Source organism: Mustela putorius, unplaced genomic scaffold (genome assembly GCF_011764305.1).
Source record: "Mustela putorius furo isolate JIRA1106 unplaced genomic scaffold, ASM1176430v1.1 tig00003983_pilon_pilon_pilon, whole genome shotgun sequence".
NCBI lineage: Eukaryota > Metazoa > Chordata > Mammalia > Carnivora > Mustelidae > Mustela > Mustela putorius.
The window spans coordinates 18,947,263-19,091,441 of NW_025422123.1; the positions used below are offsets into that span (position 1 = coordinate 18,947,263).

At 42.3% G+C, this 144,179-nt stretch overlaps 2 protein-coding genes and 1 long non-coding RNA gene across 5 annotated transcripts; 1 reads left to right on the forward strand and 2 right to left on the reverse strand.

Moving 5' to 3' along the window:
• Positions 1-5,854: 5,854 nt before the first annotated feature.
• Positions 5,855-65,146, reverse strand: CILK1 (ciliogenesis associated kinase 1). 3 transcript variants are annotated; one of them, XM_004771859.3, is made up of 15 exons: positions 64,842-65,146; positions 59,927-60,009; positions 42,540-42,812; positions 38,796-38,850; positions 33,924-34,045; positions 32,830-32,909; positions 22,934-23,066; positions 22,111-22,282; positions 19,880-20,047; positions 16,635-16,955; positions 14,925-15,115; positions 14,659-14,807; positions 13,013-13,141; positions 10,622-10,744; positions 5,855-9,531 (listed from the first exon to the last, which is right to left on the reverse strand). In XM_004771859.3, exons 3-15 carry the CDS (start codon positions 42,638-42,640, stop codon positions 9,377-9,379), a joined length of 1,899 nt encoding a protein of 632 aa, XP_004771916.1. In that variant the 5' UTR covers positions 42,641-42,812; positions 59,927-60,009; positions 64,842-65,146; the 3' UTR covers positions 5,855-9,376. The 3 variants fall into 3 exon arrangements, with proteins under 3 accessions (XP_004771916.1, XP_004771917.1, XP_004771920.1); XM_004771860.3 differs by lacking the exon at positions 59,927-60,009; XM_004771863.3 differs by lacking the exons at positions 38,796-38,850; positions 59,927-60,009; positions 64,842-65,146 and having other exon boundaries at positions 42,540-42,638.
• A 3,590-nt stretch (positions 65,147-68,736) lies between these two features.
• On the forward strand, positions 68,737-106,719 carry FBXO9 (F-box protein 9). The gene is made up of 13 exons (XM_045071066.1): positions 68,737-68,875; positions 72,043-72,126; positions 85,934-86,089; positions 88,207-88,264; positions 89,666-89,765; positions 91,791-91,921; positions 93,075-93,189; positions 94,533-94,651; positions 94,868-94,958; positions 95,645-95,740; positions 96,073-96,166; positions 98,078-98,229; positions 106,114-106,719. The coding sequence occupies exons 1-13, from the start codon at positions 68,873-68,875 to the stop codon at positions 106,220-106,222; spliced, it is 1,308 nt and encodes a 435-aa protein (XP_044927001.1). The 5' UTR covers positions 68,737-68,872; the 3' UTR covers positions 106,223-106,719.
• A 19,699-nt stretch (positions 106,720-126,418) lies between these two features.
• On the reverse strand, positions 126,419-138,246 carry LOC106003699. The gene is made up of 3 exons (XR_001176343.2): positions 138,152-138,246; positions 129,046-129,128; positions 126,419-127,559 (listed from the first exon to the last, which is right to left on the reverse strand). It is a non-coding gene; the product is annotated as an uncharacterized LOC106003699 (long non-coding RNA).
• Between the last annotated feature and the right edge of the window lie 5,933 nt (positions 138,247-144,179).

A 144,179-nucleotide genomic window follows, 5' to 3' on the forward strand; every position in this document is an offset into this window, starting at 1 on the left:
AAACTCGACCTATGCTAAAAGTAAAATTGGTTTTAGGCTTTATATAGCTAGTGCGCCGCCCCTGTCTTTCGGATGTGAGGGCGATCTGGCTGCGACATCTGTCACCCCATTGATCGCCAGGGTTGATTCGGCTGATCTGGCTGGCTAGGCGGGTGTCCCCTTCCTCCCTCACCGCTCCACGTGCGTCCCTCCCGAAGCTGCGCGCTCGGTCGAAGAGGACGACCTTCCCCGATAGAGGAGAGGACCGGTCTTCGGTCAAGGGTATACGAGTAGCTGCGCTCCCCTGCTAGAACCTCCAAACAAGCTCTCAAGGTCCATTTGTAGGAGAACGTAGGGTAGTCAAGCTTCCAAGACTCCAGACACATCCAAATGAGGCGCTGCACGTGGCAGTCTGCCTTTCTTTTGAGAATATAAAGACTTGAAATAATTTTATAACTTGTCAAATAGCAAGTACAATTCATAGAAGTAATAGAATATGTATTAACAACTTATAATATCTTTTATCTTATAATATCTTTTGTGTATAGATCACATACATATTGCTTCCCCCCTTTTTTTCTTTGACTCCATGATCACCTTGAGCTTTCCCTTCATTTCACACTTAAAAACAGACACTCTAAGTGACGGGCTAAACAGAGCATCTTCCTGGAGGGGAAGGGGGCATTGGGGTAGAGGTGTCAATGGACCTAAAAAAATACTTTGGTAAATAATTTAAAACTTTAAAGAATAGAGTAAAGCCATCAAGGTTATATCATAGAGAACGCAGAATTCACGCGGCTCTCAAAGTTTAAAATATATGCCTTCAAAAGGCATTATTAAATTATTCACTTAAATTTAATCTTAAATAACTTATAAATAAATTTTAAATAATTATTTAAAGCTATTTCTCAGACTATAGATGTTGTTGATTATTGTTTCCTTCATGAAGGGCTCTTGAGAGTACGTGCCTTGAGAAACCTGTGGTGCTGAACAATTGCTGCAAATAACAGAGATTTTAATTTCAGTAGTTTTCTGTGGCAGGAGTGTGGAGAATGAATGAATGAATTGGCACAGTAGGAAGGAGAGAGACAGGCCTACTAAATAGCCATGTGTATTAAAGTAGCACCATGAATTTGAAGATGATGGTTAAGGAAAGGTGAAATATTAAGGAGGTGGAAGGTAACAGATTTAGTAATCATATCACAGACAGTAGGGGAAAGGAAGAGAAAAAAATCTCCCCCCAAACACTTACACACATTTCCTTTTCTACCCTTCTTGTCTATTTTCCATAACATTTAATGTTATCTAACATATCAGGTATTTTATTTATAAAATGTCTCTTTTCTCTTGCTGCTCTTAACACTCTTTCTTTGACTTTTGACAATTTAATTATAATAAAATGTAATATAATTTAATTATTAATATAATAATGTGTCATAGTGAAGTCCTACTTGGGTTCAACCTATTTGGAGTCTTTTGGGCCTCATGGATCTGGATGTCCATCTCCCTCCCCAGGTTTGGGAAATTTCCAGCCATTGTTGCTTTAATATATTTCCTGTCCCTTTCTCTTCCTCTTCTATTTCTGGAATTCTTATGATATGAATATTGCTTCACATTGTGTCCCATAATTCATTGTGTTCCATAATTCCTATGGGTTTTATTCACTCTTTTTCATTCTTTTTGCTTTTTGTTCCTTGATGGGGTAATTCCCAGTGTCTCATTCAGGTTGCTCATTCTTTGGCATGGCTGAGTCTCCTTTTGAAATTATTGAATTCTTCAGTTCAGCTATTGTATTTTTTCAACTCCTAGAATTTCTAGGGTTTGGTGGGGTTTGGGGTGGGTTTGTTTTGTTTTTATGGTTGCTATTGCCTTGTTAAACTTCTCAATTTTTCATGCATCGTGTTCCTAATTTCATTTACTTTTCTGTGTTTTCTTGTAGTTCACTAAACTTTCTTTCTTCTTCTTCTTTTTTTTTTTTAGATTTTATTTATTTGTCAGAGAGAGCAAGCACACCAGAGGGAGCAGTAGGCAGAGGGAGAAGCAGAGTCCCTGCTTAGCAAGGAGCGCAATCTGGGACCCCCTCCCAGGACCCTGGGGTCATGACCTGAGCTGAAGACAGACACTTAGCTGACTGAGCCACTCAGGTGGCCTTCACTAAAGTTTCTTAAGAGGATTATTCTGAATTCTTCATCTGACAGTTCATAGATTTCCATTTCTTTAGGGTAAGTTCTTGAAACTTTAATTAGTTTCCTTTGGTGGTGTCATATTTACTTGATTTTTTGTGATCCGTGATTCCTTACTTAGTATCTGTGTATTTGAGTAATGGGGCTCCTCTCTTGGACTTTACGGATTTACTTTGGGAGAGATAGTTCTTTACCAGTCAGCCCAGTTGGGTTTTTGGGTATGTCCGCTGGTAATGTCTTTGAATAGAAGAGGCCTACTATTATGGTCTATTTTTGGGTGAGGCAGCTGTTCACGCTCTGAGGATGGGGATGGGAGAGTGTGTCACTGGATGAGAACAGCTGGACAGGACAGCTGGCTCTTGGTTTCCTGCCCAAGTGAGGCTGTAGGATGGGCTCTACAGGCTTGCTAGATGGGCAGGACTGAGAACTATTTCAATAATAGATGAGGCTATGAATTGACTTCCTTGCCTTAGGGTAGCAGGACAGAACCCAAGTCTTATATAGCTTGTTGTTTGGGTGCCCAAATCAGGCTAGAGTGTGCACTGCATTTTGTGGTCAGGTGAAGCCATTGTTTTTTTCTGCAGATGGGAAAGCCATGGGCTGTGCTGTGTTCCAGTGTCACTGTATGTGGCCCTGTGGAATGGGCTACAGAGCTTCCTGCCTGCTCTGCTTAGGTTCCCTGGCTGCACACACTGAAATCTGTCTCCAGTGAGCAGCATGGCTACGAATCAGATTCTCTGCCTGGATACAGCAGGAGAAGCAGCTCTAAAGCTGGTACAGCTCTTCATTGATTTTCTTAATTCAAGTCCACCCACACCCCAAACAGGGCCACTGGCTTTGCTCCGAAAACTGTGGGCTCTGCCTGTGTCTAGGCTAGAGTACTGCTGGGTGTTTTGCCAGCCCCTCTGATCAGACGAGGCCAGAAGACACCCTCTACAGCAGGCATGGCCCCGTCTCTGCTCCCTTGCCTCCTGGGAAGGGGGCTGGGTTGCACCAGGCTACTTTCAGTTTCCCCAACAAGCTCTCAGGTTGGGCGGAGCCAGAAACTACCCTCCCCCTTGGCTGTGGATCAGACCCCTGCCTGGGCACAGCCTGGGAACACTGCACCCCACACTGGCTTTGCCCTGCGGGTCATCGGCTCTGCTCAACCTCTAAGCTTGAGTGCTGCTGGGCCACACAGCTTCCAGAAGTTGTCGCCAGCCCTTCCGGTCAGATGGGGCTGGGAGACACTCCCCAGCAGATAGTGCTGTGACTCAGCATCTTGCCTGGGCATGGGCAAACTGAGCTCTAGGCCCAGCAAAACTCCATGTCTGAGGATCTGAAACAGATGGATTTGCACCCCACCACGTTGCCTGGTCAGAGTGCACTCCTGCCTTGGTTCTGCAGATGAGCAAAACTGCTGGTCGAGATTACCCCTTGGGCACTGCAAGCATGAATTCGGTCTGCTGAGAGCCGTGTGCCGTCTCTCCCCACTTCTCCATCACAGATTTCCCGACAGCTGCAGATTCCCCTGGTGTGCGATCAGGGAGGGGCTCCTCCCAAGTGGCCCACAATGCTCGGGGGAGTCCAATTGTCCCCCTGGGGTTCTCTCTTCCCACTGGAAGAACGAGAGGCTCAGGGGAGACCTCTCCGTGTGGCGCTAGGCTGTCTTGGGGGAGGGGCAGTGCAGTCAATATGTAGTCACTTCCTACCCTTCTAATGCAGAAGCTCTTCGCCTCCAGGGCACGCTTTGGCCTCAACTGCATTTTCTGGGCTTCTCAGTGGTGTCTTGATCTTGAATAGTCACTGGGTGTTCCTGTGAGAGGTCATGATATCAGGAGCAACCTATGCTGCCATCTTGGTGATGTCACTCCCCAACAGCAGGGTTTTATTTCTGTGGATTTGTTTTTGGCTGAACCCACTGAGGTTTTGTCTATCTAGATTTTAAGTAATCTCTACACCCAGCTTGGGGTTCAAGAGTTGCATGCTGTACTGAATTGAACTAGGTGAAGCTTTATTTTATTTTATTTTTAAAGTAATCTCTACACCCAGCCTGGGGTTCCAATTTATAACCTCAAGGTCAAGAGTCAAATGCTCTATTGACTTGAGCCAACTGGAGCCCTGAGGCTTTATTTTAGAAAAGGCACTTGAATGGGCTTTTAGTTGGAGGCAAGGGCAAAAGGAGTACCCAGGGCAACAGACTACACCCAAGGGTCAGCTGAGGACAGGGGCTGGGCCTTAGGTGGGTTTCCTGTTCCCAATGCTCCCCTGCATGGCTCCTTCCCCCAAAGGCTCTATGGCAGGCACCGGATGGGGGAGACTGGGAGGCACCATAGCGGCTGCTTCTCTTGGACAGGACATCAGACGACTCGGACAACCAGCCTCTCATGACAGGTTTTGATCTTCTTCACCAAGCATGGCTTTGAAGGAACTGGCGCTGCAGAAGGAGCTGGAGCCCCCAACCAGAGCCGAAGCTGGAGTAGAAAGAGCGCAGGCGGTAGCCAAGGCCAGGGCCCTGGAGTATCTCTTTAATGCACTCCACCTCCCTCCCCCAGCCCCCCACGCTGCTATGGTGGCCTCCAGGGAAGCCCTCTGGCCTTGGAGGCCCTCCATCTCATCCTGGAGTTGACTGAGGCTGAAGTTCATCTCGGAATTCTCTGTTTTCCAGCTTTTGGGGAGCATCCGTGTGATTCCCAGCCAGGGTCTGCAGCTCCCTGTACTGGATCAAGTACACATTCTCAGCTTTGGTCTGGCTGCAGCTGCAGCTGGTACTGGGCCTTGACCTTGGCAGTGCTGCCCGCGAGGCCAGGGAGGAGCTGATGTGTGCGCCAGGCACTCCCATGTAGGAGAGGCTACTGAAGGTCCCAGGAGGCAGGCAGACATCCTGTAGGACTTCTGGGTCACCCGGAAGGCCCGTGGTGGAAGCTGGAGTGGAGGCAAGTAGGCTGAACGAGTCAGAGACGGGAGCCGGAAAGCTGCTTCTACATGGGAGACTCTAACAGCAGATTTTATTAGCAGGAAGGCTGGCCGGAGCTCAAATCCCTAAGGCTTCTGAAGGGGCGGGATGGGCAGAGGATTCCAAAAATTTACACACATGCTGTTGAGTTCACACTTAGGGATTCAGCAATGCACCTTCGGTAAATTGTGTCCCTACAAAATTCTTTTGGGGATCCAAAGAATGGGAAGTGAATTTCCCGTGGAATCTTGTGTGTAATTCATGAAGTGATGAGTTTCATTTGACCGTGTTTATTGTACATAGGAGTATGCTATGAAAAGCTGAAAGCATACAAGGTAGGTATTAATAAGGAGACATGATGAAATTGGCGACCAGAAATTGTCTCCATCTGCTTTTTTCTTTTTTGGAATATTCCTCGTCACCTAACTTGCTAAATACTAAATTTTTAAAAAGCCTCCAAAAAACACAAAATAAAAAGTCTCCAGCTTGCAGAATAACTCTTTACATGCTGCTTTAAGCTTATTCTTTTAATTTCATGGCAGTAACACTGTACTAAGGATTAAGAAGTTATAAAATAGCAAAACCCCCCATTAGGAAATACTAATGTTATCTTCTTCTTGTGAAAGATCCAGCACGGGGCTTGAACTCACAACCCTGAGATCAGGAGTGGAGTGCTCTACCAACCGAGCCTGCCAGGGGCCCTACTGTTATCTTCTGATGGAAGAACACTGAAAATAAAAACAGAACACTCAGATCATTTCTCTTTCTTTAACTGTAACTTTATTTGGAGCAGAATTTTCCTTACATAAAGTTAATGTTTTTAAACAACTTAGGACAAACTATTCAAAACGCAATGTTTTATTTCAGAAAGGGCTTGTGTCAGTGGTTTTCTCTCCTCCTCTATTCTCATCGTGATGACTATTTGCTTTTTAAATAAATATATTCTCAGTTATTCCCTTGTAATCAAATCTGGTGACTACACTGCTATCAGTACAAAGACATCTGAGATCAGAAGACTGTTCGGGTTATTTGAAAATTCACATTAGCTCAGTGTCTCTAAGAAATTGGTAATACAGATCGATGGGATGCTTGCCTCCAGGTTGTCTTCTTAATGGTTTCCATGAGAGGGTCCTCACAATAAGTTATATAAAATACAGTACTTTGGTTGGAAATTGTAAAAATAATTCTAAAAATTAAGCACATATATTAAACAAACACGTTGCTACAGTATGCTTTAAATGACATAAAATAATTAGCATGTCAAACATTCTCTTATAAACATATTGCTTTTGGTCATACACTGAGCTGAAACGTACAGCCTGCGTCCTTTTCGTCCAAAATGGCACAAAACAATGGCTTGATGGTAGGAGAACGCTACCTCATGAGCAAAGATGGTGCCTGTGAGCCCCAGTACTACACTTATTTGTTCTTGGGCATTACCTTCATTGTATTCAACTTCTGATAACATCAAAAGATGATACAGTGTCAGTTAGATATATACAGTCCTTGAGCCTATCTATGAGGTGTCTAAAATAATGGTTTGAAAATCAATTTTCTTCCTCCTTAAATCCTATCATACATGAGCTGGGTGAGTGTTTAGTAATCAATGGAATTTTATTGTAAGATGAACAGTCACACCAAGAGTAGCTTTTATGCCCATGTGGCTTGCCTTGTGGTTTGCACACATACCCCCCGGCACACCACTTATCACCGGACCTTTGGGTGTGGAAAGAGAGCCATCCCTGGACCATTTCCCGACGTCCCGAAAAGCTTTCTACCTGGAAATGAGGTATAGTCATGGATAAGTACGGTGAAACTCCTCATTCCTCTTGGTGTCTTATAGTACATCTTATAATTCCCTACTAACTAAAAGATATACACACCAGGTATCATTTAATTTTTCACGTAACAAAAAATGGTCACAATTCCCTTCTATAGTAAACAGCGTGTATACACATTTGCCATTTACCCTTTATGGGGGGAAAAAAAAGAACTTTCCAGGATTTTGCTGGTTCTTTAGAATTTACATTGTTTTTTCAGTCTTCTAGTTTTCTCGACTGCACATCAGCTTCTCGACTTCCACAAGGATAATCGTGTTTGGCATCCTAAGGGAACTTGTTTACTCATAAATAAAGCAAAAAGTAAGAGGAAGAAAACTGAAATATTTTCTGAATGTGGGCCCAAAAAAGCATTACAGAAACAATTCCCTAATGCATAATAACCAGGTGACTGGGTTTTTCCATTTAAAAAAATGTCATGACCTTAACATAAGCTAGAGTGCCAAGAATATGGTTTTCACAATCCATTCGCTTCTCTAGGAGGTATTTACAATTTAAAACCAGCTTTCCAGCAAGCTGGGCAAGGTTACAGATTAACTTACTTTTTATACATAATACAGAAAGGGAAAATAAATAGTAATCGTAGTAAAGGACTCATCTCTGAAAACATATTTTCTCCTGCTTTAGATAATGAGTTGAGAATATAATACAGAAGTGAACTCAGCTTCAAGTTGTGCTTACATATACATATTTGTTTTCTGAAGATTTGCTGCCAGTTTGTTAACAGAAAATATTCCCTATCAAATCCACATCCATTATGTGCTTTTCTCACGCCCCTAGGGATCATAGTGCTTGGTCAAGTGCATTATTGCGCCAGATTCCCCAAAGCAGAAATTACTCCCTGATTTAGATGAGGGCCCTATGGGAGCCCTGGCAATTTGCTCAGGCTCTAACACACTACAAATGCATCAAAGCAATCATTTACCCATGGATTGGGTTAAATTGTGTCCAAGTGCTGGCATTCTGTTTTATCTGTCATTTTAACCTACAGAAATGACAGACAATTTCACATGGCTCAACCTGCTAGATCCGGGAACCTGGAACCAAATGAGAGTAGCTTGGGGCCTGGGAGAATGTGAGTCAATGCGCTATTGAGCTTGTATTATGTCCACAGGCGGAGACCTTCCCTCCTACCTTTCAGGTAAACCACAGGCGGGGCCAGATGGGCCTACAGAGATGGACGAAGAGTGGACCTTTTTTCTTTTTCTGTCTCCAAACTAGCTTTGTCGTTTTCAAAATTGCTGTAAACATTCCTCTCAATGGAATAGCCTCTGTCCAACAAATTAGAGTTCCCACTGTGTGAAGAAACTACACAAGGGTTACAAGTTCAAGTGTGGCACATTACTGACACCACCATCATGGTAGCCGGGATGTCCCAGGTCAGCAGAACCTTGGCCATGAATCCTTCCTGCTCCCCAAAGTGCCCTGTGAATGTGGCTAGGACAGAAGATTCTTCATTGTCTGTTCCTAGCCAGGCCTGGAGAACTGGACCGAATTCAAGAGTTGATCAGTCATTACAATAAAAAAATCTTCTGCTGCTTTGAAACTTAGCTTTTTGGTCATGCATCTTGATAGGAATATAAGTTTAATGGACTGTGTTGACCTTTGAGTGAAAGACCCGTTGGCTTGAAAAGCTTCCCTTTTGGGGGTACTTATACAATTGGATTTCAAAAATGGAAGAAACATAAAAAAATGGGAGAAAATAGAATGGGATGGCCTACCGTGATAAAACCATCTCTCCAACCACCTTGCATACCTCCAACCACCAAAAAGGGTTGTAAAAACTTCAAAAAACTATTTACTTGGAGTTCTTTCAGCTGCAAAATTCATTGCATAATAGTATTTTTAGAACAGCACAGTGGTGTCACAGAATCAAACCAATAACCTGATATTGAGAAAAGCAGAAGATCATTTATCTAGCGCTGAGGCTGGTCCAAGAAAGCCGATGTACCAGTGTGCCACATTTAAAATTTAACCACTTCACAAATCTCTGCACGTGGTGAGTCAGTAACCCTCTATCATGTAGCCTCCAATTGCACCCCTGCTGCAATACTGCATCAATATTATTACATTTTTAAAAATCTGTATAAAATATTATCTGGAACCCCAAAGGAAAATCAATTAATTTTTAAAAAGTTCGTTACAAAGTTGACTGTATAAAATGCTAGAACATAATCCATATATACAAAATGCTGCTGCTTAAGAAAATAATGGGACCCAGTTTTAGAATAAAATAATTTTGTACAAAAAAAGGGTATTGCATTCAAATCAATATTTAAAAAAAAAATCTTAAAAAGAATATTGAAATGTCTTAGTTCAGAAGAATAACTATAAAGTTTTTGTTTGCTTTCACACCGTCGCCAGTTTCTTGTTGGCAGAACACCAACCAGATAGCCGAGGGACCGTGTCTTGCTTTCCCCCACGCCCAGAAGCTTCGCGGGTCATCGCCGAGACGCGTACTTGGAAACCCAGTCGGTCCGGCCGTGCACGGGCTGTGCAGCCGGAGGCCGTGGTATCAGCCCGGGAGTGCTTCTAGGCTGGGTGTGGAAGAAAGGTCGCCCAGGATGAGGTCTCACGGCCTTCAGGGAAGAATAGCCTGCAATTAAGAGGAAGGTGGGTGGGATTGATACAGGACTCCCGCAAACACAGCAAACAAATGCATCTTGGTGACAAAAATATCGGAAAATGGGAGTTCAAGAGAAGCACTGGTGGGCGACTCACAGTCTTCCCTCTCCGGGTGAAGGACAGCTCCATTCTATTGCTGTCAGGCTAAAAACACAGGTGTCATTCCTGACCCCTCTTTTTTCCCAGCCCACGTGTCATTGGTCAGCAAATGCCACTGGCTCTCCTTTCCAAACAGACTCAGAATCTGGCCCGGCTCCGCTCTCAGCAGCCGGGCCTGTGATTCCCCGCCGCGATGACTGCAACAGCCAGTTTCCCCGCTGCCAACCGTGCTCCCCGCCTCCAGTCCCACGACGAGGAGCGCGCGAGTGAGGCTCCAAGATGTGAGTCAGATCACCTCACACCTCTGCCCCAGACCCTCAGGTGCCTGCCGGGTCGCTCACACACAGGGACAGCACGTTGACGGCGGCCCCGCCCACTCCGCCCCTGCCACCTGCCTCCGGGCTCTTCCAGGAACACGCCCACCTCTCACGTGCTAGGAACCCGGGGCTGGGGGTCACCCACACCGCTTGGCTAGCCCGCTCACCTCCTTCACACACTGTCACTCAAGCTCCTTGGTGGTGAGGTCTTCTTTGACCACCCTCTTTTATTTATTTATTTATTTTTGTAAATTATTATTCTTTTTAAATTAACATATAATGTAGTATCTGTTTCAGGGGTACAGGTCTGTGATTCATCAGTTTACACAGCACCCAGCGCTCACCACAACGCATACCCTCCCCAGTGTCCATCACCCAGCCTCCCCATTCCTCTCATCCCCCCTCCCCTCCAGCAACCCTGTTTGTTTCCTGAGATTGAGTCTCTTAGGGTTTGGCACCCTCTTTAAACATGCACACTCCAACCCCCACATTCCCTATATCCTGTCTACCTCATTTTTCTCCTCAGCGCTGGCAAGCATCTACCCTGCCCTGGTGGGTCCTCGGCTTACAACATGCCTGGCACAAAGCCATGAGTCGATAACCATTTGATGAACGGCTTCATGAATAACCCCAAATAGGACTCACCCGGAGAAGGGTCTGGAATAGGAGCCAAGTGTACCCTCTGCACAGCAGAACCAACTTCTTTTTTCAGGAAGGACGGGATATAGTTTCCAGTCAGTCCACTAGAACTCGTAGAACCGGAACCAACTGATGTACAAAAGCAAAAGCTCATTACTATGAAGACCCCATGTGCACATAACACAACAGGATCACACAGGTGTGGAACAATAAAGAATTGGGTGTTTACTTTTAGGGGGGAACTAGGGTAAGAGCCGTGAATTGTGAGCAGAGCATTCCTCCACACCACACTGTGGAAAGACGGGGGAGAGGGGCAGCAAAGACAGGGCCGCTCTTGTAGCCTGTGCCTGAATGGAGCCCAGATGCTTAGTTCATTCAAGAAAAGGGAAAGGTATGGTTTTCTTTCTTTTTTGGAATAATGTGTTTAGCCCATTCTGAAATCTGCTTTTTCCCCTCCAAAACAGAGAAGAGTTATCCTTCCAGGTCAGTATGTACAAATCATAGAATCTGGCTAAACCATAATCCACAAACCACTCTCTTACGGAATGGCATGCAGACAGGCGATCTTAACTATTTAGTTATGACAAGTAAGTCTACTTAACTATTTAGTAGTTAACTAGTTAACTGAATAGTTAAGATCTAACTATTTAGTCATGTCAAGTAAGTCTACACTAAATACTCTTGCCCCGTAATCAGAAAAATTAATGATGTATATTAAATATATTCATTTTTTATGACCCTTTCAGAGTGAGAGTGCTTTAAGGGCTGGAACTGTATGGGGACCCAGTGTTCTACGAGGTTAATGGGACACCTTATATGTAGCAGTGATCAATACATATTGGATGGATGAACAGAGATCTATGAGCCTATTAAGACTTCAGGTACACACGGAATGATGACAAATGTTATCATGGGCCATTATACAAATGGAAGTTATATCCGGGGATTGGGGGGAGAATGTGTGGCAGAGTGACAATGCCTGGGTGAGGAGCTGCGTTGTGCTAGAGGACATTTTGCATTTTTGGTGAATAGGTACACACAAAAAATGAGAGAATCTGAACAGGTTAAGTCACAAAAGGGAAAGAACGTACAGTCCATGACCACGAGAGAAGATGCTCCACCTCATTAGTACACAGGACATGCAAGCTTAAGCCACCACAAGAGGCCATCTCACACCCATTAGACCAGCACACAGTTTGCAATCGCGACAGTACCAAGTGGCATCAAGGATGCAGCACCACTCCCAGACCCTGCTGGAGAGCAATTGGGCAACATCTGTAAAGTCAAAGATGAGCACACCCTTTAACCTGTTTACATCAACCCCAGAGAAACCTTCACGCAGGTGCGCGACAAGAGGGTACGCCCAGGTTCATTTCAGCGCTCCTTCTATAGCAAAGATGGTTCACAACTTCCATGCTCACCAAGGAGAGAAGGATAAATACATTACAGTCCAGTACAAGTCATAAATTAGGGGGTGATGTGGTGTCATAAGTTATATAGGTTTTATAACATACACTCTGATGGGTCTTACACCTCTGTGTAATTGCTAGATCATAATAGAATTACTAAAACGAGTGAAGATCCAGAATTACGTTTGTGTTAATTTTTGAACACGTAAAAAATACTATGTGGTTCATGAATCTTTGAAAAAATGCACAGAAGTAATAAACACCAAATTAGGTAGGGGTCGGGGGAAGGAGAGGGGAAAGAGGGAATGGGTAGGAGGGCCTAGATGGTGGGCTTCATGTGTACTTGCAAAGTTTGACTCCTTGAGCTGGGGTGGGTACATGGGTATTGATACCTCATTTCCCTCTTTTTTGTATTTCTCAAAATAAATGGATGTGTCATGGATAAAGCAGGGAGAAGTGAGGCCCAGATGTTTGCTTGGCAATGTGGAAGGGAAGCAATGCATGACAGGGGCTGCCTGTGTGAGGGAAAGTGGGGCAGGGAACAGGCCTGCTGGGAATGGGGTTAGCCTGCCTGGAAGGCTTAGGAAATTCCCTTAGTCATTTAAAAGAAGTGGGACTGAGAACAACAACAAAAAAGTGGGGACGGCCCTCTGAGCTGTCCAGAAGAGGTTTTTCTGACGCTCTGGGCTAAGGCTGGGTCATCAGAGAGAGGGGCGAGCTGGAGCACGGCAGGTGGAGCTAAGCTGGGTGTCCAGCAGGGCGGGGCCTTGGAAGTCAGAGATGCCTAACTCCCCAGCTATGCCTGGGGGCAGACCCAGGGCAGCTGGCTGGGTCCCCAGAGCCTGCTGCCAAGAAAGAGACAGGAGCGTGGCCTGAAAAGGGGGTCCCAGAAAACCCTCTCATTTCCATAGCCTGTCTCTCTGGACCGGCCTCGCTGTATCCAGAGAATCTGCCTCTTGTCATTTCGGAGTTAATAATCACTACTCACCTGAATTTATTTTGCTGATTACGGATACTGTTCCTGAAGATTTTCCGGACAAACCAGAACTCGACCACGGATTAGATGGAACAAAATCCTTGCCTGGATTTGGAAGTATGCCGTTTCTTATATTTATTCCTAGTAGGCAAGAAATGATTTTCAGATGCAAAATGCATTATTTCATGTTGAGCCAGATTCCAGTGGTAACCTCATCACAGAACTCAATTTGTCTAAACTTCCTATGTTGTAGGAATGTAATGTATTTACATTGACCCTGAGGTTGTCCATAGATTGCTGAGGAAAGAAGGAAATATGGTGTCCTGGGACTTAGTAGGCTGACTCACTGATGGGCAGCCTGAAAGAGGTCTCTCTAAACTCCTCCCAACAGATCTGTCTCATGTCTTCTGGTGCTATTTCCTGGGTGTCAGTGCTCCTGGTCATTCCCATCTGTACCCCTGCATGGGCCACTACGTGTCCATTACCTTCCCAAGTTCCTCTTGGTCCCCCTTCCCCACCCCCCCAGCTCTGCAGCTCCTTGCTCTCTTCTCTGCATTCTGTCGCCCAGATCCCTCTTCTCACCTGACCTGGACCGTTAGCGCCATCTAGTGCTGGTGACTAGGGTCAGCACTGGGGAACCCTCAGACTCCGTTAGACCCAAGGCTGCCTTGACCTTAATCAATCACCTCAAACTCAAGCCAAACCACCCACTAGACCGCCCACTTTCCCATTTATGTCAAACACTGCAGATGGTTTTCAGAACTGAAAGACTGAATTCATCCTTTATCCTCCTTCCTCTTCTAGAGCCAAAAAGAAATAACTGTAATTCCCTCCCTGCTCTCTTTGGCCTGTGGCCACTGGAGTTTGGACCAGAGGACACAGTGTGTCTCTGTCCTGACACCCGAACCACTGCTGTACCGTCACCTGCTCTCTCTTCTTCCAGGTCATCCTGGGAGGCCAACCAAGAGGTGAGGAGTCAACCCACCAGCGGGGCCTGCTGTTCCCATGTTTCCCCTGGGCCCCGCAGCCCCAGCCTGAGCCAGCACTCCCCTTACCTGCACGAGAACTACAGCCTGCCCTCAGCCACTCAACATGCAGATGAATGTGAACCCAGTGTGCTCTCCAGTTAAAACCCTTTGACAGCTTCTTGCTACTTGTTAAATGAATTCCAAATGTCTCACGAGTCCCCCAAAGATGCCTCCTGCCTCGTGTAACACCGTCTTACCATGCTCGGGTCACGCCGGCCCCTCTGCCCTTCCCCTCACAAGCTAAGCCCCTGCCTTCCTCCCAGGCTCTCCTCTTGCTTCTTCCCCTGCCTTTGTTCTGCTCATTTGTTCCTCCCCATTCTTTGGGGGCCCGGACAGGAGTCATGCACTCAGAGAGGCCCTTCCTGTGTCCTCTGTCTACAGTGGCATCTTCTCCCCGCTTTCTACCACCACTGGATCTACTGATTGTCTATTTGTTTAGGGTCTGGCTCCCAGCATTAGAAAATAGGCTGCACAGGGGCTTACATCATACATTTCTATGATGTTCCTGCCAGTTCTGAAGTTCTAGAAGCCAGGGGCACTTGCCTTCCAGAATGGAATCTCTGTGAATACGTGATTCCAGGGAAATGATTTCTTATCGAGGAGGAAAGTAAAGGCAAGCATTTCTATTACCAGGCAAGTATCGCGAGTGCTTCAGGTAGTGCTGCTTGGCCGCGGATCTCAGGGTTGGTGTGTCTCGCCTCTGATAGGAGGTCTGGGTAGGGGCGCTGCTGCCTGTACTGATGGGCTCGGAGGGCTTCAGGTCCAGAACGCTCTCAAATCTGAAGCAAGGGAATGTGGCTTGGATCAGCATGAGATGGGAAGCACCATCAGAGAGGCGCAGACCGATTCAAAAACCCCAGACTCAATCTGTGTCCTGAGCCGAGGCGCACACTTGCCTGCAGAGAGCCTCCTCGCTCTGTCTCTTCTTGTTTTTCAGGTCAGTCCTGGGGAGGGACGGACTGAAATCCAAGTCATCCAAGTCAGCCCAGTCGTCACAATCCTTTGTCGCCCGGGATACAAGACCCCACCTTCTCCGACTCTTGGGCTTGATCTCCCCGTTTTTGTGTTCCAGGCCAACTAGCATTTTCTGTGCACCCGAGGAGTGGGGGACAAAGTGATACTTGGCATTAATGGAGCTCACCCATGAGTAATGCCCATTCCACACTTCTTCATTGATGAAAAGGAGGACAGGGACATAGCATTCCCCACACGCCACCGTGGGAAGCACATTCCAGGGCCTCTGTCTTTCACCTCTCCTGTGTGCCTCCCACCCACTGGCATCCTACGGGGACATTCAGGTGTATGAGATAAGGATTTTTACAAAGACATTTTTAAAAAATAGATTTAGGGGCACCTGGGTGGCTCAGTGGGTTAAAGCCTCTGCCTTCGGCTTGGGTCATGATCCCAGGGTCCTGGGATGAAGCCCTGCATCAGGGTCTCTGCTTAGCAGGGAGACTGCTTCCTTCTCTCTCTCTCTCTCTGCTTGCCTCTCTGCCTACTTGTGATCTCTGTCTGTCAAATAAATAAATAAATAAAATAGATGTATTTTTGAGAGAGAGAGAGACAGGGAAGGGACAGAAGGAGAGGGAGAGAGAGCATTAACAGACTCCACACTGAGGAGCCTGCTACAAGGCTCAGTCTCACGACCACAAGATCATGACCTGAGCCAAACTGACTCGAAACGCTTAACTGACTGCATCACCCTGGTGCCCCTAAAAAGAAGTCTAAGGTACTGCTCACATATGGGGAGGATAGCTAGGCTGTCATCCGGGCCTCATCCCTGAAGACATTAACAGGCTTTATTCTGTCGTAAACAGAGATGCAAGAGAATACAACTCAGACATCAGTCATCCTGCTCATTTACCGAAAACACTGCAAACATGCTTTCTTTGCCTTCTTAGTAGATCTGGATACTATTTAATTACAGAATTAGCTATAGTAGGAAATTTCCAAATACACACTGCTTCCAAAGTTGTGGGCGGGGGCCCAGCAAACAGTCTAAAGATAGCACTCCAGTAACCTCACAGGGCAGCTCAGTGCGGGTCGGGAGCCGGCATCAGTGAATGAATACTTGTCGACAGAAAGAATTCTGCTTCTGCATAAAGTTGTCAGAAAATCAGACTCTCAGACAGCACCACAAACCTACTGGTAACTAGATGCCCCGATGAGGTTATTGAGTCTAGCACTCCTTCCTTCCTTTTGCGCACCAGTCCCAGAGAAGGAGAACCATCTGGGCTCAATCAACAGCCTAGTTTTAACAGCAGTTGTCGACAGCATTAATAGGAATGACAACCTATACATTTCGTTACAGCACTTTGTGATTTTTCAAAACATGTTCACAATGGGGAGCTCTGAACCGTCACACCGCAGCTGCCCGCCGCCAGCCCCGCTGTTAACAGGCACAGCCGGAACCTGAATTTAGACCTTCAACTCCAAGACCAAAGCTCCTTTCATTATTCCGTGATATTGCAAAGATACATTTATTGCAATCAACCTTCCTTATAATTAGACTTTATAGGCTGAAAAAAGGAAATCTTTCACACCATAGATGGGGTCAGAAGAGGTACAGACAAGACAAGGCGTCCTAGCAAATCTTCACTGCTTACCGACTGAGCATTCTTGGTATGGAGGGATGGGAAGAGCAACGGGCTTGGCTTGTCCTCTGGAAGATGGTTCGGGTGATCTGTCCTGGACGCCTCTGCTTTGTAGGGGTACGTGAGATGCTGAGGGGGCTGGCTGGCTTGATGCTGCCTCGAGGAAATCCGTGGGTGTGGCTTGGTTGGGGGCTGGGCGGGAGGGACCGGCTTGATGTGAGGAGCTGCGCCTGTCTTTTCCAGGACATCCTTCTGTGCTTTTCCTGAATCTTGAAGGCTCTGTGTGTTGCTGCCCAGTGGATGCCCAATCTGGAAGTAGGGATATCGAAGCGCCTGCAGTAACACAGAGGGCTGTTGTAGGAGAAAAGTCTAGCCAGGAAGGTTACGACCATCAGGCTCACTGAGCTACATTTCATGGGACCAGCTTACTACAGTTTCTTAGCCTAAACCAACGAGAAAACAGCACTGAAAGAGTGATACTCTTTATGATTTTCCTTATCTAAAATACAAAGTTTATACACTTAAAATTATTTGGATAAAGCAGCCAGTTACACTGCTATTACTTTTGCTACTTCTGAAAAGTATCTCGCTCAACACAGATGTTTTTTTTTCCTTTGAAACTTCCATTTAATATAATAGACCTCACTAAAAGAGTTACAGGAGGGTGCCTGGGTGGCTCAGTGGGTTAAGCTGCTGCCTTCGGCTCAGGTCATGATCTCAGGGTCCTGGGATTGAGTCCCGCATTGGGATCTCTGCTCGGCGGGGAGCCTGCTTCCCTCTCTCTCTCTGCCGGCCTCTCTGTCTACTGTGATCTCTCTCTCTGTCAAATAAATAAATAAAATCTTAAAAAAAAAAAAGAGTTAAAGGATATTTAAATAAATTAATTTAATGTAAACAAATAAATTTAATTTAATTTAAATAAATTAATATGCATTGTATCATGGAGCCATAGAAATATTGGTCCATGCTGGCAAATCGCAATTTGTGGTATGTATTAATTTATTATTTATTTAAATTTAAGTTCAATTAATTAACATACAATGTATTACTGGTTTCAGAGGTACAGGTCTATGATTCATCAGTCTTATATAATAGCCAGTCAGATGCTGGTTTTGTTTTGTTTTGTTTTGTTTTTTAAAGATTTTATTTATTTATTTGACAGAGAGAGATCACAAGCAGGCAGAGAGGCAGGCAGAGAGAGAGGAGGAAGCAGGCTCCCTGCTGAGCAGAGAGCCCGACGTGGGACTCGATCCCAGCACCCTGAGATCATGACCTGAGCCGAAGGCAGCGGCTTAACCCAACTGAGCCACCCAGGCGCCCCAGATGCTGGTTTTGTAACTTATTTGCTATGTATCTTTTTGTGGGGGGGGCAGGGACAGGGAAGAGGGAACCGGAGAATCTCCAGCAGACTCCTCACTGAGCGTGAGCCAATGTGGGGCTGGATCTCACAGCCCTGAGATCATGACCTGAACCAATTAAGAGTCAGACGCCTAACCAACCGAACCACCCAGGCGCCCCTGCTATGTGTCTTAAATGTAGTATTTCACCTTTCAGAGCCAATTTCCTCAGTCCATAAAAAGAAAAAAAATAATATAAAGCTGGGAGAGCCAAACACAATAATCCTGGAAGACTCCGAAGAGGCAAGTGTAAAATGAGCAGGTCTTTAACCCCAGGAATGCCAAGAATGTGATGCAGGATACAGGGAAACCCTGCCTATCAACAACGGGCAAGCCTTGGTAGCTGTTCTGAGCAATCCAGTTTTCTGGACAGTCAGGGGATAAATCTTGAAGGGCTGGGGTTTGCGATTCTTTCTGAAATAGTCTCTGTATTCCCTAGTCTTTTTGAATGGAAATCACCAAACAGAACAGAACCTTTCTTAATAGCTCTGTTATAAACATCTGTAATGATTATATGTAAGTGTAGACACAGAGGCCAATAACATGGAGATTCTGGTACTGGTTTTGGACCCTGGCATCTAATTTGAGAAGTCTCTGTAGTTCCAGGCACTTCTGCAAACTGATCTGGGACCGTTTTTAGCTTTTCTGACACTATTCTTAAAAATACACATTGTTCTCTTGGTTCCTTGCTACAGATTTTATTTTTTTTCATCTCTTGGGTACAACCTTTAAAAAACTGGGTTCATCAGAAAGCGTTTCTCCTGCCCTCAGGATATTTATGAATTTCATCCCCCCCAACTGTGCACTTCTGTGGGCTTTCCAACCCTGGCCACCCGGAGTCTTATGGTACCGAATTATGGCTCTTTCTCCTCTGAGCCTTTGGAAAGCTGCTTCTCCTTATAATTCCTTAACCTCCAACTATGGTCTCTCTGGTTCTCACAAATTCTAAGATCACATTGGCCCTATCTTCAAATGGCCCCCATCACTTCTGTTTAGCTGAATCATCATCTCTGATTAGAACTGGTCACCTTTGTCATTCTGAGCCGCGTAACCACCATGGTTGAGGGGCTGCTGGGAAGGAGCCAGACACACTACAGAGGGAGGCTTGCAAGAGGCACAAGGGTGTTTTATCATCTAAGTTCAACTGGCCTTAGGGGAGGGCAGGTTGAGAAAAAAGGATGTATGAAGCAGGAGACCCACAATCCGTGTCACTGAACTGCAGTCTGGGGCACTACCTGTACTAGTTGATGGATGAATGATTAGGGGAGATCGCTTCAACTTTCTGAGATTCAGTTTTCTCACAGGGGGAAAACACTACCCCTGAGTTCACAGAACCTTCATAGGGTTAATATCATGTAAGAACACACTAAAGCATCTACAAACTGTTAAGTGCTATCAAATATTAACGATGCTTATCATCCTAGCTCTACCTTGTCTGTCGCCCTCTCTGTGCCAGCTGTAAAATGAGGGAGTTGGATTTCACAAATATTTTCAAATTCCCTTTTGACAACCCATAATGCCTTATAAGCAAACTGCTATGTAGTCTTAACTTAGAGAATTATCTTTGAAAACTTTCTCCAAAGACAGGCAGATATATTTGCTTATTTTCTCTTCCTCGTACGTGGTGATAGGAACCTGTATGCCAATTTCCAAAGCAATTGTATTGTTTAAACCTTTAACTGTATACAGTGAGTTTCAAACTATTTTGGTTTTATATATAATATACCATTAGTGGCATTTGATACTGGTTTTCACCCATAATACCACGTAAGATACTTCCTATGAGGTTTATAGGAATTACCCAGAGTCAGATATGAACTTCACAAGAAATGCATCGAACAGAAGGAAATGGAAGGAAACCTGACTAGCTGTTGGCCGTTTCTTGGGATCCCACTGGAGCATGTCTCTCAGGAGCTGAATGGCTTCACTGCTAGCATTTGGAATCAGGGTCTTTAAGTTATTGGGTACACACTGGGGCCAGCGGAAGTTCATTGCACTTGAAAGTTGGTAGCCTTCAGGCCAGTCGGTCTGAAAGAAGGATGAGACAGAAGATCTTGCTTAGCCAACTTGTTCTGATCGTTTCTATTCCAGCCCACGTGCCACTACCGGAAAAGCAATCACATCATTACCACGCTCGTACTCACGGTGCCGCACTGCGTCTGACGAAACACAGAAGATGCTAATGGAGGGATGGCAAAGAACATGAATGTGGGGGAACAGTGGGAAACACAGTGAATTTGCCACCAACTGGTTTTATAAGCATTCAATTGATTGTTCAAATGAGTGTTTTTCCAATTGTGTTCTATGAGACAGAGGTTTTAAGAAACTATTGAGAAACTGTATTGGGGAAGAAAAGAAGACACCTTGTTTCCAGTTAAATAAATTTGTGTTACCCTATATATTGTAATATTCCTACCTTTTTTTAAAAAAAAAGCTTTTATTTATTTGACAGAAAGAAATCACAAGCAGGGGGAGGCAGGCAGAGGGAGAAACAGGTTCCCCACAGAGCAAGGTGCACACCTTGGACTCTGGGATCATGACTTGAGTGGAATGCAGATATTTAACCCACTGAGCCACCCAGGTCCCAACAATAAACCCATCTTGATAACTGAAAATAACCGTGCTGCGAACTCCAGCAGGGAAGAAAGCTGTTCCCTTCAGTCTCAAGCTCTCCACTGCTTCATGCATCATTCCCACTAAATTCTGGAGGTGATGATGCAAAACGATGAGCAAATAATCTTTAAGGTCCCCCCAACCCCCGCTTTTTTTTTTTTTTAACAAAACACATTCTGGTATAATTTTATCTTAAGGTAAAGTGGCATTATGTATAGCTTATGTTATTTATTCACTTAGATGGTTATTGAGGGCTTATTATATGCTTAGTGTTGCTGGGTATCCAAAAATAATCCAGGATTTGGTGTTACAGTCCAAAAAGAGAAAAAAAAGGCATTTATTTTAAAACACAGTAATACAGAGAAAAAAATGATGAGGGTTGCAAGAAAGTTAACCAGAGGAGGCAAAGATATCCAGCAAGAGACTCTGGAAAATCTTGAGGAGGTAGCACTCATAATTTATTCAAATGATCTAAAAATGTTCTGAGGGTCTGGTTTGTATAAGCAATGGTGCTAGGACCTAGAAAATGAATATCAATAAACACAAGCCCATGGTCCAGGGCACAGAGATGTCCAACAATAATGATATTATTAACCTAAAGCACAGCTGAAATGGAGAGGAGATTAGAGCAGCAGCGGGGACGTAAATTATTAAGGGACCTTGGAAAGAGTGGAATTCAGTCACGTGAGACATTCAGGCAGAGGAGCGGAGCTCGCGTGCGCAGGGCAGGGAGAAGCAGGCTGTGGTGTGGGCACTCAATGGGTATTTTTCACCGGGAAGGCAGTACCAGGGCTGCTGTTTGGCTGGGGGAATCTGGCTGCAGATTGAAAGATAAGCTGGGGGCAGAACTTGAGGGCAGCTGGACTGAGAAGATGCCCAGACATAGCAGGAGGGTCACCGGTGGCTGGAGTTCTACAGGATTTGTGGCCAGTGAGGGAGGGTACGGGGGGTGGGGGTGGGAAGGGTAACTCTGAAATTTCGCCTCAAGACTGGGGTGCTGGGATTCTGGTGCGAGGTGGACAGGAACGGGGAATGGAGGAAGGAAGCTAGGTGGGGGGTCAGCAAATCACAATCCATGTCAGGTGTCAAGTCCAAGGTGACGGTGAGGATGTCGGGAGAAAATCTCACAGGTGGTCTAAGCATGTGATCGCAGGCCCAAGGAAGGTTTCAGTTAGGAGACTTGGGAAGGGCTGCAGGAGTTGTAGCCAGGAGGATAGAAAGCCCAGTGAGGGAGGTGGGGTGGCCGAGAGAGGAGCAGAGGGAGCCGTAACACGTGTACTTAAGGTGAAGAGCAGGACGGACAGAGGCTGTCATGTCAGCGGAAAGGGCAAGGAAGGGCCACTGAGGTCAAGAGAAAGACTATAGGACCAGCAGGTGATCCACAGGGCTAGGGCTGTGTGGGTGCAGGACAGGAACCAAGGGTGTGGGGAGGGGCAGCTGCTGGCTTCAGCCCCCAGGCTTTCGTTCAGGATCATTACCTTTTTCGGTGTCCCCAGCAGCTGGCAGATTTTGAAGATGGTGTCAATTTCACTGGCCCCGGGGAAGAGTGGCCTGAGGGTGTACACTTCCGCCATGATGCAGCCCACGGCCCAGATGTCAATGGGGGAGCTGTAGCTGGTAGACCTCAGGAGCACTTCCGGAGCCCGGTACCTGGAGGGCCAAAGATGCACTGCCGGTTAGTGCGGCTACAGTTCAATGAAATACTACCATCTATTCGCAGGGAGAGATCTTCTCTATTTCTAATTGCTATCTAGTTCCGTGGGGTAGGTGGACTCAGGACAGCTTGGCCATTGTCGGGGCTACTCTCATAAAGTAGTGCTTCTCTATTTCATGGTTTTTCCTACTGAGCATTTCTCTGCAGGACTCTTCTGTACGGCACCCTTGAGAAACAGAGTGAGAGTGAGGAAAAGAACAGGAAAAAGAGAGAACATAAACTTGTCTGCAGGCTACTTCTTGGTCATGGCCAACTGCTTAAATGCTTCCGGTCTCAAAGTTTTAGCAATAGTCGTTAGCTGGCTTTTTAGACAGGTCTTTGGAGAACTTTCTACACAACTCTTTTAGGAAATGGTCTTCAGTAAGGGCTGTATATAAAATATTAATATCATGGAAAAGCGTCACAGGCCTCCTCGTAAAAAGGATTTACAGCCCAAGCTTTTAAACCTGGTACAATGCCAAGATACCTACAAATATGTGTTTCAAACTGCACTGTTGCTCTCAGTAAAAAGTTACTTATTTGTGACATTAATGTTATTCTCAGTATAATGGTGTATTTTAAAATAACTTGGAAGAAAGAGGGCTTACCATCTGGTAGATACATAGTCTGTGTATGGGGGTCTGGATCGGATTTCTCGGGCCAACCCGAAGTCTGCAATTTTCACAAGTTCCGGGCCCATGCAGAGGAGGTTCTCAGGCTTTAAGTCCCGATGGAAGAAACCTGTAGAGAGAAAAATCCCAATACACGTTTGCTTCTGCATTACTCTTTGCAGCTATATTTCTCTTTTCATAAATAGCTGTAACTTGAGAAGTAGCCTGGAAGGACACCAAAGGCTCTATGCACAGGATTTCTTTCATTGCCCACTGATGAATTCTCCAAAATGTAAAACAATTAAAAAACTGATCATCCTTTTTTACCAACGTAGAAAACAGCTTTAAAAACATCATGGGGCACCTGGGTAGCTCAGTGGGTTAAGCCTCTGCCATCGGCTCAGGTCATGATCTCAGGGTCCTGGGATTGAGTCCCGCATGTGGCGGTCTGCTCAGTGGGGAGCCTGCCTCCCCCCTCTCTCTGCCTACTTGTGATCTCTCTCTCTGTCAAATAAATAAATAAATAAATAAATAAATAAAATAAATAAATAAATAAAAAAAATATCAAAACTCTGGGAGTCCCTGGGTGGCTCAGCTGTTAAGCATCTGTCTTTGGCTCAGGTCATGATCCCAGGGTCCTGGGATCCAGCCCCGCATCAGGCTCCCTGTTCAGCAGGAAGCCTGCCTTTCCCTTTTCCGCTCCCCCTGCTTGTATTCCCTCTCTCGCTGTGGCGAGGAAGGCCTTCCTCGATCAGCTTCTCTGGATTTCCTCACCTCCCGATAATTTAAACACTGTCTTTCCTTGTCACTGCCATACACACACACACACACACACACACACACACACAGCCTTCCATGGCTCCTCTGAAGTTACTTAATAAGCTCGAACACCTTTCGGTATACCTAGAGATAGACTTTTCTAATACTTATCACAGGATGTATAAAGTATGTTCTCATCAGGTAAAATTCCTCATTTCCTTCAGGTTCATTGTATCTATTCCCAATGTTGTACCCTTGTTCCTTTTTATCTATGTCAATCCCAATCTTTGTTATCCTTCCAGACCTACATCAAGTTTCTCCTCCTCCAGGAGGCCATTTTAATTACGCTAGCCTTCTTCACTCACTCATCCAACCAATAAGTGTTCACGGAGGGCCCACTCTGGGCCAGGCACTGTGGATTCAGAAGCAACCCAAATGGACACAGTTCTTGCCCTATAGACATGATAGGCTCTTCCCTCTAAACTTGAGCAGAACTCTGCCATTTTCAGGTACACTGACCATCTCTCTCTGATTAGATGGAGCACTTTAAGGGTAGAAGTCATGATGCTACTTTTTCTAAGTGCCTAGCACTATGGCGGGAGCATGGTGGTCTCATAAGACAGTCTTACTGACAGAACCAAAGACTTGAATAGGTATGCAGGGAATGTGAAAGAGCTCAATGGTGACACAGCTACTCTGGCCAAGTTGTCTGGGGCAACAGAGAGAAGACCAGGAGGCAGGAAGCCTCACCAAACAGCAACAGAGAAATGAGAAGAGTAGTGACCCTGAAGCAGTGGGGGAGACCCTGAGGGCTCAAAGCAGGAAGTCCTCACATGGGGGGAGTTCCAGAAGGACTAAATCCCCCAAACCCTCTCTGCTGTAGAGGAAGGAGCGGGTGATTGTGATGTGGTTATACTTGAACATGCACTGGAGGTCATGTATCATGGAAAGCAACACTGGTTGGTTTTTAAAAATTATTATTATTAACACATAATGTATTATTTGTTTCAGAGGTACAGGTCTGTGAATCATCAGTCTTACACAATTCACAGCACTCACTGTAGCACATACTCTCCCCAATGTCCATAACCCAACCATCCCACCCTCCTCCAGCAACCCTCAGTTTGTTTCCTGAGATTAAGAGTCTCTTATGGTTTGTCTCCTTCCTGATCTTATCTTGTTTGTTTGTTTAAAGATTTTATTTTTTTATTTGACGGAGAGAGAGAGCAGGAGAGTACAAGCAGGGGAAACAGCAGGCAGAGGGAGAGGGAGAAGCAGACCCCTGCTGAGCACTGAGCCTGATGTGGGGCCCTATCCCAGGACCCCAGGATCATGACCTGACCTGAAGGTAGTTGCTTAACCAACTGAGCCACCCAGGCACCCCGAAAGCAACGTGTTTTGTTTTGTTTTTAAAGACCCTCCCCTCTGTTCATCACCAGAACTTGGTATTAGGTCACACTCCAAACAGATAGTATTATGGCCTAATGATGGATCTACAGGTGAATGGTTGGCTAGAATGCACAAAATAAATATAACTACAGAGCACATAGAAGGGGCCGAAGGGGGGTGCCTGGTTGGCACAGTCAGTTGAGTGTCCTGACTCTTGATTTTGGCTCAGATCCTAATCTCAGGGGCACGAGACTGAGCCCTGTGTTGGGCTCTGTGCTCACTGTGGGTTCTGCTTAAGACTCTTTCTCCCTCTGCCACTACCCTGCCACCTGCACTCTCTCTTTAAAATAAATAAGTAGGGGCACCTGGGTGGCTCAGTGGGTTAAAGCCTCTGCCTTCAGCTCAGGTCATGATCCCAGGGTCCTGGGATAGGGCCCCACATCGGGCTCTCTGCTCAGCAGGGAACCTGCTTCCTCCTCTCTCTCTCTCTGCCTGCCTCTCTGCCTACTTGTGATCTCTGTATGCCAAATAAATAAATAAAATATATTTTTAAAAAACCTTAAAAACAAAAAACCACACAAATAGTTTTTTAAAAAGGAGGGGCTGGACGTATAGAAGGGATCCTATATATTCAAGAGGGCCACAAGTGACAAGAGGAAGTACTTCCTTCTCACCAAAGGCTGCTTCTGTTTTCCATAACCCAAGGCATTGAGAAGATCAAAGGAGTCCCACGTGGGTTAGACCAGAGACAGGCACAGAGACTTTGCTATTGGCATGCCATCTGAGTATGTGTGTGCACACGCCTACGTTTCTCCTTTGTGTAGAAATGTTTATGGAAAGAAAAACAAATGTAGTATGTCTATACTCCATTGCTTCGTTCTTTATTCTGCCATCATACCAATATATACCCTATGGCCTTCTTCACACCCCTTCCTTAAGTATCCTAACCAAATTAATAATAACTGAAACCTAAATTATAGTAAGAACCAAACTTGAGGCCATCAGCACATTCAAATGGTAATTCAGTATTAGTCAAGGATAGCCTTTAAAATAAAAGAAAAGAATTTTCTTTTTTTTTTTTTTTTTTTTTAAAGATTTTATTTATTTTATTTGACAGAGAGAGAGATCACAAGTAGGCAGAGAGGCAGGCAGAGACAGAGGGGGAAGCAGGCTCCCTGCTGAGCAGAGGGCCCGATGTGGGGCTCGATCCCAGGACACCGAGATCATGGCCTGAGCCGAAGGCAGCGGCTCAATCCACTGAGCCACCCAGGCGCCCCAAGAAAAGAATTTTCTGATGTGGACAAGTTTAGATGGCTTAGTATCAGACAAATTAGATAAAGATGATCAACGCACACCAGAGTGGGCAGTTTCTAACTCAGTATAACTGAGTCACCACATTGGGACCCTCTGTTCGTCAGAGCACCCTCCAGCTCCCAGAAGGCCTGGTTGTATGCTCCCATCTTGGAACTGGTTTAAGAATGTGCAAAGACAGAAGCAGTTACCAGAGAGTCATCTTTCGTCAGTGCACGCAGGAAAACTCCCGTGACCCTGAAAAGCTATGAACTGTGGAACCATGGCCCCTCTTCCTAAAAACTCAGCGCATTAAAGACACACCAGTGAAAAGAAAGAAATGGAAAACATCATTTTCTGACTGAAGAGATGGGAAAACTGAGTCACTGGCTGGTGAGGGGGGGTGGGGATGGTTAATTATTCCCCATCCTACCAGAAATGGGCTAGCGCCATTTTACTGTTGGACTCTAGTCTGTCCCGCTCAATCCATACGGTTAAATCTTGATTTGTGATTGCAGTCCTCTCAAGTACCTTTGACACTGTTTCTCCTCTTAGACTCCCCTTTTCTCCTCTACTTGGGCTAAATGATTATTTCCAAACGCATGTGGCCTTTCCCTCATCATGAATCATTTGTCCTCAAGCGTCCAAGCCCCATGGCGAGCTCCCTCTGCCACCATCTGTAACACCCACCTCAATGAACTAGCACCGTTGTCCCATCACTCTGATTTGTACCCTGATACAAGTGTCACTCTCACACTGCGGACCTCGCACCTTGCTTCCTCGATATATCATGCTGCTGTGAGCACTGAACACCTCCTTGCATTAGTCAAGCTCTATCCTTTCCCTCACTGCTAGCTCCTCTTTAACCCCACCAGAACGGATACACTCATAAAATGAGGAGAATGAAGATTCTCGCCCCCCCTCACCATGTATCTGTGTAAGTATCTGTCACTGATCTATAGATCATACTTTAGGCCCAAAACAATCAGAGGAACACTGGCTAGGAAAAAACTTAACTGCAAACCAAGCCTTACAAATGACTAATGAAAATTGTATTGCTCAGGTGACATATGTTGTTTGTTATACTGTATTTGAGTATAAGCCTTTATAACTAGGAAGCATTCGGGAATAAGTCTTTAGAAGATCTAGCCCTCTGCTCTTTTCATTACTAAATTGGCTACTATTAGTCTTATGCCTATGAGTTCTATTCCTTAGTAATTAAAACTATAAAAGACCCTCACATTCTGTATATTTATTTTTCATCTCTATTTTAAAAAAGATTTGATTTATTTATTTGACAGAGAGAGAGAGGGAAGGAAGGAGGGGAGAGCGCACAAGCAGGGGGAGCGGCCGGCAGAGGGAGAAGAAGCAGACTCCCCACTGAGCAGGGAGCCTGATGTGGGGCTCGAACCAAGGGATTACGGCCCAAGCCGAAGGCAGATGCCAACCAACTAAGCCACCCAGATGCCCCTATTTTTCATGTCTATTTTAACAAAATATTATAATTTCCATATAAGAAGCAATGCAGCATAGTGGTTAAGTGTGCAGACCAGTCAAATCTCAATTCTGTTCACTGTCTGGAAAAACCACTTAACCTCTCTGTGCCTTACTTTCCAAATCTGGAAAATGGGAAGCAAACCTTGAGGGCTTGTTTTGCAGAATGTAATGTGTTAATTTTATAAAAGTTTTAGAGCCATGCTGGGCATGCTGGCCCCTTGTGAGACCTTGTCATAAGTAGAGTATGGATCCTTTTATGTTCTCAATAGGGGGGCAGGCAGACACCGCTCCATTTTTTGCATATAAGAATTAAGGCTTGGGAAGCTAGCCACGTGCTTCACCTGTGAGTAGGTGTTCTGCTGATGTGGGCACTGGTGCTTGTCACAATGAGCCCACTTCTTCCTCTGGGCTTCCGATTCACAACAGAAACCCATACAGATGGTTCTTTCAGACATCATGCAACAGCAAAGTGCTAGTAAGATAAGAACCTTCCTGTTCAAAACTGTTTGGCTTCCAGAAGACAGGAACAGACCTTTAACTTAATTTCAGGGCACCCCCATGCCAGTCAAGTAACAAAGGGATCTTCTCTTTCATCCTGGCAGAAAGTGTGTGGTGCTCACTTGTCATTAACAACCCTTGGGCAAGGAAAACATCAAGCCACAAAGAAGGCTTTTTCCCCTCTGCCAGATTCTGTTAATGATGAACCTGATATGAATATATGGAAATAACCAGGGACTACTGAAACACAAGGAATTTACATGGCACACCTTCCTGTGATGGAAGTTAGTTAGTTAGTTAGTTTCACAGGTATTACTGAATTTAAAACTACAGTGTTTTTATGACCACAAAGACCAATAGAACAGCAACATACGGAAGGGCCACAGGCTAACCCAGATCATGCTCTGCAAGACAGTGGTGAAACACAAAAGCAGAGAACCACTTTATGGGGCAAAACATTGTCCTCCAAGCCACTTAAGGTGTTTCTGATTGCCTGCATGGGTAAGTATGAGCTGGGCGTTTCCAAGGGCAGGTCAAGGGTGAAACACCGTTTGCATTAATTATTTAATTGCAGCAAAGTACATATGCTTTGGCATTGCTCAATCAGCACCAAGTGGAGTCACGTTTTCATTCCCTGCGGGGGGGAAGTACTCAGTGACATGAACTATGGCCATAGCAACTACCTACAGCGCTCTTCTCCCCTCTCGAAGGAGTCTACTCCCTGGGGACAGAATGCACCTTCTCACAGTAAGAACAAGCTAACAAGATAAATCTGTGAAGTGCTTGAGATGATTTTCTTTTCCATTACTGGAGGAAAGGGATAGTATGGAGTTCCATGTGCACTTAAGCAAAGGCAAGTCAATGATATAAAAACCAACTGTTATAATATTTCTGAAAATCATTTATCAATGAAAATGACCTGTAAAATTAATATGCCTCCCACCTACAATCATTATCACTATTTTGTTCACCTCTGATTCTCTGTTTCTCTGTGAGAGAAGGCAGGTTCTTCTAGTAAAGCACCGCAAATGCGCGCAGATCCCTGAGCTAATCTCCACCCCACTACTTTGCGGCAGGGGGGCCTTGGCATGTCTTTCAACCTCTCTGAACGTCAGTCTCTTCTTTGGAAGGAATAGATACCATCTGTCCTTGCTCACTGAGAAAGTGGTAAGGAAGTAAGTTGGATGACAGATGAAGTGTTATGAAGCTCATGCTAGAACTGGGCACTTAACAGCTGGGGAAAAGCATCCACAAGAATCTTTGGGAATAGCAATGGCACTGGGCTTGTAAAAACAGAGGTGGTCTGACTTTACTCCACGACATGAGCCTTCCCTTGTGCCGTCTTCATATACAATCTGAGTGTCCAAGGCGGGTGAGGGAAACTGACAATGTAGAGTTTCCAGAAGCTGTGGTGTCACATTAGTGTCTGGAAGTTACATTACTGGAAGCAAATATGCATGTGTGTGTGCACACATGCATTTGCGGGTATGGGTGTGTGCAGGTGTTGTGGGGGGCGGCATACATGCAGGTACGTGGGCTTGTGTATGTGTAGATGCATATGCACGGGCATGAGGCGTCTCTGTGAGCATGTGTGTTCATTTGATGGGATCAGGTAGAGAGACCCAGGTAAAAAGATTACAAGTCCTTTCTGGCAACAGAAAACCCGAGTTTCATGAAAAGCAACCCAAGGACAAAAAAAGAAAGCCAATGAATATTCACTTTCTCTTAGGTCCAATACTCAGTTTCCAGGACTGAGTCAACAGCCTGAGTAACTAAGCCATTATGTGACTGTCCCTGGGTGAAAACATTCTGGTCGACCTTTCCCTTTTGAGAATCTCATTGGTTTCTCGTCACTTCCTTCTGCTGGGCTCTTGCCTGTAATAAGTTACTCTTCTCCCCCAATTTGTCCCTTAGACACCATACCAGTTTTTCATGTTTTGCAAATTCTATCCCTTGTGAACCCTGGTGACTGAAGGCTCTATCAATGCTAGCAGAATCAGGCTGCTGTTTACTAAAAACTTTCTCCTGGAATTGGTTCACAAGTGGACTCAGTCTTGCATTATTACTCACTGGTTCTTCAGCATGTGCCTGAGGCCAACATGGATTTGCACAGAGAACCTCTGTCTATCTGTCTGTGCTTCATTTAGCCTCTACCCGAGGGGCTGTTTAGAGGTTAAAGACAGGCTAGGAAGGATCCCAGATGAACTGTGCCACTGGCTGAGGTGCACTGTCTTTTCTACTCCCTTCCAGTCTGTGTCAAATCTGTGCTGACTGTGTTATCAAAGGGCTTCCACCCAGGGTCCCTACTGGGTAATGAAACTCATCTGATGGTGCAGTATTTACAGTGGCAACATCTTCAGGCTGGGGGTGAACTAAATGGTTTTCCGCCTCTGAAAGATCAACTGCTTGGCCCATCCATCTTTCAAATTAAAGTACCTTCAAATGACCCCCTACAGAACTCCTGGCTCCACTGGGGGACACGTCCATCCCATGGCTCTAGGTTCACAAGAAGGTGGGTCTGTGTCTAGTTAGTAGCAGAGACTTAGTAACGCCCCAGAGGTTTGCTGGAAAATATAGCCTCAGAGTCATTGCTACTCAGCACCTTTCAAATCTTCAGCCATGGACAATAGTCTCAGAGGACTTCCCCAGGGGGTGTGTGGCCATCTGTTCCTCTAGATATTCTAAATTGCTCCTTGGACCATCCTTTTTTTTTTTTTTTTTTTTAAGATTTTATTTACTTATTTGACAGACAGAGAGATCACAAGTAGGCAGAGAGGAAGGCAGAGAAAGAGGGGGAAGCAGGCTCCCTGCTGAGCAGAGAGCCCGATGTGGGACTCGATCCCAGCACCCTGAGATCATGACTCAGCTGAAGGTAGAGGCTTTAACCCACTGAGCCACTCAGGTGCCCCTGGACCATCCTTACAGTGAATCATACTGGTTCTCAGCAGGACTGTTTTCTTTGACCAAGTGATATAACTGGCCTAGAATGAGGGACATGACATGAAACTGCTCTATGCAAACTGTCACTGTTTGCATACAACTGAAGTCATATTATATAATGTCCCCTCTAGAAGGATTCATGAGATAAAACTCTTTGGTCTTAGTTCCAAGAATAGTTCTGCCTCTCTTGGGCAACTGGACTATTTTTACTGGGGCTGGGGGAACTACGTTGGATGTAGTTGGTCATGTTTCACATTTTGCATTGTCAGAAAGCAAGTTCAGAATCAAATCTATAGCCTATTTCTTTTACTTAAATAGAACTTGCAGACACACATTTTGCCGATTAACTTCCCCCTTTAGCTCTATCCATACCTTTTGTCTTTGTCTTTCTTTGCTAACTTTTTGTTTGTTTTATTTTGTTTTTAAAGATTTTTTCAAAGATTTTATTTATTTATTTGACAGAGACAGAGATCACAAGTAGGCAGGGAGGCAGGCAGAGAGAGAGGAGAAGCGGGCCCCCCACTGAGCAGAGAGCCCGATGTGGAACTCGATCCCAGAACCCTGAGATCATGACCTGAGCCGAAGGCAGAGAGGTTTAACCCACTGAGCCACCCAGGCACCCTTTTTTAAAAAGATTTTATTTATTTATTTGACAGAATGAGAGAGAGAGAGAGCACAAGCAGGGGGAGTGGCAGGCAGAAGGAGAGGGAGAAGCAGGCTCCCTGCAGAGCAGGAGAAGCCTGTTATGGGGCTCGATCCCAGGACTCCGGGATCCTGACCTGAGCCAAAGGCAGCGGCTTAACCCACCGAGCCACCCAGGAGCCCCTCTTTGCTAACTTTTTTTTTTTTTAATTTTTTATATAATTTTTTTGAAATTTATTTTATTTGACAGAGAGAGATCAGAAGTAGGCAGAGAGGCAGGCAGAGAGAGAGAGAGAGAGAAGGAAGCAGGATCCCCGCCCAGCAGAGAGGCCGATGCGGGACTCAATTCCAGGACCTTGAGATCATGACCTGAGCCGAAGGCAGAAACTTAACCCACCAAAACACCCAGGCGCCCCACCTCTTTGCTAACTTTTAATTGATTTTATTTTCCTGTTTTGAATAAATTTTGTTAGGCCATTTTTGAAGGCTTCTGAACCGAAATATAATACATCAGGAAAATGAGAAGCCACAAGGAAGCGGTAATAGTAGATTAAACATAACATGTGGAAATGTCTCTGAATCCTAATCTAAGGGGTCTTATTAATACACCAGATAACAGACAGGAATAACTGTTAGATCTATAACCAGTGAGCTCAACCTTAAAGCCTAAAGAATAAGAACACATAGACATGATAAACAACGAGAAAAATTCAGAAATCAAGTTACAAAAGAGAACATAACCCAAACCCCACTGCCAGCCTCTCAACCCGGCAACCTCTTCTGGAAGGCAGTCACCAAAGACCCTGATGCTTCCTGTACCTTCTACCTGATGACAAATTTCACTGCTGTTAAAAAGCACAGTACTCTAAATCACCTACCGTGTTTGTGAATAAATGCGAGTCCTTGCAATATCTGGTACATGATATTCCTTATGGCAGATTCAGGAAACAACTTATTTCTGGATGGAACAGAGGAGGAAAAAAGTTATAAATCTAGATTTACATATGAAAACAAATACTCTATGTTCCTGTTCTTTTGGTTATACAGTAGGAATTTAAGAAAACATTTGCTTATACACAAATGTGACCAGATCCTTTGATAACAAAGACCAAAGAAAAACAACCATTTGTCCATACAAGACAGCTACCTTGTCAACACTGCTGTATTGGCAATTGGTATATTCAGTTATGTTACTAAAAAGAAAAGATTAAACATTTTATGGGAGCCACCCCTCCAAACCCTCTGATCTATCATATAAAAATCTTCTCTCTCTGTAATATGAAACTTGAAAATTTGTAATGGGGAAAATCTGAGGTCTTCCAGATGAAGTCCTTACAAAATGTAGTGGATAGTCGGGGATAGTGCCATATTCCCCTCCAAGTCGGGCAAACCATGCCGCTTTTCTGTTGTTGGTGACCAAGTAGACTATTTATTGACTGAGTTCATTCAGAGAGAAGCTGTGAATGGCGCCCATTTGCCACTGAGAAAACATCCCCGAGAAGTTCCACGTGGCTCACTTTAGTTCAAAAGGTCAAAATGACCATAGCAGGCAAGTTTGTTATTAGTTTCCTCTTCCCAGCACGTAAGCCCCTGCACCCTGTACAGCAAGAAGAGAAGTTCAAGAAACCAAGTTCTCCATGGAGGCCTCAGAATAAACGAGGCCATTACACCCTGACCTCTAGTTGCTCTGTCCATACGTCCTCATAGGAATGGAGAGCTGCAGAGTTTCTGTTCAATCCCTGAGCTTCTCTGGGTGAATAACCCACTGAACCATGAAAATGGCTGCACTGAAAGTCGCTTCTATGAAGCCATCCCGAGGCCTCCCGAGCAGGAATGTGGGCTGGGCCCCTCGTCTACTGGGCGGCTTTCAACAGGGAAGCCTAAGCAGCGTTAAGTATGATAGACAAAAGCAAAAAGAAAACACATGTACTTTGTGGTCTTTATTTCTAAGATCGTGAAGACCAAACTGTACCTTTCCTTAATGAGCTGGTAAAGATTTTCCTTCATGTACTCGAAGATAAAATAAAGATGATCATTTTCCCTGATAACTTCTTTTAATTTTACTACATTGGCATGGTTGAGCTTCTTTAAAGACTGAAAGGAGAAACAGAAAAAAATGAGAGAAAATCTGCTGTTGGAAAAGAAAAGCAGTGGCAGGTATACTTCGGGAGAAACATCTAACTCTAGAACCACAGAAATGCCACAATTCCCATTTCATTGACAATACATGGTATTTCTCCGAAGTCAATAATGACTTCATGTAGCAAAGCCGTTGTGATTAGCTGACTAGCCAGTAAGTACTTGACCATGACGGGTATTTCTGGCCACCTGCTGCACCAGGCAATGGGCTTGGGCTATTTTAGGCGCACTCCCTCCAGATGATGGAATTCTTGCCATGAAAACGGCCAGAAGGGAACCAATGGGAGGCTTTGATTGTTTTAGTATTAGAGAAGGCAGCTGCTCTGGGCCGAGATGACCAGCCAAGATGACCAGTCTGCAGACGCTTTGAACAGGAAATTGTTCTCATAGACAGAAGCTGATAGCCCAAGACTCTCAACATCGTTGGACTCATGTGTGTCCATGAGGCACACAGCAGTCCTTACGATGAGTGTTTTATTATTTTTTTTAATATTTTATTTAATTCAAGTTAGTTTACACATGATGTAGTACTGGCTTTCAGAAGAGGTATTTCGTCATTCATCACTCACATGCAACACCCAGCGCTCTTCCCAACAAGTGCCCTCCTTCATGCCCATCCCCCATCTACCCATCCCCCACCAGTGTGAGTTTTAAAGGAGAAAGGAGGAAGAGGAGAAATCTCAGGGCACATGGGTGGCTCAGTCATCCAGCGTCTGCCTTTGGCTCAGGTCATGTTCCCAGGGTCCTGGGATAGAGCCCCGCATCGGGCTCCCCACTCAGTGGGAAGCCTGCTTCTCCTTCTCCTGCTTCCCCTGCTTGTGTTCTCTCTTACTCTCTCTCTCTCTCTGTGTCAAAGAAAGAAATAAAATCTTAAAAAAAAAAAAAAAGGAGAAATCTCATTGCAAAGCCCCTCCTTCCCCCTTTCCCCCACAAGGTGAGAAGGGAGAAAGAGCTCTGCTTTCAAGAATAGCAAAGGCAAAAAAAGGTCAGGCAGGTGATGAGAAACGAGGGTGGCTCAGAAAATGGGGAGTGCCCTGATTCTTTATCCTTGTGCATGTGCAGTTCTCCTGTTCCTGACGCATCCACCTGTCAACTTTTTTCTGTTTGCATCATTAGTTCTGTTGATGGTGAGCAAGGACACTTTTTTATTCGTGAGCAGTGATCCTGTTCATGTACCACAGCTTTGCTCACCAGATGGTCAGAATTTGATTAACAGTCTCCTGCAAGGGAGCCTCCAAGGGCCACGGGCCAGTGGGATGAGCCCTTTAATTCCAAAAGCCTTCTCCTCACAAAGAAGTGACTCCGATGATAATATATTGTAAAACCCTCCTGATCTTTCAATTTCCTTCAAAAGAACACTTCTTTTATAAAATACACATGGTGGCTGAAGACAAAAAGGTGAACATGAATATCCAAATCTAGAAGAACACCCAGTAATAATGCACCCAAGGAATGAGAGCTTGGGAGTGCTATAAACACATTGAGTTACTTCAAGCCACCAGGTAGAGAGAGGAAATATGGCCAGTGAATGAGAACAAAATCAAAGTCTTCTGGAGCCTCTTTCCTGAAAGACAAACTCCTGCCAAGGAACCTCTCAGGCAGGAAATCCTCAACCGAAGACTGGATCCTTCTAGAATGACCCAACCAGGCCAACTACTTGTTTTAGTTAGGCTGGTTTCCAGGTTCTCCATGAGTAACAAACACAAACATTGCTTAACTCATAAGTATTCAACCCTGCAGCCACCTTTTCGATTCGTTTAAAATGCATCCCAACCACAGTTGACACATGTCCAGTGGGTAAGCCACAGAATAAACTGGGCAAATTCAGTCAGAGGAAAAGGAAGTAGGTTTTTTAAAGCTTTTCAAGAGAAGGATTCTCAGTAAGGAGCAGAGTACCTTAAACGCTTGGGCTGATGTATGTTTTGAGCATGAATTACTGGTTCAGGGCTCATAGTTGTTTCTGTGTGAGCCCCATGGACAAGTAAAGTCTTTATTGGTTTAATATAAAAGGGATGAATTTTGTGTGGGAGATTTCGTGTGACTCATTATAGAGAGAAGGCATCTTATTTAGGCACAGGGAAGGTTTACAAGGAGAGGAAGAGGCAGGACAATTAGAGCTGAGAAGCACAAATAGCAGATTAAACCCAGGTCAGCAGTCCAAGTGGAGACTGTGGATCCCCATTTGGGTGAAGGTTCTTAACAATCAAATAAAACTACAACGAACTACTCCTCAAGAGTGCCCTGGGGCATGAGGGACAGTCCTTGCCTATAAGGGGCAAACAGCCTAATTAAGAAGAGAGGGCATGAATGCAAAAATCTACAGGACAGAAAGAAGAAGATTTTATTAGGGTCAAGAGAATGAGAAAGACATGTTAGAGACAACTTAAAGACAAGAAACAGAGACAACTTGGAAATGTTTCAAGAAGGAGCCATCAGCAAACTGAATGGTCAATGAGTGTATTATTCTCAATGTAACTTGAAGGAAGAGTAGCATCTTGATGAAGTCAGTGGGAGGGAAAGGATATGTCGGGAGAGAAGCCCTTCTTAGGTATGGGTGGGAGTAGAATGGCGTGGTCTATGCCTGAGGGATGAGAACCACCCCAGTTTGGTTCTGAAGGAAGCCCATCCAGAAGACTCCAACAGGGGAAGTGGGCAGGGAAGACATTGGTTGGATGCCAGATGTGTGTATATATATATATATATATATATATATATATATATATATATGCCTTGAAGCCTGACAAACATGGGTCTGAAACCAAGCTTTGTGGCCTTAGAGTTGTTGTTACCTCAAAGCACATGACTTAGTCTCTGGGTTGCAGCTATTCTCAGCTGCAAACCCAAGGTACTAACAGTTTCCTCATGAGGTAATTGTGAGAATGAAATAAGACAGTGCATGTGCTGCCTGGCTCACTGTAGCATCTCAGGAAACAGTAGGTAGTGTGTGAGCAGCTGAATGTCGCTGAGATGGTTCTGGGGACAGCACATTGGGTGGAGGAGGTGTGGAGGAAGTGAGGTCACAGAGGCCACCTGCAGTGAGCTGCAGTTTCTGGGTGAATGGGTAAATGATCATTAGTAGAAGAGGGAGAAAATAGGAGCACTGAGGGAGGCAGACATTCTAGAAAATTCAGGTACTGATATCCACTGAAGCAGTTGGATATGTGGGCCTGAAGCAGGTGTCAGCAAACTTTTCTGAAAAGGACAGAATATAAATATTTTAGGCTATCTAGGTCCCTGCCACAAATACTCAACTTTGCTATCAAAGCATGAAATCCACCATAGACAATATGTATGTAAGTGGACAAGTGTTCCAACAGAACTACATTTAAACAGGACGTGGCCATTCATCAGCTTCTGGTCCAATGTTTACAAAGAATAAAAGATCTGACGAGACCCTGAAGTGAGGGAAGTAAATGAAATTACTCGGGGGGAGACTTGGAGCAAAGGAGAACACCGCTAAGGACGGAATGTGAGACATCATTGCTCTTTAAAGGGTGAACTACAGAGCACTTGGTAAAGGCAAGAAAGATGTAGGACAGGGGCTCCTGGGTGGCTCAGTTGGTTAAGCAACTGCCTTCGGCTCAGGTCAGGCCCCAAGATTGAGGCCCACATCCGGCTCTCTGCTCAGCAGGGAGTCTGCTTCTCCTGCTGACCTCTCTCCTCTCGCGCACACTCTCTCTCTCTAATAAATAAATAAATAAAATCTTTAAAAAAAAAAAAAAAAGGTAGGACAGCGGGGCAAAAAGCACAGTCACACAGCCCTGGGAGAAGACAGCACTCAACACTGCAGGCAAGAAAATGCCTAAGAAAATGAACTGGAGGGGCTCCTGGGTGGCTCAGTCAGTTAAACGTCTGTCTTTGGCTCAGGTCATTATCCTGGGGTCCTGGGACTGAGCTCCACACCAGGCTTGCTGCTCAGTTTATCAGGGAGGATGGAAGGTACATATATTTATTTAGAGACTGAAGAGAAGGAGCCAGTGGAAAGGAAGAGCTTAAAGAAATGGGAAAGTTCACAAGAGCCAAAAGGTAGGAGCAGCCCATCAACGAGTGAGTGGATCAACAAAACATGGCATATACCTACAACCAACTAGGATTTTGCCTTAAAAAGGAAGGAAACTCTGATCCAGGCTATGACATGAACCTTGAAGCCATGACGCCAAGTGCAAAAAGCGAGGCACAAAAAAGAAATACTGTATGATTTCCCCTTACCTGAAGTGCCTGGAGCAGTCAGTTTCATAGAGACAGATATTAAAAGGGTGTTTGCCGAGGGCTAGGGGCAGAGGGGTCACTGGAGTTGTTAACAAGTTCAGAGTTTCAGGTGTGCAAAATGAAGAGCGTTCTGGAGGTAGATGGAGGTGAGGCCCATACAATACAAATGTTGTAAATACCACTGAATGGTGCACTTACAAATTCGTAATATGGTAAATTTCACATATATATATTTCACGACATTTGGAAAGGGAAAGAATATTAGTGGGAAATGTGTGAGATCAGAATAAATCTGTGGTTTAGTTAACAGTAATATACCAAAATTTTAAAAAGTAGATTTCTTAGTATTTTAGCAAGCTTCTCCTTTGAGCTATATTGTTGTATCAGTGGAACAATGCAAACAGAATGACTAACACTATCAACCATAAATCTAAGCAGGTATAAAGCTATTTTAATCAACCATACATAAATTATTCCCTGGTGTATTAATAAATACCTTAACCTCCCGAAGGTTCATGCATTCCTCCCAGGAATAAAACTTTCTTTTCATTCTAAAAGAGAACAACAACAAAAAAAAAAAACAAATAATGTGCTTATTCTCAGTAACAGGCTCAACTTTCTTATTTAAAAATGGTTTCACTCAGGGACGGGGGGTGGTGGATAAACAAAAAACCCCAAAACCTAAAAAACCCCAAAACCTCAAACCCAAAACAAAACAAAAAAATGTTTTCATTCTGAATCTAATGAATAGTGCTTAAAGCTGGTTTCAATTTCCACCAAATATTATACAATCCAAAACCATTCACTTTAAAATCTGGCAGTGCAATCAAACCTACATCACAAAATTTCCCAAAGGTGGTAGAGGGCAGGGCAGGGCAAGACCTCTCCAGCTGTCTTGCTCTATCACAAACTGGCTAACCTTGTCCTGGAGGCTAATCCCTCAGGCTTCTTTGATCTAGACTAGAGCTTTCTAACAGAACTTTCCATACTGATATTTGGTTCTGTGCTGTCTAGTATGGTAGCCACGAGACTACACAAATCTGGGTAGAGGGTACTTGGAATATGGCTAGCATAACATAGGAACTCAACTTTTAATAAAATTCACATTTAAATGCCCTCTGGTTACTTACTACCCTGTTGGACAACACAGTTCTAGACCCTCTGGTACAGGGACTGGCAAACTATGGCCAACTGTACCCCACCATCTCTTTAAATAGTTGGGGAAAACACATCAAAAGAAGATTAAGAATTCATGATGTGTGAAAATTTTATGAAATTCACATTTCAGTTTCCAAAAAGTATTTTATTGGAATACAACCACACTCATTCATGTACACGTGGCCTATGGCTGCTTTTACACGAACGCAGAACTGTGTTGGGGCCGAGACCATGTGGCCTGCCAAGCCTGAAATATTTACTGTGTGACCCTGTACAGAGGTTGTTTGCCAACCCCAGCCAATAGCCTGAGGGGAGAGAAAGAGAACCCTACAGGCTAACTGGAAACTCAAGTTTCAAGGTTCCACCTCTCAGCGCCCTGCAGTCACATGGTCTCACTGGACTCTTCCAGCAGCCCCAGGGAAACAGATGGGACAAGGAAGGAAATGAAGAAACCGAGAAGTTGTGTGATTTTCCTGAAGGTCTTCCTGCTGGATAATGGGAGGCTAACTTGAATCTTTCCACCTCACTCTCACACTCTGTCCCCACTGTCACATGGTCTGCTGCTGGAGTTCACGCCCCAAATATTCTTTAGCCTCTCCTGCATGGCAGGGGCTTTGTCATGCACTAGGGACACAACGGTGAGAGGGGCATCCCTCATGGGCCTGACACAGTGGCAAGGAGGCTGGGCAATTACTCATCACTTTCTGTGCTGAGTGCCAGGAAGGAAAGGCACAGGACACCATGAGAGCAGATCCCAAAGTAACCAAATTTAGTCTGGGCTATGAGGAAGAGCTTCTGAAAAGAGATGATGTTTTAATTAAGACCTGAAGGATCAGTAGAATTTAGCCCCTGGAGGCAGAAGGCAGGGAATATCAATGTGAAGGCTAGGGGTGGGAAGGTCTTTGACTAAAAAAAAAAAAAAAAAAAAGGTTATCAATGAGTTCAAGAAGCTGAAAGGCCAGAGTGACCAGAATGACGTCAGCAGGGGGTTAGTGACAGGAGGTCAGACTAAAGAAAACAGGAGCAGCCAAGTGATGCAGCATGTTGTAGGTCACTTTAAAAATTGGGGGCTTGATTCCTAAAATTGATAGGAAGATATTGCAAAATGCTGTGGTTGGGGTTCCTCTGAAAGTAGAGCGTGAGGCAAGGACTTGGGTACAGGTGGTTTATTTGTGAGGTGATTCCAGGAAGACAGAGCAAGGAGCAGGGAAAATGGAAACAGAGACACGGGAAACCCGTTAAAGTGTATGTTACTGAGCTGATACCCAGGTGTGCAATTGGGACTTAGTCCTGCTGGGGGCCTTATATTGGTCGGTATGAAGGGTGCCCTGGTTGAGATCTCCCATATGCTTTTGGGGGTAAGGGTCCTGGTAGTGGGCATAGAACTGTACACCGCAACACACCGAAATCAGGCAGGGCGAGGTGATGAGATGGGGCAGCAGAGACACAGTGTTTGGTGCAAAGGATTTTAGATAATTAGATTCATGTGTTTTAAGTAATCCCTTCAGACTGGAATGGAGAGGGACAGAACGGAACTCAGGAACCCTAAAGAGGAGATTATTCCAGTGGTAGAACTGGTCAATGATAATGGGTTGACTGGGAGGTTGGCAGGGTGAACACAGAGCAGTAGGTGGGTCAGATAAATATACAGTGGTTGGAATCTACGGGCCTAGGTGGCCAATGCTGGGCATCCAGAGGGAGGTCAAGAGGATGTGCAGGTTTTGAAGGAATGGTAGTATCATTTTCAGTATAGGGAACACTGAAGGAAAAACAGGTTTGGGGCAAGAGAGGGAAAATGTTGGATAAAAGCTCAGTTCGGGATATAATGAGTTCAAAGTATCTGCAGGGCATCCAGATGGAGATGTTGAGAAAGTGACTGGATATAGATGGGTATAGTGGGCAGGCCCTAAAATGGTCCCTGAAGACTCCCACCTCCTGGTGCCTGGGATAATGCCTCCCCTGTTTCTAACCAGTGGAGTACAACAACCTGAGAGGAGGTCACTTCTGGGATTAGTTAACAAAAGCAAAAAGATGGGACTTCCACCTTGGTAGAAGCCTCTCTCACGGCCTTCATGGCCCCATCTTGAAGCAAGATGCCAAGTTGTGAGCTATTCTTTGGAGAGGCCCACATGGCAAAGGATGGAGGACAGCCTCTAGCCAACAGCCAGCAGGAACCAGAGGCCCTCAATGTAACCACGAGGGAGGTATGGAATGCGCCTGCAATCACGTGAGTAAGCCTCGAAGTGGATCCTTTCCCAGTACAGCCTTCAGCCAAGACCCCGGCACTGGCCGACACCTTGACTGCAGCCTCATGAGAGACCCTAAAGAACTCACCTAAACTCTGAGATCATAAATGTGTATAGTTTTAAACGATGAATTCTTAGTTTTAAACATAGCAACAGATAACTAATACATACTGCAAAGGGCAAGTGAACAGGGAAGAGGAAGACAGCAGCCCCCCAGACTACCACCATGTGTACCATGTGTAAATGACCCAAATCAAGTCACTTAACTTCTCCGAGTTTCAATCTCCTCTCCAATGAAATGTTTCTAAACCTGCTCGTTATTATGTCACACTAGGCTAACACTTTGTTTTCTTTCTTTTCTTTAGGATAAGACCCTTTGAAAAAGTACTAGTGCTGTATGCAAATCTAAAGTAGGGATGTGTTTAAGACCTCTGCCATGAACATTCCAGAGCCGAAAGTTACCTAGTCTACAGAAATCAATGTCTAAGACTTTCCTCCAGGGGCGCCCGGGTGGCTCAGTTGGTTAGGCAGCTGCCTTGGGCTCAGGTCATGATCCTGGCTGGAGTCCTGGGACTGAGTCCCTCATCAGGCTCCCCGCTCCACAGGGAGTCTGCTTCTCCCTCTGACCTTCTCCGCTCTCCTGCCTTCTCTCACTCTCTCTCAAATGGATAAATAAAATCTTAAAAAAAAAAACCAAAAAACTTTCCTCCGTGAGCCCTACCCTCCCACCCCCTTTAGAAATTTTTCAGGAGTGAGAAATGCAGAGGATAGAGTTAAAATGATGTTGACAATGTGGAGTTGAAGATGAACTGATGCGAGTGGAGAATAAAACTTACTTTTTAATGGCAATCAGTTCCCCAGACTCAATGCTTCGTCCCAGTAGGACGGAACCGTAGGTTCCATCCCCAAGTTGCTTGATCGTTGTGTATCTATTCATGGTGTGCCCGCTCAGGCCGGACACTCATCTCAGGGCCGAGGCGGTGCAGTCCTGCAGAGGCGGCAGGCCTCCCCGGAGTGTAACCAGATTTTTCGGTGGCAGCACCAGCACAAGGTATTCAATAGAACGTGACTGTCTCCCAAATACATATTTTCAAAGATCAGTCTTCTGCCTGTAGAGACAAATGTGAGACAACGGTAAATGCTAATGTGCATTTTAAGTTTGTGTATTTTTATTCTTTAAATAGGGGCTCAGCAAATGACAACCCCTCCCTCCCACCCATCACCCATTGTTGTAAATAAAGTTTTATTGGAACATGGCTATGGCCACTCATTTGCACATTGTCTATAGATGCTTTCTCACACAAGAGCAGGATTCAGCAGTTGTGACAAGGACTATATGGCTTACAAAACCTAAAATATTTATGATCTGGACATCTATGGAAAAAGTTTGCCAACCTCTGGCCTAAATAAGGCTCTTTTTAATTTTTATAAGATGAGAGATACCACTCTTGGAAAGTGAATTTATCACTGACTCAGAAATGAATCAGTTGCAATTCAATGCTTTTCTGCTGACCAGCCACTGTGGGCAAACACGGCATGAAAACTACGGTCGAGAAAAATTGCCGAGCTACAAAATCTGTACTAAATATACCGTGTTCTGCGTAATTCTGCTACGATTTACAATGTAACAAAGCCAAGAAATGTTAAAATTAAAGTTCTCCCGATACAGAATTTACATGTGCTCCACGGACTATTTGTGGCTAGGCATCAACAGTATTATTTTTACTACAAGACATACAGAAGCTAAACAGGAACAATGAATTTATTAAGGCCTGTATGTAGGGTGTGCCCTTTTAAAAGTCATTCAGTGGGACACCTGGGTGGCTCAGTTGGTTAAGCGGCTGCCTTCATCTCAGGTCATGATCCCAGCGTCCTGGGATCGAGTCCCACATCGGGCTCCTTGCTCAGCAGGGACCCTGCTTCTCTCTCTGTCTCTTCCTGCCACTCTGTCTGCATGTGTTCGCTCTCTCTCTCTCTGACAAATAAATAAATAAAATCTTAAAAAAAAAAAAAGTCATTCAGTTATGTTTTCTTCAATAACAAATTATGGTTTTGCAATTTATTAAATTGAATCATTCAATCTGCCTATAATAAAGAAAATGTAGTAATAAGTTAAGCAATTGCAATGCTTTTACGTAAACATTAAAAAATTATAAATGCAAAAATAAAGGTTTTTTATGGCTTTGTTTTGTTTTTTAATGTAAGCTCTATGCGCAACATGAAGCTTGAACTCATGACCCTGACATCAAGAGTTGTCACATGCTCTACCAACTGAGCCAGCCAGGCACCCTGAGGAAAATAAGGCTGTCAAACTAATTATCTGAAAAATCAAAAGATCAGAAAATACTCATTGGAAGTATGTGAACTTCTGCATCTAAATCCAGTCCACGCAGCTTCTCCTTCCAGAAGAATTCCAATCAATAAATGCAGAAGGAAAGAGGGAAATAAAAAATTCACTGTTAGGGGACGCCTGGGTGGCTCAGTTGGTTGGACGACTTCAGCTCAGGTCATGATCCCCAAGTCCTGGGATCGGGTCCCCGCATCGGGCTCCCAGCTCCATGCAGAGTCTGCTTCTCCCTCTGACCTTCTCCTTGCTCATGCTCTCTCTCACTGTCTCTCTCTCAAATAAATAAATAAAATCTTAAAAAAAAAATTCACTGTTAGGCAAATACCACAGTAAGATTTGTTGCAGACAACAGTCCTGATGGATGCAAATATGAATGGATGAAAGGTTGAGGAGAAACAGGATATTTACATAGTTTTGAAGTATCTCTAAGATACTTATTAACTTCAAAGGGAAAGATGGTAACTCCATGGGGAAAAATCCAGCAGAAACTTTCTTACCCAAAGCGATCAAATTCAGTATCACCATTAATAAAATTTACAACCTTATGAACCTTGGATATGATGTTATGAAAAGGGCACCTCCCTTCCATGGTATTCTTATAAAAAATGCAGAACCTCATTCTATTCATAAGAAAACTTCAGACTAGGGGCGCCTGGGTGGCTCAGTGGGTTAAGCCGCTGCCTTCGGCTCAGGTCATGATCTCAGGTCCTGGGATCGAGTCCCGCATCGGGCTCTCTGCTCGGCGGGGAGCCTGCTTCCTCCTCTCTCTCTGCCTGCCTCTCTGCCTACTTGTGATCTCTCTCTGTCAAATAAATAAATAAAATCTTTAAAAAAAAAAAAAAAAGAAAGAAAAAGAAAACTTCAGACTAACCCCAAATGAGGGACATTCTACAAATGACCTATAGTCTTCAATAGTGTCAAGATCATAAAAGGCAAGGACAGGCTGAGGAACTGTGACAGATTGGAGGTAATTAAAGAGATGTGACCAGCTAAGTGGTCACAGCTAATGTGGGATCCTGAATAGGACCCTGGAACAGAAAAAAGACATTAGTGGAAAAGTTGGTGAAATCTAAATCTGGTCTGTAGCTTAGTTAATAGCAATGTGCTAATACTAATTTTTTGGTTTTGATCATTGTTCTTTTTTTTTTTTTTCTTGACAGACAGAGATCACAGGTAGGCAGAGAAGCAGGCAGAGGACAGAGAGAAGGGGAAGCAGACTCCCTGCTAAGAAGAGAGCCCGATGTGGGGCTCGATCCCAGGACCCTGGGATCATGACGTGAGCCGAAGGCAGAGGCTTTAACCCACTGAGCCACCCAGGCGCCCCTGATCATTGTTCTTTTGTTATAGAACTTGTTGATATTAGGGGAAGCTAGGTGAAAGATTTCTACGAATTTTCTGTATGGTTTTTTGTAACTCTTCTGGAAGTCCAAAATTAGTTTGGAATTTAAAAATAAATTTGGGAGGGGCGCCTGGGTGGCTCAGTCGTTAAGCTTCTGCTTTCAGCTCAGATCCTGATCGATCGAGCCACACATCAGGCTCCCTGCTCAGTGGGAAGCCTGCTTCTCCCTCTCCCACTCCCCCTGTTCGTGTTCCTTCTCTTGCTGTGTCTTGTCAAATAAATAAATAAAATCTTAAAAAAAAACAAAACCCATAAACTAAAAATAAATAAATCAACAAATCCAGGAGATTTATTTATTATGAGACCTAGCTGCATGTGACTCTTGATCTCAGAGTTGTTTAAGTTTGAGCCCTACATTGGGGATAGAGAGTACATTAAAAGTTTTTAAAATAAAATCTTAAAAACATAAATCCAGTCATATTCCACTAAATGGAAGAAGCTATTTGCAAATGATGTATCTGATAAGGGTTTAATATCCAAAATATATAAAAAACTTAAACAACTCAGTACCAAACAAACTAAAAATGGGCAGAGGACCTGAACAAACATGTTTCCAAAGAAGACATCCAGATGACCAACAGACACATGAAAAGATGCTCAACATCACTCATCATCAGGGACAAACCAAGCAAAACCACCACCAAGATAACACCTCACACCTTTCAGAATGGCTAACATTATAAACACATGAAACAACAAAGGTTGGCGAAGATGTGGAGAAAAAGGAACACTCATGCACTGTTGGGTGGGAAAGCAAACTGGCACAGCCACAGTGGAAAACACCATGGAGGTGCCTCAAAAAATTAAAAATAGAATTGCTCTGATCCAGTAACTGCACTACTGGGTATTTACCCAAAGAAAACAAAAACTTGATTTCAAAAACATATATGCACCTCTATATTTACTGCAGCACTATTTAGAATAGCCAATATATGGAAGTAGTCCAGGTGTCCACTGACAGATGGATAAAGATGTGCTATATACACACAATGAAATATTACTCAGCCATCAGAAAGAATGAAATCTTGTCATTTCTGACAAGGATGGACCCAGAGAGTATAATTCTAAGTGAAAGAAGTGAGTGTGAGAAAGACAAATACCATATAATTTTACTCATACGTGGAATTTAAGAAACAAACCAAAACAAAAAGAGACCAAAAAACAGACTCTTAAATATAAAGAACTGTGATTGTCAGAGGGGAGATGGGTGGGGGGTGGGTGAAAAAAAAATCCAGTCTGTTCTTGCAAAGGTTGTGTGGGTCTTTGGGAAGCTTTAAATGTAAAGCTTATATCTGATTTCATCACACTCTATAACTGGAGACCTTTCAGAGAACAAACTCTCCCACCCCAAACTTATTCCCCTCCCTCAGAGCCATTTTGAAGCCCCTGATCAAAGGGGCATGTTCCTTCCCCTTGAAGCCTGACAAGCTCAAACTCCCTGCGACTTCCTACAGCAGCTCTTTACAGTGATGTCTTCTACTGCTGATTAATAAATACTTATAAAGCCCCTCCTGTGTGAGAGACCCTATATTCCAGCCTGGGGATACAAGGAACATCAAGTATTGTTCCTTTTTTCAAAGCTCTTAGAGTCTCACAGCAGGGGGATAAGGGTACACAGTGCGTGGGCCGGATAGGTACTCATGAATATGCACTAAGATATTTCAAGTATGCTTACATTTCGGGTTCAGGACATTGGCAAGGTTAAAGGGACACCCCACCCCCCGCTGCACTGCCGGCTTCCAGTTGGGTCAATTCCATCTGAGCTGAGAAGGGGCATACGCAAAGTCTTCACAGAAGACAGAGCTTGAGAGAACAAGAAAAGTAGGTGTTTGGTAAGGTCAAACATTCTAGCAGTCCAAGGAGCAGAAACAAAGGCATCAACCTGGGAGGAAGGAAAAGGTGGGGAGCTTGGAACTGGAGAGAGAGAACCCCAGAGTTTTGTTTGTGGAGGGCCTTAGATGCCATTTTGAAAAACACAGGCTTTGACTGGATCCTGTACCAAAGGAGATGAAATGCTACAAAGGACATATTGGGCCAATGGAGAAAATTGGAATATAGATGGTAGATGAGGTCAAATTATTTCATCTGTTGAAGTCTCTAAAGTTGATACCTGTCCTGTGGTTCTGTAAGAGCATGGTCTTATTTTTAGAAAACATACCCTGAAGGATTTATAAGTAAAGGACCATGATGTACGCGATTTATTCTCAACTGGGTAGAACAAACATATTGGTGGTGGGGGGGGCGGTGTGCAGGGAATGGTGTGTGTGTAGAGACAGAGGGAACAAATGGGGTAAAATGTTAACAAAAGGTAAATTTGGGTAAAGGTATATGGGTATTCTTTGCACTATTCTTGCGAGTTTTCTGTATGTTTGAAATTATTCTACTTTGAAGTTTAAAAAGTTCTCAAAATGGTAGAGGAAGAGAATCTTTAAAAAGATACCTATTGCAAACTTCAGCTTAAGACATACAAGTGTAGAATTATTCCATAAAAACTAATATTAGAACACTATCATACAACATGGCTGTATTTCAAAACAACACAGAAAGAGTACTTGAACCACAACATAGGCAATTTTCGACTCTTTGTTTTCTCCTTTTTCGTATTTACCTACATCTGTTTTTTTTTTTTTTTAATTTTAAAAGATTTTATTCATTTATTTGACCGAGAGAGTGAGAGCACAAGCAGGGGGAGGGACCAAGGGAGAGGGAAAAACAGACTTCCTACTGATCAGGGAGCCTGAAGTGGGGTTTGATCCCAGGACCCCAGGACCACGACCTGAGTCAAAGGCAGATGCTTAGCCAACTAAGCCATCCAGGTGCCCTAAGCTTTTTGTATTTTTTTTCTTTTTAACTTAAGAATAACATGACCAGATTTGTATTTTGTAACCCGGTTAATTAGAATATTTTTCTTTATATCCAACTAAAACTTGCCTGTTCTAATTTAAGCTAATTTCTTCATGCTTCGTTTTGTTGCTGATATAAAAGAAAGTATCCCACAAATATGTATGTGTACGTGAAATTGTAATCAAATGTGTGTCTCAGCCTTATGCTTTAATTATGCAACCTTTCCTCATAGGACCTTTTTCCACTCCTTTAATTATCTTTTGGCATTCATCTCTGAGTCCTCGCACATTTCTCCATATCCTTGATGAGCTGTGGTGGCCAAACTTCAAAATGATGTACATTCCAGTAGCATGTGGGCTCTCCCCCACTTTTTTTTTTTTTTTTGCAATGGCATTATATTACTGATTCATATCTATAAATTATTAATTGTAGAAGCCTTTCGTTGGTAGTTAATGTTCCACTACTTCTTCATCCAATTAAATTGTATAACTGGGACAACGCTTCTAGATTATCATTGAGAAAGCCATTTGTGAAAGAACTAAGAACTTTAGTGAAGTCAGGATAGAGTGAGTCATTCATTTAACACACAGCCGCCCTCACAACTTCTTGTTACAGTTTGTCCTATCATCATAGAACAAAATTCAATTACTCTAGCAACATTTGACTCTCACCATGCTATGCTGGCTGCTCTTTAACCTCACACTATTTCAGGTGATTACATGGTAACTGTACAATGGATCTGGCTAGTGTCTCTTCGGGCATTGATGTCAGGTTGACAGTGTAGAATTTTCTTGAAGCTTTACTGCTAAGTATTATGCGAGGCTTTTGGGGCATACTATGCATAAGGTAAGGGTACTTCCTTAAGTAACTCACAACTCACACGATCATGAAAAATGTAGAAAGTAATATGAGAACACGGTAGAGAGAGCAACCAGCTCTCGTGTGGAGGGAGGGATTTGTCGACCCCTCAGAGAAGAGGCAGTACTGAGGTTTCAAAGAATGAGCCAAGTTTTACTATACAGAAAAGGGAGAGAAAGAAATTAGAAATGGAGCAGTGTGCAAAATGCAACCTATGTGCAAAGGTTAGTGGTACAGGCCTTTGGCAAGTGTCCAGTGGTTCTGTCCCCGGCGGAACATTAGAATCATCTTTTAACAAATACTGATGCCCAGGCCCCACCTCTAAAGGTCAGGTCAGGGGTGGGGAACGAGTTTCAGTAGTTAAGAAAGCTCTCTAGGTGACCCTAATGTACAACCAGGTGGTGAAGTAGGAGACTAAGGCATAAAGACCATGGAGGGCAGTAAGGAAATGGCAGGACAAGCCTAGAAAGTGAAGTTGGGGCCCAGTTGCGAAGGGGTTATACTTGTTATGGAGGAGTTTGGTCTTGCAGTGCAGAGAGGAGCTCTCCAGGGCTTTTAAGCAGGGAAATGGCACAACAAAGGTCTCTCTGGAGACCACAAAGATGTTAGGACAGAGAGACTAGAGGCAGAGAAACTGGTCTGGAGAGTTTGCAGTAGTCCATGTGATACATGTTGAAGGCCTGAACAAAGGCTCTGGACTGGCTGACTCTTAGGTATAAGAGAGACAGCTTTGGAATATGGAATGTGTGTGCATGTGCTACTTGGACAAGGTGTGGAGACAATGGTTCTATTTTCTAAGGTGTAGGATTTGAGATATGTACAAAACCTCCCACTGGAAATGCTCAGATGCTCAGCAGACAGCTGTAAGTAGATCTAAGGTTGTTTATTTTATTTATTCCAAAGGTAATACGTGATTGTATTAGGAACACAGCATTCAGACAAGGTTGATACATTGCACGACTCTGGTCATTTCAACTTTGGGTGACAAACTTCCAGACAGACATTAAAGAACATAAAAAGGGCCTACATAAAAGCACAACCGGAGTAAGTGAAGAAAGAATACCTGAAGTAAAAGAGACCTGGGGAGCCAAGATCATTGTTTCAAGTGTACAAAGGGGCATAAGAGAGAGGGATTGGTGGCACTATGTCTGGATCCAGAACAGGACCACGACAACTGTCTGAGCTTGCTGGTCTGTACTCTGGTGAATTATTTCCCATACTAAAAAAAATGCAGTGGTATTATTCAAATGAGCATTACACAAGAAGCTTCAGTCCACCCACAGTCAATTCTGAGCACATCCCAGCAGGAAGTGGTTAAATACATTGGAGATCAGTATTTTCAGTTGTTCACCATTTCTGTGGTGGCCCGAATATGATGACTCATGTCATCATCTGAAACTGAACAAAATCTCACTGCTGCTCTGGGAAAACAACAAGGCAATGGACAATGCACTAGAAAAAAGAAGGGAGAGGCAGCGGATGCCTTTGCTGATCTACCCTGTAGCAACTCTGTCCTTCTTGCTTAATTTTCAAAACCCTGATTTTATTCAGGATCCCACATAATCGGGGATGGCAGCCACCTACCACAGCCCCAGGGCATGAACTCTGGTCCAGCTAAGCCAAGCAAAGCAATCCCACTTGCCACTGGAATTTGTTTAGGAATGGGACTATGGCTCTCGCTCATAAGCTGGAAGGGAAAGTGAGCTGGTAAGGGAAAGACAAAGTCTTCCGAGAAGGAATGTCCTACCTGATAGACAGCTGACAAAGAGGTTGCCCTATGTTTCTGCCTTAAACATGGTTGCATAAAACTATAATATTTTGGGCTGAGACAGCTTTCCAGTGAATATGAGAAATCAACTCTCAACATGAAAATCCTGTCTGCTCAGAAAGGATAAGAAGAAAGAAAGAAAGAGGCTGAGTCTGTGATGATAGCATGATCTCTGAAATTATCAGCCTTAGAATTTTCATTATATGATCTAATTAAAGGTCTTTGCTGCCGAGGCCAATGTTAGATTGTATTAGAAAGTATTCTGGATACAGTAGACTAACACTACTCCGACTTAAGAGACAAAACACAGAGTTCTATCTACACAGGAGGTGATAGTTCAATCAATCGATTAATTAAACTTCTGTTGCTAGCATGGTTTTGAAGACTGCAAGAGGAATATAGGTGGAAACAAATTAGAAGAAGTAATTCTGTTAGCCTAAGGTTCATTTTCCATCCACCATGATCGGCTTCTATTTTGGAATAACAAGTGACTACAAATCTCCGGGTGAAACGAGGATGAGTGTCCAAAAATGGCCCCTGGGTGCCACTCAGGGTTGCTGGACAACTAGCCAGCTGGGACTGGGCTTCCTTCTTCTCCCCAGGATTTATCCAAACCCAACTTCTCTTGGGCCTTGAGGGTCCCTCCATGTTAAGCGGATGGTTTTCCCAGACAAGTACTGTCTACAGCTGGCACAGAAACCCAGATTCTGCAAATCCACTCATAATGGCCCAACAGACAAGACTGTCCTGACGCCCACATGGGACCCGGTCTGTACCTTACTGATAGTGAAACTTACCACATGGAACAAGGGAGCTTAAGTTAAAGGCAACCAAGGAAATCACAGAACTCTCAGTGTGAGTTTTAAGAGGAAAGCAGTTTCAGCATACTAATCGATACTCTTTGATGCTTGAGAGACATCCACATCTACCGAGTCAGTTCTTTAAAAAAAAAAAAAAAAAAAAAAAAAGCTGACCGGGGGTGCTGGGTGGCTCAGTGGGTTAAGCCTCTGCCTTCAGCTCAGTTTATGATCTCAGGGTCCTGAGTCCCACTTGGGCTCTCTGCTCGGCAGGGAGCCTGCTTCCTCCTCTCTGTCCTTGCCTGCCTCTTTGCCTAATTGTGATCTCTCTCTCTGTCAAATAAATAAAAAAATCTTAAAAAAAAAAAAAAAAAAGCAGACCACATCAAATGTGTAAAATGCATATGTGAAATAAAAAGTTGGGTACTGCAATGTATTTTCTTAACTCGGTGTTTTGGAATGCTTGTTTAGAACCAAAGCCATGAAGCTAAACTATGTTTTTAACTGTAGCTAACTTGAGTCTCAACTTAGTATAAAAATCATAGTCATATCATTCTGGTTGCTCTCAAGCCCTTCATGTTGGCTTCCCTCCACAACACTGTGTCTCTAAGTCATTCTATTGAGATCTCACTGCATAAATAGAAGACAGTTTCTACTTTGGGGTTCTTCACAGTTGGTAAAAAATTTTACAATTTGTTGTGAGGTTTACCCACATTTTTGCTGCACAATATGAAAATATGTGAAATATATATTTTTATATTTTTATAGAAGTATACAAATATTTAAGGGCACCGGGGTGGTGCCATGGGTGGGTGCTTGGGTCATGATCTCAGGGTGCTGGGATTAAGCTCTGTGTCAGGCTCTGCGCTCAACACAGAGTCTGCTTAAGATTGTCTCTCCCTCTTCCTCTGTACCCCCCACCACCTCCTCTTTTTCTCTCTCTCTCTCTCTCTCTCTCAAATAAATAAATAAATCAATAAATCTTTTTTTTAAAAGTATACAAATATTTATTCCAGATCTACAGGAATATCTAAAATATGCTCAAAAAATTAAAGTATCTACAATATATCACATGGGTGAAAAATTATGCACAAGGCACTATGCTCAGTTCTGAGACAAAATCCAAAGAGCTAAAGGAAGTAGATCTGGCCTCCAGGACCTTCCCGTCTAGCTGGGGAGGTAGAACACACACAGTGAGTAGGAGACACAGCAGGGGTGGGAGGGGTGGAGAACACCAGGATGCTAGAGATGCCCAAGTAAAGAGAAGTCATTTTGAACCACTGGCTAGGACTCTCCAGGTGTTGGGTCACTGATCTCGAAATCATGGCTAATTTCTGAGGGCATGCCATTTGCCCAGATGCTGACAAAAAAATAAACTCTTCAAAAAAAATATAAAAAGTTTTCCATACCAGCTATGTTTGTTTCCCATGGCTGGCGTAACAAACTACCATAAACCTGGTGGCTGAAAGCAAGAGACATTTATTCTCTCACAGTTCTAGAGGGCAGAGTCTGAAACCAGTACTGAGCTTCTCAGTGGGCTGAGATCAAGGTGGAGGCACTTCCTTCAGAGGCTCCAGAGGGAATCTCTTCCTTGTCCCTTCCAGCTTCTGGTGACTGCTGGCCTTCCTTGGCCCTGGCCTCATGGCTCCAGTCTCTGTCTCTGTGGTTCCATGGCCTTCTCCTCTGGGTGATGTCAAACCTCCCTCTGCTTCTCTCTTATGAGAACTTGTCGTTGCATTTAGGGCCCACCCGGATAATCGAGGATACCCTCTTTACCTCCAATCCCTTAATGAAATCATATCTGCAGTCTATTTTGCCATACAAGGCAACACTCACAGGTTCCAGAGACCTGTTATCTCTGGGGGATATTATTTAGCCTGCTACTCTCCAACATAAGCCCCAAAGCCTTTCAGGCGGGCATCCGAATCACGGAGCAATGCTCTTCATTCACTCAAAGTTGAGCGTTTTTGGAATGGAATCAGAAGTCTGTGCTTACTTACCCAATGAACAAGGGCAGTCCTCTCTGAAATACAGAGAGGATCTCTCTCTAATTTTGCTCAGTGGACAAGACTTCACAATTCTGGCTGAAATCCCTGAATATATGACATTAGCATATGGAGATTCCACACCTTGTGGACCAGGGGTTGCAAATCAGCAGCCTGAGAACTGAATTCAGAGGTATGCTTTGAGTCTATATTTAAAAATAGGAACTCTTCTATAAAAATGAGATTTGGGGCTTCCCTGGAAAAACTGAAGAGCTAATAACACCAGCTCCTTAGCGTTCGATGGTAATAAAAAACCAGAGAAATGTCACCATCCTTTTAGATTGAGCAAAGGTCTCCTGGCTCGTCTAGTCCCCATACTGCCTGTTGTCCCTAAAATGGATATACCACATCGATTGCCAATTCTTTTAGATGTCATTTATTTTTGTACCTTCACACAACTTGCTTTACTAGAAGAAAAGTATTTCTCGGGGTGTCTGGATGGCTTAGTTGTTAGACATCTGCCTTTGGCTCAGGTCATGATCCCAGAGTCCTGGGATGGAGTCCCATATTGGGCTCCCTGCTCAGTAAGCCTGCTTTTCCCTCTCTTTCTGCCTGCTGCTCCCCACTGCTTGTACTCTCTCTCTATCAAATAAATAAATAAAATCTAAAAAAAAAGAAAGAAAGAAAAAGAAAAATATTTATGTGTTTCTGGACCTCCATCAAAAGTGACAAAGTATGGGCGCCTGGGTGGCTCAGTGGGTTAAGCCGCTGCCTTTGGCTCAGGTCATGATCTCAGGGTCCTGGGATCGAGTCTCGCATCTGGCTCTCTGCTCAGCAGGGAGCCTGCTTCCCTCTCTCTCTCTGCCTGCCTCTCTGCCTACTTGTGATCTCTCTCTGTCAAATAAATAAATAAAATCTTAAAAAAAAAAAAGTGACAAAGTAAAAGACAGCCTAAAAAGCCCCTCTTGTTTGGAGAAAAATTAGAAAGAAAAAATGTAGTTTTTTGTTTGTTTGTTTTTGTTTTTGTTTTTAAAGAGAAAAGCAATTCCTTTACTGTTTCACAAGCACATACCCAGCTTCTCTGAATCTTCTATATTTCTTCCTCTGCCTCTGGCAGCATTTGAATTCGTAGCTCGTGGTACAGACTGCCTGAGAAGGGAACGCAATGCAGCAGCCCATCCTTTCTTAGGAATTAGCTAACCAGCTGATGGGCAGTACTCTAAATACAGCTCTGCTTCCAAGAATTAACTTGGATAAAGCACTCACTAGAATTAATCCACACTTAGCCTCCTAATACATCAAATAAGCCAAAAGGATAGTAATGATAATTTAAATACTTGGTCTGTGTACAGTACTGTTATAGGTGCTTTGCAATACATTAATCCATTTAATTCTCAACACGCCACCAGTGGGAACTACTATTATTATTACTATTTTACAGATAAGGAAACTGAGGCACAAGCAACTTGTCCATAGTGCTGTGATCATCAACCTGCCTCCCCTGCCAATTTTCTAGATAGGGAAACAGAAACACAAGTGACTTGCCCAAGGTTACATAACTTATAGGTGACAGAACTGAGACAGGAACCCAGGCTGACTCAAAAGAAAGGTCACAAAAGATCCAAAGATAATGAAATCTTTTGAGGATTTGAGAATGAGAGGCATTGGAAGTACTTTATAGCTCAAAGTCCAAATATGGAAACCAGTGATGTGGCCATGCTCTAGTTGGCCTCATTCTGCAATCAAACATCAGGGAACCCAGCAGGGACCTCCCCAGCACGGACTGTCTTCAATGGGGGCAAAGTGAATGCAGACAAAGAGGGCTTGGGTTCCAGTTTCAACTCAAATGCATCATCACAGAGACTGAGCTCACAGGCTTGTTGATTGTTTTTAAATAGCAAATGATGTAGTGATGACTGAATGCCTTTACCTGTCCTGCAGAATTATCACCATCTCTTTGATTTTTGTGGGGTTTTTTTTTAAAGGAAAGGTTTTTATTTTTATATTATTATTTTTTGAATTTATTTTTTTAAGTAATTTGTATACCAAATGTGGGACTTGAACGCAAGACCCCAAGATCAAGAGTCAGATGCTCCACTGACTGAGCCAGCCAGGTGCCCCCTCCTTGGGTTTTTAATACTGGGTGTGGGGAGTCGGCCTTTGCCCTTATCAAGGGACCCACCTGGGATGGAAACCCTGACCACCCAAGCTCACAGCACTTGGGCAAGGACTGTTGTTGGGGTCATTTAGTGGTCTTTTTAAAGATGTTCTTTTTAACTCAAACAGAATAATTTTCTGGGACTGTCACATATTGTAGATTGGCATTATTCTGACAAAAACTGAGATGCTCTTGACACACCCATTTTTTGCAGCCCATCCAGTCTTTTGATGAACACCGAACAGGGGACTTTTCCCCATAATGTTACTTGCTGTGGGCCCAATATGTTCTGGGTCCAATTTCTTCATTTTCCTTTATGGTATAGATAACAGAGTATACAGAGAGAATGGGATACAAAATACGTATCATTTGTAAGACAGCAGTTTGATCAGTTAAACTGGTTCTCTCAGAATTTGCTGAGTCTAGTCCAGATCCCACAGGTAGAGCCAAAGGCACCAACCCCTGTACTTGGAGGACCTCTTGGTCCTTAGGTTTACTTTCTATGCAGTCGGGACATTGGACTTGATGAAGTGAGACAGCTGTCTGCTCTAATGATCTCTGATTCTGTTACTCTGTGTCAGGATTCAAGTTAGTTTTGTCTAAGAAAGCAAAAGGGGGGAGGTTTGCTCAGTGGCTCAGTCATTAAGCATCAGCGTTCAGCTCAGGTCACGATTTCAGGGTCCTGGGATTGAGCCCCGCATTGGGCACCCTGCTCGGCGGGAAGCCTGCTTCTCCCTCTCCCACGCCCCCTGCTTGTGTTCCCTCTCTCACTGTGTCTCTCTCTGCCAAATAAAAAATTAAAATCTTTAAAAAATAATAATAATAATTTTTAAAAAATAAAGATTAAAAATAATGGACCCGGTGTCCCCACTTTTCCTGTCACACACATAAGAGCTAGCAAAGGGAAAGTAGCCCAGAGTGACCCTGTCCATTGTATGACTTCTCTCTGTTAGAGGGGGACAGTGCCCCACTGGCTCAGCCAGGCCCCCAGATCAGAATCTACTCCTTCCGTTCCCTTCGTCCAGCTCAAACATCACCTCAAGAGCCTCCTGTCCCACGATAGCTTTCTATCCGAGCCACCATAGCACCCTGTCCCCACCTCACTGCCAGCCCGTCCCTGGGGTCAGTGACACACAGGTCTGCCCTCAGGATCGGCAGGGACACTCACTGCGCTCCCTTCATCTCTGTGCCCTCACACCTCACATTCCACTTGCACACAGTAGGTACTCATTGTTTGTATGATCAAAATTTGAATTTTAGTCTTTGCTAATTATTTCCTACCAGCCCTGGTAAGTATCTCCCAACACAGCGCTATTTCCTCACGTGCAACGTGATGATCATCAAGTTGTTCGACCTGACCGGAAATGCTCTGGAATTCTAAAATGGAAGAGCAGTAAATACCATAGAAAGGCTGCCGCCGGCAGGCCGCCAGGGTCCTCCCACCCCAATGCTGGAATTACTGTGTCTCAAGGAATCACAGAAAGGCCTCCTCAATGTCATCAGCTCAGGCCTTTGGCCTTTGGGCAAAGCTGTACTCAATGAACACAGACATACAGCTCTTTTTCGCTTGTAGAGTTCCGACAAACCTCTGAAACCAATGTCATGGTTTCTCTGTCTAGGTGACATTGGGGAAAACCTTCCTGCCATCCGCCCCAATTCCCTCCCTTCAGCTTCAATCCTCAGCGGAGGCAAAGAACATCTGCTCGTGGCCAGCAGTGCATACCTGCTCCCCTGCTCGTTCCCAGCCTGCAGAACAGGCTGAGGGCGAGGACAATGGGAGTCCATTCTTCAGTCTGAATCTCGGACCTTCGTTGAATAAATGTCACAATTATGAATTCTTCAAGAGAGAACACAGAAAACTGTACACAAACATGGTCTTATCTGGGAATTGCGGTTCACCGGCCCTGCTAAATCCAGACTCTTCTGAGCAGCTTTTCTCCCTCCGCCTTAATCATGTTACACTGAAACTTATCTGTCCTCCTAGGAAAGCTGAATTATGTGCAAAATCATTCAATGGCTCTTCTCACGGCACTTCAGCGCTCCCTTTTCCTTAATCCTGCAGGTAACAGCGCATCGTACTCTGGGTCCAATAGTGTCATAACTTTGCAAGAGTTAAGTTAAGACTGTTAATTTACTTTAAAAAGGGTACTAAAAATAGTACATCTGTGTTTATATTTTCCTCTCTGGGGCCTAATCTTTCTGCCCATATTCATTTCAGCAAAAACATCTTCTAAGTACTCTGCCTCTTAGGTTAGCGCTTTTTTTTGCCTTGGGGACAGCCGCTCGAAGCTAGGTAAGCCAAGGGAACCTTCTTTGTGCGGAATTTGCTTTGCTTTTACGAAAGACGATTTTGGCTATCGCATCAACTGGAGTGAGGAGCGAAGAAAATTAGCTAGCTGGTATGCCTCTGCTATTCCCCAGGAGCTGCTCCCGCCTCTCCCTCCCTCTCCTCCTTCAACCCCACTTCTGAGCAAAGAACTCCTCGTGCACCAGAGCCCTCGGAAGCACGACTTTCCACTGCTTCTCCTACAGGCCCAAAGGGTGCTCCGGCCTTGAACCAAAAAAAGTCTTTGGTCACTTGGAGATTATTTCTAAACGAGGGCACATCACTATAGGTGGCTCGTGGGGGCTGTGAGGAGCTGAAGTTAGCGTGAGAGGCTGAAGAGCAAAAGGAAGAATAATACTCCGACTTACGTGAAACTATGGATGAGCTCGGGGACAGCCCCCCCCAGACTTAACAATGAAGGCTGTCGTAGGTGACAATAGTCCAGCATGGTGGCCTGCCTGAGAACCACCTCATGATTGAAGGGGGGCAGGGCAGGCTGAGGTGAAGATGGAGGAAGTGAACGAGAACATACGGTGTAGCTCAAGGGCTGTGCAAATCTTGTAACTCAGGGGCTGATCTCACTCAACAGAAGGTGCTTCACTATCACACACAACGAACAAGTCAATAAAACATATCAAAGAGGTAAAGACTTAATATAAAAATAAAACAGGGCAGGGGTCAGCGAGCATCTTCCATGAAAGGCTACTAAATATTTTTGGCTTTGAGGGCTATGTCTCTGTCACAACTACTCAACCCCTGCCAGTGTAGCCCCAAAGCACTCACTCACACACGGTATGTAAATGAATGGGTTGTGTTCCATACAGTCGGTGTAAAAAAAACAGGCAGCAGGCAGAATATGCCTACAAAACACAATTTGTCTACCCCAAAACGGAGGAAATCTGCACATAAACATTTTAGCCCTCTCCACATAAGCCTTGTGTACCATGGGGTTCTAGGGGTTATGGCGTTACACAAACTGGGTTTCTCCTGAGAATATGAATATCTTGAGGGCAGAATTTTTCTTCCGTTCCTCACTCCAGTCCCAGCATCAGGACGGGGCCTGGCATGTAGTTGGCACAAAGAGCTGCTCACAATAAGCATTTGTTGAATGAATGAATGAATGAATGAGCACATTATGGGTCTTTAGAGGGTAATTTTTTTTTTTAAGATTTTTATTTATTTATTTGACAGAGAGAGATCACAAGTAGGCAGAGAGGCAGGCAGAGAGAGAGGGTAGCAGGCTCCCTGCTGAGCAGAGAGCCCGATGCGGGACTCGATCCCAGGACCCTGAGATCATGACCTGAGCCGAAGGCAGTGGCTTAACACACTGAGCCACCCAGGTGCCCCTTTAGAAGGTAATTTTTCACTATTGGTGACTTTCCTGTACCACTGACCCCAATCCCACTGCATACTCCATCCTCTCGTGCCTCCCTTCTCTGCAAGACTGGACGACTATATGGGGCCAGAACACACAAATTACGAATCCTTCTACGAATTCGTACACAAATGCATGAAAACATCTGTTTTTCAATTGCTAAGATAACACGCAGGAATATGTACCTTTTTTCTCAGTTTTGTCTGAGTTAAATCACTCTTAAATAAATTTACTGTCAGAGCAAAGGCAGTGTCCAAAAGGCCAAAACCATTAATTATTATCTTCTGGGAAGTACAAGTTCATGCAGATAGTAACTTTCATGACATTGACAAGTATGCAGTTGGACATTACACCATAATACTTTACCTTGGGCTCTGGGACATTATCTTCCACAGTAACGACGAGGGCAGCCACTCGTTATCAGCACTTTAGCACAGGTCATATTACACCTACAGAAAGGTAAAATATGACTCACCTTGATCTCTCCTCACAAGCCCTTGGCCATCGCTGTACATTTATCAAATGGCTACTAAGAGCTCTGGGTGACGTGGTAAAAGTACCAAAGGAAATGCAAGGCACTACTGTGGCCCACCCATTTTAAAAAATTGAGTTAAGACAACAAACTTAAAATTCTAGAAAAATTTAAGGTAAGTGAATATATAACCCAATGTCAATCAGTATAGACTAAATGCTAACTAAGTTCAACAGGACCTAAATTCAACACAGATATAGCATACAGCGGAGGAAACTTTAGACTACAAAATTAGATTTTTTTTTTCCTGTAAGGGACTTTAATGATGATCCAATTCCTTCATTTTACGGATGAGACCTAGAGACCCAATTAATGTGAATGGAATCTTGGGATGCCTCTGTTGGTTAAGCAACTGCCTTCGGCTCAGGTCATGATCCTGGAGTCCCGGGATGGAGTCCGCACATTGGGCTCTCTGCTCAGCAAGGAGTCTGCTTCTCCCTCTGACCCTCCCCCCTCTACACTCTCATTCTCTCTCTAATAAATAAATAAAATCTTTAAAAAAATCAGTAGAATCTTTGTTATCCTCAGAGTAGCACATCTTTTAATGTGTGAATGTAAGAAGTGTTCTAATAGTCTTTTTAAAGTGTATAACTGTATTGTTAATCCTGAACCACATACTAAAAAAAGGGGGCAGGTGATGTGCTTTCTTCAAACTCGGAGACGACTTCACAAGTCCACACATACGGGGCTTCATTTCACCTGCACAGGTGAGCCAGACCACAAGCACTCTTTCTATGAAGGTTTCGACTTTCAAAGCACAGTGAGTCAGGCACTGACTCATTGTGCCAGGACACTTCAGTTTCCTTGCAAGGCAATCAGGAATGGAAGTTTTCCACTGGGCTTGAGTAGTTCCTTAGGATCAGCTGCATAGTAGTATTTTCCTAACATCACACTGCACCTCACTAGGAGCAGAGAGGGTGAGTTTGGATGCCCACATCAACTTTCCTTACCATCTTGAGAAGACCTGTGCTTACTCTCTTTGTTCTCTGGCTGCAAGTAGACACATCTCCAATTTCTTCCTGCCGTTAACACTCAGCACTGTAATGCAACTTGCCCATAGAATGACTCGCTTTACCAAATTGCTTTTATGAGGTAATTTTCCAGAACACATGTGTATGGATAACAACATCAGAGCTGTTTCGGGGTAAGCAAAGTCACAACCTAGGATAGGGTGGCATCGTAACCCGCAAACAGCTTGTGTGTGTGTGTGTGTGTATGTGAATCAGCTCGTGTACTCCTCTGCACGTTCTCCTAGCCACACGTGCTGAGGTCCGCAGAGAGGAGATTTCTAGTCCTCCACTCTCAGGACGCTGTGGCTGGCAAAGACAGCCAAGGAGAGAATTTACGGTTAAATGAGACTCTCCTCACAGGATGACAGATCAACATACACAGAAAGGTCACAGTACCCAGAATTCTGCCAAGAAAGCACCAGGCAAGGAGTTCTGCCATTAATAAAGATGCTCACACACACCCCAGAAGCAGAAAAATAGAAGGCCTAGGTACAACTCCAACTCAGCAAGATCCCGAAAAATGAAACGGAGGCGCTTTCTGCAAGAGAAGCAGTGAGAGGAAAACACACACACACACACACACACACACAACTTAGAAGGCAGTAGTGTTCCTGGCAAGGTTCAGATGGAAAAACAGCAACAGATCCCAGAAGCAGAACTGCAGCCAGGAAGAACCTCAGCTCAAGCCATGTTAAGTAAGGTCAGGATAGTGCTCAGGGAGGATTCATTGCATGCCTGTCTGTCCTCTGGGTCTCAGGGCTGAGCCGTGACTTGTAGTTTACTACAAGTCAGTCAACTAATACCTACCAAATAGGTCCTAAATGTTCAGGCCCCTTCGAGTCACTGAATCACTGGGGGATGTAGGGCAGGACCAACCCTGTAGAGACACTACAGACCATCTTCATACCACCCCCGGCTAGGGGAGGCATGGCCCCTCTTTTCAAATCTAGGAAATCCCACCAGGACGCAGGAATAATCAGTGCCCTCGGGCCCTGACCTCAATTCTGCCTGACTCCAAAGCCCAAGACATCACACTACCGGGTATAAACTATGGCTTCTGCCCTGAAGAGGCTTAAAATAACCTAAACCAATTGGAGATCAATGCAGCCAATATAATAAAGGATTAACAAACAAGCATTCTCCCTCTCCTACTCCCCCTGCTTATATTCCCTCTCTCAGTCTTTCTCTCCATCAAATTAAAATCTTAGAAAAAAAAAAAAAAAGACTTTAAAGAAAGACGGTGTCTGGGTGGCTCAGTTTTTAAGTGTCTGCTTTTGGCTTAGGGCATGATCTCAGGAACCCCACATCGGGCTCCCTGCTCAGTGGGAAGCCTGCTTCTCCCTCTCCTGCTGCCCTGCTTGTGTTCCCTCTCTTGCTCTCTCTCTCTGTCAAATAAATGAACAAAATCTAAAAAAAAAAAAAAAAAAAAAAAAGACTTTAAAGAAAGAGAAGAGGGGGGTCCCTGGCAGGGTCAGTCTGGAGAGTGTGGGAGTCTTGATCTCAGGGTCATGAGTTTGAGCCCCACGTTGGGTGTAGAGATAACTTTAAAAAAGCTTAAAAAAATAAAGAAAGAGAAGATAAATGAATAGTTAGAGAACACGTTAGGGAAGGAGGTTGTGGGATCCTTCTCAAAGGATGGGTAAGATTCGCCCAGGAGAATGGGGAGGAAGGGGGGTTTCTAGGGGTGCAATCTGGGCAGTGACACTGCAGTGGGAAGGAGCCTGGCCCCCTTAGCAGGACAGCCAGACCAAGCCGCATAGAGCACGGGGACAGGGATGTATGCTGAGCTGAAAATAGGATTTGGATAGAAGGGGTGAGGCCTGATTATGAAAGCTTTGAAAAATCAGGCAAATTATTTTAGACCTGAGATAGCACATGGAGAGGAACCAGGTTGAAAGGCAAGGAGAGAGTCGAGGAAGTGATAGTTTAGAAAAATTAGATGGACAAATGCCAAAGAGAAGAGAAAGGGGAACGACTCATTCATTCATTCACTCATTCATTCAGCAAACAGGTTCTGAGGACTTATTAAGAGCCAGGCTTGGGTGGCCAGCTAAGAGGCTGTTCCAGTCCTCCAGAGAGGAAGGGTGAGGTTCTGGATTAGAATATGGAGGGAGGGATTGGCATAAATCACATTTCAAAGGTCTTGATGACTCACGGATACAAAGGATGAAGGAAATGAAGGAAAAGATGGTTAAAGATAATTCCAAAGGTTCAAGATTGACATGATTTTCCACCTTTATTGGGAACCTCAAAAGGCACTGAGAATAAAACAATTAAAGTATAAAAAGTGCTTCGTTGGTGCTGCATGGTCAACAAAACCCCCAAAGACCCATTCTTTACCCTGGGAGCCCGTTTACAGGTAGTCTGTAGGTAAGAAACTTCAGTGAGAAAAACCACTTCTGTGTGAGTAAATGCTGAGTTCCCGTGGCAAGGAGCACAGACCTCTGCCTACTCAGACAGGTTCCATCAATCCTCCAAGACATCCCCCTATCATCTAAAACAAAACCGATCTCACTAAGAGACAGGGCTGCCCACTCGTGCCCAGCCAACAGCTCTGGCTTTGGAGAAGGGGCAAGGCAAAGTGGACAGGGGGTAAACAGAAAGTAGGCAGGGTCCCTAGGGGGCTGGACCTTAGGAAATGGGGCAATAGTACAGGACATCATTTTAAACAGAGGATCCCAGCACTGCTCTCATTTCTACACCCACTTCCTAGTGTTTTACAATTACTGGTCCTCAGATAGATAGGAAGGCCTTAAAGAGTCTTTACCAAATTGCAGCTCTTTGTCCAGAAACGATTTCAAATGTGCATATCTATGCATACATTAACTCCTAGTACAGCTAGCATATGTCTGAGACACAAATTCTTTTTAATAATTTATATGTTGATTACACAAATTTCAAGCTCATTTTAATTTTACATTCAGCAACAGTACAATTCACTATTGGGGCACATCCTCAAAGCCTACTCACTGGAAAATGCAAGAAATGAGAAGTGTAGCTATCAAACTTCTATTGCTACGAAGAGTGCTCCGGGCCAAAATAAAAACACAAGTCTCAGTACCTTGGAGAAATCTAGACTTGCATGTAAAATTCAAGGCAGTATCCTCTCAGCATAGCCCAGCTTTAATAAAAGCAGATCTTTACTTAATTCTAAGCAGAAATGAATACTTTCTTCCGCAGAATGATGCCTTAAACTACTTTTGTATTTAAAAGTAAAAGCCCTCAATGTCAGTGTCCAAGTCAGACTTGAAAAGACACATTACAAAAGAAACGGCTGCTCTGGAAAAAAATCCTTCAACACCCCTCTCCTAACATCTACTCAGGTTAGTAAGAAGAAATCAGAGCAGAAAGAAACCCAGTGAAAAATGGTTGCACATAAATGTGAGAGGATTCCTGCTAAAACCCCATGTGGGACAGCCACAGGCCTAGTCAGGAAAATTCCAAGAACAAGTCCTCCACATTCTACTAAGGGGGCTTCAAACCCGGCACGGGTCTTTCCTCTCCCTAACACCGAAAGGTAAACACCCATCAAAATCTTCCAGACTCCGAGCAACCCGGAGTTTCCAAGCCAAGAGGGAGAGAGCCACATGACCGCGAGACAAACTACAGCCCAGGAGCCTCTCCCTCTCCTTCCAGCCCCTCGTGGGGGCCCCGGGTAGGGGTCCCTGGGCAGCTCCAGTCCTTCACCCCCTGTGACAGATCTCCCGGCGGAAGCCCCTAAACCCCTAGCCCCACTTACTGGCGCCGCGAACCCAGGCGGGGGCCCGCCCCTGCGGTGAGCGCAGCTCCTCGGCGACTGGGGCGCAGCGGCCCGCAGGGGGACTGGGGATGGGGGCGATCCCTGCTAGGACGGGCCGAGCGGTCCGTGCAGGGATGCCCGGGAGGTCCGGCGAGTCGCACGGGCCGCGCAGCGCATGGTGGAGCAGCAGGAACCCGGCCGCTCTCCAGCCTCCGGCAGAAAAACAAACAAAAGGCAGGGAGGCTTCTAGCGGGGACGACCGGCCGCTTTCCCTGGGAAAAGTTACCCTGCAGCTCCCCTCGCTGGCCCTGCGCGTCCCTGCACCGCGTCCAGGCCGCCCGGGGGCGCCGAGCCGCGGCGCTGCGCTCCCTGCCGGGGCCGACCGAGCCCAGGGATCCCTGCGGCCCGCTGACCGCCCGTGCGCCCCCCAGCTCCACACGCACGCCTTTTTGCAGGTCGGCTGCCTCAGGTACCCAGCTTTAGAAATGGAGGCTGTGGGCGCAGGTTCTGAGTACATTTCATTATAGGTAATCATGGTGAAAACCCTTTCCCGGCTTTCGGGAAAACGTAACCGGGGACGCACGACATTGGGAATGCAATCAGTGCCCCTGAAACGTACACTCCAACACGGTTAAGATGGCAGATTGGGTTAGTTTTCCCTCAAGCAAAATATTTTAAAATAAACATGCAACCGATTGCCCCGTTCGCGTTCATGTGAGCTGGAAGAGTTAGCAACTTGAGTTTGAAAAACTGGATTGTTAATCCAGGTGGGAAACTCATTAGATATGACGTACGCAACAATTGTCCTCTGTGTGTAACTAGTTATATATAACCGAACGCTTGTGTGCTAAACACACTTGTGTCCTAAATTATACTGTAGACATTACCTTAAATCAACCATACAAGGACTGGTTCTGGAAGTGCCTTGAGACAAGAAACTGCTTCAAGACTCCTGATTTAAATTCATGTAATTGCCCCACGTCTTTATATTTTTCAGAACTAGTTTAATGCCCATAGCGGAGGGGGCAACTTTAGTTGGAGGCATTACAATCATCTGAGGACTTGTGGAAGCAGACTGATGGGCCTTATTCCCAGAATTCTGGTGTTCATGCTTCTAGTCCAGGGAACCGTACTGCCATAAGCAACACAATTTTAATCAATAAAGCAATAGCCCATTTACACACTGCGGATCTTTGTCTGAGTTTAGATTCTCCAGCTCATCACCATATCGATTTTCTCTGCTTTTATTTTTGATTCTAAGAACTCAGCATTGTTTTTTCCTAATAGAATCTATAACAAAGACCTGAATCCCTCTTTCTTCTTGCTCCTATTGAAGAAACCCACAAGACACAAGATTTCCTGTCCCAGAAGGGAAAGGATCATCTGGCCACTTGGGAAATGTATAACATTTATCTATCTTTGTGTTTACCTATATAACACCCAAACCATATGGTAAATGAAAACTGAAAGTCTTTGTCAATGAAAAGATAGGGAGACAAGAGGGGTGAGCTAATAAATTATATTCTGCTCCCATGAAAGGTGATTTTTTAAAAAAGATTTTATTTATTTATCAGAGAGAGAGAGGGAGAGAGAGCGAGCACAGGCAGACAGAATGGCAGGCAGAGGCAGAGGAAGAAGCAGGCTTCCTGCTGAGCAAGGAGCCCAATGTGGGACTCGATGCCAGGACGCTGGGATCATGACCTGAGCCGAAGGCAGCTGCTTAACCAACTGAGCCACCCAGGCGTCCCGAAAGGTGATTTTTAAAGTATCTAAAATTACCAGTTGTCCAAGCAAGTCTACCCAGCAAATATAGGGACTCTCTTGTTCTACCTTTAACAAGGGTCCACTGAACTAGTATGTGATTTAGGTCAGGAAAATTATAATCCTGTAAACATATAATCCTGTAAACATAATATGATAGGATAATACAAACTTGAAGTATAGTGGATACAGGGGATATTGGTTTAAAATAGAATATTAGTAACTGAAATAGAAGAGCATTTTATTTATTTAAATTTTAATTTATTTATTTGACAGAGAGAGAGAGCACAAGCAGGCGGAGCAGCAGAGGAAGAGGGAGAAGTAGGCTGTCCGCTGAGTAGAGAGCATGATTAGGGATGGATCCTAGGACCCTGACACCATGACGTGAGCTGAAGGTAGCCGCTTAACTGACTAAGCCAACCAGGTGCCCCATATAACATTTTAATAAAATAGGTGTTTAATTTATCATTATGAATACTACTTATTATTTTAAGATTTATTATTAATTAGAATAGAAATCTGTATTAATTAACCAAGATATCTTAAATTAGCATTCAACATGTTTAATGAAATGGAGTAGTTCTGAAAACATTTCATTACCTCGTTGTTTATTTGCAAAACTAATTTTTTTGTGTTCATGAGGCATATATCACTTTCTTCTATTATAAATCCTTACATCTGACCTTCCCACCCATTTAAATTGCAAAATCTAATTTTAAAAAGGTCATTGGGAGGAAATCATCCTTAAAAGACTAAAGTTTCCTTTAAAAATTAAAACTGTTAAGTTTGTTGGCCTTCGTCAAACATGAAGTTCCTTTTTCTAGGTGGCTGATTTAGGGAGCAGTAAAAACACCTATCTGAAGGGTGGATCCTAATATTAAAAGAAAGCAGGTGGGTTTTCTTATGGTAGCTTATTTTACCCCCACCCCCACTTTTTTACTCTTTTTTTTTTTTTTTTTTTGCCGAAGATGTATTGCATTTCTAGTATCTCCAGAATAAAATAATGGATAATAGATGTAAACTCTGGGATCGATGAACTCAGTCTTGGAAACCTAATCACTGCTAGTACCTGACACTTGGTAGAAATCATAGAAACTCAGTAAATGTTTGCCAAATGAAGGTATGAGGCTGTAAGACTGTGGGTTTTCACAGAGCATGCAAACTTCCGTACTGAAAATAATGTAAAGCGTGGAAACATAATAAATTGCCTGATAAATAAGGGTGTCTTCTTAGGAAACAAAGTCAGGTGTTTGGGCTTTAAGAGGTGGGGCTAGTATCGCGGGATAAGTTCCGGCACTCTACGAGAACAGCGGACTACAAATCCCAGAGTACCTCCCGGGCGCCGTCCCCGCAGGACTCGGGTTTCAGGGCCTTAGAAGCCCCAACGTCTTTCGCCGGTTGCATGATGGGATCTATAGTAAGACATGCTTTGCGGGGCATTTATATTGTCTTGCTTCTCTCTTGAGCCTGTCTTTTCCTCAACCTCCAGATCCGTGCTTTCAGAAAGTTTAGCCATTCTAACAGCCTGTGACTGTTAGTGGAGTTTCGCTGTTTCCCCGCATTCCCGGCGTGGTACTCTGGACAGTCTCGGAAAAGCGTACTGGCGACCTTACGGAGCACCAAGTTCAATGCTCTTGAAGGGTTGTTCGCCTTTGGGTCTCAACCCTAAATTTTCAGTTATAAACACTTTTTAGATAATTATAGTTCAAGTTTGCATAAAGGGTCCCTGAGACAAACCCGTGGGTTGAATTTCGGGTCAGCAAACTGGTGACCCGATTGCCAATTCCGCGTCGCGCACGCAGTAGGCCCACGCCACCGACCCCTCCACTAGGCGGCGCGCGCGGGGCAGGTGAGCCGTGAGGCGCACGCAAGCAGTGGCGGTACTGCGCATGCTCAGTGCGCCGGCACAGGTTTCCGCAGCAGAGTGGGCAGCTACGCCGCGGCGTCCGGGCTCTCCAGTAGCGCCGACGCTCTGGTGTTCTTACGGTCCTCGGCCTCCGCTGGCAGCGGGCGTCCCTCCGCTCCGCGACTTCCCGGCCGTGGCTCTAGCGCGCCCGGATCTGGCCCCCTGCCCCGCGAAGATGGCTGCCGTACGCCGGGCCCGCAGTTACTGCCGCTGCCTGGTGCGCTTCTCCGACCGAGAACTCTGCTAAGCCCCGTTGCAGCAGACGGGCAGGAGTAGACACCCGGACACCCAGCACACCTCCTCGGGGGAGCGGTGCAGAGGGGGCGCGGAGAGCCCCTCGACCGCGGCCGGCTGCCCCGCCAGCATGGTAACCCGGGAGGGGGGACTCGGAGGGATACTGTGAGGCGGGAGTGCGGTCTGCGGAAGGGGGTAGGCCTGGGAGGAGCCCCGAGAGAGCGGGAAGTGGAGACTGGGAGGAGTGGGAACTGCTCGGCCGCCACCCACTGTAAGGCCCTTGGCCTGAGCGGCCGTGGAGCGGGTGCCAGCCCTGACCGCTCCCCGAGGTTCCTTCCAGCTGAAGTCCCCCGCCCCCCAGCCCCCCGCGGCCCCCGGTAGCCGGGACCCGCTGTGAGGAAGAGCGGGTGTGCAGGAGAGCAGAGAAGAATGCCTTTTCTTGGTTCGCTGAGGACAGCGAGCCAGTCTTACTCTCCTCTAGGGATTTTATCCAAAGCAATAAGGATAGGTTGAGGTGAGCCGTAGCAGGTCTGAAACTGGAGGGCGGGGAAGGGGGGAGGGAAGCCTTGGCAAACGGAGACACTTGTTGATTTATTCCCCCTCCGGAAAGCAGTACCCACGGAGAAGCCGTTCAGATCCTTTAGGGAGTCCTGGGGTTGGGACGCACCTGCCCGGTGACGCGTCATTGCCGAGGGTAGGATGTTGGCAGGCGGTCCTGGCTGGGTGGGATCAGAGAGATTATGTCTCACCTCCGAGCGGTGAGGGCCTGAGCAGCGTCGGGGCGGACCAAATGGAGAGGGACTGAGTTAAGCTCCAGAAATTGACCACGCAAATTCCATGGGACTGTTTGCATGCTGGAATCTGTAGTCTCTGCTCTGTGCTACCTTTCTTTGGCTTTGAATAAATTTCCCATCTGAGAAACTAATCTCTAGCTAGGATTAAATGAATCAAGTGTGAAGTGATACCAGAATAATGAGTTCATCGCAGACAGTCAAGTATTTATTGAATAAGTGGATGACTGAAAGAATTTATTGTATTAAGTTAACCTGGAGGATAGAAAAAGCAGTAATTGTGCCCTTCAACTTTCAGAAGTGGTTCTCTGACCAGGATTAAGCACTTAATTTCTTATATTTCGTTAATCCTGTTTGTAAAACAGGAGTAAAATGATGGAGACGGTTGAACTGCTCACGCAAAAGGTGCTGCTTATGTCAGACTCAGTTATGAAAAATAACGTGAAAATCTTTGGGTGACAGCTGGGGACCTATTTACCTCAGTTGGCATTTGAGTTGGCAAAATGTAGTAAAACCCCCAACTTACATAGTCATCATACGGCCAGAATTAAAGTAATAAAGGATTGGAATTCAATAATAACAGGAACTCAGGGGAGAAGATGGCTTTCTGTATTATTGATTTCTCATTTCTTTTCCTCATCCTTGAGATATGCACAATTGGTTAATTTGGGATTTTTTTTTTTTTTTGAGCACTTACTAGTAGGCTGGCATAATTTTAGAGTCCCAGCACAATATTAGATCTTCAGTATAACCAGATAAAATCACCAGAGGTCATTTATGGTAAACTTTTAATCATAGATTCTCATATATGAAAAGGGACCTCAGAGGTTCCCATATCCAACACCCTCTCTTTACAGGTGTGAAAGCTGAGGCCTGGTCAGGCTTTTACTATAACTCCAGCAATGTATTTGGCCCTCTGAGATGACTGATGCTTGTTCCCAACACACTGACTCTAGGGAAGAGACAAAATGTTAATACAAATATTAGATGCTATGATACAAGCACAAGTTTTGTAGGCAAACAAAGGCAATTCAGAAGACCAGAAAGTCCTTTTTATTGGGATAGCCCCTGACTGGGACCTTGAAGGATGAGAAATAGCCAAATGAGGAAGAAATTATTCCAGGTAGAGAGAGCAAGCAGCATATGCTAGAGCTTGATGCTGGAGAGAGCAGAGAAAGCTGTTGAAAGAAGTCACTTAGGCATGACTGCTAGGACAGAGCTAGAAGGCTGAGTTACTAAGGGGATACCCTAGAGAGCTCAGGTCCCCACACATTAGCTGTACTTAAGTTAGTCTCTTACTGGAGAATGGAAAGAGCCTTTTCAGTGGGATCTATAAATTCAAAGTCCTTCATTATTATTTTCCTATTATTAGGAAAGCTTCCAGCTTAGATACTAAAAATAAATATTTGATAATACATTCATGCTTCAATTTTCCAGTTTTCTGGAAATCAATTCAGAATCTTGACCTCTTTCATTTATTTTTTCATTATTTTGTCCTTTACAGTGTGCCTAGCATTTACTTACACCATCCAGTTCAAGTCTTAAAGGCACCTCTGCTCTGAGCCTGGTGGTCAGAGATAAGAAGCAGGGCTTATTTATGTTGCTCTGTGAAGTACTACACGTCCATCTGGTGACCAGGTTCAAAAATGTGTGTTAGTGTAAATGTTTTTACCCTAGAAACAAACTACAATGAAAATCTACAATTATCAACTTATATCTTTGGAACAAGTGAAATTTCTTACTTCTCACCCTCAGGTTATTTCCCCTATTGCTACATTACGGGACTGAACACATGATGTGTTGAGCAAGTCCCATTTGTTAATAAGTCTGTTAGCTAACACACTGACCTGAGGCAACATGTCATTTTCCCTGGAAGGTAGAATTCAGTTTAATTTAGCAAACATATGTTGAGAATACAAGAATAAAATGCAAGGAAATTGACCTGAAACCTGTACTAAATGCCCCAGGCCATTGCACAGTAATTTTAGTCCAGTCTTACTCCACTTTAAATCAATTCAATATATAAAAGCCTGGGTTTGTGAAATAGAACAGGCTTCTTTACAAAAAACATTCACTATTACATGTCTTTGATTAATGAGCTTTCCTAGGACATTTAAAATAATAAATGGACAAAAGTCATATTTGCATATTGGTAACATGCCAGTCATGTAAAAGGAAGGACATCCAAATATGGGCTAAAAATAGTCAAATTTTAAGTGATCCATAAAACAAAACTATTTGCTGAATGCTATGCTGCAGCTACATGTTATTTTTTGAAGCAAAGTTGTTTTAAATCACCTACTAGAACATTTTAACCAGAGCCCAGTGAAGTTGTTTGTTCTACAGGATTACTAAAGTATCAAATCATTAAACTTCAGCAGTGAAGGAGATACCTAGAGAGAAGCAACTAAATATTTCATTGGGCAGGTAGCTCAAGGAGATGTGGATTACAAAGGGAAACTGATGTTCCCATATTCCTGATGATTGTTTCCGATTTTTCTCCCCTCAGGCAGAAGCTGAGGAAGATTGTCATTCTGATACTGTCAGAGCAGAAGATGATGAAAACGAAAGCCCTGCTGAAACAGATCTGCAGGCATGTTTCTTCAAGTGTATATTTAATTCTTATTCCATTGCTTTCCACATATAAGCAAAAATTGGTCTTCCTTAGGAAGATTTATCAGTTCTTTGTTTTTTAAAATTACGTATGTATTTAAGTACATAAGTACATACCCCCAATATGGGGCTCAAACTCACAGCCCCCAAGATCAAAAGTCGCATGCTCTTCTGACTGAGCCAGGCAGGTGCTCCAAGATTTATTGGTTCTTATTTGTATTGAATTTCACTGTATTTTCTTTTTTTCTTTCTTTCTTTCTTTCTTTTTTTTTTTTAAGATTTTATTTATTTATTTGACACAGAGAGACAGAGATAGCAAGTAGGCAGAGCAGCAGGTGGGGGGGGGGGGGGCAGGCTCCCTGCTTAGCCGAGAGCCTGATGCGGGGCTCCATCCCAGGACCCTGGGATCATGACCTGAGCTGAAGGCAGAGGTTTAACCCACTGAGCCACCCAAGTGCCCCTTAACTGTATTTTCATATTGGTTTACAGAATATGTAAATTAAAGCTGTGTTACAGATTTTTTTTTTTTTTAAGATTTTATGTATTTATTTGACAGAGAGAAAGAGATTACAAGTAGGGTGAATAGCAGGCAGAGGGACAGGAGAAACAGCAGGGAGTCCAGTGTGGGACTTGATCCCAGGACCCTAGGATCATAACTGAGCCGAAGGCAGACGCTTAACAACTGAGCCACCAAGGTGCCCAGATTTTCTTTTCTTTTTTTTTTTTAAACCGTTTGTCTACATGTAATTATAGTATCATTGGCTGTATTCCCTGTGCTGTGCTTTTCATCTGTGACTTATTTATTTATTTATAATTTTTTAGATTTATTTTTAAAGATTTTATTTATTTATTTATTTATAATTTTTTAGATTTATTTTTAAAGATTTTATTTATATATTTGACACAGATCGCAAGTAGACAGAGAGGCAGGTAGAGAGAGAGGGGGAAGCAGGCTCCCCACTGAGCAGAGAGCCCAATGTGGGGCTGGATCCCAGGACCCTGAGGTCATGACCTAAGCTGTAGGCAGAGGCTTAAACTTGAGCCACCCAGGCGCCCCATGTGACTTATTTATTTTATAACTGGAAGTTTGTACTTCTTAATCCCCTTCACCTTTTTGCCCTTTGCCCCCTTGTCCCCTCTACCAGCCATTGTTTCCTCTCTGTATTTATGAATCTGTTTCTGTTTTGTCTGTTCATTTAGTTTTTTTTTTTTTAGATTCTGCATATAAGTGAAGTCATATAGTATTCGTCTTTTTCTTACTTGACTTAGCATTATATCACCTACATCCATCCATATTGTCAAAAATAGCAAGATCTTACTCCTTTTTGTTGCTGAGTAATAATTTATTATGTGTATGTACACACATACATACTGACACATACATATAACATTTTTATCCATTTATCTATTGATGGATACTTTAGGTTGCTTCCATATCTTGGCTATTTTAAACTGCTACAAAAATAAATGTACATATAACTTTTTTTTTTCGAGGTACATGTATTGTTTTCAAATTACTGTTTTAGTTTCCTTTCGATAAATACCCAGTAGTGGAATTACTGGATTGTATGCTATTTCAATTTTTATTTTTTTGAGAAACTTCCATGCTGTTTTCCACAGTGGTTGGAATAATTCACAGGGTGCCCTTTTTCTCTATATCCTAATCAACACTTGTTACTTCTTATCTTTTCGATACTAGCCATTCTAACAGGTGTGAGGTGATAACTCATGTTTTGATTTGCATTTCCCTGATAATTAGTGATGTTGGACATTTTTTTTTTTTTTTTTTAGAGATTTTATTTATTTGACAGAGATCACAAGTAGGCAGAGAGGCAGGCAGAGAGAGAGGAGGAAGCAGGCTCCCCGCTGAGCAGAGAGCCTGATGCGGGGCTCGATCCCAGGACCCTGGGATCATGACCTGAGCTGAAGGCAGAGGCTTTAACCCACTGAGTTACCTGGGTGCCCAGATGTTGAACATCTTTTCATGTACCGGTGGGCCATTGTCTTTTTTTAAGAAAAATGTCTATTCAAGTCCTCCACCCATTTTTTTTTTTAAGGTATTTTTGTTTGTTTGTTTTTTGACAGAGAGATCACAAGTAGGCAGAGAGGCAGGCAGAGAGAGAGGGGGAAGCAGGCTCCCCACTGAGCAGAGAGCCCCATGTGGGGGTTGATCCCAGGACCCTGAGATCAAGACCTGGGCCGAAGGCAGAAGCTTAACCCACTGAGCCACCCAGGCGCCCCCTACCCATTTTTATTTTTTTATTTTATTTTATTTTATTTTTTTAAAAGATTTTATTTATTTATTTATTTGTCATAGAGAGAGAAGCGAAAGCAAGCACAGGCAGACAGAGTGGCAGGCAGAGGCAGAGGGAGAAGCAGGCTCCCCGCCAAGCAAGGAGCCCGATGCGGGACTCCATCCCAGGACGCTGGGATCATGACCTGAGCTGAAGGCATCCACTTAACCAACTGAGCCACCCAGGCGTCCCCCCCCACCCATTTTTAAAGGGATTATTTGTTTTGTTAGTATTGAGTTGTATAAATTCTCTATATATTTTGGATTATTTGCAGATCTCTTCTCCCATTAGTAGTTGCCTTTTTTCTGTTGATTGTTTCCTTTGCTATGGAGAAGCTTTTTATTTTGATGTAGTCCCATTAGTTTATTTTTGTTTTTGTTTCTCTTACCTAAGGAGACATATCCATAAAGATGTTAGTAAGGCCAATGTCTAGGAGATTACTGCCTTTGTTTTCTTCTAGGAGTTCTGTGGTTGCAGGTCTCACATTTAGATCTTTGAGTTTATTTTTGTGTGTGATACGAGAAAGTGGTCCCGTTTCATTCCTTTGCATGTAGCTGTCCAGCTTTCCCAGCACCATTTATTGCAGAGACTGTCTTGTCCCCCTGGCATATTCTTGCCTCCTTTGTTGTAGATTGACGATTTAAGTGTGGGCTTATTTTTGGACTCTTTTCTGTTCTGTTGATCTTTAGATCTGTTTTTGTCCCAGTCTCATACTGCTGTGATTACCGTAGCTTTGTATTATATCTTAAAATCCAGAGAGTTATGATACCTCTTCAAACTTTGTTCTTTCTCAAGATTGCTCTTCAGGGTCTTTGTCGTTCCATATGAATCTTAGGGTTTGTTCTAGTTCTGCGAAAAATACTATTGATATTTTAGCAGGGATTGCATTGAATCTGTAGATTTGATTTGGATAGTGTGGACATTTGTAATAGTATTAATTCTTCTAATCCATGAGCATGGGATGTCTTTCCATTTATTTATATTGTCTTCCATTTCTTTCATCAGCATCTTACAGTTTTTAAAGTATAGCTCCTTCACCTTTTGGTTAAGTTTATTCCTAGATAATTTCTTTCAGGTGTAGTTGCAGATGGGATTGTCTTCTTAATTTCTCTTTTGTTACTTTGTTCTTAGTGTACAGAAATGTAGCAGATTGCTATATATTCATTTTGTATCCTGCAACTTTATTAAATTCATTTATTACTCAAATAGTTTCTTGGTGGAGCCTTTAGGGTTTCCTATATATATCTGGAAATAGTGACAGTTTACTTCTTCCTTACCAATATGGATAATTTTTTAGTTATTTCTTTTTTTTTTTTAGAGATAGAGAATGCACACGTGTTGGGGGGTACAGGGAAGAAGGAGACAATCCCAAGCAGGCTCTGTGCCCAGCATGGAGCCTGCCACAGGGGCTTGATCCCATGGCGCTAAGATCATGACCTGAGCCAAATTCATGATCCTGGAGTCGTGGGATCGAGTCCCGCATCGGGCTGCCTGCTCAGCAGGGAGTCTGCTCCCACTGACCTCTTTCCTCTCATGCTCTCTCTCATTCTGTCTCTCTCTCTCTCTCAAATAAATAAATAAAATCTTTAAAAAAAAAACCCAACAACATACAGTGTTATATTAGTTTTGGGTATACTATACAATGATTCAACAATTCCATACATCACTTGGTGCTCATCATGACAAGTATACTCCTTAATCTCATCACGTGTTTAACCCATTTCTCTACCCACCTCCCTTCTGTTAGTCATCATTTTGTTCTCTATAGTTAAGAATTCTCTATAGGTAAGGGTTTGTCTCCCTCTCTTTTTTTCCCCCTTTGTTCTTTTGTTTTGTTTCTTAAATTTCACTTATGAATGAAATCATATGGCATTTGTCTTTTTCTTCTCTCACTTAGCATTAGACTCTCTAACTCCATTCATGTCATTATAAATGTCAAGATTTCATTTTTTTTTTTTTTAAAGATTTTATTTTTTTGTTTCACAGAGATCACAAGCAGGCAGAGAGGGGTGGGGGGGAAACAGGCTCCCCGCTGAGCAGAAAGCCTGATGCGGGACTTGATCCCAGGACCCTGAGATCATGACCTGAGCCGAAGGCAGAGGCCCAACCCTTTGAGCCACCCAGGCGCCCCAAGATTTCATTCTTTTTAATGGCTGAATAATACTCCAGTGTCTATTTATACCACATCTTTATTCATCGATTGATGGATATACTTGGGCTGCTTCTGTATCTTGGCTACTGTACATTATTGCTGCTGTAGCCATAGGGGTGCATGTATCCCTTTGGATTAGTGTTTTTGTATTTTTTGGGGTAAGTACCCAGTAGTACACTTGCTGACTTGAAGAATAGTTATATTTTTAATTGTTTGAGGAGTTTCCAAACTGTTTTATACAGTGCCTGTACCAGATTACATTTCTACCAACAGTGCATGAGGGTTCCTTTTCCTCCGTGTCCTCACCAGCATCTGTTTCTTGTGTTGTTGATTTTAGCCATTCTGATGGTGTGAAGTGATACCTTATTGTAGTTTCTGTTTGCATTTCCCTGATGATGAGTGATTTGAGTATCTTTTCATGTCTTTTTTGGCCATCTGGATTTTTTCTTTGGAATAATGTCTGTCTTCTGCTCATTTTCAAATTGTACTATTTGGTTTTTTGGGGGTGTTGAGTTTTCTAAGTTCTTTATCTTTTTCGGACACTAACTGGTTCTTAATTGTGAATACGTCATTTGTAAATATCTTTTCCCATTACATAGGTTGCCTTTTAGTTTAGTTGATTGTTTCTTTTGCTGTGGAGAAGCTTTTTATTTTTTTAAGATTGATTTATTTTAGAGAGAGAGTGCATGGGGGAGGGGCAAGGAAGGGGGAAGGGGGAGAGAAATTTAAGCAGCCACCATACTTAGTGTGGAGCCCAATACAGGACTTGCTCTCACGACCCTGAAATCACAACCTGAGCTGAAACCAAGAGTTGGACGCTTAACTGACTCTGCCACCCAGGTGCCCCAGAGCTTTTTATTTTGATGTAGTCCCCCAATAGTTTATTTTTGCTTTTGTTTTCCTTACCTTAGGAGACTTATCTAGAAGAAAGTTGGTATGGCTAGTGTCAGAGGAAGTACTGTCTTTGCTCTTTTCTAGGGTTTTTAAGGTTTCAGATCTCACATGGAGGTCTTTAATCCATTTTGAATTTATGTTTGTGTAGGATATAAGAAAATGATGCAGTTTCCTTCGTTTGCATGTCACTATCCAGTTTTCCCAACACCATTTGTGAAGAGACGATTTTTTCCCCCATTGGATACTCTTTCCTGCTTTGTCAAAGATTAATTGACCATATAGCTGTGGGGTTTTCATATATGGCCTTAATTATGTTGACAAATGTTATCTCTAAACTTACTTTGTTGAGGATTTTAATCACGAATCGATGCTATACGTTGTCAAATGCTTTTTCTGCATCTGTTGAAACGATTATATGGTTCTTATCCTTCCCATTATTGATGCGATGTATCACATTGATTGATTTGCAAGTATTGAGCCACCTTGCAACCCAGGAATAACTCCTACTTGATTGTGGTGAATGATTTTTTTTTACTGTATTGTTAGATTCAGTTTGTTGGTGTCTGTTGAAGATTTTTGCATCTATGTTCATCAGGGATATTGACCTGTGGTTCTCTTTTTTAGTGGTGCTTTTATCTGGTTTTGTTATCAGGGTAATGCTGACCTCTTCATATGAATTTGGAAGTTTTCCTTCCTCTTCTACTTTTTGGAATAATTTAAAAAGAATAGGTATTATTCTTTAAATGTTTGGTAGAGCTTTGTGCAGCAGCACTATTAAAGCCAATGAAGTTTATCTTAGGCACAATTATTGCTAACTAAATGTTTGGTAGAATTCCCTGTGAAGCCATCTGGTCCTGGACTTTGTTTGTTAGGAGGTTTTCTTTCTTTCTTTTTTAATTTTTAACTGATACAGTTTCTTTGCTAATTATTAGTCTGTTCAATTTTCTTTTTCTTCCTTTTTGAGATTTAGTAGTTTATGTATTTCTAGGAATTTATGCATTTCTTCTAGATGTCTGTTGGCATATAGTTTTTCATAATATTCCCATAATTGTTTGTATTTATGTGGTATTGGTTATTTCTCCTCTCTCCTTTGTGGTTTTATTTGATCTTTTCTCTTTTTCTTGATAAGTCTGGCTAGAGAGTTATCAATTTTATGGATTTTTTTTTGCCAGACACTCTGCTCCTGGTTTCATTGATATGTTCTGTTGTTTTTTTTAGTTTCTTTATCATTTATTTCTGCTCTAATCTTTACTATTTCCTTCTTTTTGGTTTCAGGTTTTGGTTGTTCTTTTTCTAGCTCCTTTAGGTGTAAGGTTAGGTTGTTTATTTGAGATTTGTCTTGCTTCTTGAGGCGACCTACACTGCTATAAACTTACTTTTTAGAACCAATTTTGCTGCATCCCAAAGGTTTGGACAGTTGTGTTTCATTTTCATTTGTTTCCATGTACTTTTTAAATTTCTTCTTTTATTTCCTAGTTGACTCATTCATTATTTAGTATCATGTTATTTAATCTCCATGTATTTGTGGTCTTTCCAAGTCTTGTGTTTGACTTCTAGTGTCATCATGTTATGGTCAGAAAAGATGCATGGTATGACTCCACTCTTCTTGGCATTTGTTGAGGTTTGTTTTCTAGGCTAATATGTGATCTATTCTGGAGAATGTTCCATGTGCACTTGAAAAGAATGTGTATTCTTTCTCATTTTGCATAATTCTTTTTTCTCTTCTGTTCAGCTTTATTACTTTCCATTACTCTGTTTCTTCCAGCTGCTGTTTGTTCCATCAAGTGTGTTTCTCATTTTGTTTATCAAATCCTTTATCTCTGTGTTATTCTTTATCTCTGTGTTAATGACTTCACTGATGTCTTTTACTCTTCTCGAGTCCAGTGAGTATCTTTATGATCATTACTTTATTCTCTATTTATATGTTTATATTTATTTATTTTGAATTTTAAATATTTATATTTATTTATATTTATTTTCGATTTATATCTCTATGATCATTACTAATTCTCTGTCAGGCAAGTTACTTATATCTATTTCACCTAAATCTCTGGCCATAGCCTTGTCCTGTTCTCTCATTTGGGACAAATCCTTCTGTCTTCTCATTTTGTCTAAGTCTCTGTGCCTGCCTCTGTGTGTTAGGAAAATCAGCTATGTCTCCTATTCTTGAGGGTGATGGCCTTATGAAGAAGAGGTCCTGTAGTGCCCTGCAGTCTAGTGTCTCCTGTTCCCCAGGGCCTGGTGCTTCAGGGAGTGTCTCCAATGTGTGCTCTGTGTACTCTGCTATTGTGTTCTGGCCGCTTTATCCTTCAGGCCAGTCTGCAGAGGCTCTTTTGGCTGTTATGGGCAGTGTTTGGTCCCTGGCCTGAATGTGTTGCATTTTAACCAGGTGTGCTCTGGTCTGCTTATGAAATGACAACTGTCACCACCGCCACCGGAACTGAGGCCCTATAAAACTCCTGGGTCAGGAAACATGGTGTGAGCAGGGGTTTGGGCTACACTACTAGGGGAGAGGGGGCCTGCCACAATGGGACTGAGGCAGTTGTGAATGGGAGGGGTGGTACCGTGGATCATGGGGTGGTGGGGTTTGGTATAAGCAAGTTAGGTAGCAAGTGTCCACACTGTGCTCTCCCCTGTGTGCTAGTCTGTCTCTAGCCCTTCTCTACAATTGCAACTCCCTCCCCAGTGCAGTGCCCATGATCTCTTTCTCTCCCAAGCTGTGTCTCCACACTTCCTATCATCTTTGATGTTTTCTCTTCTCCACCTTTAGTTGTGGAGTTTGTTCTGCCAGTCTTCAGGTCAGTTTCTGAAGTATGTAGGTTGATTTGATAGTTATCTAGTTGTGTATTCGAGAGATGAAGCAATCCTAGTGTCCTCCTAATCTGCCACCATCTTTCACACTCTGAAGTGAGTCTCTTCTGGGCAACATATAGGTGGGTCTTATCTTTTTATCCATTCAACACCCTGTCTTTTCATTGGAGCATATAGTCCATTTACATTTAAAGTACTTGTTGATAAGTATACTCTTACTGCCATTTTGTTCATTGTTTTTTGGGTTTTGTAGCTTTTCTCTGTTCCTTTTTTCTTCTCTTGCTGTCTTCCCTTGTGACTGATAGCTTTCTTTAGTGTTATGTTTGGATTCCTTCCTCTTTATTTTTTGTGTCTCCATTATTTTTTTCATGTGTGTTTCCATGGATTCATTTATCACATCCTGTGCATATACCATTCTGTGTTCAGTTGATGGTCACTTAAGTTCAAATGCATTCTAAAGCACTAACTTTTCCTTACCCATTCCCTGTTCTTTGTATATGATGTCTTATTGTACATCTTTTTAGTTTGTGTATCTCTTGCCTAATCTTTATAGATATAGTTGATTTTATTACAATAGTAGTTCAGCTTTCATGCTGGCTTCACAGGTAGGCTTAACCTATCTACCTTTACTGTATGTTTGCTTTTACCAGTGATTTTTTTTTCTGTTAATATTCTTCTAGATCTGACCTTTTCTTTCCACTTAAAGGATTATTTTTAACATTTCTTATAAGGCTGGTTTAGTGGTGATGAATTTCTTTAACTTTTTTCTATCTGGAAAACTCTCTCTTCCGTTCTGAGTATAGCCTTGCTGAGTAGAGTATTGGTTGTAGGTCTTTATTCCTTTCAGCACTTTGATCGTGGCATGCCACCCTCTTCTGGCCTGCGAAGTCTGCTGAAAAATCAGCTGATAGCCTGATGGCGTTTCCCTCATATGGAACTGTTTTCTTTGCTGCTTTTAAGATTCTGTCTTTATGGGTTAAGTGGGTTAAGCCGCTGCCTTCGGCTCAGGTCATGATCTGAGGGTCCTAGGATCGAGTCCCGCATCAGGCTCTGCTCAGCAGGGAGCCTACTTCCTCCTCTCTCTCTCTCTCTGCCTGCCTCTCTGCCTACTTGTGATCTCTCTCTGTCAAATAAATAAATAAAATCTTTAAAAAAAAAAAGATTCTCTCTTTATACTTTTTGCCATTTTAATTATGGGCCTTGGGGTGGACTTCCTTGGGTTCATCTTGTTGGGGCTCTCTGTGCTTCCTGGACCTGGATGGGTATCTGTTTCCCTCTCCAGATTAGGGAAGTTTTCAGGGATTCTTGAAATGAATTGTTGTCCCCGCCTTCTGGAACCCCTATAATACAAATGTTATTACACTCAGTGATGTTGCTGAGGTCCCTTAACCCATACTTTTTTTTTTTTTAATTTATTTGACAGAAAGAGAGAGAGAGGTCACAAGCAGGCAGAGAGGCAGGCAGAGAGAAAGGGAAGCAGGCTCACTGCTGAGCAGAGAGCCCGATGTGGGGCTCGATCCAAGGACCCTGAGATCATGACCTGAGCTGAAGGCAGAGGCTTAACCCACTGAGCCACCCAGGCGCCCCTAACCCATACTTTTTATTATTCTTTTTCCATTTTGCTCTTGAGCTTGGTCGCTTTACATTACCCTGTCTTCCACCTCACTGATCCATTCTTCTATGTCCTCTGATCTGCTATTGATTCTCTCTAGTGTATTATGCATTTAAGTTACTGAGTTCTTTGGCTCTGATTGGTTCTTTTTTATATTTTCTATCTCTTGGTTGAGTTTCCACTGATCTCACCCATTTTTAAGTTTGTTGAGTATCTTTATGACCAATACTTTGAACTCTTTATTAGGCACATTGCTTATCTTGTTTTCATTTAGTTTGTTTATTTGTTTGTTTTCCCCGGGGGCGATTTTTGTCTTGTTCTTTCATTTGGGACATTTTCCTCTGTCTCCTCATTTTGTCTGACTCTCTGTGTTTCTTTTTATTAGATAGGTCAGTTACATGTCTTGGTCTTGAAAGTAGTAGTCTTGTGTGAAAGAAGTCCTGAGGTGCCCTGTAGCTCAGTCCCCTGGTCACCAGAACAGTCACGCCATGAGCAGTGTAGGCTGTGTTTGCCCCCCTCTATGGATAAGCTGTGATTGATACAGGCATGCTGGTGGGTTGGACTGCCCTCAGTCCACTGGTTTCAGTGATCTACTTCTTCCTGCAGGTGCCCTGGGCAGGTTTTGCTTCTGGTGCTGTTAGATGCCTGGTTCCCAGGAGCTTTATAGTTGTTGGAGTCAGTCTTCACAATGGCTGTCTGCAGTTAACTATTACTGACAGCAGCAGGCACACCAAAGGGCAGGGCTTGCTTCCTGCACTGCCAGCAAAGAGGCTGGCTGTAGGGATTGACATGTTATTGTGTGGGGTTATCTCCCTTCCCATGATAGGAGTCCCTGGGAGGTTTGCTGGTCCTGGTCAGGGCTGCCTTGCTGGCTGTAGCAGGCATAGAGCTGTTTTGGATGGGTGCCTACTAGGCTGGGAAGTCTACAGGTAAATGCAGCAGCTGGGCAAAAAGTGCTAGCAAGGGAGATGGATAGTGTTAGAATTAGCTCCTATTGCATCTAACTATCCAGGCTAGGGGAGGGAAGAAAAATGGCACCTACCAGCACTTTTGTTCCTGGAGAACTCTCCTGCAGATACCCACCCCTTTGGCACATGTCCTAGAATTAATTAATAAATTCCCTTTACATATATCCCAGCATTTGCAAAGTGCTATTTCCATGCTGTTTCCTGGTAGAGTTTTTAGTATGCTGGCCCTTTAAGTATGGAGACTCCTTTTCCAGTAGCTCTCTGGCTGTCCTGGAATTAAGCCTCACTGATTTTCAAAGCCAGATGTATTGGGGACTCCTCTTCCCAGGGCTGATGTGGAGTTTGAGCCCCTCGCCCCTCACTCCACTACGCTTGTGATATCCCTCCTGTTAGTTGTTAGTCTTCCTGGGGATTTGGTTCCCAACTGTATGTCTGCCCCTCTTACCCTTTGCGAGGTGGTCTTCTCTCTGTAACTAGCTGTGGAAGATCTGTTCTGCATCTTGAGGTCATTTATGGAATGAGTTGTGGTAGATGTTGTCTTGGTATGTCTGTCGGAAAGGTGAGCTCAGGATCCTCCCTTGCACCAGCTTCCACAAGCAGCAGATCCAGTCTATCCCTCACTACTGCTTCTGGGTGCTTTGGATGATACCAGAGTATCACAGGTTCCTTATGGGTGCTTTCCTACAGATACGTGACTTTCGTGGAATTGTTGTTGGTAATTTATGGACCCCTGAGATTCACTTGGTTTCTAAAAGGTCAATGCCTCTGAATTTATTAGCAGAAGCCCAAAGGGAGAAAAAACTTGTTCAAATGTTAACACCTTTGCAAAGGTCTTAATTCAGTATTTTGTTATATTTTCCATTGAACAGATGTGTAGTGATGCACAAATTATTTTCTTATTCTGGAAATTTTGAAAGTGCTCACACTGAAGATAGTAATTGCTGTTATGAGGTTCGATATATGAGTTTAAAATGTTCCAAATAAGACATAACTTAAAACCCATCACCTTAAAAAGATTGACAGATTTGATCACCTAGAAGTTAAAACCTATATATAGAAGAGACATCATAAATCAAGAGAAATGATTAGCTAGGAGAACTGTTTACTGTGTACTGGCAGAGGATTGAAACCCACCCCTAGTATATGGAACATCCTTATAAATTAATACAAATGACACAAGATAGAAAGATATGAATGGACAACTAATGGAAAAAATAATATAAATGGCTATTAAATATTTGAAGAGATAGTCTCATGATTTATAAAATACAGATTAAATCTACACTGAGATTTTTCTTAATCAGATTGGTGAACAGTGCCCTTTGTTGTCCAGTCTTTGAGGACATTCAAGCAGTGCACATGAAGTGTAAATTGCTACAGCTTTTTTGGAGGGCAGACTAGCAACATGGAACAAGATGAAAAACATACATTTCCTTTGATCAGGCAGTTCTTTTTTAAAGATTTATTTATTTTGAATAAGGGTACATGCACGTGTGAGTTAGGGGGAGGGGCAGAGAGGGAGAGAGAATCTCAAGCAGACTGCCCACTGAGTATTGAGGAGCCCCATGTGGGGCTGGATCTCACACAACCCTGAGATCATGACCTGAGCAGAAATCAAGAGTCAGACACTTAACTGATTGAGCCACCCAGACGCCCCTGATCAAGCAATTCTATTTCTAGAAAATTAATCTTAAGGAAATGATGGGGAAACTGAGTAAATATAAATGTACAAGAATGTTTATTATAGCATTATATGAAAAAATAGACCACAACCTAAATATCCATCATTTGTATTAAGTAATGGTACATTCATACACTGAAATAACTGCAGTCATTTAATAGGATGGGGCAAATCCTTGTGCATTAAAATAGAAAAATATTCATTGTAGCTACATTAGTGTATCTTACTGAATTTACAAGCTTTGTAATACTTATTTGGAATATATCATCTAGCAGATATTCAGTGTTTACTAAAGATTCTGTAGAGCAAATGTGTCTGTTTTGTGTTAGAAGCAGGTGGGTGGGAACCAGAACTGTTCAGAATGGCAAGAAAAGTTATTTTTAAAACTTACATATTTTATATATGCCTCTTCAAAAAAAAAAACAAACAAACTAGGAATAATATACACAGTTGTATTGATAACGGCCTTCTTTGGGAGAAGGAGTATTTCAAGTTGGGATCCCAGAGAACAGACTTTAAAGTAGAAACTATGATGAGGAAAGTGTACTAGGGAGTTCTTTTGGGATCTACATGTATGGAAGAGGGAGAGGGAGGAGGCCAGAGTGGGCAGAGGGAGAAGTCTGGCTGCTGTACCGTCTTAATGGACTGCCTCAGCCAATTCTGTGGGAGTTCTGAGTATGGTGGAACCAGAGCCTTTCACACTTTTATCAGCTGTTGATCAGTCATTGGGTAGCGATTGCCTGGGAAGAGGCGTGATCTTGCGTAGGCCATGCCCACATGGGCTGACAGCTGAGGGCTGTTTCTGTAGCAGTCCCAGCATTCAGGCAGATCAGTGCCTTCATTCCTGAAGGGATCTGGGCAGCACAGAAGAGTCCACCACACTGGGGAACTTCAGTTTCTATATTCAGAATTTTTTATGACATATATTAGAGAAAATAGTTCCTTTTAAAAAAAAAGAGAATCCTTTTGAAAGAAAGACTTAGGGTTCAACCACAGAATTATTAACAGTACTTTCCACGTCTAGTAGATGATGTATTCCAAGTAAACAAATGTTTGAAAGCTTTTATGTTCAGCCCTTAGGAGATGGCTTATCTTTCCAACTCTAACCAGAGCTTGGTTTTCTGATACCATTAGATTTTTCCCATATAGACAATCAGGCAACTTTTCATGATTTTTTTTTTTTTTCGAAGATTTAAGCAGAACAGTATTTTAGAAGGTAACATGTTGAATGGATATTGATTTAGTAATTTAAAAGACCATGTTTCCTAGTCTTAAGTATGCATTTATATGGAAATTGATATCGGGCCTGTTGATAAACTGTCCGGGGTTGAGCTGCTCTTCCTTGATGAGCCCTAAAGTCCTTTTCTTTCCTTAGGCACAGCTCCAGATGTTCCGAGCTCAGTGGATGTTTGAACTTGCTCCAGGTGTAGGCTCTAGCAATTTAGAAACTCGGCCTTGCAGAGCATCAAAAGGCTCTTTACTGAAAGCACCAGACACCAAAGGAAAGCAAGAACTGGCAAAAGAAGAAAAGTTAAGTATTATGGACATTGTGACAAAGGAACTTTTTTTTTTCAATTATACATGAGAGTTTTTAGAGTCGTAAATAAGTGATCATTGTAATTGTATTCTGGTGACATAAGCACGTACCTTATGAAATAAAACTTTTCCTCATGTGCAGAAGTATACTGGTGTGTCCATCCTTCACTACTACTTTTAGGTGCTTTGGATGATACCACCATTCCTCACAGGCTTCTTTCTAGAGGTACAGTGTCTTCATAGAACTGTCTTTGGCAATTTATAGATGGCTAAGATTCATTTGGTCTCCAAAAGTTCGATGCTAAAAAAGGAGAAAAAACTTGTTCAACTGTTAACACCTTTGCAAAGGTCTTAAAGCAGTATTTTGTTACATTTTGAGTAGAACCAATGTATAATGATGCATTAATTATTTCCTTCTTCTGGAAAACTTTGAAAGTGCTTACACTGAAAATATTTGGCATGCTGTCTAAGAAACCTGGTGAATAAACCTCTTTTTAGTACTTACATGACATAGGCACATTACACTTTCCATTTTTCCTGTTCCATAGAGGCGCTCATGTTTACACAAAATATTTTTACAAGCAATCTGGCATTAAGTAATTGAAATTACCATGATAACTAAAAACTTCCATATTCATCTTGTTTTAATTTTTATTTTGAAAATAATTACAGAAACCTAGGTGCAGGGAAGCCCCATGCACCTTTCACCCTTTCTTCTTCAGCCGTGATACTTTGCATAGCTATAGTACCATACCATATCAGAAGCTAGGAAATAGACATTGGTATAATGCACAGCGCTTATTCGGACCTCCCAGATTTGTAAGCACTTTTTTTATGTGCATGTATATAAATAGTACATGTGTAGCTTCCTGTAACCACCACCACAATCAAGATCTGGACTGCGGTGGCACCACAGGACTCCCTCTTTCTGCACCTTTGTAGTTCTCTCCCGTCCCCCACTCCCTGACCATTCCTTCCCACTGGCAGTCACTAATCTCTTCTCCAGTTCTGTTAACTTTGATATTAAAAAAATGGTGCAGGGGCACCGGGGTGGCTCAGTGGGTTAAGCCTCTGCCTTCGGCTCAGGTCATAATCCCAGGGTCCTGGGATCGAGCCCCACATCGGGCTTTCTGCTCTGCAGGGGGCCTGCTTCCTCCTCTCTCTCTCTGCCTGCCTCTCTGCCTACTTGTGATCTCTGTCAGATAAATAAAGAAAAAATCTTTAAAAAAAAAAAATGGTGCAAAAATGGAATCCTCCAGTATATAACCTTCTGAGATGGGCATTTTTCACTCACCAGAATTCCCCTGAGGTCCATCCAGGTTTGTTTATAACAGTAGTTTGTTCCTTTTTATTGCTCAGTGGTATTGCATGGTATGGGTGCACCCCAGTTTGTTGAACTATTCACCAGTTGAAGGACATTTGGGTTGTTCCCAGTGTTTGGTGATTAATAGAGCTGCTACGAATATTCAGGTGCAGGTTTCTGCATGAATGTTAAGTTTTCATTTCTCTGGCCTAGGAGTGCAGTTGCTGGGTTGTATGGTAAGTGCCTGTTTGGCTAAAAGAAACTGCCCAGGGGTTTTCCAGGGTGGCGGCACCATTTTATGTTTCCATGTTTTGCCACCTTTCTCTCCTCTCTGTATAATCTATTGTCTTTTCTAATTGCACTGCCTGTGTTTGTTGAGTTTTGAGAGTTCTTTATTCTAAATACAGTCTTTTGTTGAGTAAATGGCTCTTATATTCTTTCTCTCAGCCTGTGGCTTACATTCATCCTCAGGGTATTTCGTGGAGCCAAAGTTTTTAATGTTGATGAATTCCAGTTTATCAACCTTTCCTTCTGTGGATTGTGTTTTTTGGATCAAGTAGAACTCCTTGCCCAGCCATAGGTCTCCAAGATTTAAAGAATTCTTTTTCCTATAAGTTTATTATTTTACAGTTAAGTCCATGATCCATTTTTGAGTTGATTTTTTTGTAAGATGTGAGGTTTAGGTCATGGCTCATTACTTTGCCTGTGGGTGTCCAATCATTCTGGCCCTTGTGTTAGAAAGGCTGTAATGCCATGCGTACTCATTTTTAAAACAGACTTTCAAAAATTCCATTTCGCTATTTTTATAGGCTCGAGAACTCTTCCTAAAAGCAGTAGAAGAAGAACAGAATGGAGCTCTCTATGAAGGTAAAAAAACTCAGGGTCCAGGATCATATGTCATGACAATTCTAATAACAACTCTTAGTTACTGAACAATTTTTTTTTTAACTAGAATATATTTGGTATGTAGACATCAGTCTCCCTATATTTAAAATTGTTTTCTACCAAATCAAAACTAAATGTTGTATTTCTCTATAACCTCTTTTCAAAAAATATCGCTGTGAACCATCATCATATTGGTCTATGTTTAGGTTTTAGTATTTATTAATTCTTCATTATATTAAGGTCTTAAAAATAACTGTTTATCATTTTAAAATAGTGTATTCTTTAATGGGTGAAAATTACTTCAGAGGAGGGGAATATAAAAGATAGTTTCTGGAGCATATACGTATTTAGTAGTTCACATTTTACACTAAGAAATTACCCCTCAGCTTTAATTACCTCTTTTATTTACCTCTTTTAATTACTTCTTTTATTAACCCATTAGAAATGCATAAACAAACAGAGCAGTGGGGTATTTTACTGTATTAGGTGTGTAAGTAGGCTTCCATTTTGTGATAGTAAAGCTAATAATTGGGGCATGGGAAAAATGCTTGTGCTTGAATCACTTTGAAAATGTTCTCAAAATAACATTTTCAGGATTACTGCATTTTACTCGCAAGTTTCTTCTAGTGATATTTTCACTCAGATATTAAAAGAGCCCAAATGGTGAGATCCCTCCACAGTCTTCATTAGTTTGTAAGAGTCTCATCTCCATTTAATGTACAGTAATTTACCCAGAGTAACAGAACACAGCAGAATATATTGAATTGAATAGAGTCTGTCTGTGGGAAGAAGAGCTGGTTGGCTTCTGCAGTCTCAAGTTCTGTTGTATAGCTTTGTGGGAGAGATTGCTAAATACCATAGCTCTAAACCACCTGGCCAAGAACTTACAAGAAAATAGGTTTTAAATGTTATTTAGCTAAGTAATAGGCAGCTGGACTAAAGGAAATTGGATTTGAAGATTAATTTTTTAAAAAAGTCTTTCTTCTACCTAGTAGGAAGCATTTGATTATCCTTAACTCTGCATCCTAGAGACAAAAGGCTGCTTAAAAGTGTTTTTCTTGGGTTTACAGCAATTGCATTTCCAAAGTGTGAAGAAAGACAACCACATAAGATCGCTTCTAACTACAAGGCTGAGGGAAAAGGTGGGAAGGGCTAACAGTCCTTAAGCTGCTATAATGTGTTAGCTTTAGAAAAAAGAAAGGTTATTTCTGAGTAGTAAGACTTGGAAATAAGTTTGTTCACTGAACTACTACTGCATGTAGAAAAAAGGAATTTGGCTGTTTGTAAAGAAAGTTACCAAATTAAACCACAGTTAATAGGTAATCAAAGGAAATGACAAAAAATGTGTGGTCATAGCTAATTTAGCTTTATTTCTTCTTTTAGCCATCAAGTTTTATCGTAGGGCTATGCAACTTGTACCTGATATAGAGTTCAAGATTACTTATACCCGGTCTCCAGATGGTGATGGCGTTGGAAACAGCTAGTGCGTATATAATTCGATAGACAGTAATACATAGAGTTTGTTAAAGTTAAGCGTCTTTGCCCTGTTGACTCTTAACATGGTAAGAAGATGGTGGTAATTCTGTTAAATTATATAGTCTTTAGCACAAAGACTTGTTTATAAAGTTGTAGAAATTGTTTTTAGTTAGGGAAATGTTAAGATTAAAATAAAGAAATGCACATTTTCAACAGATACAACAAAGATAAGGTGGCAAGAGTTTTTTTTTTTTAAATAAAAGCAGTGATTATTGAAAGTAAATTAAAAGACACAGTTCACCTTCCTGAAACCTATTTTAAAAAGTCAAATTTATTAAAATATAATTAGGCCAAAGCTGACAAAATATTGCTAATGGTTGAAATTGGGTGATGGGTACATGGGGTTTTATCAAACTAGTTTTTCTCCTTTTTGATATGTTTGAAGTTACACATTTTTTTTTTAAAGGTTTTTCATTTTATTAAGAAAATGCTGAATTATAACAAGACTTTATTATTCTCTTAAGGTATCCGGGAGGACATTGTTAAGACAATGTTTGTTTAAAAGCCCAGGTGCAGGATAGAAGCCATGTTTCTATGGATAGATGCCTCTTGCATCAAAGTCATAAAGCGGCATTGATAGTTTTACATGGATAAAGATCAAAAGATTTGCAAGCCAATTATAAAAAAATTGGTTTTTGGCTTAATCTATCTCCAGAAGCTCAATTTGCTGATATTAGAGAGAGGAGAGTCTCTCTACCCGTGAGAGAGTGTCAGGTTAGAAATGAGCAATACATAGGAAAATAGTGTTTTTAGTAATCAAATACTACCATTATGTTACGGTATTACCTCCATCATGAGGTAAAAAGAAGTTACCTTTATGGATAACATGTGTTCATTGCCAGTGTTTTTTTTTTAACTGCTTGCAGTATTAACACTCAAGCTTTGGATAATAAAAATATCACAGTGAAGTTAGTCTTAACTGTCTAAACTTGGAGGCTAGTGGTGTTATTCACCAAATGAAATTTAATAGTGTGAGGTAGTTGAAACTCAAAATGAATTGTGGGCTTTTTCTAAGCCTCTTTATACTCTGGCGGGCGTTTAGACCCAGCTCTCGGCCAGTTTGATGAATAGTGCAGGTGCTGTTGAGAAAGGCTTTATTAAAAACGTCAAAGAAGCATTTCTTTTCTCTCCCATCCCTTTGTACACGCCCAGATGCAGTGAAAGTTCTTGAAGGATAAAGGTGTTTTTTTCTTATCAGGTCTAATAATCCCTGAAAGTCACTCTCCTGGTTTTCTTGTTTTCTGCCTTCTGTGAAGTGCTGGTAGAGCAGCGCTTGTACCCATCTAGCCTCTGCCACATGTGCCTTTCTTGTGGTATAATTAGCCCTTCTTGGTCTTCAGACCTTATTCTCATCGAAGCTGCTTTGTACATCTGATCGCTTTTAAGGTTAATTCAACAAAAATTAAAGGCAGATTTTTTTTTTAAACACTGAATTACCCTTGTTTAGATGATTGATAGATGATTTGTGGACCCTGCTAAATAAGATTTTTAAATTACATATTTTCCTCTCTCAAGGTAGGGTGGTAAGGCACATCTGTTAGAAAAACCCTTGGTAAGTAAGTACTGCAGATGACATCTGTATATTTGATTTTTATCCAGTTAGAATGGATTGTAGTCACATTAGTATGGAATATATTTACATAAGTTTTTAAAAATCATTTGAAATTATCTTTTTCACTAACTCAAGAATCTCTACAGTAAAATGGACTAATTAAATCTCAACCTTTGTATCCAAAATTCTAGTTCTTCCTGGGTGAGAATGAAAATGGCTGAAGCTTTTTTCGCCAAAAAATTTGGTATGGCCCTCCTTTGTGAGGCAGAGTAAACTTATATCAAATCAAAAAAGTAGTTAAGACAGTTTGCATTTAGATAATTTTTTCTAAAGCAGATTCGAAAGTACTATCAAAAATCAGTTTCTAAACTCTGTTTGTGGAGCAAAGCACTTAATTTTTTCACCTCCCTCCTTTTTCAGCATGGAAGATAATGACGATGACAGCAAGATGGCAGACCTCTTGTCGTGCTTCCAGCAGCAGCTCACGTTCCAGGAGTCTGTGCTCAAACTGTGTCAGCCTGAGCTGGAGAGCAATCAGACTCACATATCGGGTAAGCGTACATGGCTGTTAGAACTCAGGGAGGCACACTTGCACTTTAGATTTAAATTTTCCAAGCTTACAGGGCCAGATAACTAGCCAAATAATTGCTCTAGTTTAGAGTATGTTGGGACAGCTAGTTATAATTACTGTTTGCATATACTAATAAGCTTTTCAAAATCTGAAGTAGAAAGGAGTTTGGAGTACAGTTCAAGGATGCCCTTCGTGATTCAGTGAAGATTTAAAAGGGTGTCTGAGTTACTGAAGCCGCCCAAGAAAATTAGAGGAAGACAGGTGTCATGAGGCATTTCAGCCTGAGAGAGGTTGCATTTTATTTATTTATTTTAGATTTTATCTTTTTATTTGACACAGAGAGAGGCAGTGAGAGAGAGAGAGAGCACAAGCAGAGGGAGCAGCAGGCAGGCAGGGGACAGGGAGAAGCAGACTCCCTGCTGAGCAGGGAGCCAGACACAGGGCTTGATCCCAGGACCCTGGGACCATGACTGGAGCCGAAGGCAGCTGTTAACCAGCTGAGCCACCCAGGCGCCCCAGAGGCTGCATACTTAAAAATGAGTGTTTGGGGCACCTGGGCCACTCACTCAGTTAAGCGTCCAGACTCCTGGTTTTGGGATCGAACCTCGTGTCGGGCTCTGCGCTCAGCTCGGAGTCTGGTTGAGATTCTCTCTCTCTGCCCCTCTGGCTTGTGCTCGCACTCTGTCTCTCTCACTCAAATAAATAAAAAGATCTTAATAAAAATGAATGTTTCTTTCTTTCCATACGTTAAGTGTTGTTTAGTTTTGGGGTTTTCTAGAGAAAGACACTTGAAAATATTCAAGAAGATGAAAGTTAGTTTTAGTGTCAGCAAATGCAGTATGGATTACGTATACATACATAATTAGATATAAATATACACATATCAGAGTTTAATTTATTTTAAAATCTCTTGGTGATAAAATGATCTTTTGAAGGCAAAGGTGCTTTATAAAAGTAGCTTCTGATCTGTTCTATACTGAAGAAAAATTTGTGTCTTGACCGAAACTGTTATTACTGAGTCATACTGAGACTGTGATTCAAAAAGTCTGGGAGTAGTGAAGCTGCCTGCGCCCGAGAATGAGACCGTCCAATGGCCAAGGAGGGTCGCTGGAGGGACGATGTTTTCTTTGCAGTGTTGCCGATGGAGGTCCTAATGTACATCTTCCGATGGGTGGTGTCGAGCGACTTGGACCTCAGGTCATTAGAGCAGCTGTCGCAGGTGTGCAGAGGATTCTATATCTGTGCCAGGTACTTCATCTTTAAACAACTCAGGCAGGGGTGAAGAAAGAATTACGGTCTTTTGCCAGTTTCGATAAAGAAACTTGATAGATATTCAGTAAAAACTTAGAATGGATGGTTTTGCCTAAGCTGTATTTATGTGATCTCCTCAAACCACCTAGCCCTTAAAGGCCAGAGTACAGTGGATTTCCGGGGTGCAGATGTAGTCACACATATTACTTCCATAGAGCAGTTTGCATGCTATCCTAGCTGATTTGGAAAAAGAATTGTGCTAGGAAAATAAACTTGAGTCATCTTCACAGTAACTCTATAAATACCATTACGTGGTAATGACTTAACTTTAGATTGCACTAGCATTTTCTTTTGGCCCATCAGAAGTTATCCTATACTTTTTAAAATACTGCTTTGTGAAGAATAATCATAGTTTAGTATAAAATGATTTGAGACTGGCAATCTTTCATGGATATTTTACATAAAAATATATCCTTTGTGGGCACTTGGTTGGCTCGGTTGGTTAACTGTCTGCCTTTGGCTCAGGTCACGATCCTGAGGTCCTGGGATCTAGCCCTGTGTCAGGCTTCCTGCTCAGCAAGGGGACCTGCTTCTCCCTTTCCCTCTGCTGCTGTGCTCTCTCTCTCTCGTTTACTCTGTCTCTCAAATAAAATCTTAAAAAAAAAACAAAATAAAACTCAGTTTTCTACACTAATCCCATAGCAAAGTCTTGTTGATGCTACCGTAAAAATAGATCTTTAATTTGACATTTCCCCCTTGTCCAGGGACCCTTCTTGTTCTGCCCATGACAGCCGGCCTGGGTTATTATGGCAGTGGCCTGCTTCCCCTCTTACACCCCTAGAGCACCCAGAGAGCAGACCAGAGTTAGAAAGCCTAAATCATACTCAGAGCTCTTCAGTGGCATCCATGTCACTAAATAGCCTGTAAGCCCCTCACTGCCCCTCCAGTCATGCAGCCTATGAACCTGGCTTAGTTAGCTACAACCATGTGGTCCTCATCGAACGCACCAGACACCCTCCCACCTAGAGCCTTGCACTTGCTATGGCTTCTGCCCAGGTACTTTCCCTGTCGTTGTGCCTGAAGTAGTCTCTCCTCCCCCACCTTAGCTGTCCTTGCCTGTTTACCCTGCTTCATTTGTTTTTGCACTGAGCACACTATCTGAAACTTTTGTTTTCTTAGTATGGTTTGCTTTCCCACCAGGAAAGGCAGGGCCTTTGCCTTGTCTGTCTCCAGAGCCCTGGTCAGTGCCTTGCAGGTGCTCATCAAATTCTTGCAGAAGTATTTCTGCGGTTAGGGACTTAGCCTTTTTTATAAGTTGATGTTATGCTTTTATTACCTAGAGACCCTGAGATATGGCGTTTGGCCTGCTTGAAAGTTTGGGGCAGAAGCTGTATTAAGCTTGTTCCGTACACATCCTGGAGGGAGATGTTTTTAGAAAGGCCCCGTGTTCGGTTTGATGGTAAGTTGAACTCTTCAGAACTTAGGAGAAATAGTGGTCTAGCATGTTGATTTTGATAAGTACACAGTCTTAACTTTCTGTAACAGATCTAAGTACTTTAATCATTCTTAAAGGAAACCACAATAAAAATAAAGCTGGAAACATGTTAGTTGATTTTAACTGTAAAAAAAAAAAAAAACCCCAAACTAAAAAAATCTCAAAACTTTGTTTTTATAGGAGTGTATATCAGTAAAACGACATATATTCGTCAAGGGGAACAGTCTCTTGATGGTTTCTATAGAGCCTGGCACCAAGTGGAATATTACAGGTACAACTGTAGTAAACTGAGTGAGTGAAAAATTCTCTCTCTCCAAGTATTAGTTCATTAGTTACTGGGCAGCTGTTTGTGGCCTTCACACTTATCCACAAAATGACCCTCAGTATTTTTCTCCAGCTTTGTAACAGGAACTGAACTCAAAGAACCAAGAGGTTAATACAAATTATTTAATTCCTCCTAGCTTCTAAACTGAAGAATCCCTTTACATTTTAGAGCTCTTCATTGTTTTTTGCTTTTGGTGGGATTCATTTGCCTTTTCACTTAGCTGGTGCTCTTTCAGCCATACTGTCCAGCAGATGTTACTAGCCTTGAGAAATAAGGAGACATGTGAACTACTGTGTATGATCATTAGGTCATACTCTTGACCTTAATTAGTGCTTTAGGGAAAAAAAAAAACAGTTTTAACGGAGGTATATTTATTTTTATTCAGGAATAAAACTGAAAGTTTGACAGTTCCCTCTAAGAAAAATAATAGACTGTTTCACTTCTTTTTCTCTAGCCTCATGGGTTGCCAGTCATGTTTGTTTTAATGTTGTTTTGCCGGTTTTTTGGCCCATGGTATTTCTGATTTGATTTCACAGCAGTGAACAGGTTTAGGTGCCAGGAAACAAGGACATATTTTATACTGTGTGTGTGTGTGTGTGGTGTTTTTTGGTGTTCTTTTTCTTTTTACACAGGTACATAAGATTCTTCCCTGATGGCCTTGTGATGGTGTTGACAACCCCTGAGGAGCCCCAGTCCATTGTTCCTCGCTTAAGAACTAGGAATACTAGGTATTTTTCTGTAGTTGTCTGTCCAGTTCACATTTTCTGTGGTTACTTGCAGGTTAATGTAATCCAGTGCTTCCTTAACTTAGTACTGGCTGATGAAAACAGCACTCTGCAGGGGCCCTTAGGAAAAACACTGGTGCCTGGGGCTCTCTGCCTAGGGAGTGTGCTTCAGTAGGTCTTAGAACCCTTGCAAACTAGGTTTACTCACATCCTAGCTGATTCTCCTCGGGCAAGTTGAGTAACCGCTATTAGAACACATTACTTCCTAAATTATTTAAATACATGCAACAACTGATTAATAGACTTGGACTTAAATTGTACTTTTTAATTTTTAGAACTGATGCAATTCTATTGGGTCATTATCGCTTATCACAAGATACAGACAATCAGACCAAAGTATTTGCTGTGATAACCAAGAAAAAAGAAGAGGTGAGTATGTGATTGGAATTAAAGGTTCTCTGTTTATTTCAGTACTCCACTTACTCAAGCATTCTTGATTAGAAAGTATAAGAAAATACTGTTTCATAATGTATACTGTTACACAAAATGTATGTTGACTTAAAACATCTCTCTGAAGAGAGCTGGAGGGTTTTCTGAAATGTAGGGGGGGGGGTTAATTGGATCAGCTTGTTTATCTCTAAGTGATTTCTTTTTCTGGTCTAGGTTTTTTACATTAGAAAATGTAAAGCCAAAATGTGCTACGAAATAACTAGTAAAATTATACCTGAATATGTTTTTTAGCTATCCCTATTTTGAATCATAAGGGATTTCCTTTCTAAGGTAGTTTATATAGATAATTTTTTCTCAAGGATGTTCTTAGAGAATTTCAATTTCTACTGGAAATAAGCTAAAGTAAGATAATTTCCTTCTTCCTGTTCTTACAAAAGGAAAAAAAAATGCCAAGCAAATTATTACATTCCAGAATATTTTTAACTCTAACACATTGAGGGCCTAATTTTTTTTTTCACAACTTTTCTTGTGTTTTTCAATCCTGGTTTTAAAAATGGGTATGAAAGGAGTCAGTTGTGATGTAGTTGGAATAAATACTTGCCCAATGCTTTTTTTTTTTTTTTTAAGATTTGATTTATTTATTTGACAGAGAGAGTTCACAAGTAGGCAGAGAGGCAGGCAGAGAGAGAGGGGGAAGCAGGCTCCCTTCTGAGCAGAGAACCCAATGCAGGGTTCGATTCCAGGACCCTGAGATCATGACCTGAGCTGAAGGCAGAGGCTTAACCCACTGAGCCACCCAGGCGCCCCTTGCCTAATACTTTTATAATTAATATGGTTTTCAGATGTTTTCCTTGTATCAGATCCTCCTCTCTTCCCTGGCATCATGTGTTAGTTAGGGCAGGGTTTCATTGGAGTCCCTTCACCTTGTGGCCACTGGTGGCTGGCTTCTCTGCCTGCCTCGGGTAGGCTCTGGGGATCTGGGGCAGCTGTCTAAGGAGCAGAGGTAGCTGCTGTGGCTGTGGCTTTGGCCATGAGTTTCCTGAGGGCAGAACTGGGGAGTGTGAGGCTCTTGTTTAGGTCTTACCTTATAAAAGGGTATAGGAACTCCTATGTTGAGTACCAGTTATCTCTTCAGAATATGGTAACAGTGAAACCATGGATAGTGTTGGCATTCTTGTGTTGTTAGCACCAGTATTTGCAAAAGCGTGATTCTAATGAACCTTGTCCACATCTGTTTCTTCATTGACTCTTTTACTGTTATTGCAAAAGGTAAGTTTCTGCTCCATGCCGCTTCTGCATCTTTCACCAATTTATCACTTTGCCTCTTTAAAAATTCCCATATTTTCAGTAGAAGGAAATACTAGGCTTACATGGAAAAGAGAAGTTTTCATTTCCAACTCTGCAACTGCTGTGTAATTTTGGTTAACTTGTTTGACCTCCTGGGGTCTTCATTCTTTTTTTTTTTTTTTTTTTTTTTTTTTTTTGAAGATTTTATTTATTTATTTGACAGAGGGAGATCACAAGTAGGCAGAGAGGCAGGCAGTGAGAGAGAGGAAGAAGCACTTTCCCCACTGAGCAGAGAGCCCGATGTGGGACTCGATTGGGGTCTTCATTCTTTTAGCCATTAAACAGCAGTGTACAGTCATACTTAACACTTGGGGTGGTTGTGTTGAGTACCTGAGCCGATGAAGGAGAGAAAACCTTGTTTTTAGAGGGCTTACCATTTTTTCAGGGCACTCATCCACCTTCTCATTTGATACCCAAGACCCCCCCCTGCCGTGTGCAGAGAAGATGTTACTTTTACTTTACCTTTGCATGATAGGTGCCTGTCATAGTTTTATGTATCACTGAGGGGGGTTCATGATAGCTGACACACTTTTTCTTTTATAGAAACCACTTGACTACAAATACAGATATTTCCGTCGCGTTCCCGTACAAGAAGCAGATCAGAGTTTTCATGTGGGGCTCCAGCTGTGTTCCAGTGGCCACCAGAGGTTCAACAAACTCATCTGGATCCATCATTCTTGTCACGTCACGTACAGGTAGGTGAATGTAGTACAGATGCCAAAGCTGCACAATAAATGTGTACTTCATATCAGGCTCAGCAAACTGATTTGAAAGCACTCAGGGTTAACGTTCTGTTATGAAACCACTTTACGTTCCGTGACGTTACATTAGAGTATTACAGGGCCCCTGTAGACGCCTCCAGAGTTTGCTGTGCTCTAGGTAGAGAGCTGTCAGTGTGATAGTGGCACCACAGAGAGTCCCTGGCCAATGACTGTCTTTTCTGAGGAGTCTGTCAGGCACGCAGAAGAGTGGAGCAGGAGGTGGTGCTCTCCCCAGTGGCCATGGGAACAGGTGCCACCACTTTGGAATTAGAATGGTACTGTCACCTTTACGCTGTCCATGTGTTATCCTCATTGACTTACTCAAGGCACTTTTAAAACCTCAAATCTTTTTTCTTCTCCAGTGCTTCACTCTTACCATTTTTTAAAAAACTTTTATTTCCAGTTGGTTTACCCTCTGGGATTATACACTGATTTTAATAAAATTGTAGCAAGGAGGATATGTCTTCTAAAAGGATGTCACATATTCCAAAGCCAAATCTATTAGGTGTTTCCTATTTAAAGCTTTTTGTGTTCAAATTTACCTGTAAGGAGTAATTAAGGAACACAACAATGTGCGTGAGAAAGTATAGAAGTAAGTGAACCATCAACTTGTGTGGATAGTGAGGTTTGCTGCTGTCAGGTTTGAAAGAATATTGGTGTATGATTGATGGCTCTTGCTTCCAAAATGGAATCCAGAATTCTTGGAGACAAATTTTGAGGTCACCTTCTATTAATCTACTTCACAACCTTAGCCACAGGGTTGAAAACTTTCTGTGGCTTATTTCCATGCTTTCCCCACTAGTATGAAAGGTCCTGAGAACTGAGAAAGCATTTTTTTTTTCATTCTTACCCAGCAGTCATATATCTCCTTTTTGTTCCTCTTAGTAAACCATGCAGTGGAATGTTCTGTTTTCTTCTCATAGAAAGAAATCAAACCCAGCAGAGTACCAAATAAATAGAAAGCATCATGTTTTAGGAGAAAGAAGGACATTTTTATAGGTGTCATTTGTAACTGCTAATGCTCACATTGACTATGTATAAAGTTACTTGAATTTTCTTCCTTTTTATTTATCTCTTTGGGGGACAAAAATGAAAGGCTGTAGTAGTATTACTTACTATCTACTTCCTCTCCCTCTCCCACTGGGATGATGCTGTTGATCATGCAAATATTAAGTCACTAAATTCTATTTTAGGATTATGATTCTTTTTAAATTACATTTTAACAAGATTCTTAAAATGTCTGTAGTGTTTTACTTATTAGCATTCCTAAGGAATCTTTTCAAAGGATGTAATAAAAAATATCACATTTTTTAAAAAAGATTTTATTTGAGAGAGGGGTGGAGAGCAGAGGTGGGCAGAGGGAGAGGGACCAGCAGAATCCCCTCTGAGCAGCTTAATTACCAAACAATGAAAACAACATAAATCTCCAACAGAAGGGGAATTACTGGGATACCTTGGTGGCAGAGTTGGTTAAGCGTCTGCCTACAGCTCAGGTCATTATCCTGGGATTGAGCCCCGCATCAGGCTCCTCATTCAGCGGGGAGTCTGCTTCTCTCTCTCCCTCTGCCCCTCCTCCTGCTTGTGCTCAGTCTCTTCAAATAAAATCTTTTTTAAAAAGGAGGTAATTATTAGGGAAATTGTGGTACAGGCAGACAGTGAAAATTTTATTTAATTGTTATTAAATAAATAATTATTAAATTACTATTAAATACTTCTCAAGAGTAATAATGTAGGAAAATGCATCTGTCAGAATGCTAAATGAAAAGCAAGATTACTGATAGTAATATGTTACTGATAGTAAACACAGATACCCACCTCCTGGCTCAGCAAAGAGATAATCAAGAACAACTTTGGCTAGAGAGTCCAGGGGTCTTTGTGGTGTGCAGCAGATTTTGCAGTAATTTTGAAAATTGGTCAGAGCCTCATTTATATGTATCCCTAACTAAGGAAATTGGGACCTCTGAAAAGGAGTGAATATGAATCGTAAATGTTTCCTTTTTAATTCAACAACATAAATTTAGGAGATTCTACCAATGATGATCTGTTAATTTTGCTTGTGAAAAGTTAGAAGCACAGTTAGATTATCTCCTAGCCTGAAATAAAAGATTGTTTTAAATTCCAGAGGTTATACTCCTCCCACGCAGTGGCCTGAAAGATACAGATGAGGGTGTTTTCTTTCCAGGCCAATGCCAGAGTGAAGGAGAGGGAAAGAGAAAGGGCTTACATTTAGTCAGCGTATGAAGTCCATCTGTCATCCGGGGTGGAAGACGATTGCCTCGAAGTTTGCTACTTCTGCTTGTCCCTTTGATGTGTGGAGGTCTCTAGCATCTGTACAGGACCAGGTGTCGACTGGAGCCTTTTCTGTGTGATGTGTATTGGGCTTCAGTGTCAGTGGTCAGGAGCACCTGGAAAGGTCCTTTTCCAGTGGGGCTGGAGGGTAGTTTTCCCCTGGCATTGTTTATACAGTCACCAAACTCTAGGCTATGATCAACAGGTTTCTTTGAATTGGGATCCAGGAAAGCTTCTTGAATCTATGGATGACAGGCTTGAGCATAAGACATTAAGTAGTTGGTCACATGAGCATGAGACGCCAAGGGATCAAAAGGTTGTGTATTGATAGAATTCCAAGAAGCTTGTAAGGTTTTCGTTGAGGCTCATGTGATTTGGAAATATAACCCCAAGTGGAAAACACAGTTTTAAGTCTTTTTTTTTTTTTTTGGTTGGTTTTTCCTATGAGGACATCAGTCTTACAGTAGGGGAAATCTCAACCCATCTAGAAGACATACATAAAAGAATAAGAAGCTAGGAGAACCTGGGTGGCTCAGTCGGTTAAGCCACTGCTTTCAGGTCAGGTCACGATCCCAAGGTGCTGGGATTGAGTTCCGCATCGGGCTCTTTGTTTAATGGGGAGCCTGCTTCTCTTTCTGCCTCTGCCTGCAGCTCTGCCTGCTTGTGCACTCTCTCTTCTCTCTGACAAATAAATAAATAAAATCTTAAAAAAAAAAAAAAAAGAATAAGAACCTATTGATCACCCATCCATACTAAGTGGCAGTTGAATGAGGTTCAGCTGCAAGCGTTCAAAGGATCCAGAGGGCAGACGTTGGAGGCCTCTGGGAACAAAATTAGGTTATGGGGGTGGGGCATGGTGAGTGGTGGTGACCAAACAGGTCAGACATTAATGGTGGAGTGTTTTTGTATTTTCACAAAAGTCTATGAATGTCTGCTTATAATTTGAGTCTTTGTCAGTGTGCTGTGATGGGTGAAGGAATACACAAATTAAAAAGTAGGATTTGTCAGGGAGCGAGGAAGAACCGGACCATCCTGGGTTTCCGTGTGTGTTTAATTTGCAGTCAGTGCTCACTCATTTCACTGTCTTTGGTTCAGAAGCAGGCTGTTGGCAAGTCTGCTGATGGGGGGCCATGTTTGTGGACGCAGGGTGGACATGAGCCAGTTGTGCCACAGAGAAGGCTTAGTATTCACTTAACAGCGAATAAGCCTCATTAGTTTAACAGGTCCTTTGAAAGTTTGTCAGAATTTTTTAAAAAGGTTTTAAAGCACTTGCCTTAAAAGTAGGATTATAGATTGTTTTGAAACTGTAGTCTTACCAAAAGCAGACCAAAGTTCAAGAAAACTTTGTTTTAACAGAGAAAACTAAATTCTAATTTTGTACTATCTTTCTTTGTATTGAAACTCATTTTTTAAAAATATATTTTAATCTTACCCTGTCTGATCACACGTTAAATTCCTTTTTAAAGATTTGTTTCCACAAACCTTTTACAACCTCTTTTCTACATCCCGATTTTGTCTTTTTTTTTTCCTTTAACAACCAGCTTTATTTTAGGACAAACTTATTTTCTTTATCCTTAGTGGAAAAGTATATCCCTTTTTCTCATACTTTATTTTATGAAAAACATATCCTGCTTTCCTGGCATACAAAGATATTAGAATTCTCAACCTTTAAAAACCTTAATTTCTAGGGGCGCTTGGGTGGCTCAGTGGGTTAAAGCCTCTGCCTTCGGCTCAGGTCATGATCCCAGGGTCCTGGGTCTCTGCTCAGCAGGGAGCCTGCTTCCCTTCCTCTCTCTCTGCTTGCCTCTCTCCCTATTTGTAATCTCTGTCTGTCAAATAAATAAAATCTTTAAAAAAAAAAAACAACAAACCCTTAATTTCTAACGAAAGCTAAGAAATGAGCAATTTTGAACTGTTAAACTAGTGTTTTTTAAAAATTCACTTACTTAGGAATACATTTTAAAATTTCTTGAAGCGCGCGATGTTTTATATGTTTCAGTGTAGCATTAGCATTTATAAATCTTTTAGTTTCTCTGTAGTATGAAGCCAAAAGTAGATAAACCTATGTTTATTAATGTTTTAGTACTTTATCTTATTTGGAAATGATGTAGATATTTAATGCATTTAATTTAATTCATCATTTAACCTAACTCAGTTTAAGGTTTTTTAGGCTATTAAAAAAAGTTTGGGAAAACGAAGTAGACATATATTGGCAAAAAATCTCATTTATAAACTTTTGTCTTGCTTAGCTTTATTTGTCCTGAATTAGTTTAGATTACTACAAACACTTTGTCTAAAGCGCTAGACAAAGTCAGCCATTCTCCTAAGCTATTATGTTTTGTGTGTTTACATCTTAGAGAACGTGAATTTATATGGCTAGTAAACTCAGGTAGAATAAGTTTAATATTTAATGTTGATAACTAAAACCATGTCTGTTAATTAAACCATCAGCCATAATCTAGCTTTTATATCATATGTTTTCCTGGATCACATGCACTTAACCATTTGGGTTAATCTCTGACTTTATGATTTTCAGAATGCCCGTCCAATACAGGCATTTGCCTTCAAACCCGCTAAATAGAGCTTTTACAAATTCATTTTAGCAATATCATAAGTGGAAAGTACCACATAACTAACAGACATGTATAAACACATGTGAACAGGTTGGATCAGAGACCTTATTGCTGGTTTTGAAAATCCTGCCCTAAAATAAATGCAGGATTTATCAAAGTCGATGTACGTTTGTTTTCCTGGTAGGTTGAATGTGTTGAGGTTACCTGGCCACGTGGGTAAAGATTTTCTTTATATACATCAAGTTCCAAATGACTTTGCCCATTTTGTTTTTTCTTGATAAGAATCATCTCCTTAAGGGCGCCTGGGTGGCTCAGTGGGTTAAGCCGCTGCCTTCGGCTCAGGTCATGATCTCAGGGTCCTGGGATCGAGTCCCACATCGGGCTCTCTGCTCGGCAGGGAGCCTGCTTCCTTCTCTCTCTCTCTCTCTCTCTCTCTCTCTCCCTGCCTGCCTCTCAGTGTACTTGTGATTTCTCTCTGTCAAATAAATAAATAAAATCTTTAAAAAAAAAAAAAAAAAGAATCATCTCCTTAAAATACAAAACTTAAAGAGATGGACTAAGGAATTCTTGGAGAAGACCAGGTAGAACATTGAACATTTAGATTTAAAAAGCACAGGAAAAAATGCAGGCTCCTTCTACAAGAAATTTGGTTTCCAAAGGCCAGTAATGTACAAGCTGTCTGAGGTGAGCAGGGGACATTTTGGGATTGGTAAAGGAATAGGGGAATTTTCGGTTGCCTGGAGGGCTACATTGCTGGTTTGTAAAGATGTGTTAACACAAGGACGACTGCTTTCAGTTCAATGCAGAGAACTGGGTTGTCGAACTTACATGGCATCAGAGCTTGCTGCAGCTGTCCAACTGTAGTATCCTCAGTTTGCTTTTTCCCCTCTGGGTACATCGTTGTAACTTTACGTATTTTGGGCAGTATTGAATGGATTCTGTTGGGTGAAAAAGATGGATCAGCAAGGAGGGTACAGAGGATATCAACTTCCCTAGAAAATCTAAAATCTGAAATCTAGAATCACTCACAGTGATGGCCAAAAGACAGAACCAACAACCTGCCTGTCCCAAGCAGGCAGAAAGCCAACCCAGTTGTGCAAAACCAGATAAACAGGAAAGACAGTAGCTGTCCCTGGGAGAGAAGGGATCACTAACCAGTGGGCCTGGGTTTAGAAGGGAAGGACAGTGTGATTTTATTTTCTGTTTGACTTGGCAGGCAGAGATTTGGAACAGCAGACTCTGGTAAGAATTTTCACCTTTTGCTGGCTTCTGCCAGTTTGTCCAGGATCCCCTCAGCACGATCTGGTATCTCCTGGTCTCCCCTTGACTGTCTAAGGAATGATGTAGCAGTTATCAGAAAATCCCTCAGCTTTGTCAGCTCTGGCAGGGGCTCATATGAGGGCCCTGTTTAGAAGGCAGATAACAGGATGTCTGTAAGGCCCTTAACTTGGCTGAATTTTGTTGATGTTTATGTAGTCTTTTACAATTCAGATGAGAACGAGTACTCAGTCTTACAGTCTTGTTATAGGTACCTACGTTTTTCTCTTTTTAATTTTTAACTTTTTTGCAATAAAACCTTTCAGTGAAACTGTTTTTGGAATTTTGAAACCTTTTGGAGGTGTCTGCATGCCACATGAAATGGGTATCCCATTCTGTTCAATTGAGAACCTGTGCTTTCAGGTCTCATTCTTAAATGATCTTACCTAATTGGAACCCTCCACGTAACAGCCATTGTACTTCTAGGTCATGATCTTCTGAGGGCTCCAGCAGGACGCTAGTCACAGAGTCAACCCACATCAGTCTATTTTGGGACCTTGTGGTTACCAAGCCAAGTTCCTCAGGACACAAGACAAGCTTAGGAAGATTTTGTCATTTTTGCTAGATACCTGAAACTTCTGGGACTGTAGTTCTTAGACATGAAATAAGCAGGTGTGCCAGAAGGTGGCATACTTGACCCTTCAGAATTTAGGGACCCTCTGAGCTAACCGATAACCTGAAAGGGATGTGCTGTGGGGCTGGGGGTGGTGTGTGTTTCGCAGGGTACCTCGTGCCTGGGAAGTTTCTGGAGATTGGTAGCTGACCTAGTGCCAGGCTAACCTGTTTCACGATCAACTTACCTATCCCAGCAGTCTTCTTGAGGTTTTGAGCACTTGTAACAGGCCTTAAATGCTTGACCCATCCCTACCAATTCTTGCGGCTTTTTGGTCTCCAAGATCCCCACTAGCGATAGGCTGTACAAGCCATCCTGCCTTGTAAAGGGACACCACGTAGCTGGGGAGCCTGAGTGTCAGCAGTGATGACAAAGAACCCATAACCGAGAGGAACTTACCCATGGCCCTCAGAATGGTGAGAAAGAGTGAACTCCAAAGGTTCACAGGTTCCACGCCTATGTTTTCTCATCCCCAGGCGCTGCCGCAAGTTCACTTTGGATCCTGTTGCTGCCACCAAATCTGTTAATTGTCTTATTGGCTTTAATAAACAAGTCCTGAATTGGGCAGCATCCCATCTCAAGGGTACAGAGGGGAGCTCAGAGTTGTCGCACAAACTTGGAAGGTTTTTATAAAAGGAGGGTAGGGGCAAGAAGGATTGTTTCAGGCTGTGCTGCTTTCCCTCAGAGGGAGGAGCAGGGAGTCGTACCATGCAGGCTACCTCATCTTCCTTCGCGGGGTGGAGAGGGCCCATGTGGCAGACACATGGATGCCCATCAGAAGATTCCCGACTGATTTGAGAATGCATTTAGATTAGGTATTGGGCCCTGGTTTGGGAACTGGGTCTAAGTGACACAATTTTAGGCCTGCAGTTTTCTCTTATCATGCTGCTATCATTTTTAGTTTACTGAGATGAAATAAAAATATAAAAGACTAAAGCGCCAGATAAGTTCTCCCCTATAAATATGTAAGGATTTTAAATAAGTTGAAATTTCCTTGTAACTGGTAATTTTGTGCTTTCTTTCCAGATCAACTGGTGAGACTGCAGTTACTGCTTTTGAGATTGACAAGATGTACACCCCCTTGTTCTTCGCCAGAGTGAGGAGCTACACTGCTTTTTCAGAGAGGCCTCTGTAGGGCCTCACATCCAGTCCTCGTCACTGTTGCATGAATAAAAGTATATAGAGCAAAAGAGCACCTAAGTTATAAATGTACATATATATATATATGGAATTGGAACTTATTTTACATTGTTAGAGTTCTTTTAAGAAGAGTATAAATTGATTATTTTTTTTATTTAAAAGGGATAGTTGATACTTGGGGTATTTTGTTTCGAAATTAAGAAGTTGAGATTACAGGTTGTTCAGGCACATTATGTTGTGAAAAATCTTCAGATGAGCTTTAAATCATGTCCTTTTTCAAGAGGATTTCTGAGCAGAATTCTGTCCCACAAGTCTCCTTCCGCCTGACCGTCCTGGTATTTAATTGCTTCAGGGGAGGGCTCCCCTGGGTCAGCATTTCTCTCACGCATGACATAGTGTCTTTGCATTAAAGGCTCAAAATGTGAAAACTTGTTCTGAATTTGTTTGAGACTGTTTGACCAATAAAAATAATAAACCTTTCTTTCAACAAAATGCCTTTGGATGGCCTTCCTTACACATCAGAGTAAAAAACAGCCCTGTGGTAGCCAGCAAAAGCTTAGGAACCTGCCTCTTTTCTATCCATGGTCTCTGTAGCTGCAGACTGTAGATCTCCACACCCCAGCCGAGAGCCCTTCAACAAACTCAGTTGGGTATCTCTGTTCCTCAAAGAACACAGCAGACGATCACGTCAACCCAGTCCCCACTATTTCCAGATTTCAAACAGAGAGAGCGCCAGCCCGTGAGTGTGCTGTGTTGCCTCCCTAGTGACGATGCCACTGCTGTGTGGTCTCAGAGTTGGCGCCAGGCAGCCCTCTCCCAGAGTCAGCTCTCTACTGGGTGATTCAAACACAGCTAGAGTCAAAGACGCACACACTTACAGAAATCAGCAGCTGCAGCCACAGCTGCTTTCAAGTTCATGTGGACATTAAAAGATGCCTCCTGGGGCACCTGGGTGGCTCAGTGGATTAAAGCCTCTGCTTTCGGCTCAGGTCATGATCCCAGTGTCCTGGGATCGAGACCCGAATCAGGCTCTCTGCCCAGCAGGGAGCCTGCTTTCCTTCCTCTCTCTCTGCCTGCCTCTCTGCCTGCTTGTGATCTCTGTCTGTCAAATAAATTAAAAATAAAAAAATAAAATAAAAGATACCTCCTAAGTTCCTGCAATTCGATATGGGAAAGGTCTTTTAAAAAACTAATGCATGTTATGTTTAAGGTGAAAACCAAACATCCCAGAGTATGTTTGAAAAGAAGAGACTCCTACTTCAACTGGCTTTTTGTAGTCATCTGAGAAATGGTGTTTCCCTCAAGTTAGGCTTTTTGCTTTCCTCCCTGTTTTTAAGGTAAGGCGGCTCTTCATGTGACCAGCAGTTTTGATAATGCAAGTTAAAAGGATTTTTTATTAGGACCTTGTCAAATACAGCTAGAAAAGAATTTCCTACGGAGAGTGGGAATTGAAGATTTTCTTGTTTGGCCACCATGCCTGGATTAGTCAAGACCTGCCGCAGACAGCCAGTGGGTACCAAGTTCAAAGCTTTTCTTGTGCCCGCTAAAGCAACCCTTACATCTTTAGCTTGAAGCTGAAAACAGTATTTTTTAAACTGTTTTCTGTACAGATTTTTAAATTTTATTTTTAAATATTAATTTTAGAGTGCAGGGGAAAGGGTCAGAAGTCAGAGGGAGAGAGAAAATCAAGCTGACTCAGAGCTGAGTACAGACCTTGATGGGGGGGGGGGGTATCTCTATCTCATGACTCTGATCATGGCCTGAGCCGAAACCAAGTCAGACACCTAACTGACTGAACCATGCAGGTGCCTGCCCAGCACATTCAGACTTTTTTTTTTTAAAGATTTTATTTATTTATTTATTTGACAGATCACAAGTAGGCAGAGAGGCAGGCAGAGAGAGAGGGAAGCAGACTCCCTCCGGGGCAGAGAGCCCGATATGGGGCTCGATCCCAGGACCCTGGGATCAGGACCTGAGCCGAAGGCAGAGGCTTTAACCCACTGAGCCACCCAGGCGCAACCAGACTGTTAAAACAAAAGCAATATACATTTATTTTGAGAATATTAGAATGACAGAAAATCAAAAAATACCCAAAGATAACTAACCAGAAGGAATTTTTGCTGTGTAGCCTTTTTCTACTGTTCTTTGCAAATCCTGCCACGGAAGCCTTTCAACTTCAGGAATGTCCTTCCTTTGCTCTATTTGGACATTACAGAAGCCAGCAAGTACCAGGGGAAGCTGACAGAGCAGTAGGTACAGTCACTCCTAAAAAATCCATAAAACATTTTTGAGAACGTGCATTTCAGCTCCTGCCTGAACTGTTCAGCTGTCCTCACGGGGACTCTGGCCTAAGCACTAACCCTGGAGTCGGCTTTCTTGCTGCTGCATTTCCTCCACAAACCCCCTTCTCACACCTTGGTGGAGGGCAAGGTAGGAGGGCTCAGGGCTGTTGGGGGCTCTCCCCGCTGAGACTAGACAGTCAGATACTGGTAGCAACCAGCACTAATGCTCCACCTACTTCGCCAGCACCCCGTGTGCCTTCCCCGCCCCCCACCCATTACCCTGCCTGCCAAAAGGGACTCCTGTCATGGGGAGAGGGAGACAACTGAATCTGCCAGTGTGCCCCCAGTTCCAGAGGCAGAGCCTCTTAGCTGACTGTGCAGGGAGCAAGCCCACTGCTTGGTGCTCTGGTAACTGCAGCAGCAAGATTAATCTGGTCTGACTGCCGGCTCTGCCCATCAGTGTGAGCCTCTATGGAACACAGGGAGAAAGTGCTGCCCTTTGCAGGGCCCACAGCTACAGCAGAAAGGCTGATTTACACACCTCATCTGACTGCCGATCCCATCCACCTATAAGCCCCAAACTGGTATCAGGCCCCTCAATGGCGCAGGGTCCAGCACTGGTCCACCCAGTGCCGTGTGCCCACAGCAGGCATAGCAGGTCATTGCTGCTGACTAGGGGAAGGCAAACACAGCTCAGCCACACAGTAGAGCACATGCAGGCTTCACAGGGATACTCCTGGAGCAGCTGATTCTGGTGCCCAGGGGGCACTGCATTCCAGGATACCACAGGACACAAGGCCGGTACTTTCAAGAACAGGGACATAGCTGACCTCCCTATTCCACAGAAACAAACACAGAGACTAAGACAAAGTGAAGACACAGAGGAATATGTCCCAAAAGAAAGCATAGAAAAATCACAGCAAAATGAAACAGAGAAGCACTATGCCTGATTTAAAAAAAAAAAAAAATTCAAAGTAAGGTAACACCTGGGTGGCTCAGCCATTTAACCATCTGCCTTCGATTCAGGTCAGGATCTCTGGTCCTGGGCTTGAGCCCCGCTTTGGGGTTCCTGCTAAACAGCAAATCTGTTCTCTCTCTCTCTCTCTCCCCGCCCTTTGCCCCCCACCACCACTCATTCTCTCTCTCTCTCTCTCTCTCAAAAAAACCTAAAAAAATCAAAAAATCAAAGTAATGGTCAAAAATATACTCACTAGACTTGAGAAAAGAGTGGACCAGTTGGTTAAGCATTCGACTCTTGATCTCAGCCCAGGTCTTGATCTCAAGGTGCTGAGTTGGGCTCCATGCCAGGCCTGGAGTTTATTTAAAAAGAAAGAGTAGATAAACTCATTAAGAACTTAAGGAGATAGGAAATATAAAAAAGAACAAGAGGTAAGGAATTCAATACCAAAATAGAAATGATACTAAAGGGAAAGAGCAGCAGATTAGAAGATGCAGAATAACAGACCAGTGATCCAGAAGGCAGTAAGGAAAGCAACTAAGCCAAACAGAAAAAAAAAAAAAAGAATAAAAAATGAGAATAGGTTAAGGGAACTCACCAACGGCATCAACCCTAATAACATTTGTATTATAGGGATCCCAGAAGAAGAAAAAAGAGAGAAAGGGGGCAGGAAATTTACTTGAAGAGGGGCTCCTGGGTGGTTCAGTTGGCTAAGCATCTGCCTTTGACTTGGGTCATGATCCTGGAGTCCTGGGATTGAGCCCTGCATCGGGTTCCCTGCTCGCCTTCTCTCTCTGCTCTTCCCCATCGCTTGTGCTCTCTCTCTCAAAAAAACAAAAACTTCAGCAAATTTACTTGAAGAAATAATAACTGAATACCTCCCTAAATGTGAGGAAGGAAACAGACATCCAGGTCTAGGAAGTGCAGAGAGCCCCTTACAAGATGAACCCAGGAGTTCCACACCAAGACACATAATAATTTAAGTGGCAAAAAGTAATGATAAAGAATTTTAAAAGCAACAAGAAAAGAAAAAAAGTTATGCAAGAGAAACCCCATAAAGCTATCAGCTTTTTTTTTTTTTTTTCCTCAGCAGAAACTTTTAATGTATCATGCCAATCCCTCTGGCCTACAAAGTGCTGAAATGGAAAAAGGCTATAACCAAGAATACTCTATCCAGCAGGTCATTACTTGGAACAGGAGTGATAACTTCCCAAACAGAAGTTAAAGGAATACATCATCACTAAAACATCCTGATAAGAAACAGTCAAAGAATGGAAAGAAAAGGCCCTAACCAGGCACCTGGGCGGCTCAGTGGGTTAAAGCCTCTGCCTTCAGCTCGGGTCATGATCCTGGGTCCTGGGATCCTGGATCCAAGGTCCTGGGATAGAGCCCCGCATTGGGCTCTCTGCTCAGTGGGGAGCCTGCTTTCCTTCCTCTCTCTCTGCCTGCTTCTCTGCCTACCTATGATCTCTGTCAAATAAATAAATAAAATCTTTAAAGAAAGAAAGAAAGAAAAGAAAAGGCCCTAACCAGAACAAAATTAAAAGGAAGACATTTCACTGGTAAAAACAAGCATATAGTAAAGGTAACAGATAAATCACTTGAAAAGCCAGTATGGAGGTTAAAACAAAACTAGCAAAATCCATTATTTCTACAACATTCACTCAAGGGATACACAAAATAGAAATGTAGAAAACGATATCATACACATAAAAAGTAAGGGGGGAATAAAAATTTAATACTTTGAGTGTGCTTGAACTTAAGAGATCATCAACTTAATATATAATTGCTGTACACATGAGACATTAGATATGAATGAAAAGATAACCACAAATGATAACCACAAATGAAATCATGTAATGGATACACACACACACAAAAGAAAAAGGAATTCAAGCATTAACACTAAAGAAAGCCAACAAACTAGAAGAGAGCAAGAGAAGAAAAAAGTAACAGAAAATACCAACAAAAACAACCAACACAATGAACAAAATGGCAATAAGTACATACTTATTAATAATTTAAATGTCAAAGGACTAAATGCTCCAATCAAAAGGACTGAATGGAAAAAAAAAAAAAAAAAGACCCACTACATGTTGCCTGTAAGAGATTATTAACTTCAGACCTAAAGATACATACAGACAAGAGAAAGCATGGAAAGAGATTTAGCATGCAAGTGGAAGTGGGTCGGGGGTAGGGGTCAATGTAGCAATACTTAGATCAGACAAAGTTACTCTGAAATAGTAACTGTAACAAGAGACAAAGAAGGGCATTACTACATAATGATAAAGAGATCAGTTCAACAAGAAGATATAACAATTGTAAATATCTATGCACCCAGCATTGGAGAACCTAAGTACATGAAAGAAATGTTAACAGACATAAAGCGAGAAACTGACAGTAATACAAAAATAGTAGGGGATTTTTAACAACCTACTTACTTCCATGGATAGATCATCCAGACAGAAAATCAATAAAGAAACATGTTTTTGAAGGGCACATTAGACCAGAGGGCCTTAACATAGATATATACAGAATATTCCATCTAAACCAAATAGAATACCAATTCTTTTCAAGTGCACATGAAACATTCTCCAGAGTAGCTCACATGTTGGGCCACAAAACATGTCTTAATAAATTTAAGAAGATTAAAATCCTATGCATGTTTTCGCACAATATAATGAATCACAAGGGAAAAGAAAAAAAAAACAAGCACAAATATATGGAGGCTGAACAACATGCTACTAAACAACCAATGATCAATGAAGAAATCAAAGAGGAAATTTAAAAATAGCTGGTGAAAAATGAAAATGGAAACACAACAGTCCAAAATCTTTGGGACACAGTGAAAGCAGTTCTAAGAGGAAAATTTATACTGATACAAGCTTGCCTCAAGAAACAAGAAAAACCTTAATCTAACCTCACACCTAAAGGAATAAGAAAAGGGAGAACAAACAAAACCCACGGTTAGTAGAAGGAAAGAAGTAATGAAGTCAGAGCAGAAACATTTGAAATAGAGACAAGCAAATAAACAAACACAAAACCAAAAGAAACAATCAATGAAACCAAAAGCTAGCTCTTTGAAAAGATAAACGAAATTGATAAACCTTTAGCTATATTCATCAAGAAGAAAAAAAAGTGAAGAGGACACAAATAAAATCAGAAATGAAAGAGGAGAGGTAAAAACTGACAGAAATACAAAGAATTAAAAGATGACACTGAGGGGCGCCTGGGTGGCTCAGTGGGTTAAAGCCTCTGCCTTCGGCTTGGGTCATGATCCCAGGGTCCTGGGATAGAGCCCCAAATTGGGCTCTCTGTTCGGTGGGGAGTCTGCTTCCTCCTCTCTCTCTGCCTGCCTCTCTGCCTCCTTGTGATTTCTGTCTGTCAAATAAACAAATAAATCTTTTTTTTAAAGATTTTATTTATTTATTTGACAGAGATCACAATAGGCAGAGAGGCAGGCAGAGAGAGAGGAGGAAGCAGGCTCCCCGCTGAGCAGAGAACCCGATGTGGGGCTCGATCCCAGGACTCTGGGATCATGACCCAAGCCGAAGGCAGAGGCTTTAACCCACTGAGCCACCCAGGTGCCCCAACAAATAAATCTTAAAAAAAAAAAAAAAAAAGAGATGACACTGAAAAATTATATGCTAACAAATTGGACAACCTAGAAGAAATGGATGAATTCCTAGAAGCATATAATCTTCCAAAACGGAATCAGGAAGAAACAGAAAGTCTGAACAGACTGGTTACTAGTAAAGAAACTGAATGGGTTATCAAAAATTCCCCAACAACAACAACAAAATCCAGGACCAAATGGATCCACAAATGAATTCTACTAAACATTTAAAGGAGAGTTAACGTATATTCTCCTCAATTACACACACACACACAACACACACACACACTAGAAGGAAGGAAAGCTCCCAAATACATTCTGCGAAGCCAGCATTACTCTGATACCGAAACAAAAAAAACACTAAAAAGAAGAAGAAGAAGAAGACGACGATGACTACAAACCAATATCCCTAATGAACATAGTTGCAAAAATCCTCAGCAAAATATTAGCAAACCACAATCAGCAATATATTAAAAGGGTATCTTGCATCATGATCAAGTGGAATTTATTCTGGGCATGCAAAGATGGTTCAATAATCTCAAATCAATCAACATGCTACACCACAGCAACAAAACCAAGGATGAAAATCCTAGGACCATCTCAATAGATGCAGAAAAAGAATATAACAAAATTCACTTCTGTTCATCATAAAAACTCTCGACAAAGTAAGTTTAGAGGGAACACACCTCAACATAATAAAGCCCACATATAACAAACCCACAGCTAACAGTGAAACAGCTTTTCCTTTAAGACCAGAAACAAGACAAGGATGTTCACTCTCACTGCTTTCATCCACAGCAATCAGACAAGAAAAAGAAATGAGGCATCCAAATCGGCAAGAAGTAGAACTGTCACTATTTGCAGATGACACAATACTATACACAGAAAATCTAGGCTCCATCACAAAACTATTAGAATAAATGATTTCAGTCAACTTGCAGGACATAAAATTAATACCCGTGGCATCTGGGTGGCTCTGTGGGCTAAGCCTCTGCTTTTGGCTCAGGTCATGATCTCAGGGTCCTGGGATAGAGCTCCACATCGGGCTCTCTGCTTCGCAGGGAGGCTGCTTCCCCCTCTCTCTCTGCCTGCCTCTCTGCCTACTTGTGAGCTCTGCCTGTCAAATAAATAAATAAAATCTTTAAAAAATATATCTAGGAATAAATTTAACCAAGGAGGTAAAAGACCTGTATTCTGAAAACCATAAAGTCCTGGTGAAAGAAACTGAAGATGATACAAACAAATGGAAAGACAGCCCATGCTAATGGATTGGAAGAGTTAATATTGTCAGAGTGTTCATAGCAGCCAAAGCAATCTACAGATTCAATGCAATCCCAATCAAAATACCAATGGTATTTTTCACAGAACCAAAGCAAACAGTCCTAAAATTCATATGGAATCACCAAAGACCCCAAATAGCCAAAGCGATCTTGAGAAAGAAGAACAAAGCTGAAAGTTTCACAATTCCAGATTTCAAGATATACTACAAAGCTGTAGTGATCAAAACAATATTGAACCAGCACAATAGCAAATACACAGACCAGTGAAACAGAATACAGAGTCCAGGAGGGGAAAAACCTATATAGTCAATGAATCTATGAGAAAAGAGGCAAGAATTTACAATGAGGGAAAAGATAGTCTTTTCAATAAATGGTACTGGGAAAACTGGACAGCTGCATGCAAAAAAAATGAAACTGGGCTACTTTCTCACAGCACACACAAAAATAAAGTCTAACACATTAAACACCTTAATGTGAGAGGCGCCTGGATGGCCCAGTCAGTTAAGCATCTGCCTTCCGTTCAGGTCATGATCCTGGAGTCCTGTGATCGAGCCACATGTCGGGCTCTATGCTCAGTGGGGAGCCTGCTTTTCCCTTTGCCTCTGCCTGCGATACTACCCTGCTTGTGTTCTCTCCCTCCTTTCTCTGTCAAATAAATAAAATCTTAAAAAAAAAAAAAAGACCTTTCTTCCTAGAAGAAAATAGGCAGTAATTTCTTTGACATCAGCCTTAGCAATATTATTCTAGATACATCTCCAAAAGCAAAAATAAACTATTGAAATTACATCAAACTAAAAAGCTTATGGGGCACCTGGGTGGCTCAGTGGGTTAAAGCCTCTGCCTTCAGCTCAGGTCATAATTCCGGGGTCCTGGAATCGAGTCCCATCTTGGGCTCTCTGCTTCGCAGGGAGACTGCTTCCCTTCCTCTCTCTCTGCCTGTCTCTCTCGCCTACTTGTGATCTCTGTATGCCGAAAAAATAAATAAAACCTATAAATAAATAAATAAATAAATCTAAAAAGCTTTTGCACAACAAAAGAATCAATCAACAAAACCAAAAGGCAACCCACTGAGTGGTAGAAGAACTATGCAAATGGTATATCCAATAAAAGGTTCATATCCAAAATACATAAAGAACTTCTATAACTCAACACCAAAAAAGCAAATAATCCTATTAGACAACGGGCAGAGGACCTGAATAGACAGTTTTCCAAAGAAGACGTCCAGATGGCCAACAGACATAAGAAAAGATGCTCAACGTCACTCATCATCAGAGAAATGCAAATCAAAACTACCATGGGATAGCAACTTACAGCTGTCAGAATGGCTAGAATCAAAAAGATAAGAAACGGTCAAGATGGCGGAGAAGTAGCAGGCTGAGACTACTTCAGCTAGCCGGAGATCAGCTAGATAGCTTATCTAAAGATTGCAAACACCTGAAAATCCATCAGCAGATCGAAAAGAAGAAGAACAGCAATTCTGGAAACAGAAAAACAACCACTTTCTGAAAGGTAGGACCGGTGGAGAAGTGAATCCAAAGCAACGGGAAGATAGACCCCGGGGGGAGGGGCCGGCTCCCGGCAAGCGGCGGAGCAACAGCGCACAAAATCAGGACTTTTTAAAAAGTCTGTTCCGCTGAGGGACATCGCTCCAGAGGCTAAACCGGGGCGAAGCCCACACGGGGTCAGCGTGGCCTCAGGTCCCGCAGGGTCACAGAAGGATTGGGGATGTCTGAGTGTCGCAGAGCTTGCGGGTATTGGAACGGGAAAGCCAGCTACAGAGACAGAGCCGACAGTAAGCTCGCAGCTCGGTGTTACCTTGAACCGGTCGCAGGCTCGGTGAGCTCGGAGCGCGGCCGGAGGTCAGGCAGACGGGAGTAACTGGGCGCTGTTCTCTGAGGGCGCACTGAGGAGTGGGGCCCTGGGCTCTCGGCTCCTCCGGGCCGGAGACCAGGAGGCCGCCATTTGTATTCCCGTCCTCCAGAACTCTACGGAAAGCGCTCAGGGAACAAAAGCTCCTGAAAGCAAACCCCAGCGGATTACTCACCCCAGCCCCTGATAAGGGCGGTGCAATTCCGCCTGGGGCAAAGACACTTGAGAATCACTACAACAGGCCCCTCCCCCAGAAGATCAACAAGAAATCCAGCCAAGACCAAGTTCACCTACCAAGGAGTACGGTTTCAATACCAAGGAGAGCAGCAGAATTCCAGAGGAGGAGAAAGCAAAGCACGGAACTCATGGCTTTTTCCCTGTGATTTTTTTCAGTCTTGCAGTTAATTTTTTTCTTTTTCATTTTTTTTTTCTCGCATTCTGGTTAAATTTTTTTTAACTTTTACCTTTTTCTTTTTTAACGTTTTTTAACTAGTTTATCTAATATATATTTTTTCTTTTTTATTTCTTATTTGTTTTCTTTTTTTTTAAATTCTTTTCTTTTTTTTTCTTTCTTCCTTTTTGAACCTCTTTTTTTTTTTTAAAGATTTATTTATTTATTTATTTGACAGAGAGAGATCACAAGTAGGCAGAGAGGCAGGCAGAGAGAGAGAGGAGGAAGCAGGCTCCCTGCTGAGCAGAGAGCCCGACGCGGGGCTCGATCCCAGGACCCTGGGATCATGACCTGAGTCGAAGGCAGAGGCTTAACCCACTGAGCCACCCAGGCGCCCCTTGAGCCTCTTTTTATCCCCTTTCTCCCCCCTCATGATTTGGGATCTCTTCTAATTTGGTTAAAGCATATTTTCCTGGGGTTGTTGCCACCCTTTTAGTATTTTACTTGCTCCTTCATATACTCTTATCTGGACAAAATGACAAGACGGAAAATTTCAACACAAAAAAAAGAATAAGAGGCAGTACTGAAGGCTAGGGACCTAATCAATACAGACATTGGTAATATGTCAGATCTAGAGTTCAGAATGACAATTCTCAAGGTTCTACCCGGGCTCAAAAAAGGCATAGAAGATATTAGAGAAAACCTCTCGAGAGATATAAAAGCCCTTTCTGGAGAAATAAAAGAACTAAAATCTAACCAAGTTGAAATCAAAAAAGCTATTAATGAGGTGCAATCAAAAATGGAGGCTCTCACTGCTAGGATAAATGAGGCAGAAGAAAGAATTAGTGATATAGAAGACCAAATGACAGAGAATAAAGAAGCTGAGCAAAAGAGGGACAAACAGCTACTGGATCACAAGGGGGAGAATTCGAGAGATAAGTGACACCATAAGACAAAACAACATTAGAATAATTGGGATTCCAGAAGAAGAAGAAAGAGAGAGGGGAGCAGAAGGTATACTGGAGAGAATTATTGGGGAGAATTTCCCCAATATGGAAAAGGGAACGAGCATCAAAATTCAGGAGGTTCAGAGAACGCCCCTCAAAATCAATAAGAATAGGCCCACACCCCTCACCTAATAGTAAAATTTACAAGTCTCAGTGACAAAGAGAAAATCCTGAAAGCAGCCCGGGAAAAGAAGTCTGTAACATACAATGGTAAAAATATTAGATTGGCAGCTGACTTATCCACAGAGACCTGGCAGGCCAGAAAGAGCTGGCATGATATTTTCAGAGCACTAAACGAGAAAAACATGCAGCCAAGAATACTATATCCAGCTAGGCTATCATTGAAAATAGAAGGAGAGATTAAAACCTTCCAGGACAAACAAAAACTGAAAGAATTTGAAAACACCAAACCAGCTCTACAGGAAATATTGAAAGGGGTCCTCTAAGCAAAGAGAGAGCCTACAAGTGGTAGATCAGAAAGGAACAGAGACCACATACAGTAACAGTCACCTTACAGGCAATACAATGGCACTAAATTCATATCTCTCAATAGTTACCCTGAATGTGAATGGGCTAAATGCCCCTGTCAAAAGACACAGGGTATCAGAATGGATAAAAAAACAAAACCCATCTGTATGTTGCCTCCAAGAAACTCATTTTAAGCCCGAAGACACCTCCAGATTTAAAGTGAGGGGGTGGAAAAGAATTTACCATGCTAATGGACATCAGAAGAAAGCAGGAGTGGCAATCCTTATAGCAGATCAACAAGATTTTAAGCCAAATACTATAATAAGAGATGAGGAAGGACACTATATCATACTCAAAGGGTCTGTCCAACAAGAAGATTTAACAATTTTAAATATCTATGCCCCCAACTTGGGAGCAGCCAACTATATAAACCAATTAATAACAAAATCAAAGAAACACATAAACAATAATACAATAATAGTAGGGGACTTTAACACTCTCCTCACTGAAATGGACAGATCATCCAAGCAAAAGATCAGCAAGGAAATAAAGGCCTTAAACGACACACTGGACCAGATGGACATCACAGATATATTCAGAACATTTCATCCCAAAGCAACAGAATACACATTCTTCTCTAGTGCACATGGAAAATTCTCCAGAATAGATCACATCCTCGGTACTAAATCAGGACTCAACCGGTATCAAAAGATTGGGATCATTCCCTGCATATTTTCAGACCACAATGCTCTAAAGCTAGAACTCAACCACAAAAGGGAGTTTGGAAAGAACCCAAATACATGGACACTAAACAGCATCCTTCTAAGGAATGAATGGGTCAACCAGGAAATTAAAGAAGAATTGAAAAAAATCATGGAAACCAATGATAATGAAAATACAACAGTTCAAAATCTGTGGGACACAACAAAGGCAGTCCTGAGAGGAAAATATATAGCGGTACAAGCCTTTCTCAAGAAACAAGAAAGGTCTCAGGTACACAACCTAACTCTACACCTAAAGGAGCAGGAGAAAGAACAAGAAAGAAACCCTAAGCCCAGCAGGAGAAGAGAAATCATAAAGATCAGAACAGAAATCAATGAAATAGAAACCAAAAAAAACCAATAGAACAAATCAACGAAACTAGGAGCTGGTTCTTTGAAAGAATTAATAAAATTGATAAACCCCTGGCCTGACTTATCAAAAAGAAAAGAGAAAGGAACCAAATAAGTAAAATCATGAATGAAAGAGGAGAGATCACAACTAACACCAAAGAAATACAAACTATTATAAGAACATACTATGAGCAACTCTACGCCAACAAATTTGACAATCTGGAAGAAATGGATGCATTCCTAGAAACATATAAACTACCACAACTGAACCAGGAAGAAATAGAAAGCCTGAACAGACCCATAACCAGTAAGGAGATTGAAACAGTCATTAAAAATCTCCAAACAAACAAAAGCCCAGGGCCAGACGGCTTCCCGGGGGAATTCTACCAAACATTTAAAGAAGAACTAATCCCTATTCTCCTGAAACTATTCCAAAAAATAGAAATGGAAGGAAAACTTCCAAACTCATTTTATGAGGCCAGCATCACCTTGATCCCAAAACCAGACAAGGATCCCATCAAAAAAGAGAGCTATAGACCAATATCCTTGATGAACACAGATGCGAAAATACTCAACAAAATATTAGCCAATAGGATTCAACAGTACATTAAAGGATTATTCACCACGACCAAGTGGGATTTATTCCAGGGCTGCAAGTTTGGTTCAACATCCGCAAATCAGTCAATGTGATACAACACATCAATAAAAGAAAGATCAAGAACCATATGATACTCTCAATAGATGCTGAAAAAGCATTTGACAAAGTACAGCATCCCTTCCTGATCAAAACTCTTCAAAGTGTAGGGATAGAGGGCACATACCTCAATATCATCAAAGCCATCTATGAAAAACCCACCGCAAATATCATTCTCAATGGAGAAAAACTGAAAGCTTTTCCGCTAAGGTCAGGAACACGGCAGGGATGTCCATTATCACCACTGCTATTCGACATAGTACTAGAGGTCCTAGCCTCAGCAATCAGACAACAAAAGGAAATTAAAGGCATCCAAATCGGCAAAGAAGAAGTCAAATTATCACTCTTCGCAGATGATATGATACTATATGTGGAAAACCCAAAAGACTCCACTCCAAAACTGCTAGAACTTATACAGGAATTCAGTAAAGTGTCAGGATATAAAATCAATGCACATAAACCAGTTGCATTTCTCTACACCAACAGCAAGACAGAAGAAAGAAATTAAGGAGTCAATCCCATTTACAATTGCACCCAAAACCATAAGATACCTAGGAATAAACCTAACCAAAGAGGCAAAGAATCTATACTCAGAAAACTATAAAGTACTCATGAAAGAAATTGAGGAAGACACAAAGAAATGGAAAAATGTTCCATGCTCCTGGATTGGAAGAATAAATATTGTGAAAATGTCTATGCTACCTAAAGCAATCTACACATTTAATGCATTTCCTGTCAAAGTACCATCCATCTTTTTCAAATAAATGGAACAAATAATTCTAAAATTTATATGGAACCAGAAAAGACCTCGAATAGCCAAAGGAATATTGAAAAAGAAAGCCCAATGTTGGTGGCATCACAATCCCGGACTTCAAGCTCTATTACAAAGCTGTCATCATCAAGACAGCATGGTACTGGCACAAAAACAGACACATAGATCAATGGAACAGAATAGAGAGCCCAGAAATAGACCCTCAACTCTATGGTCAACTAATCTTCGACAAAGCAGGAAAGAATGTCCAATGGAAAAAAGACAGCCTCTTCAATAAATGGTGCTGGGAAAATTGGACAGCCACATGCAGAAAAATGAAATTGGACCGTTTCCTTACACCACACACAAAAATAGACTCAAAATGGATGAAGGACCTCAATGTGCGAAAGGAATCCATCAAAATCCTTGAGGAGAACACAGGCAACAACCTCTTCGACCTCAGCCTCAGCAACATCTTCCTAGGAACATCGCCAAAGGCAAGGGAAGCAAGGGCAAAAATGAACTATTGGGATTTCATCAAGATCAAAAGCTTTTGCACAGCAAAGGAAACAGTTAACAAAATCAAAAGACAACTGACAGAATGGGAGAAGATATTTGCAAACGACATATCAGATAAAGGACTAGTGTCCAGAATCTATAAAGAACTTAGCAAACTCAACACCCAAAGAACAAATAATCCAATCAAGAAATGGACAGAGGACATGAACAGACATTTCTGCAAAGAAGACATCCAGATGGCCAACAGACACATGAAAAAGTGCTCCATATCACTCGGCATCAGGGAAATACAAATCAAAACCACAATGAGATATCACCTCACACCAGTCAGAATGGCTAAAATCAACAAGTCAGGAAATGACAGATGCTGGCGAGGATGTGGAGAAAGGGGAACCCTCCTACAGTGTTGGTGGGAATGCAAGCTGGTGCAACTACTCTGGAAAACAGCATGGAGGTTCCTCAAAATGTTGAAAATAGAGCTGCCCTATGACCCAGCAATTGCACTATTGGGTATTTACCCTAAAGATACAAACGTAGTGATCCAAAGGGGCACGTGCACCCGAATGTTTATAGCAGCAATGTCCACAATAGCCAAACTATGGAAAGAACCTAGATGTCCATCAACAGATGAATGGATCAAGAAGATGTGGTATATATACACAATGGAATACTATGCAGCCATCAAAAGAAATGAAATCTTGCCATTTGCGACAACATGGATGGAACTAGAGCGTATGATGCTTAGCGAAATAAGTCAAGCGGAGAAAGACAACTATCATATGATCTCCCTGATATGAGGAAGTAGTGATGCAACATGGGGGCTTAAGTGGGTAGGAGAAGAATAAATGAAACAAGATGGAATTGGGAGGGAGACAAACCATAAGTGACTCTTAATCTCACAAAACAAACTGAGGGTTGCTGGGGGGAGGGGGTTTGGGACAAGGGGGTGGGATTATGGACATTGGGGAGGGTATGTGCTTTGGCGAGTGCTGTGAAGTGTGTAAACCTGGTGATTCACAGACCTGTACCTCTGGGGATAAAAATATATGTTTATAAAAAATAAAAAATTATTAAAAAAAAATAAAATAAAATACAAAAAAAAGAGATAAGAAACAACAAGTGTTGGTGAGGATGTGGAGAAAAAAGGAACACTGTGCTCTGTTGGTGGGAATGTAAGTTGGTACAGCCACTGTGGAAAACAGCATGGAGGTTTCTCAAAAAATTAACAATAGAAATACCATATGATCCAGTGATTTCACCCCTGAGTATTTACCCAAAGTAAACAAAAATGCTAATTAGAAAAGATACACACCTGTAGATTTATTGCGGTATTATTTTTGACAGTCAAGATATAGAAGCAACCCATGTCTGTCAGTGGATGAATGGATAAGGAAGAAATGGTATATACCTATGATGGAATATTACTCAGCTGCAAAATGGAATGGCTTTTGTCATTTGCCACAACACAGATAAACATGAGGATATTGTGCTAAGAGAAATAAGTCAGACAGAGAAAGAAAAATACCAAGTGATTTCCTTCGTATTTAGAATCTAAAAAACAATACAAATGAACAACAAAAAACCCAAACCAACTAACCAACCAAGAGACTCTTAAATACAGAGAACAGGGGTGCTTGGGTGGCTCAGTCATTAAGCATCTGCCTTTGGCTCAGGTCATGATCCTGGGGTCCTGGGATTGAGCCCTGCATTGGGCTCCCTGCTCAGTGGGGAGCCTGCCTCTCCCTCTGCTGCTCCCCCTGCTTGTGTTTTCTTTCACTCTCTCTCCTGCTGTCAAAGTGAATAAATAAAATCTTTTTTAAAAAATACAGAGAACAAACTGATTATTACCAGTGGTGAGGTGGATGGAGGAATGGGAAAAATACACATGGGGGTTAAGAGGTATAAACTTCCAGTTATAAATAATTCATGGAGATGAAAAGTATAGTATTGGGAATATAGCCAGTAACATTATAAGGGTATCACATGGTGACAGATGGTGACTATACTTAACCATGGTGAGCATGGAGTATAGAACTGCTGAATCAGTGTTGCACTCCTGAAACGAATACATCAGTGTATATTAATTATACTTCAATAAAAAACTGGAATTTGGGCACCTGGGTGGCTCAGTTGGTTAAGTGACTGCCTTTGGCCCAGGCCATGATCCTTGAGCCCGGAATCGAGTCCCGTGTTGGGCTCCCAGCTCCACAGGGAGTCTACTTTTCCCTCTGACCTTCTCCCCCTCTCATGCTCTCTCTCACTCTCTCTCTCTTAAATAAAGAAAATCTTTAAAAAATAAAGTAAAATAAAAATAAAAAACTGGAATTCTATTGTACGTACCTTATAAGTTTGTTTTCTTTACATAATTGGACCATGTACATCATTTCAATATATATTCTCTTTTTTCTTAAGTAAGCTCCATGCCCAGCGTGGAGCCCAATTTGTGGTTGGACACATGACCCTGCAATCAAGACCTCAGCAGAGATCAAGAGTCAGCTACCCAGGTGCCCCTCAATATATATCTTACTGACTACATAGTCCAACTTTAATCTCTTTTTTAGACATTTCTGTTTTCTAACTTTTTAAATGTCTCTGGAATGAACATTGCTGTGGTTAAATCTTAACATACATTATCATTAATCATTTCCTTAGGATGTTTCCAAGAAGCAGAAATGCTAAATCAAAGGGCGAATGTTCTTAAACATCTTAACCATTTCTTGTTAAATAACACATGCAGTATAAAAAAATATGGAAAACAGGTGAGCAGAAATTAAAAAACATGAATTACCTGTAGGCACCTCACCCAACAAAATCCACTATTTACCTTTTGGTGTTAATTGTTCTGGCCTCTGGTATATATGTGAGATTTTTCTCACTCCTGCAGTGGAACACTTCCAGTTCTGTCTCCTTTAGCTGATGGTCTCATGCTCTGAATCACACAACCTAGCCAGTCATTTCCCTGGTGGTGGATGCTATTGGCAACAGCTCTAGGTAACTTGACCATGATGCCAAAAAATATATGAACTAGGGCTCCCTGGGGCTTCTGAGGCTACATCTAACTAGGATCAGAAGCAGAAGCTGGGACAGCCTTAGTCTCACACTGGCCATTCATCAGTCAGGTGACCAGTTATGAGGGCCACCTATATCCAAAAAGGGATTTCCATCTCTAGTTATATATGGTGAATGACACCTTCACATTATCTCCATTCTTCTCTGCGATCCTGCTAAAATGGCAGTAAATCCCCAAAGACAAGGAGAACAGGAGGCACACCATCAATGGACAAGAGAGGGTAGAATTTGGGAAGCAGACAGCAGAGGGACAAGTGACATTGTGGTTTTGAGCCTGGGTTCTGGGTGGAAGTGCCAGATCCAGGACTTTGTGACCTTGAGCAAGTCACTTAAACTCTCCATGTCCCAAGATGAAATTGGAGGAAAGAACGGTACCTACCCACAGAGTGGAGAGGAAGAAATGACACATTCCTTGTTCATCGCTTAGAACAATGTTTGATGGAATTGGTGCTTCATCAACAACAGCCATTGCACGTACTCTCATGAATGCTGCTGTTCTGTAGAGACTGCTGGAAGTAGGGAGGCTGAAGAGAGCAAATAACTCAACTGAACTCCCAACTGGAAGCAAGGCACCACACTGAAATGGTAAGACCTGGCAAGAAGGATTCCCAATTAGCCTCCAGAACTCCAACTGCCAGGCTGATACCTATCAGGCAGGAATGTGGAGACTTCCTCTCTGAGAAAATAGCCTCTCCAAATAAAGACCACTAGATGCTGACACTGAGGTATCTCAACAAACTAGGCTCATCTCTCACTACTCAGTCAACACCCGTCCCCCACCGCTCCTCCCCTCCCCCCCCAGACAGAGGTTCCAGTCAGCATTCAGTGTCTCATTCCTGAATATCAATGGGCAAGCCAGAAAGGCCAGACATGGGAGGGGAAAGTCTCTAACACAAAAGATAGAGAAGGAAGAATACCCAGCTTTTGCCTCAGTGTAGATGGGACTGGAGGAGATTATCATATGAAAGTCAATTATCATATGGTTTCACTTATGTGAGGGACATAAGGAATAGCATGGAGAATATTCGGAGAAGGAAGGGAAAAATGAAGGGGGAGAAATCAAGGAGAGACAAACCATGAGAGACTACAGATTCTGGAAACAGATGGAGGGGTTTAAGGGGGGGTGTAGGGGAATGGGTGAGCCCAGGGATGGGTATCAAGGAGGGCACATAATGCACAGAGCACCCGGTTATATGCAAACAGTGAATCATGGAACAGTGCACCAAAAACTAATGATGTACTGTATGCTGACTAACATAACGTAATTTTAAAAAGTAAAACAAAAAACAAACAGAAGCAAACTTAGAAAAAGAACAAGAAATGCAGAGAAACAGGAAAGGACAGGTAGTAGGAGAAAAATTTAAGAACAAACCAACATTATACATCTCCAGAGAGATGAAAGAAGAAATATCATCAGGGAAATGAGAACAAGAGACAACAAAAAGAAACCAACCATTGGAAGATAACTCTTTGGAATATTACAAATATGAGAGCTAATTTTTTTATTTTTAATTCAGAGGAAACATAGGATATCAAAGCTAGAATTTATCTTAGAAATCATTTACTGATCAACCATCCCAGCGCAGAGGTGAGGAAATGGGGCCCTGGAATGGTGAACTGGTTTGCCAAAGGCGATAAAACTAGAGCCCCACAAATTACAGGAGGGAATTCATACCAAGGGCTTGGCAGTAGGAAGCACTCCATAAATTTGAGTCTTAATAACGTTCATTAAGAGTTTATTATTTCTAAATGACACCTTGACAGAGTTGTTTAAGAGCTTAAATGTGTTATGTATGGAGAATAAGCTTTGGTTTATAGGGAATATAAACCAATTGTGTTCACAATTCATAAGCATTATTGTCCCCACTTTAAAAGTTAAAATAACTCTGGTGTTAAGAGAGCTTTCACATGTGTAAGCTTACCCTAGTTACTGAGGAGTGGGGCAAGGCTGACTCCGTGGCAGAGCCAAGGGTCCACTTCTAAAGAGGTCACGTCAGAACTCCAATATTCTAGAATTCCTACTGGAGCTGAACCAATGACTTAGACCAGCATCACCTAGTTCAAATTTAAACTACATAAATTAAATATTTTAAGTTTTCTGGAGCAACACTAACCAAAAAAAAAGTAAGAGGAGATGAAATTAATTTCAATAATAGACTTTAATTCAATGGATCCAAGACAGTTATCATTTGAACATGTAATATAAAAATATTAATGTGATTTTTTTTTACACTCATTCTTAATTTCTGAAATCTGCAATATAATTTACATTTACAGCACATCTCAGTTCAGATGATCTGTACCTCAGATGCTGAAGAGCCCCATGAGGCAGGTGGTTACAGTGATGGACAGGCACGTCCCCAACCAGTGAGAGCAAGAGAATGATGTGAGCTAAGCTCAACCCTCACAGCTGCTTAACTAGTGTAACTGGCTGCAGGGATCACTGAGCCAATCATGGAGCTAATGGGATTCCCTCTTAAGAAACTCAGCCCCTCTGTAATACACTCCCCCACTCCACCAGAATGTAGCCCTTGTCTGTGTTTCCTAAATACCCCATATCACCGCTCTCCTAGCAGTTACTGATGTGGGGTCGTGGAGCGCACGTGGAGTTACTGATGTAATTCTTTCATGAAGAAAGAATTCCTGAGACATCTTACGGTACAAAAAGGTGCCTTTATTATAGCACAGGCATAGGACCCCCGCGGGGCAATGAGTTGCACTTAGGATTGTGAGGAGCAACTGATTACATGCCACCCACCCCCAAACTTAGAAGTACATAGATAACCTAAGTCTCTAAAGGGATTTCTACATGTGAAAGAATATTTATAGGATCCTGGAGATCTGGCTATTATTGTCAAGACCAGGTTGCTTTTAGTCTCTAACAAAACATTAACATGAACGCAGCCACAAGTTCCTTGGGGAATGTCATGCTCTGCAGGTCTTGTGTATTTATCATCATTGGGCTGAAAACTATGAGGTAATTTAATTTTAGCTGCATTTCTCTTGCCTTTGTTCTCCTCATCACCCCGTCCCCCCACTCCCCGAACAATTTTGACCCTTCAATCTTTAAGGTCGCTGAGGCTGGAAAGTTTTTATCTTCTGTAACTTCTTCCTGCTGAAGAGGGGGCACAGCGATGTCCCTACCAACAAGTCAACATCGATCAGTTGGGTAATTTATACAGAGGAGTTTACCAAAGGCAGAGGCAGCCGAATCCAAGGTAGACAAACCCATGCAAATCTCAAGTAGAAAGGATCATCGGTCAGCTTGAAGTAACGGCAACTGGAAGTCTCCCCAGGGAGACCAGGCGGGGAGACACTGGAAAAAAACAACAAAGGAAGATGGATATTGTTACGAGAAAAAGAAGCCCAATAAAAAAGACCTTTGATAGTTGATAAGATCCTCCTCCAGTCCAGGAGTTTAGCCAATCATTAAAAGAGAGGGAAGGATCCTGTAAAGTGCCAATTTGAGTATTCATATCTTTTAGCAATCTTGTTACCTTTCTGTGATAAACTGGAATATATACACAATATTCCATTTTAATAACAGGGTTGGTATCGTTTTGTGCAGCTGTTAAATACTGAAGGCCATTTGATTTTGTAGAAGTGCTTTGAGCCTCTGTGTAACTTCAGCATTAGGTAAGGAAATACTGATTTGTGAATAATTTAGTGCTTTTATAGGGCTTTCGGTAAGGGATTCCATATGCCATCCTCCAGTTCCATCGAGGGAACAAAGATGGATGTTAAATGATCATACCAGTGAAATAGTGATTGTCTATCATTGTTTTAAATTTGGAAGATTAGCCAGAGTAGTGATGGTTTTGATATATCCATATATATATATCCATATATCCATATATCCACGAATCCAAGCAAAACCCAAGGTACAATGACACGTCCATCCCAGAGGAAATCAGGGCTTTAGGTTAGAGCCATGTAACCATCAGGGGCCATTTGGAGCCAGCCATCTAATTCTGGGTTGCCTTGCCCAGCCAGTAGCAAACTAACCATAACCTGGAGTACAATGGCTTGAGAGCATCTTCTAGCGATAGCCATCTCATATGCTGTCCAGGTATCACATGTATGATTTCTTTGTAGTCAGCATAAAACTGCCTTTTGATTGCGTTGTCCAGAAGTTGGTGTGAACCATAAATAATCATCTCAGATTTGGCATATACCATCATAGGTATATTGAGAAGCAGGGTTTTGTAATCTAAGCACTCATTGACAGACATTAATTTGTAGGCTTGTGAATTCAGTTAAAGCCTTAATAGTTTGAGGGGCACTTGAGTAGCTCAGCGGGTTAAGCCTCTGCCTTTGGCTTAGGTCATGATCTCAGGGTCCTGGGATTGAGCCCTGCATCAGGGCTCTCTGCTCAGCAGGGAGCCCACTTTCCCCTTTCCTTCTGCCTGCCTCTCTGCCTACTTGTGATCTCTCTCTGTCAAATAAATAAATAAAATCTTAAAAAAAAAAAAAAACCTTAATAGTTTGAGGATATCAAAAAGTTCCAAGTCATACTGATCATGGGCCAAGAAGAAACACTTTTTTAAAGTGATAGAATTATCACAATGTATGCTGGTGTTAGGATTATGTATCATATCTAAAATATAAGTGTATAAGGAGTGCCAGTCAGCACCTTGTAAAGGAGAAACATACCAGAGTAACTTGAATGTACTTGCCATGGGAACAATTCCACACAGCCAACAAATTGTTTGATTTTGAAGTTCAGCATAATGTTGTGCCCACTGTAGAAAGGCACTGTCTCTTAATGTTGGTGAACAAGGAACAAAAATAAAATATACAACCTTCATAGTCGTTTGAAGAGGAGTTTCAAATCTTCTAAAGGTTCACAGGAGTAAGAAGGCATGGTAGTTTGTTCACTGGTTTCCTATGAAGGAAGTACAGCTTTTATTTTAGATCCAGGAGTCCAAGAAGAGTGTCCCCCTAATTTTCCTGCAGTAGAAGTACATAATATGACCTGACATCAACTCTTATATTTTAGATTTAAGTCCCCCACTGCACTTGACTTTCAATCCTGGAAAGAAGCCATGTCTCCAGGGCTGGCATAGGCTGGGCTTTCAGTTATAGTTCAATCAGGTTTTGGGAGCATGTCATCAGTATATTTGTTAATTAAACCAGCCTCAAATGAATCATTACATAAAGTGTTATGATCTTTATCTTATCACAGGTCCACTGTCAGAAATGGTTTTCCATATAATATCTCATAACCTATAGGTTCTTCAGCAGTTCTCATTCTGAGAAATCTTAGTGATAAGAGAGTAACCCAGTAGTCCCGGGTCTCTAGACTTAGTAAGGTGCTGTTTTAAAGTAGGACTGGCTTTCTCTATCTTTCCAGAGGATTGTGGATATAGAAAATATTTAATTATTTTAATATTTAATAGCTCCCTGTGCTATTTGTTATTTGTGCAGTAAAAGGTCTGTTGCCACTTTGAAGGGTCCATAGAAAGCCAGATCTAGTAATAATGTCTCACAACGACACTCTGGTTACTTCCATGGCTCTTTCAGTTTTATACTGAAAGGCCTTGACCCAGCCAGTGAAAGTATCAACAAACACTAGTAGGAACTTAGAGCCTTTGCAAGGAGGCAGCTGTGTGAAATCAAGTTGCCAGTCCTCTCCTGGATACGTTCCATGTCTTTGGACTGGTGTCAAAAGTGGGGGGAGGCGGATGGACAGCTCTTTCCAGATTGACTTATACACAAACAATACAGGATCGACAGATCTGTTTTATAGTTGTTAAATTTATGCCACCCAATATATTTTTTATTAAACGTTCTAAAGCGTTTTTTTTTTTTTTTTTTTTTTTTTTTTTGCCCAAATGAGTAAGCCTGGTGTAAACCTGTATTTTACCTTCCATCGGTTATTCTTGGATATGGAGATGTTCCCATCATTAACAAGGCAGTCCTGTGCATTTTTTAAAAATATACTTGTTTCTGGGCCACGTGAATCTCTTGGTCTAAACAGTCTGAAGATATGGGGGCACCTGGGGGGGCTCAGTCAGTTAAGTGCTCTTTATTTCACTTCAGGTTATGATCTCAGGCTCGTGAGATCGAGCTCCAACCTTAAGATGCTCTCTCATCCTCGCCCTCTGCCCTTTCCCCTGTCTGCCCACCCCCACTTAAGTAAATAATTGGAGTTAAAACCGATGTAAGACTTAATATTTGTTAATTTTGTGCTACCTATTTGGCTGCATAGTCAGCCAAACTGTTTCCTTTAGATTCCAAGGTCCTATCCTTTTGATGTCCTTTGAGATGAATTACAGTCGCCTCTGTAGGTAGATTTATGGCCTCAAGAAGGGTAATTATTTCAGGCCCTTATCTGGGGAGCTGACTTGATAGTAATCCCCTTTCTTTCCAAATTGCTCCATGGACATGTAGCACAGGAAAAATCATTGGAATTAGTATAAATATTAACTTTTAGCCCTTTTGCCAATTGATGAGCAGGGGTTAAGTGCTATTAATTTAGCCTTTTGGGCAGATGTATTTACCGGAAGGGCTTTGGCCTCAGTGGTCTTAAGCTAACTACAGCATAAGTGACTTCTCCCTTATCCATGAAGCTACTGCCATCGGTAAATCTACTATCCACGGCATTTTCAATAGGGGGAATCTTTTAAGTCTGGTCAGCTAGAATAATCAAAATCAATAATTTCTGAGCAGTCATGTCCTAACATAGAAGTCAGATGGTCAGGTCCAGGCATCAGGGTAGCTGGGTTTAAAGTCTGACAGGTTTTAAGTATTATTTCAGACATATCTATAAATTTAGCCTGGCATTTAGTACATCCGCCTCTTGTCATCCATTGGTCACTTTTGGTCTCTAGGACACTGTGGACCTGATGTGGAGTCACCACTGTCAAGGACTGTCCCACAGTAAGTTCTGAAGCTGCTTCTACCAGGAGAGCTGCTGCAGCTACCACTTGAGAACAAGCCAGCCACCCTGACGCTATAGTTATCAAGGGCCTTTGAAAAACAGCTCAGCGCTCTTGTTTTGTTCCCTAATTTCTGGGAAAGAAGCCCCAAAGCTTGTCCTTGTTTTCCTGCTATATACAAAGTAAAAGGTTTTTCTAAATTTGGTAAAGCCAAAGCTGGGTTAGCTTTTAATGTTTGAAAGGCTGTCTGCTGGGTTTTAGTCCAGAGTAAGTGTTCCTTATCAGGGCCTTTAACTGAATCGTGCAATGATTCGAAGAACCCAAATCCAGCCATCCATAGGTGGCAAAATCCTGCCACAGCTGGAAAAATATGGAGTTGTTTCTTTGTAGCAGAGGATCTGAGATAACACAGTGTTTTTCCTATCAGCGGACAGGGTATGGTGAGCCTGGGTTAATTTGTATCACAGATGAGTACACCTTTTGTTTAGATATCTGTGCTTTTTAAGAGAAACATGCTATCCCATTTGCCAAGGAATAAAAAGTTATAGGGGCACCTGGGTGACTCAGTGGGTTAAAGCCTCTGCTTTCAGCTCAGGTCATGATCCCAGGGTCCTGGGATCATGCCCCACATTGGGCTCTCTGCTCAGTGGGGAGCCTGCTTTCCCCATCCCCGCTACCCCCACCCCCACCCCGTCTCTGCCTGCCTCTCTGCCTGCTTGTGATCTCTGTCAGGTAAATAAATACATAAAATCCTAAAAAAAATTAAAAAGTTACAGAATTACTCTCAGATATTTCTTTTGTGGGACTACAGAGTAAAATATCCACATACTGAATTATTGTCCCTCAAGGGGACGATAGATCAAGGATCTATCACCAAAGTCTTTACTAAGTGCAGCCCCAAATAGGTGAGGACAGTCTCTCAATCCTCGTGGCAAGACTGTCCAAGCTAACTGAGCAGCCTCTGGGCCTGAACGTGAGGCCTATTCAACAGCAAGTAGTGGCTGTGTTTCTTCACTTAGAAGGCTGCAAAACAAGGTGTCTTTTAAGTCAAGTGCTGTAAGCCAGTTAGCATCCCCAGGGACCTGGGTGAGAATGGTATAGGGATTTGGCACTATGGGATAAATAGGTACAATGGCTTCATTTATTGCCCTTGAATCTTATGCCATTCAATAGTCTCCATTTGCCTTTTAACTGGTAAACTTGGAGTATTATAAGGAGATTGACAAGGCCTTAACATACCATGTTTGAGAAACTTACCAATAAATGATTATAACCCAGCTTTTGCCTCAGGTTTTAAGGGATATATCTATTTTTTTTATGACGTATAAAGGTTGGATACTTTAAGGTCATTTTAACTAGTTGGTTTTTAAGAGCCTGTCCTGGGACACTGCAATCCCAGACCTGTGGATTTACTTCCTTCCAAATATTAGAAAGGATAACAGGGCAAGGTTTTAATTCTCCAAGTGTTAAAGAGAAAAGCTATTCTCCTCTTTAGTAAGAGCAAACCTGCTTCCTAGTTTATGTGTTAAGTCTCTTCCAAGTGATGGAGTGGGACAAGATGGAAGGACTAGAAAAACACGAGTCTCCAGCTGACTTCTATATTTACAAGTTAAAGGAACTGTCTGACATTTCATTTTAGTTTCTCCTTCTATGCCATCAATGTTGTGGTTAGAAAGACAAGTAGGGCTGGGGTGGTTGGGGTTAGGCATCCTACTCATGGTTTCCACTCAGGTTATGACCTTGGGGTCACGAGATCAAACCCTGAGTTGGGTTACATGCCGAATGTAGAGCCTACCTGGGATTCTCTCTCTCCCTCTATACCTCCCCTCTCCACTCACTCTCTCTAAAATAAATAAATAAATAAATAAATAAATAAATAAATAAATAAAAGAAAGAAACAAAGAAAGAGAGAGAAAGAAAGATAACTAGGGCCTGAGTGCTGAGTAAAAAACAGAGTAAATGGCTCCTGTACCAATAAGGACATTGACAAACTTACCTTCCACATCCAGGGTAACCTGGGGGGCTCAGTCATCTGGATGTCAAAGGCAGCCGGACCAGCGTTAGGGCCCCATCATGCCAGATCCTCAGGTTCCTGCTCTCAGGCGAAGAAGTGAGTTCCTGTCTTCCTCTCTCTCTGGAGATGAGGACAGTCTCTCTTCCAATGTCCTTCTTCCTTACAGATAGGACATGGCCCCGGTGGAGAGCGTTTTTTGGACATTCCTTGCTCCAATGTCCATTCTGGCCACACCCATAGCATGGGTCTTACCTGGTCCTTGGTCTGATGCCGGCTTTTTCTTTGGCCCCTGGTTAGTCCCTGTTGTGGGGGATCCGCGAAGAGCGGCAGCCAATATTTGAACCTGTATTTTACCCTGCAGCTTAGCTCTCGGGTCCTTTCCCTGTCTTAAAACTTTCTATTATTAAAAACTCCAGTAATGAACTTTAGTACATGCTGGGTGGGGGTTTGAGGACCTAAAGTCACTCTAGTCAATTTTCAGTGGATGTCAGGCTCCAACTGACTTTTATAAAATGCATGCATAATCTAACAGTTCCCTCAGGTGAGATGGAGTCCAGATTTGTATATGTAAGGATGGCTTCTAGCAGAAGACCTTGAAATAGAGCTAGATTTTTATCAGCGCCTTGAATAATTCCATGAATTTTAACAAAGCTTACAGGTTTATCAAATACTTTTTTTCATTCCTCTATTAAGTTATCATTTGGACTCATCTTTCCCCTCCTTGATAATGCCAATGTGGTTGGGTATTTGGGATAGCAACACCTCCCACCAGATAACCATCTCTATCTCTGGCTGCTAGTTCATCAACAACTTCTTGAGCCCCTGCCCAGATAGGGTTCTTTTCTTCAGGGGTACAACAATGAATTCAAACCTAACAGATAATTGCTGAAAACCCTCAATAAATTGAGAAGAGTTCTCAGAATATCATCCTAATTGTTTTATCTGAGCCAAGTCTGCCATGGATAATGGGACATGGACTCTAATCACATCCACTGTCTCCATTAGCAACCTCCCTAACAGAATATAGTCCAGGTTTAGAAGGAGCTCCCAGAAGACAGGGAATTCCACTCCTGGTATGCCCAGCTGGAGCAGAAGGGTCTTGGGGCTTTTAAGGAGGAGGGATAGTAACAGATTCAATATCTTCTTTGAACTGGCCGGTGATTCCTCCCGGAGCCCAAGTTCTTTGGGAGGAGGGGGCCTATTCAGACAATCATCGTCCAATATGTTGAGGGGCTTCATTAGCTTGTTTAAATGGCGGAACAAATTTTTTGCAAGGAGCCCTGAGGTCAGAATCTTAATTTAAGGCCATGAAAGCCTGGACATAGGGCACTTCAATCCTCTTGCCTTGTTTCCTGCAGAAGAGATCTAACTGGTATGTAGTACGGAAGTCTGTTGTCCCATTACTGGGCTATTTTCCCCCCTCAACTCCTAAGGAGTACTGAGGCCATGCATTATTGCAAAAGATGATGAGTCCTTTCTTCTTTTAAATCTTGCAATCCAAATCAGTTCCAATGGGTTAAGAGATATCCCAAGGGAGGAAGACACCCCCCAAGAGGAAAATTCCATTCCCATAAAAGGAGAAAAGTCCATTATCATAATCCCTCCTGGACTGCTTGGTGGCATCCTATTTAGGATTATGTCAAGGGTTCCTAGTGTTCAGAGAGACCAGAGGCATCCCTCAAAAAGCTGTTAAAATACTGACTTATTTACTGGAGGGATGTCAACATCTCTTTGCTTCCGTATTGTTCTTTTTTTTTTTTTTTTAGATTTTTGTTTATTTATTTGACAGATAGAGATCACAAGTAGGCAGAGAGGCAGGCAGAGAGAGAGGAGGGGGGAAGCAGACTCCCTGCTGAGCAGAGAGCCAGATGTGGGGCTCGATCCCAGGACCCTGAGATCATGACCTGAGCCGAAGGCAGAGGCTTTAACCCACTGAGCCACCCAGGCGCCCCTGCTTCTGTATTGTTCTTCCCAGGACACAATAGATGCCAGCAGGTGAACCAACAGAGCCTGCCATCTTAACCCTTGGAGATGCTAACAATTTGCAGGAGGAAATACCTAATGTTACAATTTAAATTGTCAGTAGAGGACACGGAGGTAGAATAGTAAAGATGGAAATCCATCATGATCTAAGTGACATTCCAACACATGTGGTCTTGATAGCTGACTTCCCCAGGAAATGGTCCCTGGCTGGGTTTTAATTCAGTCAGGGTACCTGTTTTAGCCAGCTCTAGGCAGAGGTCTCCTGGGCAGAAGTTGCTAAACCAGAAATGTGGAGGGGATCATATTAGACTAATGAGGAGGAAACCTCCCATGGGAGCCTGAGCATTAGTAACTCATCAAGTTTGCACTGAGGCTCGAAGTCCAAATGAAGGACAACGCAGAATCCCTGTATATAGGAGGCACCAAAAATGATGTGGGGCCATCAATCACAACGCTCAAGAAAGAATTAAGACATTTTTCAGTGCAAAAAGATGATTATAGCACAGGCACAGGACCCGTGGACAGACAGGTGCAGTTGTGATAGTGAAGAGTGGCTGATTATATACTTTAAGTTTGGGGACATGGTGCATAGAGATGCCGTAAGTCTCTAAAGGGATTTCCACATGTTAAAGAAGAATGACAGGATCTGGAGATCTAACTATTATTGCAAGATAAGGTGCTTTTAGTCTCCAGCAAAATATTAACATTGAAGCCCCTGGGTGGCTCAGTGGGTTAAGTGTCTGCGTAGAACTCAGGTCATGATCCCAGGGTCCCGGATCAAGCCCTACATCCCGCTCCCCGCTCAACAGGGAGCCTGCTTCTCTCTCTGCCCCTCCCCCAACTTGTGCACACTCTCATGTGCTTGCTCGCTCTCAAATAAAATCTTTAAAAAAAATTAACATGAAGGCAGTCATGAGTCCTTGAGGAATGTCATGCTCTGTAACCTTCAGGTATTTATCAGTGGGCTGAAAACTACAAGGAAATTTAATTTTAGCTGAATTTTTCTTGCCTTTGTTCTTCTCATCTGTTATTACAGACAATTTTAAAATTTTTACACATCGATCTCCCTCTATTAAAGTCTGGGTTCCTTGAGGTCTGGGAACATTCCTTTTAAATTCCTGATTCCGAAGCACCTCTGTGCTGTGTACATCAAATGATCCCTAAGTTCCAATCCAAGATGGTAATGCAGGAACATCCTGAACCCACCCGCTCCAGGGACGCACCACATCTACACCTTTTCATAAAGCAATTCCTCCTGAAGAGGAAGTGATGGCTGACTAAACAACTTCTGCACAAAGAAAAGACCACATCGAGAACAGCATGGGAGATGGAAACACGCTTGTGAAGGAACAACTATCTCCCACACTGCAAAGGTCAGCGAGGAGGAAGGTGCTGAAAGATGGTAAATGGATCTGCTTCCTTTATGGCACACACACACACAAAGCTGTGGGGTTGTTTTTAAGATTTTTTTTTTTTTTTATATTGACACAGAAAGAGAGAGCACAAGCAGGGGGAGCAGCAGGCAGAGTGAGAGGGAGAAGCAGGCTCCCCACTGAGCAGGAAGCCCCATGTGGGACTCAATCCCAAAACCCCAGGATCATGACCTGAGCTGAAGGCAGATGCTTAACCCACTGAGCCACCCAGGTGCCCCCATCCCCCAAAAAGCTGTGTTTTAAAAGGAGAACTAGAATATAAAGGAACCAGCCCTGGAACTCTCTCCGGGTCTGAGAGGGGCATCAGTGTTGTGGTTTATGCTCCCCCCTCACCCTGATGGTGCACATGGGAACAGAGTCCAAGCAGCAAAACCGGCTGGCTGCCTCAGCGAGCCCTGGGCCTTCGCCCACACCAGCCCTGAATGCCCTGGGGCACAGAAAAAAAACTCCAAAAAACAGTGTTTAAAAGAGCAACTAGAAGGTGCCTGGGTGGCTCAGTGGGTTAAACCTCTGCCTTCAGCACAGGTCACGATCTCAGGGTCCTGGGATCGAGTCCGGCATCGGGCTCTCTGCTCAGTGGGGAGCCTGCTTCCCTTCCTCTCTCTCTGTCTGCCTCTCTGCCTACTTGTGATCTCCGTCTGTCAAATAAATAAATAAATAAATAAAAGAGCAACTGGAGGCACCTGGGTGGTTCAGTTCATGAAGCCCTGTCCCTCTGCCCCTCCCCCTGCTCGTGCTCCCTATCTCTCTCTCAAATAAAGGAATAAAATCTTTAAAAAATCAAAATGAAATAAAATAGAAGAGCAACTAAAACATAAAAGAGCCAGTCATAAACTCCACCAAATGGTGGGGGAACTGCTGGAACTCTCTCCAGACCAGAAGGGCTGGTGAGCACCATGATTTACATTCCCTCTCCACAATGGACAGGAACAAGGCCTGGTGCCACCGCTGGCTTACCGCCTCAGTGAGCCCTTGGGTCCTAGATGACCCCAGCCCCAGCTGCCCCACCAAGGCAGCCCCAGAACTCCCTGGTCCAGGCTCATTGCAGCTCTGGCTGTCACACCAAGGTGCAACGCACCCCAGAACACTCCAGGCCCATACCACTTTGGCTCCAGACAGCTTGCCAATGCACCTATGGCACAAAGCAATCCAGGACCTTCTGGCTCATGCCTGCCTTGGCTCTAGCTGCCCTACCAAACCTCCCCCTATGCAGAGCACCCCAGGAAGGCCTAGCCAGTGCCTCCCTCAGTTCTAGCTGCCCCACCAAGGCTCTCCCTGTATAGACAACTCGAGGACCCCTGGACTACTCCCAGGGTGTCTGTCCTCAGGACTGGAGGACCTCAGGACAACCTGGCCTTGACTCTAATCACCCCACCACGGCACCCCACACACTGGAATACCTGGAATTCCTCAGCTTGCACCCACTTAACTATAGCTGTCCTGCTAGAAGATAAAGAAGGACACAATAATAGAGGAGAAGACATAACAATTCTAAGTATTTATGCACTCAACTTGGGAGCACCAAATACATAAAACAGTAAATAACATAAAGGAATGAGTCAACAATAATACAACAGAAGACTAACACCCCACTTACCTCAATGAGCAGATCATCTAAAGAGAAAATCGACAAAGAAACAATGGCTTTGAATGACACCCTAGACTAGACAGATTTAACAGCTATAGTCAGAACATTCCATCCTAAAGCAGAATGCACATTCTTTACAAGTGCACATGGAACATTCTCCAGAACAGATTACATATTAGCCCAGAAAACAAGCCTCAACAAATTCCAGAAGATCAAAGTCATCCCGTGCATCTTTTCTAACCACAAGGCTATGAAACTAGAAGTCAAGCACAAGAAAAAATCTGCAAAGACCAGAAAGAGATGAAGGTTAAATAACATGCTACTTACTAAACAATGAATGAGTCAACCAGGGAATAAAAGAAGTAAAGTTCATGGAGATAAGTATGAAAATACAATGGTCCAAAACCTTTGCAATGCAGCAAAAATGGTTCTAAGAGCAAGGTTATAACAATATAAGCCAGTTACCCTGAAGAAGCAAGAAAAATCTCAAATAAACAACCTAACTTTTATCTAAAGGAGCTAGACAAAGAAGAACAAACAAAACACAAAACAAAAAGAAGGAAGGAAATAATAAAGATTAGAGGAGAAATAAATGATATAGAAATGAAAAAACCCAACAAGACAGATGAAACCCAGAGCCAGTTCTTTGGAAAAATATCAGTAAGACTGATAAACCTCTAACCAAATTCATCAAGAAAAAAAAAAAGAGAAAGGACTCAAATAAATAAAATCACAAATGAGAGAAGAGAAATAACAAAACCAACACACAGAAAAACAAGCAATTATAAGAAAATACTATGAAAAAGTAAATGCCAACAAATTGGACAACCTAGACAAAAATAGATAAATTCCTAGAAATATATAAATTACCAGAAATGAAACAGGAAGAAACAGAACATTTGAACAGAATGACAATTAGGAAAGAAATTGAATCAGTAACCAAAAAACTCCCAACATCAACAACACAAGAAATAACAGGTGTTGACAAGATATGGAGAAAAACCAACACTTGTGCACTGTTAGTGGGAATGCAAATTGGTACAGCCACTCTGGAAAAGAGTATGGAGTTTCCTCAAAAAGTTAAAAATAGAACCATGATCTAGCAATTGCATAACCAGGTATTTACCCAAAGAATACAGAAGTATGGTAACCTGGGTGGCTCAGTCATTAGGCGTCTGCCTTCGGATCAGGGTCCTGGGATCAAGCCCACATTGGGATCCCTGCTCTGCAGGAAGCCTGCTTCTCCCTCTCCCTCTGCTGTGTTCCCTCTCTCACTGTGTCTCTGTCAAATAAATAAATAAAATATTAAAAAAAATACAAAAATATTAATTCAAAGGGGTATATACACACCCTGGTATGTACAGCAGTATAATCTACAATTGCCAAATTATGGAAACAGCCCGTATGTCCATAGACTAATGAATGGATAAAGAAGATCTGACATGCGCACACACACACACACACACACACACACACAAATATTAGTTAGCTATAAACTTAAATCTTGATATCTGGAACAAAATGGATAAAATCTTGATATCTGGAACAAAATGGATAAAATCTTGATATCTGGAACAAAATGGATGGAGTAGAGAGTATACTAGCTAAGCAAAATAAGTCAGAGAAAGACAAATTCTGTATGATTTCACTCACATGTGGAATTTGACAGAGCAAACAAGCAAAGGGAGAAAGAGACAAACCAATAAACAGACCGTAACTACAGAAAACAAACTGATGGTTACCAAAGGGAGGTAAGTGGGTTAAATAGGTGACAGGGATTAAAAGGTACACTTGTAATGAGCACTGGGTGATATATGGAATTGTTGAATCACTATACTGTGCACATGAAGCTAATAGAACACTGTATGTTAACTAATGGGAATTAATATAAAAACTTTGAAAATTAAAAAAAAAAAGTTTCCCAAATAAAATATACAGACAGTAGTTTATTACCACTAAACCAGCCTTATAAGAACTGTGAAAGAAGGGGTGCCTGGGTGGCTCAGCGGGTTAAAGCCTCTGCCTTTGGCTCAGGTCATGATCCCAGGGATCATGGGATCGAGCCCCACATCGGGCGCTCTGCTCAGCAGGGAGCCTGCTCCCTCCTCTCTCTCTGCCTGCTTGTGATCTCTGTCAAATAAATAAAATCTTAAAAAAAAAAAAAAAAGAAAGAAATGTGAAAGAAGGGGCGCCTGGGTGGCTCAGTGGATTAAAGCCTCTGCTTTCAGCTCAGGTTATGATCCCAGGGTTCTAGGATCGAGCCCCGCATGGGGCTCTCTGCTTGGTGGGGAGCCTGCTTCCTCCTCTTTCTCTGCCTGCTCCTCTGCCTACTTGTGATCTCTCTCTGTCAAATAAATATATAAAATCTTAAAAAAAAAAAAAAAGAAGAAATGTGAAAGAAACTTCTTTAAGTGGAAAAGAAATGTCCATTAAGACATAAGAGGGGGACCTGGGTGGCTTAGTCAGTTAAGCAGCTGCCTTCTGCTCAGGTCATGATCCCAGGGTCCTGAGATCAAGCCCTGGTTGGGCTCCCTGTTCATCAGGAAGACTGCTTCTCTCTCTCCCTCTGCCTGCCCTCTGCCTGCTTATGCTTTATCTCTCTCTCTCTGTCAAATAAATAAATAAATAAATAAATAACTTCAAAAAAGATCAGAAAAACATGAACAAGAAGATGTAAAATATGATAGCATATATATAAAATTTGGAGAGGAGAGTGAAAAAGGGAAGAGAAAGGGAAAAATTTTTCTTTCCTAATTAATAAATTTTTTTGAATATGTTTGAACTTAAATAACCAACAAATTAATATGAACGGTTATTTACTTAGGATGGTATATATGAACCTCATGGTAACGACAGACCCAAAACCTATGGTGGATACACAAAAAATAAAGACAAAGCCAAACAAAACACTACAAATAATCACAAAGAGAACAAGAGAAGATATACAAAAACAACCAGAAAACAAATTTTAAAAGTGGCAATTACCACATATCAATCAATAATTACTTTAAATGTAAATGGCATAAATACTAAAATGAAAAGAGAGAGTGGTGGAATGAACAAAAAAAAAAACAATATCCATCTAATATGATGCCTATGAAAAGACTTGTATCAGACCTAAAGACCCATATGGACTGAAAGGGAAAGGATGGAGAAACATTCACCATACAAATGGAAGTGACAAAAAAGCCATAGCAATATTTACATCACCCATAATAGACTTAAAAATAAAAACTATAACAAGAGACAAAGGAGGACATTACATAAAGGAATCAATCCAACAAGAGGATATAACAATTGTAAATATCTACTCACCCAACACTGGAACACCTAAATACATGAAACAAATATTAATGGACATTAAGAGAAAGTGACAGTAAGATGATAATAGTAGGGGACTTTAACACTCTACTTACATCAATGGATCATCCCAACAGCAAATTAATAAGGGAAGAGTGTCTCTGAATGGCACATTGGACCAGATGAACAGATACATACAGAACATCCTATCCAAAACCAACAGAATACACATTCTTTTCAAGTACACATGGAATATTCTCTAGAATAAATCACATAGTAGGCCATAAAATAAGCCTCAGCAAATTTAGAAGACTGAACTCATATGCATCTTTTCTGTCTACAATAGTATGAAACTAGAAATCAATCACAAGAAAAAAAAAAACTGGGAAAAAACCATAAGCACAAGGAGACTAGACAACATGACACTAAAATTCCAAGGTGTCAGTGAAGCAATCAAAGAAGAAATTTAAAAAAAGATACATGGTGACAAATGAAAATGAAAATGTATAGTCCAAAACCTCTGGGACACAAAGAAAGCAGTTCTGAGAGAAGTATACAGTAATACTGGACTATCTCAAGGAACAAGATAAACCTTAAACAATCTAACCATATGCCTAAAGGTCCTAGGAAAAGAAGACCAAACAAACATCAAGGTAAGTAGAAGAAAGGAAATAATAAAGATTAGAGCTGAAATAAATGACGTACATACTAAAAAAAACCCAAAAAACAAAAAACAAAACAAAACAATAGAAAAGACAAAATTGACCAATCCTTAGCCAGACCAAACAAAAAAGAGAACAGACCCAAAATGAAACAAGATGGGATTGGGAGGAAGACAAACCAGAAGAGACTCTTAATCTCACAAAACAAACTAAGGGTTGCTGGGGCAGTGGTAGGATAGGTTGGGTTATGGACATTGGGGACAGTATGTGCTATGGTGAGTGCTGTGAAGTTTGTAAGCCTGATGATTCACAGACCTGAACCCCTGAGGCAAATAAACATTACATGTTAATAAAAATAATTTTTTGAAGAAGAGAACAGACCCAGATAAAAATCAGAAATGAGAGAGGAAAAGTAATAATCGACTCCAGAAAATACAAAGGATTATGAGAATATTATGAAAAATTATATGCCAACAAACTGGACAACCTAGAAAAAATGAATTTAACTCCTAGAAACATACAATCTTCCAAAACTAAACCAAGAATAAAAAATCTGAGTAGACCAACTGCAAGTAACAAAACTGAATCAGTAATCAAAAAACTACCAAAAGGGGCACCTGGGGGGGCTCATTTGTTGAGTGTCTGCCTTCAGCTAGGGTCATGATCCCAGGGTCCTGGGATCAAGCCCTGCATCGGGTTCCCCACTAAGTGGGAAGCCTGCTTCTCCCTCTGCCCTTCCCCTGCTTGTGTTCTCTCTCTGTGTCTCTCCCTGTCAAATAAATAAAATCTTAAAAGAAGAAACTACCAAAAATAAAGTCCAGGAATAGATGGATTCACAAGTGAATTCTACCAGATATTTATAGAAGAGTTAATACCTATTCTTCTCAAACTATTCAGAGGGGAAAAAATAAAAGAGGAAGGAAAGCTCCCAAATACCTTCTACAAGGACATTATTACCCTGATACCAAAACCAAAGACATCAACACAAAAAGCACCCCCCCACATACACACTCATACTACAGACCAATATCTCTGATAGACATAGATACAAAAATCCTCAACAAAATATTAGGAAGGGGCACCTGGGTGGCTCATTCAGTTAAGCGGCTGCCTTTGGCTCAGGTTCTGATCCCAGCTAGGGTACTGGGATTGAGCCCCACATCAGGTTCCCTGCTCCACAGGAAGCCTGTTTCTCCCTCTCCCACTCCCCCTGTTTGTGTTCCTTCTCTCGCTGTTTCTCTGTCAAATAAATAAATAAAATCTTAAAAAAAATTAGGAAACCACATATAGCAATACATTAAAAAGATGATTCACCATGATCAGATGGGATTTATTCCTAGAATGCAATATTTGCAAATCAATCAATGACATATACTATATCAACAAAATCAAGAATAAAAACCATATGCTCATCTCAACAGATGCAGAAAAAGTATTTGACAAGATTCAAAATCCATTCACAATAAAAATTCTCTAATAAATGAGATCTGAGGGAACATATCTCAACCTAATAAAGGCCATACATGAAATACCCACAGCTAACATCATCCTCGATGGAGGAAAACTGAGAGCTTTCTCTCTAAGATCAGGAACAAGACAAGGATACCCACTTTCACCATTTTTATTACATAGTACTAGAAGTCCTAGCCACAGCAATCAGATAAGAAATAAGAGACATCCATGTTGGTAAGCTGTCACTACTCAGATGACAGGATACTATACATAGAAAATCCTAAAGATTTCAGCAAATAAGACAAAACAAAACAAAACTACTAGAAGTAATTAAAAACCTTAATAAAGTGGCAAGATACAAAACTAATGCAGAGAAATCAGTAGCATTTCTATACATTAACAAAATCATAGAGAGAAGTTTAAAAACACCATCATTTATAATTGCACCAGAAAGAATAAAATACCTAGGAATAAACTTACCCAAAGAGGTGAAAGATCTGTACTCTGAAAACTGTGAAACACTAATGAAAAAAAAATTGAAGACTACACAAACAAATGGAAATATATTCTATGCTCATGGTTTGGAAAAATTAATACGGCCAGTGTTTACATTACCCAAAGCA

Excerpts from the sequence above, each read along its gene's own strand:
- CILK1 (XM_004771860.3), bottom strand. The coding sequence starts at position 42,640 with ATGAATAGATACACAACGATCAAGCAACTTGGGGATGGAACCTACGGT. Across the intron at positions 23,067-32,829 it reads CGCATTTATTCACAAACACG|GTTTCTTCCATCGGGACTTA; the intron begins GTAGGTGATTTA and ends TTCTCTCTACAG. Across the intron at positions 20,048-22,110 it reads TGCTGGGGACACCGAAAAAG|ACCGACTGGCCTGAAGGCTA; the intron begins GTAATGATCCTG and ends TCCTTCTTTCAG.
- FBXO9 (XM_045071066.1), top strand. Across the intron at positions 88,265-89,665 it reads GAATGGAGCTCTCTATGAAG|CCATCAAGTTTTATCGTAGG; the intron begins GTAAAAAAACTC and ends TTCTTCTTTTAG. Across the intron at positions 95,741-96,072 it reads TTAAGAACTAGGAATACTAG|AACTGATGCAATTCTATTGG; the intron begins GTATTTTTCTGT and ends TTTAATTTTTAG.